Source organism: Myxine glutinosa, chromosome 11, assembly GCF_964187855.1.
Source record: "Myxine glutinosa chromosome 11, kmMyxGlut1.1, whole genome shotgun sequence".
Lineage (NCBI taxonomy): Eukaryota > Metazoa > Chordata > Myxini > Myxiniformes > Myxinidae > Myxine > Myxine glutinosa.
In genome coordinates this window covers 60,257,212-60,401,390 of record NC_136271.1, presented here as the reverse complement: position 1 = coordinate 60,401,390, position 144,179 = coordinate 60,257,212, and the positions used below count along the sequence as shown (strand labels likewise).

The 144,179-nt window shown below is 47.9% G+C and overlaps 1 protein-coding gene and 1 long non-coding RNA gene across 2 annotated transcripts; both read left to right on the top strand.

Moving 5' to 3' along the window:
• The first annotated feature begins 39,914 nt into the window (after window positions 1-39,914).
• On the top strand, window positions 39,915-99,358 carry LOC144888341 (uncharacterized). The gene is made up of 3 exons (XR_013620935.1): window positions 39,915-39,965; window positions 98,944-99,043; window positions 99,315-99,358. It is a non-coding gene; the product is annotated as an uncharacterized LOC144888341 (long non-coding RNA).
• Window positions 45,493-47,149, top strand: LOC137412708 (uncharacterized). The gene is made up of 2 exons (XM_068097996.2): window positions 45,493-46,379; window positions 46,419-47,149. Exons 1-2 carry the CDS (start codon window positions 45,854-45,856, stop codon window positions 47,099-47,101), a joined length of 1,209 nt encoding a protein of 402 aa, XP_067954097.1. The 5' UTR covers window positions 45,493-45,853; the 3' UTR covers window positions 47,102-47,149.
• Window positions 99,359-144,179: the final 44,821 nt, after the last annotated feature.

Below are 144,179 nucleotides of genomic sequence, written 5' to 3'. Positions count from 1 at the left end.
GTGCTAGCAGTACTCTGTTCAACGGATGGAGATTTGAAACTTGTTCTGAGTCTTTTCTTAACAGGCGAGTAAGTTTCTTCACTAAGTTTAAGGTCTGAACTTTGCTTTCTCTCCCTTGATTCAGCCCTGGCCACACGAGAGCTGCTGCACTGCACATAACAGTTTTTGTGCCATTTGGCAGCATGCGCAGCTAGGGTTTCTGCAATACCGCAACCATCATCTAGTCGGGAAATGTTTATCCCGCAAGGCAAGGCACCTAAATCATTCAATGCCTTGAGATTTTGAGCAAGATTCTCGTAGACGTCTAGACATGACTGATTGCTGCCCTTACGTGCATCTCTTAGTGGTTCATTTTCAGAACGTTTCTGGCAAAGAGCGCAAATGTTCCAGTCTGTTGGCATTGGAATTGTTGACGATGTTTTCTTTGATTTCGACATTGGATCTGAAAGAGAAAAAACATAAAAAAAATAAATTATTGGAATGTCATGTGAATGTTCAGTTCCAGCAGAAAGTGTTAAATTTCACATACAGGGGTATTTTGGGGTGCTGAATTTCCCAAATTTCTACTGCCTTCGACAAAATTACAAACCCATCAGTAGATTTGAGATGCAACAATTTTCCAGTTATCATAATAATGCTCAAATGATTTAACATTATGACATTACCGTACACTGTGCTATTAAAGCAATGAAAACATCGATGTTTGTCTTGGCGGCCATATTGGAATTTAAAATGGCGGCCATACCGTTTGTCAGACATTTCAAATTATTGCATTATTGAACTCAGCATGTCAACATACCCTTGTGTACCAAATTTCAGCGCCACAGGTCATTTAGAACCCAAGATAGGGAATTTTAACATTTCGTCTTGGCGGCCATATTGGAATTCAAGATGGCGGCCGGTCCATTGGTTAGATCTCTTGGATCCGCCAATTTTTGAAATCAGCACCCCAAAATACCCCTGTATGCGAAATTTCACACTTTCTGCCGGAAATGAACATCTTTTTCACATATCTGCCCCACTATATGACGTCATAATTATCACTAAAATTTTTACATGAGTGACATACTATCATGAAAATGTTTTGTCAATCGCACCAACAGTTGCCGATAAAATGAATAAAGGAATTTAAACATGGTGCCAGTATCACGTGACCTATGATGTCATAATTATCACGAAAAAATTGTCCATGAGTCGACACATACTATGGTGAAACTTTCGTCTAAATTGGACCAACGGTTGCTGAGAAAATGAAGTTATAAAATCCAGACACACACGTATGACATGCGTATGTACTGTATGTACGTACGTACATAACCAATTGCTTAACCTAATTTTTTGCTTCGAGAGCGCAGAGTAAGAAAGGAAATAATCTTTCAAAACTATCAGTTTCCAATGGTTTTACTTTTGGAGAAAAGGAAGATCAGTTAAGTTCTTCCCAACAGAATGCAATCACACCTGAGCAGTTACCAACACACGCTGAGCCCGTTGAGACTTTCCCCCAAAGCTGATGCTGAGCAGCCTGTGGTATGGTGAATTTTTTTTTTTACCATAACAGTCAAAATAACAGGATTTCAATTAATTTAACCCTCCTCGAACCCCCAATGAATCTGATTGTTGGCGTGACAAAATGGTGGTAATACGAGACAAGTCCATGCATAAAATATAAATAAATTACCTGTGCAAGATATGGTTAAGACGAATACCGAACACAAAAACACAAGACAACCGCCTTCTTTTCCCCTTCGGCTCCACATACAACACAACACAACACAACACAACACAACACAACACAACACAACACAACACACACAAAAACACAAGACAACCGCCTTATTTTACCCTTCGGCTCCACACACAACACAACACAACACAACACGACACAACACAACACACACAAAAACACAAGACAACAGCCTTATTTCCCCCTTCGGCTCCACGCACGCACACACACACACACACACACACACACACACACACACACACACACACACACACACACACAAACACAAGACAACCACCTTATTTTCCCCTTCGGCTCCACATAACACACACATAACACACACATGCACACACACACACACACACACACACACACACACACACACACACACACACACACACACACAAAAACACACACACACACACACACACAAAAACACACACACACACACACACACAAACAAGAACTATGCAGATAGAGGGAAAGGCGCAAACTGAAGAACATGAAGCTGACGAGCTCCATCTTTGTGCTCTTCAGAACATGCACAATGCTGCGTCATCACCAAGGGAAGAGTGAGAGTCAGAGTGTGGGCAGAGTGTGGGCCAGAGTCAGAGTGAGCCAGTGGCTCGAAGTGGAGTGGTGGTCAGGGCACTGGTGGATCCAAGCTTGAGATTGTGAGCTGGTCCAAGAGAGCATCAGACTCAATTAGACAGAGGACTAATTGAGATAGAGACTCAGCATGTTTACTGTTGGGGTCAGGGTTTTACACCCAACCCCATTGTGTCACAAGTCTCAGCCTTCCGAAGCTCACCAATCACAGAGCACAATGGTCTCTGCCGCCAGGAGTTGCACCAATGAGACCCCAGTGATTCCACCAATCAGTCCAATGCCCTCTGGAATCCCTACCCTTAGGGTCCCCACAAGTTTCCGCCCCGAGTGGATCTAGCAATCAGGCCTTAGCAATTCCTGCCCTGATGGTCCATGAGTGTTTCAGGTGCGGACAGCAGAGGAGGAGTTTATCTCCCCCTGTAGGTGTGAGAGGGTGTGTTCCGTGTCACCTTATACTGCACGATTCAGCGGTGTGGTTCCACATAGGGGAAAATAGACAGGATGCATTTACCTTTAGCTCTCTCTAAATCAGAAAAACCCCACTCCCTATTCCAGGCCTGGCTAGCTGCAGTGCTAAAGTCTCCTTTCCCTCAACACGCCTTAAAACAGGTAAGAATTCCCCACCTCCATGAACACACATGGCGTATTAGGCCTTAATCGAAGTATTACCATTTTCCACCAAATGTAAAAATGTAATAGTTTTCTCTACAGATATAAACTGCAATAAAGATGAATGCTTTCAGTCATGGCCGAGTGTCCTTTTGCTCACGACATTAACCCCAATAAAAAGATGGGATATTAATAGGGGAGGGAGGGGTGCCATGCAGCAGGTGCCATGCAGCAGGTAATTCCACGCATTCATGTTTTTTGAAACTGGAGAGCACAACTGTAGCCATGATAGGTGCCACCACCTACCCTCGTGAATGGCAGTTTACAGATGTGAATCCTGCCATTTCCTTTCAGTGTGCATTCGTTTGAGAGATGAGAACATTTTTACCTGCGCCACCAAAGGTGAACGGAGGTTATGTTTTCACTCTTATCTGTTTCTCTGTCCGTTTGTTTGTGAACAAAATATCTAAAAAAAAAAGTTATCGACGGATTCGGACGAAATTTGGCAAAGATGTAGCGTATGTGACAAGAACGAAATGATTAGATTTTGGTGAAGATCCGGATTCGGATCCGGCTACAAGAATTTTAAAGTGATTCTTCACCATTGGAAGATAGATAGGGCCAAAAACGATACATAGCAGGATATCTCAAAAAGTTGTGTATGGATTTGGACAAAACTTGGTGGACCGGTTGAGTGTCTGACAAGGACGAAATGATTAGATTTTGGTGAAGATCTGGATCCGGATCCGGCAAGTATAATTTTTAAAGTCATTCTTCACCATCGAGTGATATGGCCAACCAGGTGGAGGTATGCTCTCCACTGAGTGCCGTTCTCGTTTCTGCAGTTTCGATCGTAATCTAAAGTAGTTTATAGATTAAGGATTTGGAAAGGCTCTGCGAGCTGCGACCCTCCCACAGGTCTGCAGAAGTGTTCCATAACTCAATAGCTTGTAAAGCGCTCGCCAAGTGGCTCCCCTGATTTTAAACACTCAAGCAAGCACTCCAAATAAACGGTTTACAAGGAACGGCTGGCTTGGCAAGCGATACCAAGCTGATTGCCAATGGCAAATACATGATGTTCTAAAGCTTGGTTGTTGTTAAGGACGCGTAGACTGCCTGGGAACGTCAAAGCCACGCCCCTCGCTGACTGCGTTGAAATCGTGAAGCCACGCCCCTCGCTGACTGCATTGAAATCGTGAAGCCACGCCCCTCGCTGACTACGTTGAAATCGTTAAGCCACGCCCCTCGCTCAGTTGTGTTAGTCATGAGTCGAAATCAAATTAACTCGTGAAAATTATAAACGTCCAATTAATATTGCTTAACTGTGAGTTGTGTCGTCCTTTAAAAGGAGCAAATATTACATGTAAACAGATGTGGGTTGATCGAGAGGAAGGAACGAGGTCTGAATACCTTCGAGTGTTAAGTTGAGTTGTGATTTTAACAACTTTTGAGGCTGTTTGAGGATAATTAAAGGAAAGTTATTCGAATATTTCCTTTTGGAGAATTACTCAAATAAATCCGCAATTAGAAAAACTCGAGTGAGCTCGATGTGATGCTGAACGGAGGGATAGAGACGGCACAGAGGGGGAAAGAAAGCACAAATGTTGGGATGGATCAGAATGTTTTCGACGACGTCCGCCTCCCCGGTATATAAAGCCGGCATTTCAGTCACTTGATTCGGGCAGTGAACGGTCACGACCTCGTTGTCTCTTGTCCTGTTTGTTTTCCATGTGAGGTTGTGAACGGTCCGCCCCCTCCCAGGCTCGTGTAGTAGTAGAGACCTGGGAGTATAGACAGGACTTCCCTCATCCTTCCCATGGGCCTTACCTCTTCCCCCCCTCCCCTCCTCTTGTCCCCCCCCCCCCAAACATTCATGAAAATAAAAACAGAAAAATTAAACCTCATGGAGGTGCTCAGAATCTCGTCACCATGAACCCCACATTGACGTGGTTCTCAGCACCATGAACCCCACATTGACTTGTTCTCAGCACCATGAACCCCACATTGACGTGGTTCTCAGCACCATGAACCCCACATTGACTTGTTCTCAGCACCATGAACCCCACATTGACTGGTTCTTGTCACCATGAACCCCACATTGACTGGTTCTCGTCACCATGAACCCCCCATTAACTGGTTCTCGGCACCATGAACCCCACATTGACGTGGTTCTCGGCACCATGAACCCCCCATTAACTGGTTCTCGGCACCATGAACCCCACATTGACGTGGTTCTCGGCACCATGAACCCCACATTGACGTGGTTCTCGGCACCATGAACCCCACATTAACTGGTTCTCGGCACCATGAACCCCACATTGACGTGGTTCTCGGCACCATGAACCCCCCATTAACTGGTTCTCGGCACCATGAACCCCACATTGACTGGTTCTCGGTACCATGAACCCCACATTGACTGGTTCTCGGCACCATGAACCCCACATTGACTGGTTCTCGGCACCATGAACCCCACATTGACTTGTTCTCAGCACCATGAACCCCACATTGACTGGTTCTTGTCACCATAAACCCCACATTGATTGGTTCTCGTCACCATGAACCTGACACTGACGTGGGTCTCGGCACCATGAACCCCCCATTAACTGGTTCTTGGCACCATGAACCCCACATTGACGTGGGTCTCGGCACCATGAACCCCCCATTAACTGGTTCTCGGCACCATGAACCCCCCATTAACTGGTTCTCGGCACCATGAACCCCACATTGACGTGGTTCTCGGCACCATGAACCCCCCATTAACTGGTTCTCAGCACAATGAACCCCACATTGCCGTGGTTCTCGGCACCATGAACCCCACATTGACTGGTTCTCAGCACCATGAACCCCACATTGACGTGGTTCTCGGCACCATGAACCCCACATTGACTTGTTCTCAGCACCATGAACCCCACATTGACTGGTTCTTGTCACCATGAACCCCACATTGACGTGGTTCTCGGCACCATGAACCCCACATTGACGTGGTTCTCAGCACCATGAACCCCACATTGACTTGTTCTCAGCACCATGAACCCCACATTGACTGGTTCTTGTCACCATGAACCCCACATTGACTGGTTCTTGTCACCATGAACCCCACATTGACTGGTTCTCGTCACCATGAACCCGACACTGACGTGGGTCTCGGCACCATGAACCCCCCATTAACTGGTTCTTGGCACCATGAACCCCACATTGACGTGGGTCTCGGCACCATGAAACCCCCATTAACTGGTTCTCGGCACCATGAACCCCCCATTAACTGGTTCTCGGCACCATGAACCCCACATTGACGTGGTTCTCGGCACCATGAACCCCCCATTAACTGGTTCTCGGCACCATGAACCCCACATTGACTGGTTCTCGGCACCATGAACCCCACATTGACTGGTTCTCGGCACCATGAACCCCACATTGACTGGTTCTCGGCACCATGAACCCCACATTGACTGGTTCTTGTCACCATGAACCCCACATTGACTGGTTCTCGTCACCATGAACCCGACACTGACGTGGGTCTCGGCACCATGAACCCCCCATTAACTGGTTCTTGGCACCATGAACCCCACATTGACGTGGGTCTCGGCACCATGAACCCCCCATTAACTGGTTCTCGGCACCATGAACCCCCCATTAACTGGTTCTCGGCACCATGAACCCCACATTGACGTGGTTCTCGGCACCATGAACCCCCCATTAACTGGTTCTCAGCACAATGAACCCCACATTGCCGTGGTTCTCGGCACCATGAACCCCACATTGACTGGTTCTCGGCACCATGAACCCCACATTGACGTGGTTCTCAGCACCATGAACCCCACATTGACTTGTTCTCAGCACCATGAACCCCACATTGACTGGTTCTTGTCACCATGAACCCCACATTGACGTGGTTCTCGGCACCATGAACCCCACATTGACGTGGTTCTCAGCACCATGAACCCCACATTGACTTGTTCTCAGCACCATGAACCCCACATTGACTGGTTCTTGTCACCATGAACCCCACATTGACTGGTTCTTGTCACCATGAACCCCACATTGACTGGTTCTCGTCACCATGAACCCCCCATTAACTGGTTCTTGGCACCATGAACCCCACATTGACGTGGTTCTCGGCACCATGAACCCCACATTGACTGGTTCTCGGCACTATGAAGGACACATTGACGTGGTTCTCGGCACCATGAACCCCCCATTAACTGGTTCTCAGCACCATGAACCCCACATTGATGTGGTTCTCGGCACCATGAACCCCCCATTAACTGGTTCTCGGCACCATGAACCCCACATTGACGTGGTTCTCGGCACCATGAACCCCCCATTAACTGGTTCTCGGCACCATGAACCCCACATTGACGTGGTTCTCGGCACCATGAACCCCCCATTAACTGGTTCTCGGCACCATGAACCCCACATTGACGTGGTTCTCGGCACCATGAACTCCACATCGACGTGGTTCTCGGCACCATGAACCCCGCATTAACTGGTTCTCGGCACCATTAACCCCACATTGACTGGTTCTCAGCACAATGAACCCCACATTGATGTGGTTATCGGCACCATGAACCCCACATTGACTGGTTCTCGGCACCATGAACCCCAAATTGACTGGTTCCCGGCACCATGAACCCCACATTGACGTGGTTCTCGGCACCATGAACCCCACATTGACGTGGTTCTCGGCACCATGAACCCCACATTGACGTGGTTATCGGCACCATGAACCCCACATTGACTGGTTCTCGACACCATGAACCCCACATTGACTGGTTCTCGGCACCATGAACCCCACATTGACTGGTTCTCGTCACCATAAACCCCACATTGACTGGTTCTTGGCACCATGAACCCCACATTGAGGTGTGCTCGGCACCATGAACCCCACATTGACTGCTTCTCAGCACCATGAACCCCACAATGACTGGTTGTCAGCACCATGAACCCCACATTGACGGGTTCTCGGCACCATGAACCCCACATTGACTGGTTCTCAGCACCATGATCCCCACATTGACTGGTTCTCAGCACCATGAACCCCACATTGACTGGTTCTCAGCACCATGAACACCACATTTACTGGATCTCGGCACCATGAACCCCACATTGACTGGTTCTCGGCACCATAAACCCCACATTGACGTGTTCTCGGCACCATGAACCCCACCTTGACTTGTTCTCGGCACCATGAACCCCACATTGACGTGTTCTCGGCACCGTGAACCCCATATTGACTGGTTCTCGGCACCATGAACCCCACATTGACTGGTTCTCGGCACCATAAACCCCACATTGACTGGTTCTCGGCACCATGAACCCCACATTGAGGAGTTCTGGGCACCATGAACCCCACATTGACTGGTTCTCGACACCATGAACCCCACATTGACTGGTTCTCGGCACCATGAACCCCACATTGACTGGTTCTCGTCACCATAAACCCCACATTGACTGGTTCTTGGCACCATGAACCCCACATTGAGGTGTTCTCGGCACCATGAACCCCACATTGACTGGTTCTCGGCACCATGAACCCCACATTGTGGTGTTCTCGGCACCATGAACCCCACATTGACTGGTTTTCGGCACCATGAACCACACATTGACCGGTTCTCGGCAGTATTTCTCCTTTTGATCTCGCCCGAGGGGGCGGGGCCAAAATGATACTGCTCTCGTACCTGCTTGCCATGTGGAGATCATAACTACCAAGTTTGATGAATATCTGCACAACTGTTTGGGAGAAGATAGCATCACTGACAGACAGTTGGATGGAATCCCCCCCCCCCCCACCCCCGTTGTTTATTTGTCACGCTCAGGTCCCGAAGCGAAAGGCGGGGTTAAGCATTCAGGTGTATGCCGTGTGCCTGTGCCGTTCGTGTGCTGTGTGCCGTGTGCCGTACGTGTCTGCATTTTAAAAATTCATTTTCTCAACAACCGTTGGTCCGATTGACACAAAATTTTCACCATGGGAACGCCTCCTCATGCAGAATATTTTAATGATAATCATGACGTAATAGGTCATCTGGCACAGGCGCCATCTTGGAAAAACCGAAAAAATGTTGCACCTCTATCTCCACAACCTCTGCATCTTACTATAATTCTACAAATGTCTGTCTGTCCGTCCGTCCGTCCGTCTGTTCCCAGGTACCGCAAAAACGACTGAACCGATCGCAACGATATTTTGGGTGGGTATTCCAGGGACCCCCTGGAGTAAAATAGGCTTTTTTTCCTGTTGTATGCAAGATCCAGGCTCGTGAAAGAGCTAACATTAATCACACAAAAAGTCAAACCGACACATAAAACACAAAATAAGGAGAGCTGCAGACAAGATGGGGAGAGAGGGGGAAGGACACAAACACAACATTTGAGAGCAGGGACATCGAGAGAACTGTGGGATTGAGAGGGCTTGGCGGGAGGTGGGAGAGGTATAAAACATATGAACCCTGCAAGGACTTCCAGGAAAGAAGTTGGAATTTCAAAAAAAAGTGTATCTGGGGTGAATTAGCGGGGGTAGAAAAGATCAAGGTTTTGGATGGGGAAGATAAGAGATGGTGGTGAACAGCTGTTTTGAAGACCTGGAGGGAGGAGTGGGATTGAAGGGAGTGGGTGAGTTTGTTCCAGAGGCGGGAGAAAAGGGGAATGAAAGAGTGAAGGTGAGCAGAGAGCCTATATTTTGGCAGTTTAACCATAAGAGGGTCGCTGGCAGATATTGTGCGACCTGTAGGAATATTAGGGGGACAGAGCACAGAGAGAGCTGGGGGAGCTAGGCCGGAGAGGAGTCGGTGGAAGACAGAAAGACCACCAATCTGCCTGCGGTGAGTGTGTGAAAGGCCCTCAGAGATAGCTTCATCGCAGGAGATTCCAATGATTCTGAAAACTTTGGTTTCAACAGCGTGAAGCCGAGCTAGGTGTGAGGCAGGAGCACCGGCCCAGAGGGGAGAACAGTATTCCATTGAGCTGCGGATGAAAGCCTTGTATGTGGTGAGGAGCTCAGGTGTGCCGAGGAAGGACTTCGCACGACGGAGGATGCCCAGTCGGCGACTGGCTTTGGAGGCCAGCTTGGAAATGTCGTTTTCCCAAGAAAGATCATGGCAGATAGTGAGACCCAAAAGCTTGAGCGACAGAACTTCTTGGAGAGGATTGTTGAGAAAGTAGATGGGAGGGTTGTCCAGTCGATCTTTTCGGAGAGACATAGTAAGAGTGTGAGATTTGTCAGGATTGAAAGACATGTTCCACTTGTTTGACCAGTTTGTGATTTTTTCCAGGTCTGCAGAGAGTGAGACTGCCGATCTGAGGAATGAGGAATGGAGCGGCAGATAGTGGAGTCATCAGCAAAGAGATAGAGAGGATTTTCCAGAGAGTCGGAGATATCATTGATGAAGACCAGAAATAGCACAGGGCCCAGAACACTACCTTGGGGAACTCCAGCCTGAACAGGAAGGGGAGATGAGAGAAATCCATCAGGGCCACACGTTGCCTACGACCAGAGAGGAAGTCCGCAAGCCATGAGTGGAGATTTCCATGGATACCATAGGAGGATTTGTTTTTTTTTTTTTTGTTTTTTTTGCATTGGCTGTATTGTTTTTCCAATTTTCCAGTTTTTCCAAACACGATGGAATAATATTTACCGATATGAACAGTGATGTGGCTTGTATTGACAATGTGCGGGTTTGATAATATCCAAATACAACCGTCATTAAATCGTAATGTTAAATCGTTCAACGTTAATCGTGTTGTTCGTTTTGTTAAAGTATCAATTGATGATTGGAATTGAGTGAATACAATTACGATTTTGAATTCGAATTTTGTTCACCCAGCGGTACGGAACTTCACATCAGGATTTAAATATTTGTTTATGTCACGATTGTTGTTAAAAGTTAATTTTTTTTATTTTAATGCTATTTAATTTGTGATTGGATTTATGCTGTTTGGAATGAAAAAAGAGATATCGAGTTCGAGTGAATGACGAAATGCCGTGACCGTTTCTACTTTCTAAACGTGAAATTTTCGGATCGCCATATGCAGATTCGCCATTGACTGGGTATGAAACAAACGTACCCGTTTGTTTGCGAACGGGTACGTTTTTCATGGAAGTCCTTCACGAACTTGCTGTCCATGTCTGATGTGCGACTGAAGGTGCTTCAGGAATGTGGAATTTATTGGTTTCATGCTTTAGCGTTCGCCGTTTCTGCATTGTCTGTTTGCTTCTGGCCTCCCACCCCTGAGTAGCCTGGGTACCTCACTAGTGGAAAAATTTGAAACATGGCTCATTGCAAAGAACTCCATATGGGGAATAGGTGTTGTTAACGATGACGTCATTGGTGCCATAATTATGACGTCATAATTCAACAGGGACAACGCTTAGTCTGATCAGTTTGAAATGTATTGAGCGTGATATATGCAACAATTATATTAGAGAATATAAATTTATGATGTCATCGCTCACGTGGGCTGGCAGCCATATTGGATCAAAGAAAAATAATGTTCAAGCACAGAAGAGTTGGCTCGCAACAAGTTGACTGCGCAGGGTAAGTATTCTATGAATACCATCAGGTTGTATTATTGATGTAATTATCTTTAGCAGGTATTTGTTTGGGCCCATTCAGAAACCCTCATGCAGGAATATGCATTGACCAGAATAATAGTAATGATCATACAATTTCTGTCAAGTATAATTCTTTTTTCCAATTACCCACTTTTTTCCCCCTCCTCCTTCGTCCAACGTTCTTATACTTTCTCTTTATCTATTTTTCTGAGTTTACCGTTATAATCCCATATGCACTGTGGACTGTCGGGATCGCGCAGGGGTAGCACACTCACATTTGAGCTGTCTTGTCTGGGTTTGATTAATGACTATAATCTACCACCCTTGGGCTTCACACACAGAACATTGCATTTAAATTCGTATGGCGTCAATTAGCGGGACTCCTCTACAAGCTTTTGGGAGTTACAAAGATCCCACAGTGCCTTTTGAAAAGAACAGGCCATTGTGTACTCATACCTCAGCCAAAACAAAAGCATTCACGTCTTGTTGTGGTGGTCCCTTCTGGACTGCAGATTAGTGTGACCAATGCATCACAGAAGGTGTCATCATCATCATCATCGTAATGCACCTTGCATCATCATCATCGTATTATTATTATTATTATTAATATTACGTATCCAGCATAGGGACGTTGAGCCACCCATTCCTTCCTATCAAATGCAGACTGCCACAACTGTTGTGCCTGTGTCTTGTGGTCTACCACAAGCTGATGTACCCAGTTGTTTCAGGGGCAGCCTTAGAGTTGATTCATCCGCGAATGTCGACGCTTAATTTGAGGGCAATTTGTGAGGGTATGTTGTTTCGCAGTGTCGGAACGTGCCCAAAAGGGAGTGGCGCCTATGCGAACTGGTGTTGCGGATGTTGAAACCGGTGCTTTGTGATATTGGTTTGTAAGTGACAAAGTCAAACCATTGGACTCCGCGGATGCGACGCTGACACCTCATGTGGAGGGGACTGGAGGTTTCGCCTGTCCTCTACAAGCAATATCCAGGTTTCGGAACCATACAGGAGCACTGGCAATATACAGGTAGTGCACATACTCTGAGTTTTGTTGATAGATTTGTGGAGGGAAAACTCAAGGGTCTTACCCAAAAAGACCACCTGATATAAAAGTTAATTGAATCTTCTCATTAAATATTTATTTCACAGAGCTTGGTACCAAGATTACGATGTGTACTGTTACGTGCTCCTCCCCAAACACCGGTCACGGTGTACCTCCGAGCCCCGAAAGGAGTCACGGCAGAAAGATGTGCTATTATGTGTGCCAATGACCAATGGTTAAACCACACCAATCAGTTGTTACCAAAAACCAAGTATTGTATTAGTATCACACAATAATAACAGCACAAGTACAATATACTTCAATTGCACAACCAAAATACCATATAATTCCTATGATGGTACCACCAGTTTCTTAACTCGATCACTCACTGTGCTCCACGTGAGCGAAATGTAACATCCCCAAAGTCACTGTCCCGGCACCAGGCCAAAGTCGATCCACGCTCCAGTGATCACAAGAAAAAGGTCGTATCGAGACCAGAACCCAGGTCGGCTGACAGTCAACGCTGCCGAAGAGCCCCTGGGTGGGTGTCGGGCCGACGTCGGTCAGGCAAAGGTGCACCCAAAAGGCGACTGGGAATTCACACCTTCGGTTCACCAGACAATGACGCTGGTATGAACGTTCAGCGGCTCCCAAACGGAGAATCGCGAATTCCCAATCAAAATCCACGTTACACACGCAAACCAGGTTAAACATGCCAAAATCAAGACTCTCTGCTCACCTTCACTCCTTCATTCCTCTTTTCTCCCACCTCTGTAACAAACTTCCGCACTCTCTTCAATCCCACTCCACCCTCCAGGTCTTTAAAACAGCTGTTCACCACCACCTCTTATCTCCCCCCATCCAAAACCTTGATCTTTTCTACCCCCGCTAATTTCACCCCAAATCCACTTTTTTGAAATTCCAACTTCTGTCCTGGAAGTCCTTGGTGTCCTTGTGTTTTATGCTTATCCCACCCCCCCCCCTTCCCACGCATCCTCCCCCCAAGCCCTCTCCCTCCCACACATCTCCCTGCTCTCAAATGTTATGATTGCGTGCTTCCCCTTCTCGCCCCATCTTGTCTTCCGCTCCCTCTTTTTATATATCTTGTTTGTCTGGTTGATTTGTTTGTGAAATAAATGTTAGCTCTTTCACCAGCCTCGATTCAGTATACAAAAACAAACAAACAAAAAAAAAAACCACTTTTCATTTTTTCCATTTCATTACTTTGCACCACGAAGCATGCTTTGATTTGCGCCATGAAGGTGCCCATATCCATTGGCGCTGCGGGCTCGGCTCGCCGCCAAGTGCGAGGCGCCGCCATTTTCTACCCCTACTGCCAGCCCCTCATCAATGTCCTCCTCTTCTTCCAATTCTTCCCATTGGTCCTGGGTCATTAAATCCTCCTCCTCTACCTCATCTTCTACCCCCACCAGCATTCAACCGCTTTGGCTAGCCATGGCACGAATATACAATTTCGGATTTTAAATACTAAATTTTGGTCGCTCGTAATTTGGAGCCAATTCGTCCAAAAAATTTTGGTAGGGTTCCAAATCCCACTCCTGACACCAATTGTTGCGGTTCTCTATGCCGGCCTTCTTCCCCTTATCAAGGGGGGATTAATCCCCTTGTCTTTACTGGGCCTGGCAGAAACGAGACTTGAGACATCCCTCCCGGACACATGCGGCGTCGGGTTTCGGGACTACTTTTTGCTCGTACCTAATTCCCCGCGCTGCCCTGGTAGCGAGGAAACAAGCCTCGCATGAACCACGTGTGATGCGAGTACGCCGAGCGGATTGCGTACACGTGGTCCGCACAGTCTTAATTAGCCTTTTCCATACCCTTTTCAATATTTGCACATAAAATGAGTGAGAAAATGTATGTTTTTATTTATTTATATACATGCCTCATTATACTTTTTTGGCTTGTCTTGGACTCCCATATTTCGTTAGTAAATTTGTTTAAAGCTTCACATATGTATATTACGAGCAAAGGTACCCGGTGTTTCCGGGCATCACTAGTTCCTTCCTCATACTCTTCCCCTCTGCCACCACTTCCCCTCCCACTCTTTCCGCTCCCACTCTTTTCCTTCCCACCCTTTCCTCTGTCTCCTCCCAACCCACCCCTCCCTCCCTCCAGAATTCCCAATCCACCACTTCCCCTCTCCACTCTTCCCTCTCCACCTCCACTCTTTTCCTCCTTTCTTCTCGCCTCTCCTCCCTCCTCTCTATCCCCCACTCTACTCTCCTCCCTCTCTCTCCCTCTGCCCTCTTCCTCCCACTGTCTCTCTCCACCACCCTTTCTCCCCACCACCCCCACCCTCCCTCCCCACCACCCTCCCTCTCCCTCCACTCTCCCCCTACCCTCCCGGTCCCCAATCTTAAACGATGTCAGCGCCAGTGGAAATTTCACGTAAAGTAAAATGTGACTTCAAGACCTCAGCAATCTCCCCTTCTAATCCTTCCTCAACTCGCACTCTCACCTCTCACCCTCTCCACACACAATCTCCTCTTCCTCCACTCTTCCCAAATTTAAAGAGGACCCATATAGTATTAAAAGTACATTGTTATTCGCCCCGACTCCGCCCCGACTCCGAATAAGAGTTTAGCTTTCATTTCCATTTCCTCCCACTCCCTGATCTCACATCTACCCCTCCTTCCTCTTCCCCGCATCCTTTCCCACAGCTGGAAAGAGCTTTCAAAGAGGTCCTATATAGAATGCATGCACCTTACGAGACCCGTTCATTTTTTCAAACAGCAGCAGGGAGCCGTTCATTTTCCCCAGGTTTTTAAAAACGTTCATTTTTCCCTAGATTTCTACAAATTTCATTCAGAACACCTCGAGGGACTTCTGAAAATACAAACACACGGCAAATAGACCTTGTGAATAGGCAATCCCCCAGTCCAAAGGCACACGTACATATATGTAATTATTTTAAAAGGATTTTTTGTACAAAAACAGCTAATTTTGTCAGATTTTCTCGGGATTTATTTCATTTGAGTCTTAAACAATGTCAGTGACAGTCAAAAATTATATCACAAAAACTATATCATAAGAATAAGAGTTTGGCTTTGTTAGGCCTCAAAGCACAGGGAATTTTTAAACATTAATAAAATCAAAACCCGAGACTCCACAAACACGCCACTTACCTTATTCTTCTGAGGAAAACCCGTCTTTCCAAATACGCACACGTACACCCACTCATTTATTATTTAATGACAGAAGACACGTTAATTCAATCTTCAAATGTACACCAGAGGTCCCTGGGGTGTCAGAGCTATGCGAAGCGAACAAAATGGTGGCGCCTGGCTAAGCCGCTAATGGGTGGTGCTTGTGACACTGAGGAAGAGGGACGAAGGTGTGGCTTGTAGAATGGGCGGTGCTTGTGGCACAGACACGAACTGAGCTTTATATATATATATATATATATATATATATATATATATATATATATATATATATATATATATATATATATATATATATATGTTGAAGGAGCTGCGCTCCAACGCGAGTCGAAAGAATTGACGCGACCAAAGACGGAATTCGTCCGAGTTGCTTTATTGAAACAAAACAGCTCAGGTATTCTGACCAAAGCCCGTTTATCGGGCAGCAATATATATACACATTTATGTCGGGAAGTTTGCCCGGCAAAAGCTATACCGGGCATGCCCGGGTGTCAAGGGCGAGCCTTGGAAAGGCGAGTCTGGACCTGCCCGGGCGTGTTTGGCTGCGGCCTGGCAAGTCGAGGCTGGGCGTGCCCGGGCGCTCTGGACGAGCACTGGAAAGACGAGACCGGGCGTGCCCGGGAGGTTCGGGCGTGCCCGGGAACAGTGAGTCTGGACATGCCCGGGAGAGGCGTGTCTGGCCGTGTTCTGGCCGGTGCAAGGCGATTGTGTGCATCCAGCGGTAACCGCTACACACGCCCCTCCAGAATCGACCTGCACCGGCAGGGTCAATTTAAGGGGGGTCCGGATGACCCGGCCGAAGCGACCCCTGGAGGGTCGTGGGGCGGGGTCCGACGTGGTGGTGGGTGGTCGAGCGGGGGGAACTGTGGACGGGGGGCGGCCTCGCCGCGGAGGAAGGGCCAACCGTGGTGGTCGGTCGACGTCCATGTGCGCCGGTTTGAGGCGGTCCACAGAGATCCGGTCCGACCGGCCGCCAACGTCGACGACAAAGGACTTGTCGCCCCGTCGCAGGACCCGGAAGGGCCCGTCGTACGGCGGCCGGAGTGGCCCCCGGTGCGCGTCATGAGGCACAAAGACATACTCCGCTGTGCGAAGCGCCGGGGGGACGTAGGACTGGGGGCCACCGTGGCGGGACGTTGGCACGGGGGCAAATCGGCGGGCGGCCTCCTGGAGGTCCGATCGCTGGTGTGCGGCGGACCAGGGACTGGTAGCGTCGGGCACGAACTCGCCCGGGACGCGGAGCGGCTGGCCGTAGACGAGCTCGGCGGCTGACGCCCGGAGGTCCTCCTTGGGGGCCGTGCGGAGGCCCAAAAGGACCCACGGCAGCCGGTTGGTCCAACCGTCGTCCTGAAGGCCGGCCATGAGTGCGGCCTTCATGGAGCGGTGAAACCGCTCACACAACCCGTTGGCTTGGGGGTGGTAGGCCGTGGTGCGGTGCAGCGTGACCCCCAACGAGCGGGCGACCGCGCCCCAAAGTTCGGACATGAACTGTGGGCCGCGGTCGGACGAGATGTCCGCCGGTGCGCCGAAGCGCGTGACCCAGGTGGCGATGAACGCCTGCGCCACGTCGGCGGTGGTGGTGGAGGTGAGGGGCATGGCCTCCGGCCACCTGGTGGTCCTGTCCACCATGGTGAGCAGGTGGGTGAACCCCCGCGATGGGGGCAGGGGACCCACCAGGTCCACGTGGACGTGGTCGAAACGCCGTGCAGGCACAGTGAAAGGTGCCAGCGGGGCCTGGGTGTGGCGGTGGACCTTTGCCCGCTGGCAGGCCGTGCAGGCATTGGCCCAGTCGCGGACGTTCCGTCGAAGGCCGTGCCAGAAGAAACGCGCCGACACCAGCTTCTGAGAAGCTTTCCGGCCCGGGTGAGAAAGGCCGTGGATGGAGGCGAAGATGCGGCGCTGCCAGGAAACGGGCACGATGGGGCGAGGCTGGCCCTGGGAGACGTCGCAGAGCAGGACGGTGCCCGCGAAGGGGATGTCGGCCAGGCAGAGGCCCGTGTCCGCCGCCCGGAGGGCCTGCACCGAGGTGTCGGTGGTCTGGTCGGCCGCCATGAGCGCGAAGTCCACGCCGAGGTGGACCGCGTTCACGCTGGCCCGAGAAAGACAGTCGGCCACAGCGTTGTCTTTGCCGGCGACGTGCCAGATGTCCGTGGTGAATTCCGACACGGCGGAGAGGTGGCGCTGCTGGCGGGCCGACCACGGCTCCGTGACTTTGGCCATTGCGTAGACCAATGGCTTGGGGTCGACGAAAGCCGTGAACGGGCGGCCCTCCAGGAGGTGTCGGAAATGGCGAACAGCCAGGAATAGACCGAGCAGCTCGCGGTCGAACGTGCTGTATTTTAACTCGTTCAGCCGGAGCTGCCGGCTGAAAAAAGCGAGTGGCTGCCAAACCCCGTCCACCCATTGTTCATGGACGGCACCCACCGCGTAGTTGGAGGCGTCCGTAGTGAGGGCGATGGGCGCGTTGAGCACCGGGTGAGCCAGCAGCGTTGCGTCGGCGTGGGCCCGTTTTGCGCTCGCGAAGGCCGCGTCCATGGCCGCGGACCAAACTATGTCATGCTTGGCCGGCTTGCCCTGGAGGGCCTCGTAAAGGGGCCGCATGAGCTGAGCAGCGCGGGGCACGAATCGGTGATAAAAATTCACCATGCCGAGGAACTCTTGTAGGGCCTTGATGGAACGGGGACGCGGGAACGTGGTGATGGCCTCGACCTTGGTCGGCAGCGCCACGGCCCCGGTCTTGGTGATGGGGTGGCCCAAAAAGTCAACGGTCGTTGTGCCGAAGTGGCATTTGGCCGGGTTGACAATTAAGCCGTGCTCGCTGAGGCGACCGAACAGTGTTCGGAGGTGGAGGAGGTGCTCGGCGTGGGACGTGATGGCGACGAGGATGTCGTCCAGATAGACGAAAAGAAATGGCAGGTCGCGCAGCACGCCGTCCATTAAGCGCTGGAACGCCTGGGCCGCGTTCTTGAGGCCAAACGGCATCCTCAAAAATTCGAACAGGCCGAACGGCGTGATGACGGCCATCTTCGGGACGTCGGCCGCCCGGACAGGTACCTGGTGGTATCCCCGTATCAGGTCAATTTTGGAAAATATGACCCGTCCCGCCAAACGGGCGGAAAAGTCCTGGATGTGCGGCATCGGGTACCTGTCGGGGGTGGTAGCGTCATTGAGGCGGCGGTAGTCGCCACACGGGCGCCATCCGCCCCCCGGCTTTGGCACGATGTGCAGTGGTGAGGCCCACGCGCTATTGGAGCGCCGCACGATGCCAAGGTGCTCCAACGCGTCGAACTCGGCCTTTGCCACGGCGAGCTTGGCCGGGTCGAGGTGGCGGGCCCTGGCGTAGACCGGCGGGCCCGTAGTGGGTATGTGGTGCTCGATCCCATGCCGCACTGCGACGGCCGAAAACGTCGGCCGTGTGAGGGCCGGGAATTCCGCGAGCAGGTGAGCGAACTCGTTCGCCGTCGGGAGGGCGCACGCCAGTTCGGTCGGCGCGGAGCTGCTCATCGTGCACGCCAGGGAGCTGAAGGTCTCGGCGTTGACAAGGCGACGACATTTGACGTCGACCAGCAGCCCGTGCGCGCAGAGGAAGTCGGCACCCAGCAAAGCCATGGGGACGCAGGCGGTCACAAAGGTCCACTGAAAGCGCTGGCTGCCGAAGCAGAGGGTGACGTTGCGTGGGCCGAAAGTGTGTATGGCCGAGCCATTAGCAGCGACCAAAGAGGGGCCGCAAACGGCGTCCCGCCTGTCCTGCTCGGAGGCGGGTATGACGCTCAGTTGGGCGCCGGTGTCACAAAGGAAACGCCGCCCGGACGCTTTGTCCCGAATAAAAAGCAAGTTGCCCGAGTGGCCGGCGCTCATGGCTGGCAATGAACGCCGGCCCGGCCGTTTCCCGACTTGCCGAAAGTGCACGGGGGTCGGCACGTCCGAGCCTTGTGTCCGAACCTGGCGTGGTAATAACACCACGCCTGGTCAGGTGGAGGCCCCGGCCGTCGTGTCGGAAGCGGTCGGTGCGGCGTGGCGGCCGCCAGTTTCACCGGCAGTTCGGCCTCCAACCGCGCAGGGCGCTCGGGCGTCGTGGGCGTCGCCTCGGACGGCGGCAGGCTCCAGGTAGCCGCGCCGATGTGTTGGCCCACCGAGGAGATCTTATCGGCTTCCCTGGCGAGGGCGCGGGGATCGGTGATCGACGTGCCAGCCAGGGCGAGGCGTACCGGGTGAGGCAGCTGGCGAAGGAACAACTCGCGGAACAGAAAATCCGGAGAGTGCTCACCGAGCAACGAGAGCATATAGTCCATGCGCTCGGACGGGCGCGTGTCGCCGAGCTCGGGCAGGTCGAGCAGGCGCCGTGCGCGTGCCGCCGGTGAGAGGGCGAAAGCGTCGAGGAGGAGCGTCTTCAGCGCGTCATACTTGTCGGCAGCCGGCGGGTGCTCGAGGAGGCTCAGGGCGCGGGCCGCGGTGGCGGAACCGAGCGCTGCCACGACGTGGTGGAAGCGGGTGTCGTCCGCGGTGATGCCTCGCAGGGCGAACTGGGAGTCCGCCTGGGCGAACCAAACAGCTGCGTGAGCCTCCCAGAAGGTAGGCAGTTTAAGAGTCACTGCCGTGTCCATGTCGGTAGGTCACCAGTGAAGGAGCTGCGCTCCAACGCGAGTCGAAAGAAGTGACGCGACCAAAGACGGAATTCGCCCAAGTTGCTTTATTGAAACAAAACAGCTCAGGTATTCTGACAAAAGCCCGTTTATTGGGCAGCAATATATATATGCACATTTATGTCGGGAAGTTTGCCCGGCAAAAGCTATACCGGGCATGCCCGGGTGTCAAGGGCGAGCCTTGGAAAGGCGAGTCTGGACCTGCCCGGGCGTGTTTGGCTGCGGCCTGGCAAGTCGAGGCTGGGCGTGCCCGGGCGCTCTGGACGAGCACTGGAAAGGCGAGAGCGGGCATGCCCGGACGCTCTGGGCGAGCCCTGGAAAGGCGATAGCGGGCATGCCCGGACGCTCTGGGCGAGCCCTGGAAAGGCGATAGCGGGCATGCCCGGATGCTCTGGGCGAGCCCTGGAAAGGCGAGAGCGGGCATGCCCGGGAAAGACGAGACCGGGCGTGCCCGGGAGGTTCGGGCGTGCCCGGGAACAGTGAGTCCGGACATGCCCGGGAGAGGCGCGTCTGGCCGTGTTCTGGCCGATGCAAGGCGATTGTGTGCATCCAGCGGTAACCGCTACACACGCCCCTCCAGAATCGACCTGCACCGGCAGGGTCAATTTAAGGGGGGTCCGGATGACCCGGCCGAAGCGACCCCTGGAGGGTCGTGGGGAGGGGTCCGACGTGGTGGTGGGTGGTCGAGCGGGGGGAACTGTGGACGGGGGGTGGCCTCGCCGCGGAGGAAGGGCCAACCGTGGTGGTCGGTCGACGTCCATGTGCGCCGGTTTGAGGCGGTCCACAGAGATCCGGTCCGACCGGCCGCCAACGTCGACGACAAAGGACTTGTCGCCCCGTCGCAGGACCCAGAAGGGCCCGTCGTACGGCGGCCGGAGTGGCCCCCGGTGCGCGTCATGATGCACAAAGACGTACTCCGCTGTGCGAAGCGCCGGGGGGATGAAGGACTGGGGGCCACCGTGGCGGGACGTTGGCACGGGGGCAAATCGGCGGGCGGCCTCCTGGAGGTCCGAGCGCTGGTGTGCGGCGGACCAGGGACTGGTAGCGTCGGGCACGAACTCGCCCGGGACGCGGAGCGGCTGGCCGTAGACGAGCTCGGCGGCTGACGCCCGGAGGTCCTCCTTGGGGGCCGTGCGGAGGCCCAAAAGGACCCACGGCAGCCGGTTGGTCCAACCGTCGTCCTGAAGGCCGGCCATGAGTGGGCCTTCATGGAGCGGTGAAACCGCTCACACAACCCGTTGGCTTGGGGGTGGTAGGCCGTGGTGCTGTGCAGCGTGACCCCCAACAAGCGGGCGACCGCGCCCCAAAGTTCGGACGTGAACTGTGGGCCGCGGTCGGACGAGATGTCCGCCGGTGCGCCGAAGCGCGTGACCCAGGTGGCGATGAACGCCTGCGCCACGTCGGCGGTGGTGGTGGAGGTGAGGGGCACGGCCTCCGGCCACCTGGTGGTCCTGTCCACCATGGTGAGCAGGTGGGTGAACCCCCGCGATGGGGGCAGGGGACCCACCAGGTCCACGTGGACGTGGTCGAAACGCCGTGCAGGCACAGTGAAAGGTGCCAGCGGGGCCTGGGTGTGGCGGTGGACCTTGGCCCGCTGGCAGGCCGTGCAGGCATTGGCCCAGTCGCGGACGTTCCGTCGAAGGCCGTGCCAGAAGAAACGCGCCGACACCAGCTTCTGAGAAGCTTTCCAGCCCGGGTGAGAAAGGCCGTGGATGGAGGCGAAGATGCGGCGCTGCCAGGAAACGGGCACGATGGGGCGTGGCTGGCCCTGGCAGACGTCGCAGAGCAGGACGGTGCCCGCGAAGGGGATGTCGGCCAGGCGGAGGCCCGTGTCCGCCGCCTGGAGGGCCTGCACCGAGGTGTCGGTGGTCTGGTCGGCCGCCATGAGCGCGAAGTCCACGCCGAGGTGGACCGCGTTCGCGCTGGCCCGAGAAAGACAGTCGGCCACAGCATTGTCTTTGCCGGCGACGTGCCAGATGTCCGTGGTGAATTCCGACACGGCGGAGAGGTGGCGCTGCTGGCGGGCCGACCACGGCTCCATGACTTTGGCCATTGCGTAGACCAACGGCTTGTGGTCGACGAAAGCCGTGAACGGGCGGCCCTCCAGGAGGTGTCGGAAATGGCGAACAGCCAGGAATAGACCGAGCAGCTCGCGGTCGAACGTGCTGTATTTTAACTCGTTCGGCCGGAGCTGCCGGCTGAAAAAAGCGAGTGGCTGCCAAACCCCGTCCACCCATTGTTCATGGACGGCGCCCACCGCGTAGTTGGAGGCGTCCGTAGTGAGGGCGATGGGCGCGTTGAGCACCGGGTGAGCCAGCAGCGTTGCGTCGGCGAGGGCCCGTTTTGCGCTCGCGAAGGCCGCGTCCATGGCCGCGGACCAAACTATGTCATGCTTGGCCGGCTTGCCCTGGAGGGCCTCGTAAAGGGGCCGCATGAGCTGAGCAGCGCGGGGCACGAATCGGTGATAAAAATTCACCATGCCGAGGAACTCTTGTCGGGCCTTGATGGAACGGGGACGCGGGAACGTGGTGATGGCCTCGACCTTGGTCGGCAGCGGCACGGCCCCGGTCTTGGTGATGTGGTGGCCCAAAAAGTCAACGGTCGTCGTGCCGAAGTTGCATTTGGCCGGGTTGACAATTAAGCCGTGCTCGCTGAGGCGACCGAACAGTGTTCGGAGGTGGAGGAGGTGCTCGGCGCGGGACGTGCTGGCGACGAGGATGTCGTCCAGATAGACGAAAAGAAATGGCAGGTTGCGCAGCACGCCATCCATTAAGCGCTGGAACGCCTGGGCCGCATTCTTGAGGCCAAACGGCATCCTCAAAAATTCGAACAGGCCGAACGGCGTGATGACGGCCGTCTTCGGGACATCGGCCGCCCGGACAGGTACCTGGTGGTATCCCCGTATCAGGTCAATTTTGGAAAATATGACCCGTCCCGCCAAACGGGCGGAAAAGTCCTGGATGTGCGGGATCGGGTACCTGTCGGGGGGGTTAGCGTCATTGAGGCGGCGGTAGTCACCACACGGGCGCCATCCGCTCCCCGGCTTTGGCACGATGTGCAGTGGTGAGGCCCACACGCTATTGGAGCGCCGCACGATGCCAAGGTGCTCCAACGCGTCGAACTCGGCCTTTACCACGGCGAGCTTGGCCGGGTCGAGGCGGCGGGCCCTGGCATAGACCGGCGGGCCCGTAGTGGGTATGTGGTGCTCGATCCCATGCCGCACTGCGACGGCCGAAAACGTCGGCCGTGTGAGGGCCGGGAATTCCGCGAGCAGGTGAGCGAACTCGTTCGCCGTCGGGAGGGCGCACGCCAGTTCGGTCGGCACGGAGCTGCTCATCGTGCACGCCAGGGAGCTGAAGGTCTCGGCGTTGACAAGGCGACGACGTTTGACGTCGATCAGCAGCCCGTGCGCGCAGAGGAAGTCGGCGCCCAGCAAAGCCATGGGGACGCAGGCGGTCACAAAGGTCCACTGAAAGCGCTGGCTGCCGAAGCAGAGGGTGACGTTGCGCGGGCCGAAAGTGTGTATGGCCGAGCCATTAGCAGCGACCAAAGAGGGGCCGCAAACGGCGTCCCGCCTGTCCTGCTCGGAGGCGGGTATGACGCTCAGTTGGGCGCCGGTGTCACAAAGGAAACGCCGCCCGGACGCTTTGTCCCGAATAAAAAGCAAGTTGCCCGAGTGGCCGGCGCTCATGGCTGGGAATGAACGCCGGCCCGGCCGTTTCCCGACTTGCCGAAAGTGCACGGGGGTCGGCACGTCCGAGCCTTGTGTCCGAACCTGGCGTGGTAATAACACCACGCCTGGTCAGGTGGAGGCCCCGGCCGTCGTGTCGGAAGCGGTCGGTGCGGCGTGGCGGCCGCCAGTTTCACCGGCAGTTCGGCCTCCAACCGCGCAGGGCGCTCGGGCGTCGTGGGCATCGCCTCGGACGGCGGCAGGCTCCAGGTAGCCGCGCCGATGTGTTGGCCCACCGAGGAGATCTTATCGGCTTCCCTGGCGAGGGCGCGGGGATCGGTGATCGACGTGCCAGCCAGGGCGAGGCGTACCGGGTGAGGCAGCTGGCGAAGGAACAACTCGCGGAACAGAAAATCCGGAGAGTGCTCACCGAGCAACGAGAGCATATAGTCCATGCGCTCGGACGGGCGCGTGTCGCCGAGCTCGGGCAGGTCGAGCAGGCGCCGTGAGCGTGCCGCTGGTGAGAGGGCGAAAGCGTCGAGGAGGAGCGTCTTCAGCGCGTCATACTTGTCGGCAGCCGGCGGGTGCTCGAGGAGGCTCAGGGCGCGGGCCGCGGTGGCGGAACCGAGCGCTGCCACGACGTGGTGGAAGCGGGTGTCGTCCGCGGTGATGCCTCGCAGGGCGAACTGGGAGTCCGCCTGGGCGAACCAAACAGCTGCGTGAGCCTCCCAGAAGGTAGACAGTTTAAGAGTCACTGCCGTGTCCATGTCGGTAGGTCACCAGTGAAGGAGCTGCGCTCCAACGCGAGTCGAAAGAAGTGACGCGACCAAAGACGGAATTCGTCCGAGTTGCTTTATTGAAACAAAACAGCTCAGGTATTCTGACAAAAGCCCGTTTATCGGGCAGCAATATATATATGCACATTTATGTCGGGAAGTTTGCCCAGCAAAAGCTATACCGGGCATGCCCGGGTGTCAAGGGCGAGCCTTGGAAAGGCGAGTCTGGACCTGCCCGGGCGTGTTTGGCTGCGGCCTGGCAAGTCGAGGCTGGGCGTGCCCGGGCGCTCTGGACGAGCACTGGAAAGGCGAGAGCGGGCATGCCCGGACGCTCTGGGCGAGCCCTGGAAAGGCGATAGCGGGCATGCCCGGACGCTCTGGGCGAGCCCTGGAAAGGTGAGAGCGGGCATGCCCGGACGCTCTGGGCGAGCCCTGGAAAGGCGATAGCGGGCATGCCCGGACGCTCTGGGCGAGCCCTGGAAAGGCGATAGCAGGCATGCCCGGACGCTCTGGGCGAGCCCTGGAAAGGCGAGAGCGGGCATGCCCGGGAAAGACGAGACCGGGCGTGCCCGGGAGGTTCGGGCGTGCCCGGGAACAGTGAGTCCGGACATGCCCGGGAGAGGCGCGTCTGGCCGTGTTCTGGCCGGTGCAAGGCGATTGTGTGCATCCAGCGGTAACCGCTACACACGCCCCTCCAGAATCGACCTGCACCGGCAGGGTCAATTTAAGGGGGGTCCGGATGACCCGGCCGAAGCGACCCCTGGAGGGTCGTGGGGAGGGGTCCGACGTGGTGGTGGGTGGTCGAGCGGGGGGAACTGTGGACGGGGGGCGGCCTCGCCGCGGAGGAAGGGCCAACCGTGGTGGTCGGTCGACGTCCATGTGCGCCGGTTTGAGGCGGTCCACAGAGATCCGGTTCGACCGGCCGCCAACGTCGACGACAAAGGACTTGTCGCCCCGTCGCAGGACCCGGAAGGGCCCGTCGTACGGCGGCCGGAGTGGCCCCCGGTGCGCGTCATGACGCACAAAGACGTACTCCGCTGTGCGAAGCGCCGGGGGGACGTAGGACTGGGGGCCACCGTGGCGGGATGTTGGCACGGGGGCAAATCGGCGGGCGGCCTCCTGGAGGTCCGAGCGCTGGTGTGCGGCGGACCAGGGACTGGTAGCGTCGGGCACGAACTCGCCCGGGACGCGGAGCGGCTGGCCGTAGACGAGCTCGGTGGCTGACGCCCGGAGGTCCTCCTTGGGGGCCGTGCGGAGGCCCAAAAGGACCCACGGCAGCCGGTTGGTCCAACCGTCGTCCTGAAGGCCGGCCATGAGTGCGGCCTTCATGGAGCGGTGAAACCGCTCACACAACCCGTTGGCTTGGGGGTGGTAGGCCGTGGTGCGGTGCAGCGTGACCCCCAACGAGCGGGCGACCGCGCCCCAAAGTTCGGACGTGAACTGTGGGCCGCGGTCGGACGAGATGTCCGCCGGTGCGCCGAAGCGCGTGACCCAGGTGGCGATGAACGCCTGCGCCACGTCGGCGGTGGTGGTGGAGGTGAGGGGCACGGCCTCCGGCCACCTGGTGGTCCTGTCCACCATGGTGAGCAGGTGGGTGAACCCCCGCGATGGGGGCAGGGGACCCACCAGGTCCACATGGACGTGGTCGAAACACCGTGCAGGCACAGTGAAAGGTGCCAGCAGGGCCTGGGTGTGGCGGTGGACCTTGGCCCGCTGGCAGGCCGTGCAGGCATTGGCCCAGTCGCGGACGTTCCGTCGAAGGCCGTGCCAGAAGAAACGCGCCGACCCCAGCTTCTGAGAAGCTTTCCGGCCCGGGTAAGAAAGGCCGTGGATGGAGGCGAAGATGCGGCGCTGCCAGGAAAAGGGCACGATGGGGCGAGGCTGGCCCTGGGAGATGTCGCAGAGCAGGACGGTGCCCGCGAAGGGGATGTCGGCCAGGCGGAGGCCCGTGTCCGCCGCCTGGAGGGCCTGCACCGAGGTGTCAGTGGTCTGGTCGGCCGCCATGAGCGCGAAGTCCACGCCGAGGTGGACCGCGTTCACGCTGGCCCGAGAAAGACAGTCGGCCACAGCGTTGTCTTTGCCGGCGACGTGCCAGATGTCCGTGGTGAATTCCGACACGGCGGAGAGGTGGCGCTGCTGGCGGGCCGACCACGGCTCCGTGACTTTGGCCATTGCGTAGACCAACGGCTTGTGGTCGACGAAAGCCGTGAACGGGCGGCCCTCCAGGAGGTGTCGGAAATGGCGAACAGCCAGGAATAGACCGAGCAGCTCGCGGTCGAACGTGCTGTATTTTAACTCGTTCGGCCGGAGCTGCCGGATGAAAAAAGCGAGTGGCTGCCAAACCCCGTCCACCCATTGTTCATGGACGGCACCCACCGCGTAGTTGGAGGCGTCCTTAGTGAGGGCGATGGGCGCGTTGAGCACCGGGTGAGCCAGCAGCGTTGCGTCGGCGAGGGCCCGTTTTGCGCTTGCGAAGGCCGCGTCCATGGCCGCGGACCAAACTATGTCATGCTTGGCCGGCTTGCCCTGGAGGGCCTCGTAAAGGGGCCGCATGAGCTGAGCAGCGCGGGGCACGAATCGGTGATAAAAATTCACCATGCCGAGGAACTCTTGTAGGGCCTTGATGGAACGGGGACGCGGGAACGTGGTGATGGCCTCGACCTTGGTCGGCAGCGGCACGGCCCCGGTCTTGGTGATGCGGTGGCCCAAAAAGTCAACGGTCGTCGTGCCGAAGTGGCATTTGGCCGGGTTGACAATTAAGCCGTGCTCGCTGAGGCGACCGAACAGTGTTCGGAGGTGGAGGAGGTGCTCGGCGCGGGACGTGCTGGCGACGAGGATGTCGTCCAGATAGCGCAGCACGCCGTCCATTAAGCGCTGGAACGCCTGGGCCGCGTTCTTGAGGCCAAACGGCATCCTCAAAAATTCGAACAGGCCGAACGGCGTGATGACGGCCGTCTTCGGGACGTCGGCCGCCCGGACAGGTACCTGGTGGTATCCCCGTATCAGGTCAATTTTGGAAAATATGACCCGTCCCGCCAAACGGGCGGAAAAGTCCTGGATGTGCGGGATCGGGTACCTGTCGGGTGTGGTAGCGTCATTGAGGCGGCGGTAGTCGCCACACGGGCGCCATCCAACCCCCGGCTTTGGCACGATGTGCAGTGGTGAGGCCCACGCGCTATTGGAGCGCCGCACGATGCCAAGGTGCTCCAACGCGTCGAACTCGGCCTTTGCCACGGCGAGCTTGGCCGGGTCGAGGCGGTGGGCCCTGGCGTAGACCGGCGGGCCCGTAGTGGGTATGTGGTGCTCGATCCCATGCCGCACTGCGACGGCCGAAAACGTCGGCCGTGTGAGGGCCGGGAATTCCGCGAGCAGGTGAGCGAACTCGTTCGCCGTCGGGAGGGCGCACGCCATTTCGGTCGGCGCGGAGCTGCTCATCGTGCATGCCAGGGAGCTGAAGGTCTCGGCGTTGACAAGGCGACGACGTTTGACGTCGACCAGCAGCCCGTGCGCGCAGAGGAAGTCGGCGCCCAGCAAAGCCATGGGGACGCAGGCGGTCACAAAGGTCCACTGAAAGCGCTGGCTGCCGAAGCAGAGGGTGACGTTGCGCGGGCCGAAAGTGTGTATGGCCGAGCCATTAGCAGCGACCAAAGAGGGGCCGCAAACGGCGTCCCGCCTGTCCTGCTCGGAGGCGGGTATGACGCTCAGTTGGGCGCCGGTGTCACAAAGGAAACGCCGCCCGGACGCTTTGTCCCGAATAAAAAGCAAGTTGCCCGAGTGGCCGGCGCTCATGGCTGGGAATGAACGCCGGCCCGGCCGTTTCCCGACTTGCCGAAAGTGCACGGGGGTCGGCACGTCCGAGCCTTGTGTCCGAACCTGGCGTGGTAATAACACCACGCCTGGTCAGGTGGAGGCCCCGGCCGTCGTGTCGGAAGCGGTCGGTGCGGCGTGGCGGCCGCCAGTTTCACCGGCAGTTCGGCCTCCAACCGCGCAGGGCGCTCGGGCGTAGTGGGCGTCGCCTCGGACGGTGGCAGGCTCCAGGTAGCCGCGCCGATGTGTTGGCCCACCGAGGAGATCTTATCGGCATCCCTGGCGAGGGCGCGGGGATCGGTGATCGACGTGCCAGCCAGGGCGAGGCGTACCGGGTGAGGCAGCTGGCGAAGGAACAACCTGCGGAACAGAAAATCCGGAGAGTGCTCACCGAGCAACGAGAGCATATATTCCATGCGCTCGGACGGGCGCGTGTCGCCGAGCTCGGGCAGGTCGAGCAGGCGCCGTGCGCGTGCCGCCGGTGAGAGGGCGAAAGCGTCGAGGAGGAGCGTCTTCAGCGCGTCATACTTGTCGGCAGCCGGCGGGTGCTCGAGGAGGCTCAGGGCGCGGGCCGCGGTGGCGGAACCGAGCGCTGCCACGATGTGGTGGAAGCGGGTGTCGTCCGCGGTGATGCCTCGCAGGGCGAACTGGGAGTCCGCCTGGGCGAACCAAACAGCTGCGTGAGCCTCCCAGAAGGTAGGCAGTTTAAGAGTCACTGCCGTGTCCATGTCGGTAGGTCACCAGTGAAGGAGCTGCGCTCCAACGCGAGTCGAAAGAAGTGACGCAACCAAAGACGGAATTCGTCCGAGTTGCTTTATTGAAACAAAACAGCTCAGGTATTCTGACAAAAGCCCGTTTATCGGGCAGCAATATATATATGCACATTTATGTCGGGAAGTTTGCCCGGCAAAAGCTATACCGGGCATGCCCGGGTGTCAAGGGCGAGCCTTGGAAAGGCGAGTCTGGACCTGCCCGGGCGTGTTTGGCTGCGGCCTGGCAAGTCGAGGCTGGGTGTGCCCGGGCGCTCTGGATGAGCACTGGAAAGGCGAGAGCGGGCATGCCCGGACACTCTGGTCGAGCCCTGGAAAGGCGATAGCGGGCATGCCCGGACGCTCTGGGCGAGCCCTGGAAAGGCGATAGCGGGCATGCCCGGACGCTCTGGGCGAGCCCTGGAAAGGCGATAGCGGGCATGCCCGGACGCTCTGGGCGAGCCCTGGAAAGGCGAGAGCGGGCATGCCCGGGAAAGATGAGACCGGGCGTGCCCGGGAGGTTCGGGCGTGCCCGGGAACAGTGAGTCCGGGCATGCCCGGGAGAGGCGCGTCTGGCCGTGTTCTGGCCGGTTGCATCCAGCGATTGTGTGCATCCAGCGGTTGTGTGCATCCAGCAAGGCGATTGTGTGCATCCAGCGGTAACCGCTACAATGTATAATATGTTGCCCGGTAAACTTGGACTCACAAATTCACTCAGGGTTACTCAACTGGAATGATTTTGCTGTAGAGCCAAAAAATTGAAACTTTGGAATTTTAATCAGCAATTTACAAGCAAAGTCGAAAACATACAAGCAAATTTAATTCCTGTTTATAAAAAATTGTAGATGAGTTATAAATCTCCAATGCACTTCTACATATACTTGCATGCACATACATATGCATACATATACTTACGCTCACATTTCTGAGGAAAATTTCTGAGGAGATTTTGGTTGGCTCAATGGTTCAGTGGGCGGTCACCACGAAAGTGATGGAGGTCCTTGGTTCGAGTCCCGTGTTGAGTCAGAGTTTTTAACACTTAGCCCCACGCAGGCATTTAATTCCTGTTTATAATATATATATATATATATATTTATATTTATATATATATATATATACAGTATATATATATATATATATATATAATATGTTGCCCAGTAAATTCACTCAGGGTTACTCAACTGGAATGATTTTGCTGTAGAGTCACAAAATTGAAACTTTGGAATTTGAATCAGCAATTTACAAGCAAAGTCGCCATCACACTGTGGTAACTAGACAAGGCAAAATCGGCAAAACAATAAATAAACAAATGTGGCAAAGGTCAAAAGTGCTGGTGGCCTGAAACAAGGGAAGGGGGCACAATCCCTGGGTCAAAAACCAACCTCCAGGCGCACGCATCAGGCAGCGCTTCTTGGCACACCAATCATCACAAAACATGCGTGGTTTCTCGTACCAAACCGACACCAATCTCCTCCGGAGATCTCCCCCTGGAACATTGCAGAATATGAACTCAGCCCCCGAATCCAAAACCAGCCATACATTACATATAACATTTTGCCCAACATGTTCTCAATAAAACACTACACTGTACTAACTTTATACATTATCCTGTTTTTTCGACGAATAACGCGACTATTTTTACCACTGGGATGGCACCACACGAGCCTCTCATACAAGCTTTTCACAAAAGCATGGCCAACGTCCTCTCAGTCTCAAACGTCACGCCCACACAGCCGACGTAATGTCCTGTTCCTCGGGATTAAAATCCTCCAAGGAAACGGATAGCCGAGCGAGCTTACACGCCGAGGCGTTCAATCAAAAATGAGGATGTTCTTTACACACGAGGGAAAGGAGAATGCTGAACTTACCTAAATGGGACATCCCCATACAGACTCGTATACAGACAAAGGGAACAATAAAAGTGAAAACAAATGTGTGTGTGTTTTTAGGTACTTAGCTCTGAGCATCTCCTGAACCCCCTCGGGAATCGTCAAAACCCCCGCGCCCTTGATGGGAGCAGCACAGGCCTCTGTGCACAGTTTGCTCACAGGAAACGCAGGCCTCGGTCTACAGTCCGTGCATGGGAAATGGCAGGCCTCGGCACGCAGTTTACTCGTCCTCACGATTACGATGATTATGTCGGAACATGACCGTTCACCACCAAGCCCCACAGCCAAGAGCTCGTAAACTTTGACCGTTCGTTGAGACTGTCCCACTGCAAGAGAGCTTATCGGCGACCGTTCACCTCCAAATCCAGAAAACGAGAGAGAGAAAATGTCGGCCCTCCAACTCCTTTGTACTCAAGGCTCTGATGTCATCCAACACCACCCGTGCCTGCTCCTATCAGCCAGTCCCTCTCTTCGTTGCTCAACAAATCTCACCAATCACTGCTCTCCGGGGCGTTGCCTCCCGGGCCTGCCTGATTGATGTTATAACACGTCGGCGGTATCATTGTTGGTGCTCAAAGTCCTGTTTTTGGTTAGCTTTTATTTAGTGTCTTTTAATGTGCTATTGCCTGGCTTTGTGTGTGTGCTGTATTGTCATAAGGAACAGAGGGAAAGTAACAGAGGCAATTACATACAGGGGATTCATTACCCATAATCCCTAACTAATTAACATAACCCCACCCCTCTCATGGGGACACCTATACACATCCACGACATACGGTCTACCGGATCCCTACTTAAGTACATGGGGGTTTCATGACATACGGAGCATGGTAATCGATACACTTCTATCTGGACTAAGGTAACCATTGCCTACCCCCCACAAACGTAATAGTAATTTCTGCTCCCAATGGGCATAGCCAACTCCATCTCTCGTGGGAATATGTTACCTTCCGGTGAGAATTATGGGTTTTTTTTGCCACCCGGTTACATATATATGACTATACTAATCCCATTATGATTAAAATTAACATCTACATATATTTTTTAATTCACCTGCATACCTATTAAATGGATGGCCTAGAGGTATGCAAACTCTCAAAGCAATCTCACCTGGGATCGAAACCCGACATTTCGGTGTTTCAAAGGCAGGGTGATTCAAGAATGTGTGTGCCATCTCTCCGATGGACGCTACACTGGTTGTCCCATCTGCCAGCATTCGTTGGTGGATGTTAAAGATCCCACCCATGGTGTCCTTCACGAAGAGTAGGACCATTGCCAAGAAAATGCTTCAGTAGCACCAACGCTCCATGGAAGAGTATGGTAGATTGCATATTGAAGAACTAAACACAACCTTGGTGTTTATTGGACTGTCGTTGTTTGTACTCATTCATATAATGTCATGAATACCCTTCATAAGGACATGGTGACTCTTGGACAGGATGATCCAAAATAAGAAGGAATGTTATAAGGAGGAATATACAGTCATGTGAAAAAGTAAGTAAACCCCATGTGAAGTTTTGACTTTTTCAACATATTTCAACATACAGCTATTTGATCTTCATTTCAACAATATTGATAGATAAAGGTGATATTGTAGCGGTTCCCGCTGAATGTACACAATCGCCTTGCACCTGCCAGGACGCGGCCAGGGCGCGATCGCCATGCCGGGCTCGTCCGGACGGGCCCAGACGCGCCTCTCCTGGGCATGCCCTGTCTCGCCTTTCCCGGGCATGCCCGCTCTCGCCTTTCCAGGGCTCGCCCAGAGCGCCCGGGCACGCCTAGCCTCGACTTGCCAGGCCGCGTCCAGGACGCCCGGGCATGTCCAGACTCGCCTTTCCAGGGCTCGCCCAGAGCGTCCGGGCATGCCCGCTCTCGCCTTTCCAGGGCTCGCCCAGAGCGCTCGGGCACGCCCAGCCTCGACTTGCCAGGCCGCGTCCAGGACGCCCGGGCATGTCCAGACTCGCCTTTCCAGGACTCGCCCTTGACACCCGGGCATGCCCGGTCTCGGTTTTCCCAGGCAAACGCCCCGGCATAAATGTGTATATATATTGCTGCCCGATAAACGGGCTTGTGAGAATACCTGAGCTGTTTTGTTTCAATAAAGCAACTCGGACGAATTCCGTCTTTGGTCGCGTCAATTCTTTCGACTCGCGTTGGAGCACAGCTCCTTCAATATAATATAACAAATATCATGAAACATTTATATTTTCTAGTCCATTGTATAATTTAAATAAACAACAATGCAAATTTCACATGTGGAAAAAGTAAGTACACCCTTGGCTCTAATAGGTGGTATTGCCCCCTTTGGCAGAAACAACCTCAAGTAGGCGTTTCTTATAACTGTCTACCAGTCTCTGACATCGACTGGGAGAAATTTTTGCCCACTCCTCCATGCAGAATTCTTTCAGCTGTGCGATGTTTGAGGGGTTTCTTGCATGCACAGGTCGTTTCAAATCCCCACACAACATCTCGATGGGATTTAGATCCGGGCTTTGACTTGGCCATTCCAGAACCCTCCATTTTTTTCTTTTCAGCCATTCCTTGGTGGATTTACTGGTATGTTTTGGGTCATTGTCATGTTGCAAGGTCCACCTTTGGTTGAGCTTCAACGTTCCGACAGAAGGCCTCACATTATCCTCAAGCATCCTCTGGTACAATGAAGAATTCATTGTGGATTCTATGATGGTGAGCTGCTTAGGCCCTGATGCAGCAAAGCTGCCCCAAACCATAATATTTCCACCACCATGCTTTACAGTTGGTATCAGGTTCTTGTGGTCAAATGCTGTCTTTGGTTTTCGCCAAACATGTCTTCTGGTACTGTGGCCAAATAGCTCTACATTTGACTCATCTGTCCAGAGCACATTGTTCCAGAAGTGCTGGTCTTTGCCTAGGTGTTCATTGGCAAACTTTAGTTTTGCCCTTTGTTCTTTCTGGACAGCAAAGGTTTCCTCCTGGCACACCTCCCATGCAGATCAAATTTGTGCAGCCTCTTTCTAATGGTACCGTAAAGTGGGGTGACTTTGTACACTGCCGGGGTGACTTTGAACACTGTTACAAGGTTCATTCGGATGATTTTGTTCCCGTAAAAAATCATCCGAATGAACCTTGTAACAAGTGTTCAAAGTCACCCCAGCATTCAAAGTCACCCCACTTTACGGTAGACTCGTGCACTTTGACATCAACAGTGGCAAGAGCTACCTGTAGGTCCCGTGATGACATTCTGGGGTTCTTAGAGACTTCTTTCAGCATCTTGCAGTCTGCTCTCGGACTGAACTTGCTGGGGCGGCCTGGCCTGAACAAGTTGGCAGTTGTTTGGAATCTTCTCCACTTGTAGATGATCTTCCGGACAGTCGAGTGATTGATTTCAAATTGTTTGGAGATCTTGTTAAATCCCTTCCCAGACTCGTAGGCAACTATAACCTTCTTTCTGAAGGCCTAAGAGAGCTCTTTTGATCTAGGCATGGTGACGCCGCACACTTCAACAACAAAGAGCAAACCAAACTAAATGTCTGAGGTTTAAATAAGACAGGTTCCTCCAAGATCCTCTCTAACAATGTTCTAATCATTTGCACCTGAGCTGGTGCACCTGATTCTAATTTTAGGTATTGGAAGTAGTGTTAAATGTAGGGGTGTACTTACTTTTTCCATATGCGAAATTTGCATTTATGTTTATTTAAATTATACAATGGACTACAAAATGTAAATGTTTCATGATATTTGTTATATTATATCGCCTTTATCTATCAATATTGTTGAAATGAAGATCAAATAGCTGTATGTTGAAATATGTTGAAAAAGTCAAAACTTTAAATGGGGTGTACTTACTTTTTCACGTGACTGTATATATATATATATATATATATATATACATGAATGAAGGAATGAATATATACACACACACACACAAACATATACACACACACACACACACACACACACACACACACACACACACACACATACACACACATACATACACACACACGTACACACACACACACATACACACACACACACGCACACACACAGACACGTTCAAAACACCTAGGCCACAAGCAAGCCTCGCTGACCGTGTCTTCAATCGAAGTCCACAGTGTCGTCCCGTTTTGTCCCTTTCACCCCCATTATGGTCTGCTGTTTGGGTCAGCTGCAGAGGCATATACACCCATCCACATAGTTTCTGAATGGTTCCACACATCTATTATTAATAAAGCACGAGATGATAAAATTCAAACACCCAAATCCAAGTACCATACTCCTGAGATTGCTGTCAAAGCAGCTTTTCTGGTCAATGGAATGAAAGTGGGCAGTTTGGCATTCAGAGTGGGTCAATTCCTGAACCTTCAATTGCAGAAGCCCAGGAAGTCAAGCTGATACATAAGCTCAAGACTGCAGAAAACACCAGTTATTTTGAAAAGATTATTATGAAATTCCACACTGCATCGACAGAATTGCCCTTCCGTGCTTCTGCTCTTTCGTGCACAAAGTCCTTATGTTTATGGATTTTAATTATTGTTCAAATATCACCCTTGGGGAACAAAGCTTCGTAAACGGCTTTACAAACTCAAATCTATTTACAGATTCAACAGTCCCCTTTCGAAAATATTCTGATACCGATGTACCGATGTACCGATGTACCGATGTACCGATGTACCGATGTACCGATGTACCGTACTCCTTTGCGGAGCATCGGTGCTACCGCAGCAGTTTCTTGTCTGGAGTTGTGCTTTGTGTTTTCTGTTGCCTTCCTTTCCAGCAGCAGTTAGAGCAGGACTTTTGAATTTGTTCAGGGTGCCGGTGATAGCTTGCCTACTCTTCGTGAAGGACACCGTGGGAATGGGGGATCTTCACGTCCACCCAGGAATGCGGGCAGACGGGACTCACAGTTTATAGCTGGGTCGGGATTCAAACCCAGGCTAGACGGCTTCGTGCTGAGTGTGTGTGTACCTGCAGGCCATCCTGCCAGCCCTCCGAAGATGTGTTACAAAAAAAGAGCATCTTTGTCGATACATTTTGCTTAAAATTCAATTTGTGAGATCGACCAAGCTTGGGAATGACGAACCTTTCTTCATGCAGATCCGTTTCCATTTCTTCCCAGCTTAAACCATCAGCTCAGGAAACCAGTGATTCTACCGTTATGAACATTCTTCGGGGAAATGAGTCTATATTTTCCACGGTGGAACATTATTTTCTCGGGTTCCCAATGTATGTCCCATGCCATGCATTATTGCACATAGTGGGTCATACATCTGCGCCCTAAACATTTGGCAGGAGTCGTGGACAGATTGCTATGTGGCTGCAACTGTATTTGCTTGAATCCTTGAAAACGGGGAGATTGAAAAATGGGGAGAAATGGGATTTTTGTTGTATTTCTCTTCGAAGATCAATGTTTAGAAGTCATCAAGTTGTAGAAATGTCAGGATTTCCATTTTTTGTTTTGACTTTCATGGTCTTGTCTGACTTTTATAGATTGTCTGTCAGGATGAGATAAACTGTCTAGTCTTCAGTTTATTCCCAACTCCATTGTAAACTGCCGGATTGGTGCTGCAGGCAGGGAATTGCATCGCAAGCTGAAGCGTCCCATTGATGGGCATTATGCCTGGTGTCCTGTCTGATGACATTAGCTGGTGGGCAGTGAAGATCACACGCTTTCTTCTGTTGAGGTTTTGCAAGTTATCACAGGCATCCTGAACTAATTTCAAATTCTTGCCCCGACCACTGCTGCGCAGGTAAAGGCAAAGCAACTTTGGAGTGTCCATCAACCAACATCCACGTCAACCAACATTTATCTTATTGGCACAACTGCTCAGAGGGACAGAGAGCCAAGGCCGCAGGGCCTCTTGGGGAAAGTAGGAAAAAGTAGGATGTGTTTTGCAACTTGCAAAATCGAAGATTTTACAAGTATATTGGTTGGTTGTTTGTTATTCTGTCTGTCTGTTTGTTTGTCACTCGCCTACAGGTCACAACTCTAAACTGATCGTCATGAAACTTCACCAAGTTGTAGAGGTCGTCACAATTGAGAAGCCTGTTGATTTTGAGGTCAAAGGTCAAATTTCTAAAATCACAATTTTTCATCCGATTGACTTGAAAATTGAACAGCATTTGTATATTGAGTCATTAAATACGGAAACCACTATTTTGAGGTCAAAAGGTTAATGGTCAAACTTCAAAAATCATCACTTTTCATCCGATTGACTTGAAAATTGAACAGCATTTGTATATTGAGTCTCTAAATAGGGAAACCAACTATTTTTGAGGTCAAAAGGTTAAAGGTCAAACTTCCAAAATCATAAATTTTCATCTGATTGACTTGAAAATTGAACAGCATTTGTATATTGTCACTAAATGGGGAAACCAACTAATTTTGAGGTCAAAAGGTTAAAGGTCAAACTTCCAAAATCATCAATTTTCATCCGATTGACTTGAAAATTGAACAGCATTTGCACATTGAGTCACTAAATAGGGAAACCAACTATTTTTGAGGTCAAAGGGTTGAAGGTCAAACTTCAAAAATCATCACTTTTCATCCGATTGACTTGAAGATTGAACAGCATTTGTATATTGAGTCTCTAAATAGGGAAACCAACTATTTTTGAGGTCAAAAGGTTAAAGGTCAAACTTCAAAAATCATCACTTTTCATCCGATTGACTTGAAGATTGAACAGCATTTGTATATTGAGACTCTAAATAGGGAAACCAACTATTTTTGAGGTCAAAAGGTTAAAGGTCAAACTTCCAAAATCATAAATTTTCATCTGATTGACTTGAAAATTGAACAGCATTTGCACATTGAGTCACTAAATAGGGAAACCAACTATTTTTGAGGTCAAAGGGTTGAAGGTCAAACTTCAAAAATCATCACTTTTCATCCGATTGACTTGAAGATTGAACAGCATTTGTATATTGAGTCTCTAAATAGGGAAACCAACTATTTTTGAGGTCAAAAGGTTAAAGGTCAAACTTCAAAAATCATCACTTTTCATCCGATTGACTTGAAGATTGAACAGCATTTGTATATTGAGACTCTAAATAGGGAAACCAACTATTTTTGAGGTCAAAAGGTTAAAGGTCAAACTTCAAAAATCATAAATTTTCATCTGATTGACTTGAAAATTGAACAGCATTTGTATATTGAGTCACTAAATAGGGAAACCAACTATTTTTGAGGTCAAAAGGTTAAAGGTCAAACTTCCAAAATCATAAATTTTCATCCAATTGACTTGAAAATTGAACAGCATTTGTATATTGAGTCACTAAATAGGGAAACCAACTATTTTTGAGGTCAAAAGGTTAAAGGTCAAACTTCCAAAATCATCAATTTTCATCCGATTGACTTGAAAATTGAACAGCATTTACACATTGAGTCACTAAATAGGGGAGCCAACTATTTTTGAGGTCAAAAGGTTAAAGGTCAAACTTCAAAAAGCATCATTTTTCATCCCATTGACTTGAAAATTGAACAGCATTTGTATATTGAGTCACTAAATAGGGAAACCAACTATTTTTGAGGTCAAAGGTCAACTCAGGGTGAAACTTATAAAATCATCAATTCTCATCTGAAAATTCGTCACTTTTCATCCTATTGACTGAGCTTTGATCAAGATCGTCAATTTTAATCATGATGAAATGGACAATTTGCTGGATCAATGGAAACCTTTTTCTTGGGGGGTTGGGGGGGGGGGGGATTTTGCAAGTGTCGTGCTCTGCGTGACGTCTTCTTATTTATTTATTTATTTTATAAGGCCAAATATGACAGTCAACCATTACAAAAAGACAATAAAGGAACAAAATACTCAATATAATCCTTGCCATGGGGCTGCTTTGGCGGCACCAAGCATGGCCTTGGACAGAGCACCAAAAAGGAGGAGAGGTTTGGGGGGAGGGAGAAGGGAAGGAGTAGAGAAGGAAAAAAATGGGGATGAGAGAGTGATAGTGGGGTGAGAGAGGGAGAGGGGTTGTGGTTTGGGGGAGCGGAATATGGAGACTGGAAGGTGGCGCGATATGCTTTGTAGCTGTGTCGATCTTGTAGCTGTGTATATCCATCAAACAACGTTAGCACGGCACAGCATGGGTGCATGTTATCACATGCGTTGCAGCACACACCTCCTCAGCTGTAGAATATTTGTGGGTCAGTAAAACTGAAGGCAAGACTTGAGGGGTGGATGGTTAATGGACTACGGACAATGCGGAGAATGAAGGCAATGCATATTAACTCACTCCAACAACTAAAAATGCGTTGGCTTTTTCGCTCACAAATGTGAATTCATTTCCTGCACGCAGAAGCATTTTTCTTCAGCCATTTGCTCACAGACCGCCAAGCTCTGGTGTCTCTCATCATACTTCCATTCATCTTGATATTCGGCAAAATTTTAGTGGAAATTAAGGAGCGTTGAGGCAATTATTATTGAACAGCACTAGATGTTTCTTTTCTGTTTTCATATCAGCAGGAATTTTTCTCGATGCAGCAACTGGATGAATCTTCATGTCGTCTGTTCCAAGGATTACACTGGGTGGTTTGCCATTGCCTTCTCATTGAGAGTCGGTGAAGCAATTTGCAAGTTGGCCACGGTGCCGGCACAAAATGGCGTACTCCTTGGAAAATACACCTTGGGATACTTAACATCCACCGGCAACAAATGCTGGCAGGTGGAACCTGGCTCAACGCTCCTAGCGGACGTCCGAGGGTCTTGTGACGCCCCTGCCTGAAAAAAAACCCAGGTAAGAGCTGATAGTCGGGTTTGGAATCCAACTGCCAAAGGTGAATATGGAACCCCTACCTGAAAAAACCCAGGTAAGAGCTGATAGTCGGGTTGGGAATCCAACCGTCAAAGGTGAATATGGAACCCCTACCTGAAAAAAACCCAGGTAAGAGCTGATAGTCGGGTTTGGAATCCAACCGTCAAAGGTGAATATGGAACCCCTACCTGAAAAAAACCCAGGTAAGAGCTGATAGTCGGGTTTGGAATCCAAATAGAACCCCTACCTGAAAAAAAAACCCAGGTAAGAGCTGATAGTCGGGTTTGGAATTCAACCCTCAAAGGTGAATATGGAACCCCTACCTGAAAAAAACCCAGGTAAGAGCTGAGAGTCGGGTTTGGAATCCAACCCTCAAAGGTGAATATGGAACCCCTACCTGAAAAAAACCCAGGTAAGAGCGGATAGTCGGGTTTAGAATCCAACCGTCAAAGGTGAATATGGAACCCCTACCTGAACAAAAACCCAGGTAAGAGCTGATAGTCGGGTTTGGAATCAAACCGTCAAAGGTGAATATGGAACCCCTACCTGAAAAAACCCAAGTAAGAGCTGATAGTCGGGTTTGGAATCCAACCCTCAAAGGTGAATATGCAACCTCTGAACTATCCTGCCAGCCTCCTGGAATCAAGCAAAATTTGGGAGCACAATAAAGCAAAATATATGTTTTCTATACCTATGCCAAAAGGTAAATGCATTCACAATGACAGCACAGCTTGCTTCCAAGATACATTTGGTCCACAATGATTCAGGTTCATCAGTTCATGTCACCTTATCCACCAAGTTTGATATGAGTTTTGAAGGTTGGCTCTAAAGAAAGCAATAACCGCAAATGAGAAGTACAATTTTATCTGTATATAGCAGACAACCTGACTGTTCAATTGACTTAAAAAGGCAAACTCTTCCACTTCTTTGCCATTTTGCACAATGCCAAGGCAGTGCAATTCTTCTTCGCAAACATTTCCGCGAAAGGTGTCTCGATGATGGAAATCATCGGACAAAAGAGCGGCAAACTTTTTGGGGAAACTTTTCACACGATTCATGCCGAAATGCACCTGTATACACATACCTGATGTACTGGCAGGATTTGGATTTGGACATCTGTCGATTTGGATTCTCGATTTGGACAACCAGCAACGGTACCCGCCCTACTGGGCGGGGCTTCAATTGGGAGGCCCAAATGAAAAGGCAAAATATCTGAAATTGAAAGCTTTTTATTTTATTTTAAACGATTTATATAAACATCCGTTAAATCATATCACATGCAAATCGTCAAAATATAAACAGCATTTGTAGAATTTCAATAAAAGCCGCATCACTCTTCATATCGGTAAATATTATTCCATCGTGTTTGAAAAAACTTGAAAATTGGAAATTGGGGAAAAAAAATGGAAAAACAATATAGCTTATTTTACTCCAGGGGGTCCCAGGATTACCCACCCAAAATTTCGTTGCGATAGGTTCGGCCGTTTTTGCGGTACCTGGGAACAGACAGACAGACATTTGGTGAATCATCGTAAGATAATGCTTGCGATCACATGCGATCATCTTGTTGAAGTCACGTGCACAGATCCTGGCTTGAAGTCAGTTTTTTATTATTATCATCGAGGATTATGTTCAGTGTAATAAGGCAGGGAATTTATGTACCGGTTATGTCGCTCAATCCCGACATGTTGAGTCCGATATCGAGGCTGGAATGGAATATCCTAAAAAGTTAATAGGGCAGTAGCTTAAAGTAGGCCACGGATAGTTGTATAATGGCCAAATGAATGTTGGATTAAACTCCGGAGCTGAAATGTTATCCGGGCCATCGATTAGGCTGATGGCACGATTCGTAGTTGGAAGTGAAAAATGAATGCGGCATCTGGATGAGATGGATGTCTTACATACTGTAATGGAAAACGTCTTTTTAACCTCTTCTCTGCGAGGTACTTCTGGATCCAAACAAGTGCAAGAGCAAGACCATAAATAAGGAGGATGGATGAAGGGGAAACTTATTTAACCTTATCGTGTTAACACTTCCTGTTGGTCTGTTGATTGGGAAACATCAGATTTGACGCCACAATGCGAAAAATGTTGCTTTGAGGGGAAATGGGAAAACATGCACAATAGTTAAAGTTAATAAATAATTAGCCCGTCCTCTGCACGGCAGGAGACGGGGTTTTGCAATCACTTCTGTGTTTGTGTGTGTGTGTGTGTGTTTCTGTGTATGTGTGTGTTTCTGTGTGTGTGTGTGTGTTTCTGTGTGTGTGTGTGTGTGTGTGTGTGTGTGTTTCTGTGTGTGTGTGTGTGTGTCTGTGTGCGTGTGTGTGTCTGTGTGTGTGTGTGTGTGTATATGTATATGTGTGTGTGTTTCTCTCTGTGTGTGTGTATGTTTGTATATGTGTGTGTATGTGTGTGTGTTTCTGTGTGTATGTGTGTGTATGTGTGTGTGTTTGTGTATGTTTGTGTGTGTTTGTATGTATGTTTGTGTGTGTTTGTATGTATGTTTGTGTAAGTTTGTGTGTGCTTGTGTGTATGTTTGTGTGTTTGTGTATGTTTGTGTGTGTTTGTATGTGTTTGTGTGTGTGCTGGGTGTGTGTATGTTTGTGTGTGTTTGTATGTGTATGTGTTTGTGTTTGTTTGTGTATGTTTGTGTGTGTTTGTTTGTTTGCGTGTGTATGTTTGTGTATGTTTGTGTGTTTGTTTCCGGGCCATAACTTTTCTACCATTTGAGCTATTGTCATCAAATTCTCACCAAATAATAGACCGGCGGCCCGACCGTGGGTATATGGTGCTCCACCCCATGTTTAACGGCCACCGCTGAGAAGGTGGGCCGCGTGAGGGCCGGGAAACTGGCGAGGAGGCGGGTAAAGTCGTCCGCTGCTGGAAGCATGCAAACTAAACTCGCCAGGACGGAACCTTCCAGCAAGCCGCTTGGCAAGCCGCTCGGTGAGTCGCTCAGTGAGCCGCTCAACGAGCCGCTCAGCGAACAAGCGAGCGAGCTGCAGGTTTCGGCCTGGACGAGCCGTCTGCGCTTCACGTCGACCAACGGCCCATTCGTGCATAGGAAGTCCGCACCGAGCAGTGCCATTGGCATGCTGGCGGTCACGAACGACCATTGAAAGCGCTGCCCTCCAAACTGCAGTGAGAGGCAACGCTTCCCGAATGTGCGGATGTGTGTACCGTTGGCGGCAAGCAAAGTGGGGCCCCGGCCCGCGGTTTGCTTGTCGGACGTGGAGGCGGGGAGGACGCTTACCTGCGCTCCTGTGTCGCAAAGAAAACAGCGCCCGGACAAGGTGTCCATGATGAATAGGAGGCTGCCGGAATGGCCGACGCTCAAGGCCGCTAATGAGCGCCGGCCCGGTCGTTTCCCTACCTGTCAAAAGAGCACGGCGGGCGACACGTTTTAGCCTTGCGGCCGAACCTGGCGTGGTAGTAGCACCAGGTTTGCGGCGGCGGCGGCCACGGCGGTCGTGGTGGTGGCGGCGGCGGTGGTGGGCGGGGCGCAGCAGCGGCCACGAGGATAGCCGGGGGGCGCTGTAGCCTCTGCCCCGGGATCCACGGCGGCAGCACCGTAAACCGACCGCGTGTCGCAGGCCGCGAAAAACTTGTCGGCCTCTACGGCCAGAGCGCGGGGTTCCTTTATTTTGGAACCGGCCAGCGTGAGGTGTACCTGTAGAGGTAGCTGGCGTAGGAAAAGCGCCCGGAATAAGAAATCCGGGGGCTGGTCTCCAAGCAGCGACAGCATAAAATCCATCCGGACAGATGGTCGTGTGTCGCCGAGGGCAGGAAGGTGCAGGAGGCGGTCGGCCCGTTCGATCTCCGTGAGCCCGAACGTGGCGAGGAGAAGACGTTTGAGCGCCTCGTACTTGTTGTCGCCTGGCGGGCGCCGAAGGATGGACACAAATCGGGCGGCAGTGCCGGGCCTGAGGGCAGCGACCACGTGGTAGTACCGGGTCTCGTCCGCCGTTATGTCTCGGAGCTGAAATTGAGCTTCGGCCTGCACGAACCAAACGTCAGCTTGTGCTTCCCAAAACTCCGGGAGTTTAACTGCGATGGCGTTGGTAGCCATGGCGCGTTCGGTGGTCAGCAACGGCTGAACCAATCGGGGTCACCAGTGTGGTGCTGCGCACACACGACTCGATTGCCAGAGAGGTAGGCCACAACGCGTTGGTATAACAAAGAGTCTTTATTCAAAGCTCGTACTTCAGCACTGGGCGGGCTCGAACTTAGAGCCCGCATATATGTCCCGAGGCCACGCCTAGTCCCCGGGCGTGGCCGATCGGTCGAAAGGCGGGGCATGTGCTTTTGTTCCCCACCTGGACGCTCGCTCCACCCACTGGTGCGCGGAATTATTGCCCCTTGTGCCCGCCACATCATAAATCGTATTCCCCGACAAGATAAAAACACCCGATCGGGAAAAATTCGGATTCCCCGGCATAACATGTTACATGTACTCGGGTCACATCGATCGATCTTCAAGTTTGATGACAGTTATTACGTCACATCCGCCCAATTTAATTAAACGCACATGGGATGCGCCGCATGCGTGTTTCTTGTCTTATTCGTCGGGCAACATCAGTAGCGGACTGGGTCTTAAAACCGGCCCGAGCATCCTTCACCTAGGTCGGCCCATTATTCATTTATATGTTGCTTATCTGAGAAAATAGACGAAATGCTTGGAAAAAAAAAACTAAATAAAATCCACGAAAAATAAATTTATTTTCAGTAACACAAGCACATGTCATGTTTAAGAGATTAGGTGCCTGCGCAGTTTGCTGCTTCTGGCAGCCACACCATCAATGATATCCTTAGTTTCAAGTTTGGCCAGGATCCCTTTTTCCACAGACATCAACATGAACGCCTCAAGATATTCTTGTGTCATTGTACTTCGCAGATGGCTTTTGATTCTCTTCAAAGCAGAGAAAGACCGTTCACATGCCACTTGTGACACAGGCAGCATTAGCAGCAGCTTGTAGGCAAGCCCAATGCTCTTGTAGGCATTAGTGAAGAGGTTCAACTTGAGGAGCACCTTGTTGCAGCAGAGAGGACAGGCTTTACATGACTTACATGTACATGGCAGAGTCTTCCTGTCCTGTTCAGACTCACTGTCCTCCTGCACTGTATAAGCATCTGCTACTGATTGTTTCAGTGTTGACCATTGTTCTCCAAGGCTTCGCAGTTCTTTTCCTAGTTGTTCCGCAGTGACACCATCATTAAATCTCAGCAAATGTTTATGCAGCTCTTCCATAGCTCCGAATGGCACTTGATCAAAGTTCCTTGGGTGAAGAAGTGAGAGATCAGGATACAATGTTGATGTTGCTGATCTGTCAAACCGCTGCTCAATGCTGCTCACAATAGTGTCCACTATTCGGTCGTACACTTCAATGCGATACTTCTTTACTGGGTCAGAAGCTGATGTAGCCTCATCTATGGACAGTTCGCCATCAATACGTTTGTGCTGTCTTTGCCGTTTTATAGGAAGGGACTCTTCCATAACAAGATTTAGGGGAAAGTGGTACAAAATGGACCCCTTGGGTCATATGGACCCCTTGGTATATTACACCAGCAGCTGCTGCCATCTTGTGGCTGTTCATGTTAAAACATTCCTTTGTGGATTAGCAGAAAGTAACAACATGGTGGCCATCCCTATCCAGTCTTGAACTCGAGCTGAACCATCCAACATTTTGACACCTACTAGGATCTATCGGTAGGTATGTGAGAAAATTGTGTTTGTGGTGACAGAGTGACTCATATTTCCTAGTGTTACTGCATGCTTTTAGAGTATAAGTCAGTCACTAAAATTGACCTTTGAAACATTCTGCCCAGTACATGTGGTTTCCAATGATGTCAGGTTTTCATGGAGGTCGTTCATGGGGCAAAACGGTCCATTTCCCTGGGGTAAAATGGCCCGTGGGGTTATCCAGTCATCCCAGAACATCGTCATCACCATGGCTAAAGACAATGGGGTATACATGTTGAGCATTCCACCACATTGTTCACACAAGATCCAGCCATTAGATGTCTCATTTATGACGCCACTATCTACATATTACACGCAGGAGGTGGAGAGGTGGTTGAGGCAGCACCCGGGACGATGTGTGACAGTATTTCAACTGGCCAGCCTGTTTGGGACTGCATATCGCAAGTCCGCTACAGCCGAGAATGCAGCAAATGGGTTTAGGAAAACTGGTATCTTCCCAGTGAACCGCAACATCTTCCAAGATCACGAGTTTGCTCCAGCGACAGTTACAGACCTCAACCAAAATGAACCAAGACCCATGGATGATAACCAGAGACCCCTTGAAGATGCCCATAGAGATGCTGATGTTCCTGCTCCTGGTGTTAATGCTGCAAGAGGCCCTGAAGATGCTGTGAGACCTGTTGGTGGTCCTGCACCTGATGTTAATGCTGTGAGACCTGTTGATGGTCCTGCACCTAATGGTAATGCTGCGAGAGGCCCTGCAAATGCTGTGAGACCTGTTGATGGTCCTGCACCTAATGGTAACGCTGCGAGAGGCCCTGGAAATGCTGTGAGACCTGTTGATGGTCCTGCACCTAATGGTAATGCTGCAAGAGGCCCCGAAAATGCTGTGAGACCCATTGGTAACACTCAAAGACATGCTGCTGTTCCAAGACCTGCTGTTGCAAGCACCAGTAGGGAGTTCATTTCACCCTTTCAAATCAGTCCCCCACCTAAGGCTACTCCTGCTAAGGGTAGGCCTACAACACGTCAATCAAAAAGGTCAATGTCAGAGCATTTAACATCAAGCCCATACAAGAAACGACTTGCTGATGCAGCTGAAGAAAAGAAAAGACAGGAAGCACAGAAGGCAGAGAAGGCAAAGCAGAGAGCTGAAAAAAAACCTCAGAAGCAAAAGAAAGTTGCAGAAAAGCCAAAAAAGAAGATAGTGAAGGGTAAACGGGCTATATTTACGGCACCAGAAGAATCTAGCGAGTCTGAGGATGATGATGGAACAATGTGCTTATTCTGCCGGGAAAGTTATAGTGTGATAGGAGAAGGATGGATAAAGTGCACAGTCTGTCGTCTTTGGGCCCATGATGGTTGTGCAGGTGTGGATGAAGAAGATGTGAATTTCATCTGTGACTTTTGTGCCTAATTATGTGCATAATCTCACCTTGTAGTCTGTAATTTTTCACAATAAATATTATTTCAGGTTCAAAGTGTTTTGATTGGTGACTCTGAGGGTAATTATTATGTTTTTCAATGGGGTGACCATATTACCCCACGGGGTGACCATATTACCCCACGGGGTGACCATATTGCCCCATATGTGGGGGCCATTTTGCCCAACGTGGTGTACAAAATGGCCCACTTAGCACATTTTTGGTCTTTGGTTCTCACCAGTGAATGGTTGATTTGATTCTAATACCAAGTAATTTGTGTATTTATAATGGAATAATGATTGTAAAGACACTGTCTGATTTCAGATATACTGCATCATTTTGGATAAAATTTCAAAGAAAGCTTAAGTGTGCCATTTTGCCCCACCTTCCCCTACATCCATTTCATCCAGCTGGTCATTAGCCCATTGAACAAACTTTGCAGCTGCATCATGACAAGCTTGGAAGTCATCCCGTAGCATCTGCATATTCTCTAGCAATTCATCCACCATCCGGTGCACAGTCAGCAGATCCAATTGCACAGTTTGTAGATACTTGGAGAGCGCTGTAGTGCGGGAGAATACTTGCAGATATACTTGTTCAGTCAGAATTGTTTCAAACTGCAGGTGACTGGCAATGTATCCCTTCACCTTGGCCCTAACAGCTGCTTGGATCTGGTCAGCAACTAGTATGGCATTAAGAGTGGTGATAACTTCCATGAAAAGCACTCCAGTTGGGTTGTTGAATGAACCAAAAACCTTCTTCAAGGCGGCATCCTTTGACCACCATCTAGTTTCTCTGATAGTTCCCATCCGTTTCACAGTAGTGGAGTGTCGACTCCAGATGTTAATTCGCTGATAAGATTCCCGAAAGCATACTGCAATGTCATTCAGTAGTGAGAACAGTGATGCGCTAGTCACCACAACACTTGTAGCTTCGGTCACAACGAGATTTAACACATGTGCGTGGCATCAAACATGGATCTGCATTGGAGCTTCCTTTGATAGCAGAGTACTGAAGCCTTTGTAACGCCCCTGCAAGTTTGCTGCACCATCAGTTGAGTTTCCAACACAGTTCTTGAGGCCAAGATTCAGTCCTAAGAAGACTTCAGAAACAAGTTGCACAAAAGCTTCGCCAGTAGATTCCTCACATTTCACCACACTCACTAATCTTTCTTGGATAGTGCCAGTGCTATCAACATATCTAAGAACAACAGAGCACTGGTCTTGTGTTGAGATGTCTTGAGTGGTATCAATTTCCACAGCAAACATGTCTGTTACTTCTTCAGAAATCCACTGACGTATCTTATCCCAGATAACTGTGATAACATAATTCACTGTAGTTTTAGACAGCAAAGTTACCAAGGAGCCTCGACCTTGTGAACTCTTTGCCTTCTCATGTTGCTTCTTGCTGTTCTGGACAACGTGAGAGAGATGATCGGCTGTGCAGGAATCGTACTTCCGATGTAGTTTTACAACTTCCAGAAATGTACCATGGTCAGTCTCCTCATTGTCAAGTGTGTATGCTGCTTCTTCATTACTTCCTTTGTAGCTCAGTCCCCTCTTACCAATGAGTTTGACCACATCCGCAACTCTTTCCATCACTTGTCGTCTCTTCGTAACCTCATCATGATGGCTACGTGCGAGCAGGTGAGAAACGCTGGACTGTTGTCGATCTACCAGGTACGCTGTAGAGCATCTCAAATGAAAAGTGGGAGCTTTCATGTTCTTCAACACGTGTATGTACATGTCGCCAGTCAGTCATTCCCTCGATGAACGTAGACCAGTCTGAGGTGCTGGAAAACTCCAAGCACACTGAACAGTGAAGACAATGATTGTCCCTGTTGTATGACAACCACCATCTGTTTGTACCATCTTTTCGCATGAAACACCTCTTGACCACTCGGTTGTCAGTTTTTTTATTAGGGTGGTAATTCCAAAATAGCAAACAATCTTCATCTCTACATGGTTTCTTAAAGTAGTTAATCGAGGGGTATCCGTCCTCTGCAAGTGTAGCAGCTGCAGCAGGTACATCTCTCTCAGCTGACCGCACCTGTTCGTGTTCACCAATTTGCACCAATTCTGCCGATTGAGCTGCCAATTGGTCATCTACTGATTCAGCTGCCAATTGATCATCTACCAATTCAGCTGCTGATGGTCCAGCTACCGATTCAGTACCCTTATCCCCATGTTCACTGACTTCACCAGGCCCAGTATTAGTACTCTTGAACAGATCCAAAAGGTTTCTGCACTTTGAAGCACAATCTGACAGTTTCTTTTTCTTTCGATCACGTTTCTTCTCAGCACCTCCTTTTCCTCTCTTCTGGTATGCTTTATCCATTGTTGGTTACAGATGCAGATGCTGAAAAAAAAAATAGCATCGTAAGTCAGTTCACGACATTGTTATCAATACTAGATCAGTAGTCAGTAGACCTATCTAAACTTACTTGGCCTATCGGCTCAAAATCCTTTTTCCTGTTGATTTGGTAGTTTTTACAATGAAGGAAACATGTATGGGAGTACACACAACATAGTGATTGTGAATATAACAGCTCTGAGGCATCTTTTGCTTCGCATCGCAGTGACAGTGAGCACCAACATGGCGGCTGTAAGACTAAAATCAGGCTTAAAACCCCCTCACCTCACAGCCCACAGCCTTCAACCAGACATATTAACATGCTCCTCCCCCTTCATTCCCATTCTTCAAAGCAAAGCGGTAAAAATTGTTGTGTCGCCATTATATATGACGAGCAACGGTACCCGCCCTAAGGGCTGGGCTTCAATTAGGAGGCGCGATTTATTTTAACATCCGCTAAATATCACACGCAAATCATCAAAATCTAAACAGTATTTTTAGAATTTCAATAAAAAAAACCACATCACTGTTCATATCGGTAAATATTGTTCCATCGTGTTTCAAATCGTGATTAGTGATATCAACTGTACGCTTTTCTTTAGGAAAAAAAAAATGAATGATTTTGTAGGGTACCTCTTTTTCAGCTTAGAACTTCAGGATACACAACATTGCTGATAAAAGTTCCTTTTCTCTCTTTGAAGTTCTTGGCAAACATTTTTATATTGTCACTGCTGCCAACGCGACGCCATGGCATTATTCATAACATTCATTCATTCATCTAATGATCATTAAACATTATTCTTACGCTCATTAAACGTCCATTAAACGATTACGAAAATAAAAACGAAAAACATTACGAAATTACGTTCACACCGTCACATCAAACACTACCGTCAACACAAAAGTCACAACATCGTCACAAACGATACGTTACGTAATTCAAACCGTGAACACATCGAATATTGGAGAGCCCATTGCGCAAACGATTTGTTTTCTCTGGTACGTGTTACTGGGCGGGTACCGTTGCTACTAATTATAATGAGGCGTTAGGAGCGACCTTTTGAACTTTTGATATTTAGCGGGGAATCCCCGGGAATGGAGGCAGAAGTTTTCCATGCCAAATTTTTTTTCAGAAGTTTTTTTTATCCAGCCCAGCGGCCCATTTTTTACCCAGCGGTCCCAGCCCACCGGGCATTGCCCAAATGCCCTCTGGCCAGTCCGCCCATGGGCAACATGGCGAAATCATCACGACATAAAGTTCGTTGCTTAGAACCAGGGTGTGAAGCGGTTTTCGATAATGATTAAGCGAGAAAACACACCAAAGTTTAGCACAAAACGATTTTTGAAAAAGGTAAAACAGCCAAAACGACGTTTGTGTTGGATGGATCCAAAAAACAGCGAGATCGTCGTCAGGCCTTTGCAGTTAAGTTTCAGAGCAATTTTGAATTAGAACCCCTCAAGTATGAGCTGTCCGTTTGTTTTTTTTGGTGATTGATTGTAGTTAGTTCTTACACGAGCCTCGATCTTGTATAAAAAAAAATACAAAGTTGTATTTGCACCCCGAGTTGGAGTTTGTAACTTTAAAGAGGTGGCCATGCATAGAACACATCATACTTAAATACGCAATATGGTGTCTGTCTGATGATTTTTTGACAGCGATACATTCTATCGATACTTATCCAATCTCAACCAAACCTGACAGGAGGACTAAGGGTTACACATTGAAGGTTGTATTTCATTCATTTCCCCCCCTCGCCAAGGGGGTTTTCTCCCAAAAGCGGGTTTTTCCACCATTACCATCAATGAGGTTGCATGTTGAGGTGTATATTCATGTTAAGTTAGCTTTATCGTGTCGTTTTTCCAAGGCCACTTCTCATAAGAAAACTAATGATAATAGTGTGGCGGACACGAAAGCTCACTGGCGTGATGGCATCATTCCGCGCACCAAGTGGGCGTCGGCCACGCCCGAGGGGTAGGCGTGGCCTCGGGATATACACGGGGCTCACAGCCCCGAGCTCCGCAGTGCTACAGTGGAGCTCTTCCAATAAAGACTCTTTCTTGTTACCTGCGTTGTCCGCTTCCCTTCTTGGTAAGCAAGTCGTGCGCGTAGCATCGCACTACATTGGTGACCTCGACGTTGGCTCAGCCATAGCTGACCAACCGAACACGCCATAGCAATGGGAAACAACGCAGTTGTGGTCAAACTCCCTGAGTTCTGGGAGGCTCAGGCGAAGGTCTGGTTCGTTCAGGCCGAGGCCCAATTTCGGCTTCGGCGCATCACGAGCGACGAGACCATGTACTTCAACGTGTTCGCCTCCCTCGGGCCCGGCACAGCCGCCCGCGTCGTGTCTGTCCTGAGGAACCCACCAGCCGACCACAGGTACGAGGCGATCAAGCGTCTCCTCCTCGCCACGTTCGGCCTCACGGAGGACGCAAGAGCCGACTGCCTCCTGGACCTCCCCGAGCTCGGCAACACGTGACCGTCGGTCCGAATGGACCATATGCTGTCGCTGCTGGGCGACGAAACCCCGGATTTTCTATTCCGAGCGCTATTTCAACGCCAGCTGCCAGCATGAGTACGCCTCGCGTTAGCCGGTTCCATGATAACGGAACCCCGAGCTCTCGCTGCCGAGGCCGACAAGTTCTTCGCGGCTTTGGACATGCGGGTGAGTTTCGGTGCGGCCGCCGCGGCTCCCGGGGCTGCGGCGGCTGCGGCTGCACGTCCCTACTCCGAGCCCGATACTGCTGCGGGTGACCACCCCTACTACGCGATGCACCGCGTGGCCGCTGAACCTCCTGCGGGTGACCACCCCTACTCCGAGGGGCGCCTCATGGCGGCCGCCACGCCACGCCCACCTCCGCCGCCGCGGAAAAAACCGCAAGCCTGGTGCCGGTTTCACACCAAGTTCGGCCACGAGGCTCGGCAGTGTCGCCCGCCGTGCTCATTCAGCAGGTCGGGAAACGCCTGGGCCGGCGCTCGGTAGCGTCCCTGAGGGCCGGCCGGTCAAACAGCCTACTATTCATCAAGGACACCTTGTCCGGGCGCCATTACCTATGCGACAGGAGCGCAGGTGAGCATCGTCCCCGCCAGTACGTCGGACAAGCAAACCGCGGGCCGGGGCCCCGCGCTGCTTGCCGCCAACGGTACGCCCATACGCACATACGGAAAACGTTGCCTCTCCCTGCGATTCAGAGGGCAAGTTTTCCGGTGGTCATTCGTCACCGCCGACGTGCCCATGGCATTGCTTGGCGCGGACTTCCTGTGTGCAAATGGGCTGTTGGTCGACGTAAAGCACAGACGCCTCATCCAGGCTGAAACGTTCATCTCACTCGCTTGCGCGCCGCCTAGCTCGTTGAGCAGCTCACCGAGCGGCTCATCGAGCGGCTCGCCAAGCGGCTTGCTGAACGGTTCGGTGCCGGCGAGGTTGATCTGTACGCTTCCGGCAGCGGACAAGTTCGCCCGCCTCCTCGCCAGCTTCCCGGCCCTCACGCGGCCCACCTTCTCGGCGGGGGCCGTCAAGCACGGGGTGGAACATCACATCCCCACCGCCGGGCCACCGGTCTATGCCCGGGCACGCCGCCTCGAGCCAACGAAGCTTGCGGTAGCTAAGGCAGAGTTCGCTACGCTGGAGCGGCTCGGCATCGTGCGGCACTCCGAGAGTGCTTGGGCGTCGCCGCTCCACATCGTGCCAAAGCCCGGCGGGGGATGGCGACCGTGCGGGGACTATCGCCGTTTCAACGACGCCACCACCCCCGACCGCTACCCCGTCCCCCACATTCAGGACATTTCCGCCCGTTTGGTGAATATGTCCTTCTCGAAGGTGGACCTCATACGCGGATACCACCAGGTCCCCGTCAGGCGGGAGGACATCCCGAAGACGGCGGTCATCACGCCATTCGGACTGTTCGAGTTCCTTCGGATGCCCTTCGGGCTGAAAAATGCAGCTCAGGCGTTCCAGCGGTTAATGGACAGCGTCTTGCACGACTTGGAATTCGTCTACGTCTACCTGGACGACATCCTCCTCGCAAGCGTGTCCCGCAAAGAGCATCTCCGCCATCTCCGCACCCTCTTCGAGTGCCTGGGCCAGCATGGCCTCATCGTGAACCCCGCCAAGTGCCGGTTCGGCGTCGCCGAAATCGACTTTTTGGGGCACCGTGTCACCAGGCACGGGGCCGTCCCCCTGCCGGCCAAGGTGGAGGTGGTGAAGGGGTTTCCGCGCCCCCGCACGATCAGGGGGCTCCAGGAGTTCCTGGGCATGGTGAACTTTTACCATCGGTTCCTGCCCCGCATCGCCCAGCTCCTGCGCCCCCTGCATGAGGCCCTCCGGGGGAAGCCGGGCAAAGGTGACGTTGCTTGGACCGAGGAGATGGATGCGGCGTTCGCGGGCACAAAGCTCGCCTTGGCTAACGCCAACAGGCTCGCGCACCCGGCGCCCGATGCACCGATCGTCCTCACCACCGACGCGTCGGATTACGCGGTGGGCGCGGTGCACGAGCAATGGGTGCGCGGTGCTTGGCAACTGCTGGCGTTCTTCAGCCGGCAGCTTCGCCCACCTGAACGCCGCTTTAGTACCTTTGACCGCGAGTTGCTCGGGCTTCACCTGGCGGTCAGGCACTTCCGCCATCTGCTCGAGGGCCGTGCGTTCATGGCCTTCGTCGACCACAAGCCCCTGGTCTTCGCAATGGCCAAGGTTGCCGAGCCGTGGTCGGCCCGGAAGCAGCGTCACCTCTCGGCCGTGTCCGAGTACACGGGAAGGACAACCCAGTGGCGGATTGCCTTTCCCGGTCCGTCGCCGACGCAGTCCACCTCGACATCGACTATGCCCAGATGGCGGCGGACCAGACCGCCGACCCCGCCGTCCAGGCCTTGTAGACCGCCGTCACGGGCCTCCGCGTCACCGAGGTGCCGTTCGACGGTGCGGGCACGGTCCTCTTGTGCGACGTCTCCCTCGGGCGGCCCCACCCCGTCGTGCCCGCGGGCTGGCAGCGCCGGGTTTTTGACGCCATCCACGGCCTGTCCCACCCGGGCACGAGGGCCTCCCTGAGGTTGGTCGCCGACAAGTTCGTCTGGCATGGCCTCGGGAAGGCCGTCCGCGGTTGGACCAGGATGTGCCTCGCGTGCCAGCGCGTGAAGGTGCACTGCCACACCCAGGCCCCGTTGGCCCCGTTTACGGTGCCGGACCGTAGGTTCGACCACGTTCACGTGGACCTGGTGGGACCTCTGCCCCCCTCGCAGGGTTTCACCCATGTCCTCACAATGGTGGACCGCAACACCCGGTGGCCGGAGGCCGTGCCTTTGGCGGCGACGACGGCGGCGGACGTCGCGCAGGCATTCATCGCCACCTGGGTCGCCCGGTTCGGCGCCCCCTCGGACATCTCGTCGGACCGCGGCCCCCAGTTCACCTCCGAGTTCTGGCGGGCGGTCGCGCGGGGGCTCAGGGTCCAGCTGCACCGAACCACGGCCTACAACCCCCAGGCCAACGGCCTGTGCGAGCGCTTCCACCGCTCGTTGAAGGCCGCGCTCCGGGCCACCCTCCGTGACGGCGGCTGGGTCAACAGGCTCCCCTGGGTCCTGCTGGGCCTTCGGACGGCGCCCAAGGACGACCTGCGCGCATCCACGGCGGAGTTGGTCTTCGGGCAACCGCTGCGGGTGCCGGGCGAGTTCCTCCCCGACCCCATGGCACCATGGTCCGCGGCGTAGGAGCGTTCCGTGCTGCAGGAGACCGCCCAGAGGTTCGCCCCGGTGCCGACGGCGCACCACCGGCACCCACTTATGCACGTCGCCCCGGACCTTCGCACCGTGGAGTACGTCTTCGTCCGGCACGACGCCCACCGGACGCCACTGCGGCCCCCGTACGACGGGCCTTTCCGCGTGCTGGAGACCGGGGTGAAACATTTCACCTTGGACATCGGCGGTACTCCCGACCGCGTCTCAGTGGATCGCCTAGAGCCGGCCCACCTCGACGTGGACCACCCACCGCCGGTGGCTCGGCCCCCGCGTTGGGGCCGCCCCCCTGCGGGCGGACCCCCGGCACCGCCCAGCCCCGCCGGCACGCCGCCCCCCGGTCCTGCACCCATCCAGGGTGCAGCCGGAGGCATCCCAGCTGGCATCCCTGCACCCCGGACACCGCCAGTCGCCAGAGGGCGCTTCGGCCGGGTCATCCGTTTGCCCCGCAAACTGACCCTCCAGGTGCGCGGGAATTCTGGGGGGGCACGTGTGGCGGACACGAAAGCTCACTGGCGTGATGGCATCATTCCGCGCACCAAGTGGGCGTCGGCCACGCCCGAGGGGTAGGCGTGGCCTCGGGATATACACGAGGCTCGCAGCCCCGAGCTCCGCAGTGCTACAGTGGAGCTCTTCCAATAAAGACTCTTTCTTGTTACCTGCGTTGTCCGCTTCCCTTCTTGGTAAGCAAGTCGTGCGCGTAGCATCGCACTTCAATAGCATAATATTAATGTTATTACAAAACAATATTAATACCAATAATATCCCACCTCCCAAGGGGTTTTTCTTCCTTGAACAAATGTCGAGTCAACATTTATAAATATCCTATCACGGCGTTTTCGTGGGGGCAACGGCCCAACAGCCTCTACCAGCAGTAAAACCATAAACACGTATGATTCACTTTTTAAAGTCGCTAACGCTGTTTTAACACTAAATGAAGAAATTATTAGGAATCCTGACATCCGTGAAGTACGTTTTACTGACAGAACTGAGTGAAGATCTACTGTACTCTATATACCCCACAATGGTTGGGTTAATAACATGACACTTCCTGCCGCTAACGTGGCGTTTTTCATAGCGAACTTTTGAAACGCGCTTCTGCTGTTTAACACAAAACTGAAAGGGAGGAAGCCCGGGTTGTTATCATTTGCCAAGCAGCTAGCTAGCGCTTGTCAAGACAGCCATTCCTTAACGGTTTTGAATGGAGTGCTTGCTCGAATGCTTAAACCACGTGGCGATCTCTCCACAAGAAATTCAGTAAATTGACACACACCCAATGTTCTTGAGACCCGACCATAGATCGACTGTAATCTATATACCCCAAAGAGGTGACCCTTCCTGCCCCTCCCGTAGTGAGTGGGTGCACTAGTACAAACAATCAGAGAGAGATAGAGAGATAGAGATAGAGATAGAGATACTTGCCTTTTATGGTGTATGTATATACATATACACATGTATATATATATACGTGTGTATATACGTGTGTATATGTATATATATATATATATATATATATATATATATATATATATATATATATATATATATATATATATATATATATATATGGTTTTGTGTATATACGTGTGTATATGTATATATATATATGGTTTTGAGATTTGCACATTGAAGGCATTAAAGGTTAAAGGTTTGCCCCCCTTTGTGTCAGTGTCAGTCAGTCAGTGTCAGTCACACGAGCAACATATAGGCCCATTTGTAGTATAGTTATGTCTTAGTATGTGTAAGAATAGGCCATTTCCCCTCTTAGTACCTGCGTTGTGTAAAGACAGGAGAGTAGGCCCCATTCATTTTGCGTCCACCCTCCAATTCTACCTCTATGGGCGTAATCCATCCCGCGCCCCATTTGGCTGTCCCCTAGTCAAGCTAACACGAGGTAGGCCTAAAAAGGTGGGGGCGGCATTGAGATCGGGAGCGGCAGAGGCGATGATGGTAAGAGCCACCAGCCAATCAGAGCTCTAGCGGCATGGCGTGAGAGGGCGTGGTAAAGCGCGTCTGGTGAGTTCCAGAAGGTTCGCGGGGCATGCCTATATAACCAGCTGCGCAAAGCCCTCGAAAGGACTTGTACTTGTACCAGTGGCGAAAGGACTTGTACTTGTACCAGTGGCGACAGGACTTGTACCAGTGGCAAAATGACTTGCAGAGGATAAGCGCGTTGCAAAGGACTTGCAGAGGATAAGCGCGTTGCAAATGACTTGCAGAAAGGGAGCATGATAAGAGGACTCGCATGCACACGGCAGTGGCAAAAGGACCTGCTCGTAAAGGATTTGTTTGAGGACTTGCGCAGAGAGAGAGAAGAAGAGGCGTTGAACCGTACAAGTACGCGGGCACAGCCAGACGCGCTGGTAACGCATATAGCGCATTTCCAGCCACGCGAGTAAGCACGGCCATAGCCGCAAGTGAATAACCGCCAGCCACGCCAAAGTCCGCTCCCTACCATTCGCCCCGTGATAACCTGCTCCGTTCAGACGACACGCGGCGAGCTCCTGCTTTCACCTACTTCCATCTTCAAGGGACGTGCCAGGGGCCGGAGATAGCTGCACGGGAGCCATCCCTGGATGCGCTGGTGAACATCAACCTGCCCATCAGCAATCCCCGTGTGAGTGTGTGTGAGACGGGCCCGTTTGTCCTGGGTATTAAGAATAAGACTGTATAAGCTGCTCTGTGTCTCTTCATCCTGTACAGTACATACGTGTGATAGTAATTAAACCATTTGTTCTTCCTTTCTTTCCAATTGGATAGTCTTTGTGATTTCGCCATTGACTAAGCGTGGTACGAATAGAACCGCTTGAATCGGGGTCTAGTAATTAATAATAGCGCGAATCACGTATACGCACACCGCTCGGCGTATCACCAACACACGTGGTTCGTGCGGGACTTATTTCCTCGCTTCCAGGGCAGCGCTAGTACTTAGGTAACAGCGAATTTGGTCCTGGAACCCTATTTAGCGCTGTCCGGAAGGGACATAATAGGTCCCGGGTCGCGCCAGGTCAGTCAAAGACAAGGGGACTCATCCCCCCTTGGTAAGGGGAGAAGGCCGGTGGCAGACTCGCAACAATTGGTGTCCAGGAGTGGGATTTGGAACCCAACCAAATTTTTTTGGACAAATTTGGCCCAAAATTACGAGCGACCGATATTTATTTTTTAAGAACCAAAATTAAATTCGTGCCATGGCTAGCCAAAGTGATCGGATGCCGGTGGGGGTAGAAGATGAGGAGATAGAAGAATCAATAACCCAGGACCCACGGGAAGAATTGGGAGAAGAGGAGGACAGTGATGAGGGGCTGGCCGTAGGGGTAGAAAATGGTGGCGCCTCGCACATGGCGGCGGAGGCCGAGCCCGCTGAGTGGACCGGGCATGACATTGGGTTATACCTGGCCCAGATAATGAGGAAATTGGACGCCCAGGGTAACAAATCCACCAAAGAAACCCGGGAAATGAAAGAAATGATGGGCGCCCAAAGGAATGACATAAATAAACTAAATGGGAAAATGGACATCCAAGAGAAAAAGATGGATGCTCAAAGTGGGCAATTGAAAGAGTTGGGGGACAAATCCACCTGGGACATAAAAAAAAAGGGTGATGAATTGGAAAACAAAATGGGTGGCCAATTGGAAGAAATGGGGGGCCAATTGAAGGAAATGGGGGACAAATCCACCCGGGACATAAAACAGATGGGTGATCAATTGGAAGAGGCGAAAAAGGGGCTGGAAAACAAAATGGACACCCAAAAGAATGAATTGGAAAAAATGAGGGTGGCATCGAAAAAGGAAACAAAAGAGATAGGAAGGACATAAGGCGCATGTTGAGCGAAGAGGTCGCAAAGGGACACGACGAGGTAACGCAATGTGAGGAACGCAGGAAGAGCGAGTTTGGGCAGAGTGCAGCCAAATTGATGGGGGCTATAGAGATCGCGACTTGGGGTATGGAAAAGCCGACGGCCGCCGGATTGGAAAACAAAGTTTTATGTGCACCAGCGGTCGTCGAGGGAAAAGAAAAGGAAATGGTTATAATTGAAATTAGGGCCGAAGAGACGGCAGAGATAGAATCAGAAATTAAATCGGAGATTGAAATGGAATGTACTCAAAGTCTGCATCTGCATCGTGATGTTGTGCTGCCTAACCCCAATAAAGGTTTGCAGGTGCTGGCGGAGAAGAGAATCCCGAAGGTGAGTAGGAGCGTGTATGGCGCGAAAGTGTTTGGCAGGAAAACATTTTTGGCGCGCTTGGGATCGCGACGAAACACGGGCGCTCGTGGAAGGTCCGTGGTGCGATGTGTGAAAGCGAATGGCGCGTGTGTGCAAAAGAAGTGTGCACCAAAGCGCGGGTATATGATGGAGTGTATGTGGGAAGAGTGTGAAACAGAGTGTGTGATGGCCAAGAGTGAGAGCGAATGCACACCGGAGCGTGTGGTAGAGAGTGTGCGGGAGTGCACACCAGAGCGTGTGATTGGGTGTGCAACAGAAGATTGCACACCCGTGGGTAAGTGTGCGCTGATTGGGTGTGTACCGGGAGAGTGCACACCCGTGGTTGTTACCGGGTGTGTAACGGAGTGCGCGAGTAGTATGAGTGCGCCAGGGTGTGCGCAAGGATGTGTAATAATGGAGTGTGCGAACGGTATGAGTGCACCTTGGTGGTGTGCACCTGAGTGTGTAAGGGAAGAGAATGCACAGGAGAGTGCAGTAATAGACTGCGGGGTTTATAGACGCGCAGGGATGGCGCCTGGAACCTTGGCCCAACAAAACCTCCTCCCCTGAATCGAAAATGCCGGACGGACCCAACCAACAGGAGACCAACCACCCGGAGATTGAAATGACACCCGGACACCCGGAGAGCACAAGGGATGGCGCCTGGAACCTTGGCCGAACAAAACCTCCTCCCCTGAATCTAAAATGCAGGACGGACCCAACAAACAGGAGACCAACCACCCGTATGCATTGCTCGGCTTTTCGAAGCCGAGCGGTGAAAATGTATTTCCGCACCAAGAGGCTCAAGCATAGCGGACGATTAGCCCTAGTGGTACCCGGCGTAGGGGAGTGGTGATTTCGCCATTCCTCACACCTTTTGGGGCACATGAGCAATAGATTATGGGGTGGCAGTGTAAACTAGCCGAGGGTTGGGCTAGGATAATTGTTAGGGATTTAGAAATGACGGTAGAGGACATGAGATTTAAGTAGTGACATTTGTACAGTTAGAGAGGACGTAGAGAGATTAGAAGGATGATAATGACGAGGGAGTGCTTAGTGTAAGGGAAGACAGGAAAGCACGAGTATTAGAGGGAAGTAGTTAGTTAGATGATGCTGTGTGTGTGTAGTAGTGTGGAGAAATTGTGTGTGAGTATGAGCTTGAGAATGAGGCGCAAATGAGGAATTGAATGACAATCACTGTGTGTATTGAGCTTGAGAATGAGGCGCAAATGAGGCATTGGTTGGGTATAACCAGTGGTGGTGTATGAGTGGTGTATTGAGGACGAATGGAGTGTGTTGAAGTGAATTGACTTGCATGGGGTGCAAGTGGAGAAAGGTGTAAGAGCACAAGAGGTGTGCAAGAGAGCTTGGTTTGTGGAATAAATGGTGAGATTATTTGGTGTGGAATGATTGGTGTGTGGAATAATTGGTGTGGAATGCATGGTGCGAAGGAGTGAATGGGGGGAGATGGACCCCTTCACGAATACCCGGGGTGGGTAGTGTAAAGCCAGGTAGAGGGCTTAGGTAAATTGTTGGATATTGACACCTGTCGTTCAGGTAGTGGCAAGGTATTGCTTTGGAGGGTGCATGAGTCTGTGGAATGGCTGGGCGTGTGGGCTTTGTTGGTGCGTATGGTTATTGGGGCACTCCGCCACTGGTAGTCTGTCGGCCAGGTGAGGCCGCAGGGAGGCTCTGGGAGCCAGTTAGGGTTATGAGTAGTGTTCAGTGGGGCCCGAGGATCCAGGAGAAGGACCCGGTTAGCCCAATGCCAGAGAGGGCATCAGAGGGGTGAGAGAGCCAGGAGGGGCCTTCCCCGATTTAGGGTAGTCGCAAGGAGCAAGGTAAGCTCGGGTGGTGACTTCAGTGGCGGAGGTGCGCAGGTAGTTGGACCTGCTAGTGGAGCCACACGACCCAGCCCCGAAATTGTGCAAAGGCACAGTAGTGAAAAATTGGGGAGTGAGACCCAAATTGGATGGCATCACAGGATGGTCAATGGGAATTGGTTTTTAGAACCACATAGTTTAAAGATGCCAATTGGCAGGGCATGACCCCAGGTAACGTAACTGAGTTAATGTTATTAGAGTATAGTTAGGATGAGGAAGTCTCTTCGCACCATCCACAACCACTCACCAAGGAGACGGAACTCCACACCGGGTTTTGTGAACTGTTGAGTAAGTGAGACGCATCATGACGTGGAAGTGTGACATTGTGTGTAATTCCATCTCTTTCTTCTTGGGAGGGATTGGAAGACGAATTTGGATTAGAGGGGGATATGGGAGACAAGACGTAGAGACGGATTTGTAAATTGTAAATGCAGGGAGGGGCAAGGGTAGTGTAAGATGACATGGGGGGGGGGGGGGGTGGGGGTTGAACGGTTAGGGACGAGCTTGCTCTGCTCGCTCTCCCGCGCCCCTCATGTTGCATTGCCTCGTATTGATGTGTACCCTTGCGCCCTTTCCTCTGCTAACTGTGCTTTGTCTTTCCTCCCCACCCATGGACCCATTTTGGAGTGAAGTGTGCAGGAACACTGAACTGTGCAGTTGCAACTGGCTACACCTGTGCGGCACCCCTGCTGCATTTTGCTGCATGACAATACACCTTATGGACCACACATTCTGTGGCCTTGCCTTTTTGCTGAGCAGTCATTGGCTGCAAACTTACCTTGCACCTGCGGACCACTGGTTTTAAGTGGCGTCGATGTCACGCAGTCGGACCACATGAGATTGGCCCTGCTGGCAATAAAAGTGGACACGGTTTGTACATTGTATTCTGGTGTGCTAGGAAAGAAGACCTTAAAAAATTTTTTTCTTTATTGCACACCGAAGATGAAGCAGGAAGCAAGAAGATGCAGCCAAGCAGCAAATGTGACATTTTAATATGACATTTGAAATGTGAACTTTTTGTGGAATGTGTATTGGTGCATTGGTGCATTGCTGTGTTTTCTCCCCTCCAAACTTCTTTCCAAAAGAACAGGGCCTGGGTTATAGAAATGTAAATAATTAGGTTTAGTGTTGTAAATAAGATGCTACCCACCGGCTTTATGTTTAATTTCAAAACAATTCCGCAATTCGGTTAGCTGTGGGTGTGAGTCGGTTGGAGTTAGTTACACAACTCAGTAGGTGGGACATATCTAGTGTTGTAAAACTGTCACATACAGGGAGTTAAATTAAATGTTAGAGGGGAACCACAGCTAAGTGTCACACGTGATTTAAAAACTAGTCCCAAACCTTTCTCAAAACCGGTCGTTCTCACTTGTGTGGGTTCGACTCGGGGACGAGCCTGGCAAGGGAGGGGGGCAGTGCTACGGTTTTGAGATTTGCACATTGAAGGCATTAAAGGTTAAAGGTTTGCCCCCCCATAGTTAGTCACACGAGCAACATATAGGCCCATTTGTAGTATAGTTATGTCTTAGTATGTGTAAGAATTGGCCATTTCCCCTCTTAGTACCTGCGTTGGGTAAAGACAGGAGAGTAGGCCCCATTCATTTTGCGTCCACCCTCCAATTTTACCTCTATGGGCGTAATCCATCCCGCGCCCCATTTGGCTGTCCCCTAGTCAAGCTAACACGAGGTAGGCCTAAAAAGGTGGGGGCGGCGTTGAGGTCGGGAGCGGTAGAGGCGATGATGGTAAGAGCCACCAGCCAATCAGAGCTCTAGCAGCATGGCGTGAGAGGGCGTGGTAAAGCGCGTCTGGTGAGTTCCAGAAGGTTCGCGGGGCGTGCGTATATAACCCGCTGCGCAAAGCCCTCGAAAGGAGTTGTACTTGTACCAGTGGCGAAAGGACTTGTACTTGTACCAGTGGCGACAGGACTTGTACCAGTGGCGAAAGGACTTGCAGAGGATAAGTGCGTTGCAAAGGACTTGCAGAGGATAAGCGCGTTGCAAAGGACTTCCAGAAAGGGAGCTTGATAAGAGGACTCGCATGCACACGGCAGTGGCAAAAGGACCTGCTCGTAAAGCATTTGTTTGAGGACTTGCGCAGAGAGAGAGAAGAAGAGGCGTTGAACTGTATCAGTACGCGGGCGCAGCCAGACGCGCCGGTAATGAATATAGCACATTTCCAGACACCCGAGTAAGCGCGGCCGTAGCCGCAAGTGAATAACCGCCAGCCGCGCCAAAGTCCGCTCCCTACCATTCACCCCGTGATAACCCGCTCCGTTCAGACGAAATAACTGATTAGCGAGCTCCTGCTTTCACCTACTTCCATCTCCAAGGGACGTGCCGGTGGCTGGAGAGAGCTGCACAGGAGCCATCCCTGGATGCGCTTGTGAACATCATCCTGCCCATCAGCAATCCCCGTGTGAGTGTGTGTGTGAGACGGGCCCGTTTGTCCAGGGGTATTAAGAATAAGACTGTATAAGCTGCTCTGTGTCCCTTTCCTTCTGCCATTGTATAGTGTAAATTTATTCTGTTCTACCTTCTGATTCGATCGTACCTGTGATTTCTCCATTGGCTAAGCATGGTACGAACTTGATCGCTCCAATCGGGTCTAGTAAGTAATAATAGCGCGGATCACGTGTACGCAAACCGCTCAGCGTATGATCATCACACGTGGTTAGTGCAGGGCTTATTTACTCGCTTCCAGGGCAGCGCTAGTACTTAGGTAACAGCGAATTTGGTCCTGCAACCCTATTTAGCGCTGTCCGGAAGGGACGTAATAGGTCCCCGGTTGCGCCAGGTCAGTCAAGACAAGGGGACTAATCCCCCCTTGGTAAGGGGAGAAGGCCGGCGGCAGATCCGCAACAATATATATATATACACACAATCCGGGGCAAAAAAAAAGTCAAGTCAATCTTTTTGCATTTCTTTTGTCCTAACTATTTTACTGTACATTAAAAAACACCCGAACATGCAGAAATAACTGTACAAATCAGCATGGAATATCTTGTCACTTGGCTTTCTTTAAATAATGCAGTCTTTTGGTTAAATGCTCACAAAGTTTCTTGCACCCAGAAATGTTAATATTGTCCTATTCATGTTTGACAGCTTCCCAAGGTTGAACAGAATTTGTAAATTTCCTTCCAATAAGTTTGTGCAGAATATAGGCCCAATGATTCTCCATGGGGTTCAAATCTGGACTCTGACCAGGCTAGAACATAAGTTTCAGGGATTTTTTTTTTTCTCCAAACACTTTTTGGTGGCTTTTGCAGTATGGGCAGGGGCATTATCTTGTTGAAAAATAACTTATTTGCTTTTCTCTTCAGGAAATAATTTTTGGAGGCTGGGGAGTAATCCTTTCTCTAATATTTTCTGGTTTTCCTTGGCAGTAATTGACTTGTTCACACCTTATCAGCTCACCAACACCGGCAGATGAAAATGCACCCCAGACCATGATTCCACCTCCTCAATGCTTCACAGTTGTTGAAATATATATTAGGTTGAATCTCAGGGTTGAATCTCTCACCAGATCTGCGAAGGAAACGTTCTGGGGACATCACTGCAAAGCTGAAATCTTGATTCATCACTCCACAGAACTCTCTGAAACTAGTCTGAATCACAGTTCCCATATTCAGCCAAAAAGTGCAATCTTCCCTGAATGTTTTCTTAGATACAGAGGCTGGTAAGTTCTTAGCACATCTTCTTGAGGCAAAACCAGCCTCAGTCAACCTTCTTGTGATGATCCTTCTGGAAACAGTCTGTTTTCGCAGTTCTGAACTCCTCTGACAGTTTCTGCAGGCTTTTCTTTCTTTCCTGGAGAACTAGGAATTTCAGTCGTCTGTCATCTTTACTTGTCGTGGCTCTAGACCTGCCACATCCCTTCTTCCTTGCAGTGGAATCTGTTTTCTGGAACGGTAGACCTATTCTCTTTCTGGTAGGCAGAGAAATCTGGATTTTCTCCTTCAGGAGCTTGTGGATTTCAGAATAAGTCTTGCCTGCATGACGAAGATAAGCAATTCGATTTTTAATAACCCCATCAGCATGGAACTTCTCTTTCTTTGGAGGCATTTCTAAATGGAAACACAAAAAACATGGTCTACACTAACTGTACAAGTCATAAATTAGAGCAATTTAGGCACTACATATGCACTAAACAGTCAAAAAACAGGACAACACCCTAAAAATGCATTGCAGATCTTTAAATACATTCTTCTAACAGTAAAATATTATGTTCAATTTTTTGTGACACAGAACAGTTCAAAACAGTCTTATCTTTCTTTTTTTAATGTATATATATATATATATATATATATATATATATATATATATATATTGTTACGGACACGGCTCAAGATGTTGCTTGACCGAGCGGAATGGCCGCCGTGTTCGCACAGTTTACCCGATTACCCCCAACTCACCCGATTCCACTCGAACGTTGGCCAAATCGCGCTACGCTAAATCAATGATGGAAAGGACACAACGACTGGGATAAATGAAATGACGCAAGGGGTACAGTTCTCAAGACCTCCGGAGGAGGATATAATTAGTGGTGGAGAAAAGGGGTAGATTACAAGGTAATGAGGTAAAGACACAGAAGAGATAGGCACTTAGTTGCAGTCTTATCTAGCCCAGACAGACCACAGACAAACGGAACAAGACTGACTTACACAGGGATTGATGGCAGGGAAGGACAGGCAGTCGATAGCACAAGGTGCACCTTGGCTCAGGGACAGGATACAGCACGGTCCAGTCCAGAGATGCGGGGAGGTGTCACAGCGCTCGGAGGTGGCGTCCTTCTCTCTCCAAGCTCAGCGCGCATCTGACGTCACCTCCCTCTTCCTGCGCATGCTCAGCGGGGAGTCACACGCCCTCGGCTGGTTGGCCCCGCCCCAGATGGGACCGGTCCGCCGCTTCTATTGGGTGCGGGGGTTACCGGGCTCCGCCCTTGACGAGGAGCTGACAGCGAGCCCCTACTTGGTAACCCCGTCGAGCACATGCTCGATGGCGGCTCGTTGGAAAGGCCTGGTGCCCTCCCAACACCCCCTACCAACCAAGCCGGAGTGAGGACGCGCACTCCCCGCGCCGCCGCCGCTGTTGTTGTTGTTGTTGTTGTTGAACCGTGAGGAAGAGCTGCGGGGAGGTATTGGGAGGTCCTAAACTTCCTAACGGTGCCATACAATCACATTCTGGTGCAACGAAGAGTCAGAATTAATGGAAACGAATCCTTAACTGACATAGACTAAGAATAACTAGCAAGATGTCCTATAGTTGTCTACGTGAGCTGCGGTGGACCTGGATGCGACATTTAATGGGGGAAATAGGGGGAGGTCGGGTGTACAGAGTGTTGTTTACAGAAAATGGGACTAGGGAATGGGGGATTGGGGATAGTTGGGAAGTATTGAGGAAATAGGGGAATATTTACAAGCGGATATGGATGGATCCAAATCCCATATCCGCAACATTGCACCCTTCTCTACCTCGGGGCATCCCGACCCGATAAATTTTTACCTACGTTAGTGTGGCACTCAGATGTAGTTCCCTCTACTATTAACTCAACCCTGAGTGCGACAGTTTTACAGATGTTCACAAATGAGTAAATATGTCCCCCTGCGACGTTGCACCCTTCTCCTAACAGAAACACACCCACAGGATAACCGAATCGCGGAAAGAATCCTCAAACTAAACATACAGCCGGTAGGGAGCATCATTTATACAAGACTACACTGATATTTACACTATGATCCAGGACCTGTTCTTTGAGGAACACATGCAGATGTTATGCATAGAGAGAGCACGCATGCCAGCATCGATACACCAACCCACGAGTGCCCTGTGGCCCTACGGCCTTTAATAATGTGCAGAGCACCCCTTCCAAGCACCAAAAGCACCACCCCATTATGTACAGTCAGCACCATCCGGTGCACCAATAAAGTGTTCAATAATAAATGCACAATCAAGTGTCCATGGTCACCGGTGGTGTCGCAGCCGGCCGATGTTCTGCCGCTGGTCTTGCCTTCTTGGAGTGCACTTAGCCTTCTGGCTTCTTTAGAAATAAAGAAAGGCGCCAACCACGTCCATTTCTAAATTGTGGCCGTCAGGGGGCCAACTAAAAGTGGTTCACCTGTATGGCATAGGTGCCACGTTGACCCAGAGGTCCATCAACGGGTGGTGCTTGCCCGCAAAAGAACTGCGGTCCATGGTGGGCGGCCACAAAAATTGCGGTCCATATGGTGTATCGATCCAGGCAGCAAGCAGCGGAAGTACAGGCCCACAACTGCGGAGCCAGCACCTCTCTCTCCTCTCTCTCTGCCCCAAAGCCAGATCCTCGGAGGTGGGAGACAAAAGAAGACAAGTGAGTAAGGTGGTAAGGGCGCAAAAGTGCACGCAATTCAAGGTAATGCACACTGGGGGCACATGGGAACCAGGTGAGACAGGTACGTTCCTACCGTACGCCCCCCCCCCCCCACCAGGTAACCTACATTGCCCCTCCCTTACCCCTTACTGTATCCACAAAACACAACACTACCCATAAACATCTACTTTACACATCAACAAACGTCCCTACTGTCTTCCCCGTTCCTCCCATAAACCAGATTCGTCTTCTCTCCCTCCTAACCAATCAAATTTGCCATTTCCAACTCTCATCAAAATTTGCCATCTCCAACTCAACATCAAAATTTGCCATCACCAATTCATCATCAGTCCCTCCTAAGGAGGGAGAGATGGAATCACCCCAATGTCTCATCCACGTCGTGATGCGTCTCACAAATCCACACAGCAATTCTCCTTTCCTGCAACACAAAACAAAGAAACACAGGTGTGGAGTCATCATCATCACCTCAGGTAAGTGGCTGCGTATGGTGCGACAGGTTCATCAATCCTAACTATTTCCTAAATGACTTTAACAACTTTACATTACCCGGGGTCTTTCCCTGCCAATCCATTGGCCTACTTACACTATGGGTTCTAAAAACCAATTCCCATTGACCAAACTGTGGTGCTTCTCAATTTGGGGTCTCACTCCCCCGATTCATCTCCCGGTGCCCTCGCACAATTTCTGGGCTGTGACGTGTAGCTCTCCCAGCAGGTCTACCCACCTGCACACCTCCACCAATGTAGTTGCCACCCGAGCTTACCTGCTCCTCACCCTAACCTAACTAACTGGGGAAGGCCCTCGCGCACTCTCACCCCCTCAGTGCCCTCTCTGGCACGGGCTGCCCGATCCACACCCGGGATCTTCAGGCACCCACTGACACTAATGGCTCCCAGAGCCCACCTGCGGCCTCACCTGGCCGACATCCTCACAGTGGTGGAGTGCCCAAACCAACTACACACACTAACAGGCTACACGCCCAGCCATTTCCACAACACTAATGCACCCATCCACAATACCATTCTGCAACCGCACCACAAATGCCAATATCCAACCACAATTTACCTATACCCTCTACCTAACACTTACACTACCCGCCCCGGGTACTCGTGAAAGGGGTCCACTCTTCCCCCATCCACACCTTCGCACCATGCACACCACTCCGTACCACTTACTCCAACTCTCTCCACACCACTCATTCCAATACTCCATGTATTCCACACACCTGTACTTGCACACCTGTGCTCTCATACTTGGTGCCGCCTGCACCCTTCTCTCCCCCAAGCGCATTCGCGCTGATCCACAACACTCACTACTCATACACTGCTCCACACACCTGTCCAGTTCTCACACAGCATCATCTACTCTGGCTACTCCCCTCTGAAACTTGCGCTTCCCAGTCGTCCCTTTAAACTATTGCGCTCCCTCGTCATTATCATCCACTCTAATCTACCTGCGTCCCCTCTACAGGTATCCTTGTCACTAACTAACCTTAACGTTACCTAATGTCATCTTCGCTAGATCCCTACACACAATATCCTAACCCACCCGGGCTAGTTTTCACTGCCATACACCCCCTAATCTAGTGCTCCTTTGCCCCCCGTTTGTGAGGGATGACAGAGTTGCCATCCGACCACATCGGGCATCTCCCACGACCAATTTTGCACATCAAATTTCAACAAATCAAAAATTTGCCAATCACTACTCATCATCTGCCAATCATTACTGCCAATCCTTTGCCAATCATCAAATTTTGTTTTTTTTCTAATTTTGGGTCCAAAACACTAACCTCATCACCCGTCTACTTATTAGATCCTCTCGGTGCGCCAATTCCCTTCTAAAGCTCGGCTTCGTACAGCCGAGCAATGAATGCGGGTTGTTTTTGCCAGCGGCTGGATGCGTCCGGCACTCGGTGCAGGGACGGGGGCTTACCCGTGCCGAGATCCCACGCACCACCTCGGCGCGGAGCCATCCAATTGCCCGATCTCGACCTGCCGGAATGCCTCAACAAAAAGTGGTTGCCATGATGACCCTTCCTATCGGGCTGCCCGCTCTGCCTAGTGGAGCACGGACGCGGCCGTTCAAAGTGAGGCCCAGCGTGGATCGCGTACGGCGGTCCTTTCGAACCCGCCGTGGCTCGGATCCCCGCTGGTTCTCGCGGCACGCGAAGCCCGGCACGCACCGAGGGCCCGATTCGGCTATAAGTCGCTCTAACCGCTAACCCGGTTACCGTCGATGCCTCACCTGCATGCTTACACGCATACGCTACCCCTTTCTTGCTCATACTTCCAGCCGTTTCCATGCTCCTCGTCATACCTTCTCTTACACACCTCGGTACACTCATTCCACTCACAGACTTGGTCACACACCTGACCACCGAACACCTTGGCACACATTCGTCGCTCGCACACCTCACCAACACACCTCTTCGCGCCCCCTCCTCGGTCACCTCCTCTGTGACAATCACAGGTGTGCTCTCACTCGCACACCCAACCACGTGCCTCACTACCAATTCCAGCGTGCATTCCCACACATGCTCTACCATTCCAGGTGTGCTTCCTTTCTCACCTGTCACAACCAACTCACGCTCCGTGTCACTCTTACTACTCTCACCTCCACTCTTGACAGCGCACTCACCCTTACTCTCGACAGCGCACTCTTTCCTCATGCACCCGTCCATTACACACCTTTCTCGCACACACTCTCCCGTTACACCCTCTGTAACACTCACCACAGGTGTACACTCTTCCTTACTTTTGACAGCGCACTCTTTCCCCATGCACCTGTCCGTCACACATCTTTCTCGCACACCCTCTCCCGTTACATCCTCTGTAACACTCACCACAGGCGTGCATTCTCCCTTTACACCCTCCGTAACACTCTTCACTACGCGCTTCCATGTGCTTCCTCGCACACGCGCTACGACCGACTCACTCTTGACAGCACCCTCACTCCTTGGCACGCACTTTTTCCTCACACACCCCAGAGTCGGACTTTCTCGCACACCTCCTTTTTCGCACACCAGACCTGTCACACACTTCACCAATGGCCTCTCACGAACACCCGGGTCCACCTCGACCCCCAAGCTCATTAAATCACCTGGCGCATCATACGCACGACCATATTGGTCACCACTTACACCGGGTCCTCTTTCTCTTCGCTTCTCCTCCATCACCTGCGAATCCCTCATCCGGTTAATGAGCACATCATCACGATCCGAACACAGACTTTGGACCAATTCTTTTACTTCCTCCTTTATCTCTTTCTTATCCTCTCTCCGTCGCTTCTTAATTTCGCTCACCCCTTCTTCCACTTCTTCTAATTTCTGCTTCACCTCCTTCATCTCCTCGTGCGCCCCCTTAAGTTCTTCCTCTAACTCCACCTTATTTTTTTCTATGTGCTCCCGCACCTCCCGCTCTTTAACCTCCATCACCTCTACCACCTTGTTCATTTTCCTCGTCAGGTCCTCATGTACCGTCTGACACTCTTTTTTAATTACCCCTACGTCCTTTTTCATCTCCTTCTGTGTCGATTTTAAACCCTCTATTACCGCTGTGTTCTTCTTTACCTGGTCCCCCAACTCCTTTTGTCCCACTGTCAGCTGTTCTACTCCCAGCGTCAACTCCTCTATACCACCTTGCAATTTTACAGTCCCCTTTCTCACCTCCTTCTCCATGCGCTCCTTACAGTGCCTCACCTCCTCGCGCACTCCTCCGACCTCCTCACTCACACCTCTTCTGATATCTTCTCCCATCACTTGCATCTCCTGCCCAGATGCCACCCTCATCTGCTCCATTTCCTCCCTGTGAGCATCCAATTTAGTTTCTACCCCCATTCTGACCCCCTCTATCTGCTGCCCCATTTTTTTAACTTCCCTTTCCGCTTGGTCCCTCATGTCCCTCAATTTGCCTTCCATACTGTTTTCTAACCCCTCTAACCCCTTTTTCATCCCTTCCATTTGATTCTCTTGAGCGGCCATTCTGTTTTCTACCCCCGTTAACCCCTCCTGTATTTCCCCTAATCTATTGTCTAATTTCCCAAATTTCATGTCTAACCCCTCACCGGTACCCCTCGCTTCGTCCCTCATTACCCACAATTGCTCACCCTGAGCATCCATCCGGTTCCCCATTACCCCCATTTGGCCCTCCAATCGCTCACCCTGAGCATCCATCCGGTTCCCCATTACCCCCATTTGGTCCTCCAATCGCTCACCCTGAGCATCCATCCGGTTCCCCATTACCCCCATTTGGCCCTCCAATCGCTCACCCTGAGCATCCATCCCTTTGAAATTATCGTCTGTTTTTACCATAAAGGCCATCATCTGTTTCATAAACAGGTTCCAATTCATTGGCATCTCGGGTTCGGCTACCGCGTCCATGGGCGCGGCTAAATTTGGTGCCGCAACAACCATGTGCGCGAGGACGCCATCTTGTGTGCCCGAAACCTCGTGCGCGAGGACGCCATTTTGCGAACCTGCCGCCCTCACTGCTTCGCTCTCCTCTTGTCCCTCAATTTGGTCCTGGATCGACCCTGCCTCACTCTCCTCTATCGGAACCCAGCCGTCTTGATCTGCCATAGCGCGACTTTCAAAATTCGGGTTTTTATTTTAAAACAAAACAAATTTCACCGTTAATAATTTCGAGTGCGTGAAGCGCGCTTCGGGTCCAATCTCACTCCTCGACACCAATTGTTACTGACACGGCTCAAGATGTTGCTTGACCGAGCGGAATGGCCGCCGTGTTCGCACAGTTTACCCGATTACCCCCAACTCACCCGATTCCACTCGAACGTTGGCCAAATCGCGCTACGCTAAATCAATGATGGAAAGGACACAACGACTGGGATAAATGAAACGACGCAAGGGGTACAGTTCTCAAGACCTCCGGAGGAGGATATAATTAGTGGTGGAGAAAAGGGGTAGATTACAAGGTAATGAGGTAAAGACACAGAAGAGATAGGCACTTAGTTGCAGTCTTATCTAGCCCAGACAGACCACAGACAAACGGAACAAGACTGACTTACACAGGGATTGATGGCAGGGAAGGACAGGCAGTCGATAGCACAAGGTGCACCTTGGCTCAGGGACAGGATACAGCACGGTCCAGTCCAGAGATGCGGGGAGGTGTCACAGCGCTCGGAGGTGGCGTCCTTCTCTCTCCAAGCTCAGCGCGCATCTGACGTCACCTCCCTCTTCCTGCGCATGCTCAGCGGGGAGTCACACGCCCTCGGCTGGTTGGCCCCGCCCCAGATGGGACCGGTCCGCCGCTTCTATTGGGTGTGGGGGTTACCGGGCTCCGCCCTTGACGAGGAGCTGACAGCGAGCCCCTACTTGGTAACCCCGTCGAGCACATGCTCGATGGCGGCTCGTTGGAAAGGCCTGGTGCCCTCCCAACACCCCCTACCAACCAAGCCGGAGTGAGGACGCGCACTCCCCGCGCCACCGCCGCTGTTGTTGTTGTTGTTGTTGTTGTTGAACCGTGAGGAAGAGCTGCGGGGAGGTATTGGGAGGTCCTAAACTTCCTAACGGTGCCATACAATCACATTCTGGTGCAACGAAGAGTCAGAATTAATGGAAACGAATCCTTAACTGACATAGACTAAGAATAACTAGCAAGATGTCCTATAGTTGTCTACGTGAGCTGCGGTGGACCTGGATGCGACATTTAATGGGGGAAATAGGGGGAGGTCGGGTCTACAGAGTGTTGTTTACAGAAAATGGGACTAGGGAATGGGGGATTGGGGATAGTTGGGAAGTATTGAGGAAATAGGGGAATATTTACAAGTGGATATGGATGGATCCAAATCCCATATCCGCAACAATATATTGTTAAGGATACGGAGTACGGCTCTCCCCCTTAGCAAGGGGTGGTTATCTCCTTGTCTTGTTAATCTGACCGTCTCTGCTCCTGGCACTTGTAACGCTCTCCCGTGGGATGGAACGGATCAGGGTTATGGGTCCAGTGTTTATCCTGAATACCTTTATCCATCCCTCCGCAGAACAGGGAGACAAGTACCGCTCGAACCCCGGTTTTAGATGTTCTCGTTGCCAAGCGGTTTTAGCAACACGACGTTCGAGCCATTAACAAAGACTCAACCCAATTCATATGCGATGGCCAAATCGTGCCACAGGTGTTCAATGATGGAAAAGACAAGGATGATCGGACGAGGAAGAAGAAGAAGGCAAAGGTAGGAAATAACAGGATATATTATTATTTACAGAAGACTAAAGGAAGAAAAGAAATCAAAGTAATATACAGAAAATGGAAGGAGCAGAAGGACACAGAGCAATTTCTAGCTTATCTATACAGGCTTAACTTATACCCCAGACAACAAAGACAGACAGATGACAATCAGACCTACACGGGGATGATGACAGGAATGGCAGGAGGTTCGTTAATCTGGCGAGGTTCCGTTCAGACCCACGACTCTCTCTCTCTGTCAGTAACACTGGGATTCTCCTCTCCAGTACCTCGAACCCAGCTCCAGCCTCGAACCCAGCTCAGCAGCACGCACCCAGCTCTCGTATCAGTTCAGCAGCACGTACCAGCTTCTCATACCAGCCCCTCGTACCAGCCCAGTAGGGTGTACCCTCTTTTCGCGATTGTCGCACGCATATCTCAAGCGGGGGCGTGACACGCCCTCGGCCATTTAGGCACCGCCCCCGTGCTCTGTTTTGTGGCCTTATATGGCAATGCCACAGTCTTGTTATCTTATTTGCATATGGAGCTGAACAGCCCGCCCCCCGTGGCGAGCCACGGGCTTGTAGCCTTACTTGGGCATGGAGCTGAACAGCCCCGCCCCCATGGCGCGCCATGGCTTGTTGCCTTACTTGGGCATGGAGCTGAACAGCCCCGCCCCCGTGGCGCGCCATGGGCTTGTCTCTTCTCGGCGACCCTGCCCTTCTTGTCCAAACAGAGCACGGAGCACATATTCACAATGGCGGCGAACGCCGCTTCCAAAACCAGGGCCAGTTGAGAGGGCGTGCACCCCACGCTTGTCAAGCAGTTTTGCACAGAGAGGGAGTTTGGCTGGGAAATGCAATCCTTGAAGGGGACCTATCTTATTTCATTTGGTGCAATGCAGAGTCAATTAATGGGAAACAGAGCCTTAAACTCACATAGAATAAAGACATAACTATAGAGAGGTTCTATGATTGGCTACGTGCTTGTACATGGACTAGCTAAGGGGACGACCTTTGACCTTTACACAAATGGAGGTATTTACAAAGAATTACTATTTACAGAGGGTGATATTTACAATAATTACACCAAGTGCAGGGTTTCCCAAATCCGTTACACTGCACCCTCATCCTCCAGGCACGGCCCGGGCCTATAAAACTTTACTTAATGTGGCACGTAGGTGTAATTCCCTCTACAATTAATCTGACCGTGTGTGTGACAGTTTAAAAACACAAATAAGTATGTCCCACTGTTGCATTGCACCCTATCTAACAGATTCACGCCCACAGGATAACCGAATTGCGGAATTAATTCGCAAACTAAACATGTACGGTGGGGAGCATTATTTATAAGACATGTTACTTGGACTATTTACAAAACGCAACCCAGGACCTGTGATTTTTCTTTTGGGAACAAAAAGGAAAATCCTGTGGGAGGGGAGGAGACAGCATGCACTGCATTGACGCACCAGCACCAATAAAGAGCACCAAAACACCAAAGCACCAGAAAGCACCATCCAGTTCTCATTTCACACCATATTAATAAAACACACAAAAAAAAACACACTGATGCTGGTCTTCCTCGTTCTGCTCTGCTGGTCCGTCGTTCTTCCAGATGTTGTCGTGTTCTTTGCTTGCGGCCTATTTGGTGGAAACAAAAAGGCACACAACGCGTCCATTTTTTATTTATGGCCCACAGTGGCCGACTATGGGTGGTTTACCTGTGGGCTGGGTGCCGCCTCACCGAGGTCCGCAAGCAAGATCTTTCTTGGGCCATCGTGGCCGGTCCCAGCAGAGGGGCTAGGCCCCAACACGTGGTGTCCATAAGTGGTGCTTGGCCACAGACTGTGGTCCATAAGTGGTGCGTGGATGCAGGCAGCTGGTTGCGAGAATTTCGGGCACATAGACATGGCCTCCCACACGCTCCCCTCAGTGCCCAGAGAGCACGATCCTTGGTTGGGAGAAGGAAGACAGAGAAGACAGGTGAGTCATGGGTCAGGGTGCAAGGGTACACATCAAACAAGGCAATGCAGAATGAGGGGTGCATGGGAGCGAGCTGAGAAAGGTTCGTCCCTACGTACACCCCCCACATGTGACCTACACTGCCCCCCTTGCCCCTCCCCATATTTACAAAATCTACACACTTACCAATTCGTCACTACTGTCTCGTCTTCCCCATATTTCCCCTAATACCAAATTCGTCACCACAATCCCTCTACCCAAATTTGCCATAAATTCAAATTTCTCATCAATTCCTCTTAAGGAGGAAGAGATGGAACATAAAGCACAATGTCACACCCACGTCATGATGCGTCTCACAATCCAAACATTTGCACAAAAAAAAAAAAAACATGGCACGGTGTGGAGTTCTGTCACCCCAGGTGAGTGGATGTAGATGGTGCGAGGAGATTCTTAATCCTATCTATCCTCTAAATGACTTTAATACACTTTACACAACCCGGGGTCTTTCCCTGCCAATCCATTAGCCATCTTACTCTATGCGGTTTTAAGAACCAAATTCCCATTGACCAAACTGTGGTGCTTCATCAATTTGGGGTCTCACTCCCCCGGTTCAACTCCCTGTGCCTTTGCACAATTTCAGGACTGTGTCGTGTGGCTCTCCCAGCAGGTCTACCCACCTGCACACCTCCACCACTGCAGTTGCCTCCGAGCTTACCTGCTCCTTACCTAACCTATCTAACTGGGGAAGGCCCTCTCTGGCACATACCCCCCTCAGTGCCCTCTCTGGCAATGGGCTACCCGGGTCCGTCCTCTGGATCCTCGGGCCCCACTGAACAACTCTACTGGCTCCCAGAGCCCACCTGTGGCCTCACCTGGCCGACATCCACACAGTGGCGGAGTGCCCATTCAACTACACACACAAAGAGGCCACACGCCCAGCCATTTCCACGTCACTAATGCACCCATCCAAACACCATTCTTCCACATGCACCACAGATGCCAATATCCAACCACAATTTACCTATACCCTCTACCTAACTCTTAAACTACCCTCCCCGGGTATTCGTGATGAGGGTCCATCCTCCCCATACACTGCTTCGCACCATCCACTCCACTCCACAGTTTCCACCATACTCACTCCACACCATCCATTCCATACTCCATATATTCCAGACCATACATTTCATTCAACCATGCTCACCTGTATTGGCACACATGTGCAATCACTCCTACACCTGGTGCTTCCTGCACCCTCCTTCCTCCAGGACCATTCGGTCAACACATCACACAATCACCATTACTCACAAATACACTGCTCCATACACCTGTTCACTTGCACACCTGTGCAATCACACGTGGTGCCTCCTGCACCCTCCTTCCTCCCAGGCTTCTCCATTCAATACAATACACTCACCCACACTTTTCACAATACGCTACTGAATACACTTTTACACACACACAGCATCATCTGATCTAACTACTCCCCTCTGAAACTCGCGCTTCCCAGTCACCCCTTATACTATTGCGCTCCCTCGTCGTTATAATCCAACTACCCTACTCTCTACGTCCCCACTACAGGTATAATGTCGCTACTTAAATCTCCAGTTACCTATGGTCAATCTTCTCTAGATCCCTATCATTTTATCCTAACCCTCCCGGGCTAGTTTTCACTGCCATAACCCCATAACTAGTGCTCATGTGCCCCAGGTGAGGGATGGTGGATTTGCCATCCCTCCACATCGGACATCTCTCACTATCAATTTTTGCCCATCCAATTTCCTGCAAATCAAAATTTGCCAATCACTGCCAATCATTCTCCCAATCATCAATTTGCCAATCATTACTGCCAATCCTATTCACTATTCCAAAATTTTGAATCCAAAACACTATCATCATCACAGTCCACTATATCTGAGCCTTTCAGTACGTCATGACATCATTAAAACTTGGCTTCGCAAAGCCGAGCAATGAATTCGGGTGGTTTGGTCACCTGCAGGTTGAGTCCGTCCGGCATTCGGTTCAAGGGGGGCGGCATGCTCGGGCCGAGATTCCACGCACCATCTCGGCGCGGAACCTTTCGGTCTCTGGCCCGATGGCTCGATCCCGCCCGGCCGGAACGCCACAACCACAAGGGGGCGCCGCTCCGGTCCCTCCTACCTGCCCTTGAACCGGACCAGTCGCTTTGCCCGGCAAAGCCCGGACTCGACCGTGCGGGGCGGGGCCAGGCCCGAATCGTGCACGACGCTTCGAAGAGAAGCGACGCAGCACCGATCCGCGCCGAACCTCGCATCCAACAAAGCGCACCGCGCGCTTAGTGCTTGTGTCGGCTATCCGTCGCCATAAACGCTGCCCCGTTTAACGTCGATGCCTTACTCGCCTGCTCACACGCATGCGCGACCCGTTTTACACTCACCAAGTTCCAACGCCGCCCGTACATTCCACACACTCCATCCATTCCACCACTGCACTCCCTGTTACACACCACACCTCTCGTGCACCCTCTTGCGCACACTCGTCGTTCGCACACTTCGTTCCACACCTCTCCTCCGTTATGTCCTCCGTAACACTCACCATGGGCGTGCACTCTCGCATCCACCCACTCACGCGCTTCAATGGGCTCTCCCACCCCCGCGCCACAACCAACTCAGGTGTGCTTTCTCACACACTCTCGCCGTCCATCCCAAGCGTGCATCCTCGCACCCGCTCCTCCACCAACTCACTCTCCGGGTCACTCTCACCCTCGCACATACACTCCGTATCACTCTCACTCTCTGTGTCACACTCCGTACACTATGACGTGCATTCCTGCTCGCACTCGGTTTTACTCCCACACTTTATAACACATTCACTCGCCGACGCACACTTTTTTCTCACACGAGTGCCATTTTTTCGTACACCACGCACCACGGACCTCCCACAAACGCCCGGGTGCCATATCGACCCCAATTGCGTGACAATTCTTTTCGCGCCAAACACTTTGCCGAAAAACCTCTTAGCACCATACACAGCCCTTCTCACCTTCGGGGTTCTTCTTCCTCCCTGCTCCAACACCTGCAAATCTTTATAAGGATTAGCAAGTACGGCATCAGGATGTGAACACGGACTTTGCACATAATCCATTTCTCCCTTCAATTCCCGGGCTACCTCCGTCGTCTTTTCAATTTCAACTATACCCATTATTTCTTTGTTCACCTCGACGACCGTTGGCTTTAATAAAATTTTCTCTCCTACCTCAGCGGTCGCCGGCTTCCCTAAACCCCGGGTCGCGATCTCTATACCCGTCATTTTAACTGCGCTTTGCTCCGCCTCGCTCAACCAGCGCTTCTCGACCCGCTTTACCTCGTCGTGCACCCCCGCAACCTCTTCGCTCAACCTGCGGCTAACCTCCCTCTCGGCTTCCCTTACCTCATATGCGGCCTTGTCCCTCGCCAACCCCTCATTAATTTATTTGGCTTGGCCAATTATGCCCCCCAGTTTGTCCCCTAATCTGCTTCCGAATCCCTCAAATTTGCTTCCGAGTTCCTCCAATTTGCTCCCGAGTCCCTCCAATTTGCTTCCCAAGTTATTGGTGTTGGCCCTTAATTCTTCCCTCTTTGGCATTGCATTCATCTTTTCCACCTCCTACTCAACCCCCCGAATTTGGTTTTCCAATTATTTCCCATATCATTCCTCAATTCCCCAAATTTACTGTCCAACTTCCCAATTTGGGCACTGGTACCCCTTGCTTCGTCCCTCATTGCTCCAATTTGGGCACTGGTACCCCTCGCTTCATCCCTCATTGCTCCAATTTGGGCACTGGTACCCCTCAATTGCTCACCCATTTTTTTCAATGTCTCCCCCCGTTCGTCTCCTTTTGACATTAATTGGTCCATAAAAAATCGCATGTACCCTGGTATCTCGGGCTCGGCTGCCGCGACCATGTGCGAAGCGCCGCCACCTCATGCACCTGAAACCTCCGCTACCCAATGCGTATTGTGCTCCTCCTCCATTATTCCCACCTCTTCCCTGGGGTCCTGAGCTGCTTCTAACCCTTCTTCTAACTCCCCTACCGGCATCTGGTTGCCTTGATTATCCATGGCACGATTTTAAAATTTAGGATATTAAACAATTTCGGCCGCTCGTAATTTTGAGTGCGTTAAGCGCACTTCGGGTCCGAATCGCGCTCCTGACACCAATTGTTACGGAAACGGAGTACGGCGCTCCCCTTAGCGGGGGGGGGGGGGGCGGGGGGGATTAATCCCTCTTCTATTTGTACTGGCCGTCTCCGCTCCTGAAGCTACCCCGCTCCCTTGTGGGGTGGGATTGGCCGAGGCGATCGGTCAAAGGATTCCCATACACCCCCGCCGATCCCTCCACAAAGCAGGTGGGCAACTCCGTTCGAAACCACGGACAAGATGGTATTTTGCCGAGCAGTTTTAGCAGCCCGCGGTTCGAACTATTAACAAATACTAAACCCGATTCAAATGCGTCGGCCAAATCGTGCCACAGGTACTCAATGGGGGAATCACAAAGACGATCGGATGTGGAAGAAGAAGCCAAAGTAAGGAGGAACAGGAATTTATTAACCAATTATGTACAAATCAAAGAAACCAAGGGAGAAGGAAAGAAACGAAAATAATTTACAGAAGAAGAAGACACAGTGCAATTCTAGCTTATCTATACAGGCTTAACTGATACCCCAGACAACACAGACAGACAGACGACAGTCAGACCTACACGGGGATGATGACAGGAATGGCAGGAGGTTCGTTCATCTGGCGAGGTTCTGTTCCGACCCACGACTCTCTCTCTCTCTCTCTCTCTCTGTCGGTAACACTGGGATTCTCCTCTCCAGTACCTCGAACCCAGCTCCAGCCTCGAACCCAGCTCAGCAGCATGCGCCCAGCTCTCGTATCAGTTCAGCAGCACGTACCAGCTTCTCGTACCAGCCCCTCGTACCAGCCCAGTAGCATGTACCCTCTTTTCGCGATTGTCGCACGCATATCTCAAGCGGGGGTGTGACACGCCCTCGGCCGTTTTGGGTACCGGCCCGTGCTCTGTTTTGTGGCCTTATATGGCAATGGCACGGTCTTGTTACCTTATTTGCGTATGGAGCTGAACAGCCCGCCCCCCGTGGCGAGCCAAGGGCTTGTAGCCTTACTTGGGCATGGAGCTGAACAGCCCCGCCCCCATGGCGCGCCATGGCTTGTAGCCTTACTTGGGCATGGAGCTGAACAGCCCCGCCCCCGTGGCGCGCCATGGGCTTGTCTCTTCTCGGCGACCCCGCCCTTCTTGTCCAAACAGAGCACGGAGCACATATTCACAATGGTGGCGAACGCCGCTTCCAAAACCAGGGCCAGTTGAGAGGGCGCGCACCCCACGCTTGTCAAGCGGTTTTGCACAGAGAGGGAGAGTTTGGCTGGGAAATGCAATCCTTGAAGGGGACCTATCTTATTTCATTTGGTGCAATGCAGAGTCAATTAATGGGAAACAGAGCCTCAAACTAACATAGAATAAAGACATAACTATAGAGAGGTTCTTTGATTGGCTACGTGCTTGTACATGGACTAGCAAAGGGGACGACCTTTGACCTTTACACAAATGGAGGTATTTACAAAGAATTACTATTTACAGAGGGTGATATTTACAATAATTACACCAAGTGCAGGGTTTCCCAAATCAGTTACAATATTATATATATATATATATATATATATATATATATATATATATATATATATATATATATATATATATATATATATATATTGTTGCGGATATGGGATTTGCATCCATCCATATCCGCTTGTAAATATTCCCCTATTTCCTCAATACTTCCCAACTATCCCCAATCCCCCATTCCTTAGTCCCATTTTCTGTAAACAACACTCTGTAGACCCGACCTCCCCCTATTTCCCCCATTAAATGTCGTGCCCAGGTTCACCGCATCTCATGTAAGACAACTATAGGACATCTTGCTAGTTATTCTTAGTCTATGTCAGTTAAGGACTCGTTTCCATTAATTCTGACCCTTCGTTGCACCAGAATGTGATTGTATGGCACCGTTAGGAAGTTTAGGACCTCCCAATACCTCCCCGCAGCTCTTCCTCACGGTTCAGCAACAACAACAACAACAACAACAGCAACGGCAGCGGCGGGCGCGGGGAGTGCGCGTCCTCACTCCGGCTTGGTTGGTAGGGGGTGTTGGGAGGGCACTAGGCCTCCCCAACGAGCCGCCATCGAACATGTGCTCGACGGGGTTACCAAATAGGGGCTCCCTGTCAGCTCCTCGTCAAGGGCGGAGCCCGGTAACCCCCGCACCCAATGGAAGCGGCGGACCGGCCCCAGTGGAGCGGAGCCAACCAGCCGAGGGCATGTCACTCCCTGCTGAGCATGCGCAGGGAGAGGGAGGTGACGTCAGATGCGCGCTGAGCTTGGAGCAAGCAAGACGACCTCCGAGCGCTGTGAGGCCTCCCCGCATCTTCTGGACTGGACCGTGCTTTATCCTGTCCCCGAGCCAAGGTGCACCTTGTGCCATCGAACTACCTGTCCCTCCCTGCCATCAATCCCTGTGTAAGTCAGCCTTGTTCCGTTTGTCTGTGGTCTGTCCGGGGATAGATAAGATAGTATTTAAGTGCCCATCTCTTCTGTGTCTTTTACCTCACTCTGCCGTGTAATCTACCCCCTTTTCTCCACCACTGTAATTATACCCTCCTCCGGAGGTCTTGAGAACTGTACCCCTTGCGTCGTTTCCTCTTTCCCAGTCGTCGTGTCCTTTCTATCATTGATTTGGCATAGCGCGATTTGGTCAACGTCTGGGTGAATCGGGTGAGTTGGGGAAGAATCGGGGGGAACTGTTAGGTCGCGGCAATACCACCGCTCGGTAAATAACATCTAAACCGCGTCCGTAACAATTGGTGTCTGGGAGTGGGATACGGACCCGAAGCGCGCTTAACGTGCTCAAAATTACAAGTCACCGAAATTTGATTTTGTTTTACAAAAAACCCGAATTTTGAAAGTCGCGCTATGGGAGATCAAGACGGCTGGGTTCCGGTAGAGGAGAGTAAGGCAGGGTCGATCCAGGACCAAATTGAGGGACATGAGGAGAGCGAAGCAGTGAGGGTGGCAGGTTCGCAAAATGGCGTCCTCGCGCACGAGGTTACGGGCGCGCAAAATGGCGCCTCGCAGATGGCTACGGCGACCGCGCCCGCGACCGTAGCAGCGCCGCTGGTGGATTTGAACCTTTTTTTTATACAAATGAAGGCCCTTATGGCCCAGAATAGCGAACGGTTAGAACAAAGGATGGGGTCCAATTGCGAGAAATTGAGGGAGGACATGGGGGCCAATAGCCAACGGTTAGAACAACGGATGGGGTCCAATAGCGAGAAATTGAGGGAGGACATGGGGTCCAATAGCGAGAAATTGAGGGAGGACATGGAGGTCCAGATCGGAGGGTTAGGGAGTAGAATAGAGGGATTAGGAAACAAATTTGAGGGATTAGACAATAGATTAGGGGAAATACAGGAGGGGTTAACGGGGGTAGAAAACAGAATGGCCGCTCAAGAGAATCAAATGGAAGGGATGAAAAAGGGGTTAGAGGGGTTAGAAAACAGTATGGAAGGCAAATTGAGGGACATGAGGGACCAAGCGGAAAGGGAAGTTTAAAAAATGGGGCAGCAGATAGAGGGGGTCAGAATGGGGGTAGAAACTAAATTGGATGCTCACAGGGAGGAAATGGAGCAGATGAGGGTGGCATCTGGGCAGGAGATGCAAGTGAGGGGAGAGGAGATCAGAAGAGGTGTGAGTGAGGAGGTCGGAGGAGTGCGCGAGGAGGTGAGGCACTGTAAGGAGCGCATGGAGAAGGAGGTGAGAAAGGGGACTGTAAAATTGCAAGGTGGTATAGAGGAGTTGACGCTGGGAGTGGAACAGCTGACGGAGGGACAAAAAGAACTAACGGAGCAGGTTCAAAGGAACACTGCGGTACTAGGAGGGTTAAAAGCGACACAAAACGACCTAAAAAATGACTTGATAGCGACGAAGAGGGAATGTCAGATGGTACGTGAGGGACTGACAACGAGGTTGGACGAGGTGACAGAGGTAATGGAGACGAAGGACCGGCAGGTGAGGACGCACATAGAAACGGTCAAGGTGGCCTTAGAGGACGAGCTTGAGGAGACGCACCGGGAAATAAAAGAGGTGAAGCAGAAATTAAAAGAAGTGGAAGAAGGGCTAAGCGAAATTAAGAAGCGACGGAGAGGGGATAAGAAAGAGATCAAAGAGGAAGTAAAAGAATTGGTCCAAAGTCTGTGTTCGGATCGTGATGAGGTGCTCATTAACCGGATGAGGGATTCGCAGGTGATGGAGGAGAAGCGAAGAGAAAGAGGACCCGGTGTAAGTGGTGACCAATATGGTCGTGCGTATGATGCGCCAGGTGATTTAATAAGCTTGGGGGTCGAGATGGACCCGGGTGTTCGTGAGAGGCCGTTGGTGAAGTGTGCGACAGGTCTGGTGTGCGAAAAAGGAGGTGTGCGAGAAAGTCCGCCTCTGGGGTGTGTGAGGAAAAAGTACGCGCCAAGGAGTGAGTGTGCTGTCGAGAGTGAGTCGGTCGTAGCGCGTGTGCGAGGGAGCACATGGAAGCGCGGTGTGATGAGTGTTACGGAGGAAGTAACGAGAGAGGGTACGCAAGAGGATGCGCGAGAAAGGTGTGTAACGGACGGGCGCATGAGGAAAGAGTGCGCTGTCAAAAGTAAGGAAGAATGCACACATGTGGTGAGTGTTACAGAGGGTGTAACGGGAGAGTTTGCGTGAGAAAGGTGTGTAACGGACAGGTGCATGGGGAAAGAGTGCGCTGTCAAAAGTAAGGAAGAATGCACGCCTGTGGTGAGTGTTACAGAGGGTGTAACGGGAGAGTGTGCGCAAGAGTGTGCGCGAGAAAGGTGTGTAACGGACAGGTGCATGAGGAAAGAGTGCGCTGTCGAGAGTAAGGGTGAGTGCACTGTCCAGAGTGGAGGTGAGAGTAGTAAGAGTGACACGGAGCGTGAGTTGGTTGTGGCAGGTGAGAGAGGATGTACACCTGGAATGGAAGGAAGCACACCTGGAATGGTAGAGCGTGTGTGGGAATGCACACTTGAGTTGGTCGTGAGGCACGTGGTTGGGTGTGCGAGTGAGAGCACACCTGTGATTGTCACAGAGGAGGTGACCGAGGAGGGGGCGCGAAGAGGTGTGTTGGTGAGGTGTGCGAGCGACGAATGTGTGCCAAGGTGTTCGGTGGTCAGGTGTGTGACCAAGTCTGTGAGTGGAATGAGTGTACCTGGGTGTGTAAGAGAAGGTGCAATGACCAAGAGCAGGGAAACGGCTGGATGTATGAGCAAGAAAGGGGTAGCGTATGCGTGTAAGCATGCAGGTGAGGCATCGACGGTAACCGGGTTAGCGGTTAGAGCGACTTATAGCCGAATCGGGCTCTCGGTGCGTGCCGGGCTTCGCGTGCCGCGAGAACCAGCGGGGATCCGAGCCACGGCGGGTTCGAAAGGACCGCCGTACGCGATCCACGCTGGGCCTCGCTTTGAACGGCCGCGTCCGTGCTCCACTAGGCGGAGCGGGCAGCCCGATAGGAAGGGTCGTCATGGCGACCACTTTTTGTTGAGGCATTCCGGCAGGTCGAGATCGGGCCATGGGATGGCTCCGTGCCGAGATGGTGCGTGGGACCTCGGCCCGGGTAAACCTCCTTCCCTGCACCGAATGCGGGACGTATCCAGCCGCTGGCACCAAACAACCTGCATTCATGGCTTGGCTGTACTAAGCCGAGCTTTAGAAGTGAATTGGCGCACTGAGAGGCATTAGTAAGTAGACTGTAATGACGAGGATAGTGTTTTGGCCCCGAAATTAGAAAAATAAAATTTGATGATTGGCAAAGGATTGGCAGTAATGATTGGCAGATGATGGGTAGTGATTGGCAAATTTTTGATTTGTTGAAATTTGATGTGCAAAATTGGTCGTGGGAGATGCCCCATGTGATGGGATGGCCAATCCACCATCCCTCACAGAGGGGGCAAATGCGCTATAGATTATGGGGTGTATGGCAGTGAAAACTAGCCCGGGTGGGTTAGGTTATATTGATAGGGACTAGAGATGACATTAGGTAACGTTAAGGTTTAGATAGTGACTGATACCTGTAGTGGGGACGCAGGTAGAGTAGAGTGGATGATAATGACGAGGGAGCGCAATAGTTTAAAGGGACGACTGGGAAGCGCAAGTTTCAGAGGGGAGTAGTTAGATGAGATGATGCTGTGTGAGAACTGGACAGGTGTGTGGAGCAGTGTATGAGTAGTGAGTGTTGTGGATCAGCGCGAATGCGCTTGGGGGAGAGAAGGGTGCAGGCGGCACCAAGTATGAGAGCACAGGTGTGCAAGTACAGGTGTGTGGAATATATGGAGCAGAGAATGAGGGGTGTGGAGAGAGTTGGAGTAAGTCGTACGGAGTGGTGTGCATGGTGCGAAGGTGTGGATGGGGGAAGAGTGGACCCCTTTTCACGAGTACCCGGGGAGGGTAGTTTAAAGAATAGTTAGAAGGTGTGATGAAATCGTCATATGCAATCGTCATCCAAGTTACGACACGGATGTTGTTCGCCTCATGGCCGCTACGCGACCCTTTCGCGGTTCCTATATATATCAGCGCGGACAGGAGATGTACATCCATAATCGAAATGTAACTCTCTCTCGCTACTCTGGGCTTCCCTAGAAAGGTAACGACTCTGCTATAAATATCACAAGCTCGCTTATAGTTATACTACCTGTACGCACCTGTACGCAACCGTTGCTACTCATGTGATGCTGATTTAATGCCTGTTGCTTGAATGTATTCTTTTAGGAATGCCTTTGGATCTAAATGATATTAAAGCCTACCTAGAGGTCCAGTCGTGTCAGAGTTCGATTTTCACGACATTTAATATCATTTAGATCTTTGAGATCGCCGGATGATGATCGTGGTACCGCCTCGCGGAGCCGACCCTCAAGCGGAGGGATCTGCGTCGGAGTTGCTCCTTGGCTCAACGCGCGGCAGAATAACTTTGCGGCTCACGAGACCGAGCCCACCGCTCCGTGTTACAGACCAACTTTCTCCTGACATCGCTCGGAATCAACCCACGCTCCCGCACTGCTCGCTGCGGCGCTACGGAGAAGAACGCCCGGCGGAGGACCCGTCGAGCTAGCTCCAGCGACGGAGCTCCGACTCCTCTCGCCACCGGTCTGCCTCACGAGGGCCGGATACGATGGGGACCTCGCAAGCCTTCTGCGGGACCGCGTCGTCAAAACGCAGGCTGCTCTCCTGTAGGCCCGAAAGCCGGAGCAGGCATGACTCCGGCACAGCACCTGCTGAAGGAGGCCACTGGGAAATGACCTGGGCCGCAACCCCCTGTCGGAACAACGGACCCGCTTGGAGCCGAAGGTATGAACCTCGCCTCGGTTACTCGAATCGCTAACGGCTCCGTCCGAGAGAACCATCCCGCTTCCGGAACTCCCCCGCAGCCGCCGCTGCCCGGCCTACCCGGTATGCAAAACGTTACTCGTGTGGACATCGGCCGCATCCTCGCTCCGAATGCCGGCCCGACAGGCGACGTGTCACCTGTGCTCCACTAAGGCCCTTTTGCGAAAGGTCTGCAGAAAGGCCGCTCGGGGCACGCATTCCGCTGATCGTGATTCCGTGACGAGCGGAGATCAGCGGAACATAGAGCTCACGACCGGCTCCACTCCGACAACTCGCGACTCTGTGGCCCCTCTCCTCCGCGTGAATCACGCACTGCTCGTCGGAATCACGCCGCGTCTCTCTCACGACCGGCTCCACTCCGACCACTCGCTACTCTGTGGCCCATCTCCGCCGTGCGGATCGCGCACTACTCGTCGGACTCACGCCGGCACGACCGGCTCACTCCGACCACTCGTTACTCGGTGGAACCACCACCTCCTCCACGCGAATCGGGGCCTCCATTCTGATTCTGAGCACCTCCTCGCCGCACGTTGCTCCCGCACTCGGCGTGGCCCACGACGATCGGCGTGGCCCTCGATTCCGTTCGTTGCTCGGAATCACCTCCTACTCGCCACACGTGGCACCCATCGCGGCCCTCTCTGCGTTGCCGGCGATTCCTCGCTGCTCGTCGGATCCCCTCTTACACGCGAATCACGCGCCGCACCGTCGCTGGATGGAATCCCTACTATGCACGACGCGCCCGTTGCGCGCGCCGCATCTTCGCTGGATTCCTCTCGCCGGCCCCACTGAGTAGGGGATCGCCCGGAAACGCCTCAATGGAGGCTCGCTTGGGCCCTGGCGAGGACTCGTCGCAGCACGGACGAGTTTCTATGGACGTCGAGCGGGACCTTCATAGCCTTTCACGACACACGGGCATATGCTTCTAATGGTTGATCGTATACCTGGCTACCATGTGTATTCTATAAGTCATCGTCCTTTGTTTTCCTTGATTTGGTGTTCCCGATCTTCAAACGGCGTATTCGTTAACCACCTGCGACCATTGTAAAAATGCTGTGCATGGAATGTATGTGGACCGTATGCTTTCATTCTTCTTTTTCACACCCCGCGTTTCACCCAATTAATTTAATTTGATAAGCTGTTGGATTGCGTTTATGTGGTGTAGAGCAGGCCTGACGGACCGAAAGGCCCCTCTTCATCCTTCATGCTCAATGCACCTCCAAATGAGATGCTACGTCAGGGCGTTGTATGTGTTCGGCGTGCTCGCCAACTCGACTCGGCCTGCTCGCCCCTCGGCTCGGCGGGCTCGCCCGCTCTGGATCAACGGGCCGAGACGCGGCTTTCGGTTTCCCTCATACGCGGTGCGCCCTAGATGTTGCTTTCGCCGTCGGCCGGGTTCGTGTGCCGTGTGCCGATCTCGGGCTCGCTCGGGTGTTGCTGCGCCCTAGATGTTGCTTTCGCCGTCGGCCGGGTTCGTGTGCCGTGTGCCGATCTCGGGCTCGCTCGGGTGTTGCTGCGCGCGACTCCGTCTGGGGAGGCCGCTCGGCTCCCGCCCGACCTACTTGTTGACGTCATCGACTGTATCACGCGTTCGCTTTACAGCATCTTTGACGCGTTCGCTTCGCGGCGTCATTAGCGTAATGGCGTGCTTCCCGTGATCTCATCGGGAGTTCGTTTGCCTTACCGTGTACCTTGGTGACTGCGTACCCATTGTCCTTTACGTAACGACGTGAACAACGTAACGCGGCGCTCCCTCAGGGTCGCGCGCCAGCACCATTTAGGGTGTACACGGTGACCTCGTGACATTGAGCGTCGCGCCCGACTCCCTTGACCGCATGCTCGTCCTTGACTCTGGGCTCGTTGTTATCGAACAGAGCTCTTGCCTCGTACATTTCGAGACTGCGAGACGCCTCGTCTGATTCCAATCTCCCCTCTGCCCCAGTCTGACTGTGACTCATCCTGACCCAGACTGTGAAGGCCGTCTGTCTTCGGTATGCAGCGCGCTGCAGCCACCTCCTTAACAGTTGTTTTGTCTCGTGTTTTGTCTACCTCGATGTTCTTGCGGTTTGTGGATAGTATGTCCAAGGGATATGACCATGTTGCTAATCTGCCGTGCTTCCTTGAGGTCGCGCTGGTGGATAGTCTTCTGGGTACACCGTGACCCATGGCCCCTGCGACCCTTCCTCGACATGACCCCCCCCTGAGATCGGGCCACCTCGGGAAGTTCTTGTTGCTCGCTCCGGGAGCCGTCCGGTATTCTTGTTGACTTCGGTATGTTGACCATAGATGGTCGATCCGAGCCATTCCATGTGTTACCATGGATGCCTTTGTGTCTTTGAGCGTGACTTTGAGTCCATGGATGGTCGATCCGAGCCATTCCATGTGATGAACGGATGGACGATCCGAGCCATTCCATGTGTTGAATGGATGGATTGGTCGGACATCCGTGGATGGACAGCCCATCCGGGGAGACCTTGCGTCCGTGGATGGTCGATCCGAGCCATTCCGCGGTCCGGCTGGATCCGTGCCATGCAACGATGGCGTTAACTGGATGGATCCGGGATGGCCAATCCATCCGGGACATCTAGCATGACAATCATGACAATCATGACAATCAATCTTAACGATCCGGGACGACGCTGGGACAAATATGGTTTGTCCAGCCGGGGCTCTCTCGGTCTGCCGATCTTCTCCGATCCTCCGCGCGCTGTGCTGCTGGACAAGCTTGCCATATGCATCCCGGAGGACCTGCGCGTTTCGCTGGAGAGGCGCGTCGTAAATGCCGGTCGTCCAGGCAGCCTTCAGTGGCCGCTCGTGTCTCGTGCGATCGCTGCCAACGGTAGATTCGCGTGCCGCTACATGAGCTTGTACAGCGTATGTACCCTTGGGAGCCAAGGCAGGTACAGACCTACTATAATGGTCTTCCTGTAGTGGCCTCCTGTTATGTAATCTTACTTACTGTTGAGGTTTACTGATTTACTGTTGAGGTTTACTGATTTACACATCTTCCGCTTCGACACCTCTTCCTGAAATGTGTTGCCCTGCGACGAATAGACATGACTTACTGAATTACACATCTTCCACACCGACACATCAGCCTGAAATGCGTTGCTTTGCGTCGTATGGACAGCCGCTCTTCGTCATGGCACACCTTATGAGCTGCGAATCGCAAAGGGTACACTTATCTACTCAGACTACCCCACTGGAAGACTACTGCTACCCACGGGCTCAACGTCTTCTCCCTGGGATGACCACTGCTTGCTCGGTCCGATATCTTCTTGACTGGGACTTCCTCCTCGACACATCTATAGCTGGGGATTGATTGCTAACCAGGCTAACAGGCTGAAACGCAGTAGCCCTGCCATCGGGATTGATGGCCCCTTGGACGTCCGACCGGCCGTGACATCTTTCAAATGTATTTCGTTCTTTGCATTCCTACGTGTTCCTCTGTATGAGTCTGCTGTTCTTCACCGCCGAGTTAAGATCTAAGCGCGGGGAGAATGTGATGAAATCGTCATATGCAATCGTCATCCAAGTTACGACACGGATGTTGTTCGCCTCATGGCCGCTACGCGACCCTTTCGCGGTTCCTATATATATCAGCGCGGACAGGAGATGTACATCCATAATCGAAATGTAACTCTCTCTCGCTACTCTGGGCTTCCCTAGAAAGGTAACGACTCTGCTATAAATATCACAAGCTCGCTTATAGTTATACTACCTGTACGCACCTGTACGCAACCGTTGCTACTCATGTGATGCTGATTTAATGCCTGTTGCTTGAATGTATTCTTTTAGGAATGCCTTTGGATCTAAATGATATTAAAGCCTACCTAGAGGTCCAGTCGTGTCAGAGTTCGATTTTCACGACAGAAGGTATAGGTAAATTGTGGTTGGATATTGGCATTTGTGGTGCGGTTGCAGAATGGTATTGTGGATGGGTGCATTGGTGTGGTGAAATTGGCTGGTCGTGTGGCCTGTTAGTATGAGTGTGAATGGTTGGGCACTCCGCCACTGTTAGATGTCGGCCAGGTGAAGCCGCAGGTGGGCTCTGGGAGCCGTTAGTGTCAGTGGGTGCCTGAGGATCCCGGGTGTGGATCGGGCAGCCCGTGCCAGAGAGGGCACTGAGGGGGTGAGAGTGCGAGAGGGCCTTCCCCAGTTAGTTAGGTTAGGGTGAGGAGCAGGTGAGCTCGGTAGGCAACAACAGTGGTGGAGGTGTGCAGGTGGGCGGACCAGCTGGGAGTGTCACACGACCCAGCCACCGAAATTGTGCGGGGGCACCGAGTGTTGAATCGGGGAGTGAGACCCAAATTGATGGTGTGCACCACAGATGGTCAATGGGATTTTGGTTCTTCGAACCACATAGAGTAATGAGGGCCAATGGTTTGGCATTAGAAAGACCCCGGGTAATGTAAAGTTGTTAAAGTCATTTAGGAAATAGTTAGGATTGATGAACCTGTCGCACCATACGCAGCCACTTACCTGAGGTGATGATGATGACTCCACACCTGTGTTTTCTTTGTTTTGTGTTGCAGGAAATGAGAATTGCTGTTCGGATTTGTGAGACGCATCACGACGTGGATAAGACATTGGGGTGATTCCATCTCTCCCTCCTTAGGAGGGACTGATGATGAATTGGTGATGGCAGATTTTGATGAGAGTTGGAAATGGCAAATTTGATTGGTTAGGAGGGAGAGAAGACGAATTTGGTTTATGGGAGGAACGGGGAAGACAGTAGGGACGTTTGTTGATGTGTAAAGTAGATGTTTAGGGGTAGTGTTGTGTTTTGTGGATACAGTAAGGGGTAAGGGAGGGGCAATGTAGGTTACCTGGTGGGGGGGGAAGGCGTACGGTAGGAACGTACCTGTCTCACCTGGTTCCCATGTGCCCCCAGTGTGCATTACCTTGTAATGCGTGCACTTTTGCGCCCTTACCACCTTACTCACTTGTCTTCTTTTGTCTCCCACCTCCGAGGATCTGGCTTTGGGGCAGAGAGAGAGGAGAGAGAGGTGCTGGCTCCGCAGTTGTGGACCTGTACTTCCGCTGCTTGCTGCCTGGATCGATACACCATATGGACCGCAATTTTTGTGGCCGCCCACAATGGACCGCAGTTCTTTTGCGGTCAAGCACCACCCGTGGATGGACCTCTGGGTCAACGTGGCACCTATGCCATACAGGTGAACCACTTTTATTTGGCCCCCTGACGGCCACAATTAAGAAATGGATGCGGTTGGCGCCTTTCTTTATTTCGAAAGAAGCCAGAAGGCCAAGTGCACTCCATGAGAAGACCAGCGGCAGAACATCGGCCGGCTGCGACACCACCGGTGACCATGGACACTTAATTGTGCATTTTTATTGAACACTTTATTGGTGCACCGGATGGTGCTGACTGTGCGTAATGGGGTGGTGCTTTTGGTGCTTGGACGGGATGCTCTGCACATTATTAAAGGCCATAGGGCCACAGGGCACTCGTGGGTTGGTGTATCGATGCTGGCATGCGTGCTCTCCCTATGCATAACATCTGCATGTGTTCCTCAAAGAACAGGTCCTGGATCGTAGTGTAAATATCAGTGTTGTATAAATAATGCTCCCTACCGGCTGTATGTTTAGTTTGAGGATGCTTTCCGCGATTCGGTTATCCTGTGGGTGTGTTTCTGTTAGGAGAAGGGTGCAACGTCGCAGGGGGACATATTTACTCATTTGTGAACATCTGTAAAACTGTCGCACTCAGGGTTGAGTTAATAGTAGAGGGAACTACATCTGAGTGCCACACTAATGTAGGTAAAGATTTATCGGGTCGGGACGCCCCGAGGTAGAGAAGGGTGCAATGTTGCGGATATGGGATTTGCATCCATCCATATCCGCTTGTAAATATTCCCCTATTTCCTCAATACTTCCCAACTATCCCCAATCCCCCATTCCCTAGTCCCATTTTCTGTAAACAACACTCTGTAGACCCGACCTCCCCCTATTTCCCCCATTAAATGTCGTGCCCAGGTTCACCGCATCTCATGTAAGACAACTATAGGACATCTTGCTAGTTATTCTTCGTCTATGTCAGTTAAGGACTCGTTTCCATTAATTCTGACCCTTCGTTGCACCAGAATGTGATTGTATGGCACCGTTAGGAAGTTTAGGACCTCCCAATACCTCCCCGCAGCTCTTCCTCACGGTTCAGCAACAACAACAACAACAACAGCAACGGCAGCGGCGGGCGCGGGGAGTGCGCGTCCTCACTCCGGCTTGGTTGGTAGGGGGTGTTGGGAGGGCACCAGGCCTCCCCAACGAGCCGCCATCGAACATGTGCTCGACGGGGTTACCAAATAGGGGCTCCCTGTCAGCTCCTCATCAAGGGCGGAGCCCGGTAACCTCCACACCCAATGGAAGCGGCGGACCGGCCCCAGTAGGGCGGAGCCAACCAGCCGAGGGCGTGTCACTCCCCGCTGAGCATGCGCAGGGAGAGGGAGGTGACGTCAGATGCGCGCTGAGCTTGGAGCAAGCAAGACGACCTCCGAGCGCTGTGAGGCCTCCCCGCATCTTCTGGACTGGACCGTGCTTTATCCTGTCCCCGAGCCAAGGTGCACCTTGTGCCATCGAACTACCTGTCCCTCCCTGCCATCAATCCCTGTGTAAGTCAGCCTTGTTCCGTTTGTCTGTGGTCTGTCCGGGAATAGATAAGATTGTATTTAAGTGCCCATCTCTTCTGTGTCTTTTACCTCACTCTGCCGTGTAATCTACCCCCTTTTCTCCACCACTGTAATTATACCCTCCTCCGGAGGTCTTGAGAACTGTACCCATTGCGTCGTTTCCTCTTTCCCAGTCGTCGTGTCCTTTCCATCATTGATTTGGCATAGCGCGATTTGGTCAACGTCTGGGTGAATCGGGTGAGTTGGGGAAGAATCGGGGGGAACTGTTAGGTCGTGGCAATACCACCGCTCGGTAAATAACATCTAAACCGCGTCCGTAACAATATATATATATATATTGTTGTGGATATGAGGACTGTATATATATATTTTTTATTGTGTGCTGTATGATTATTATTATTGTTGTTGTGCTGTGCCTCCTGCCTCCGGAGCTGTGTAAGATCAAAAGGGCGTCCCATAGTCCACAAGCATACACGTCAGCCAATCATAGGATATTCATGTTCGATAGTTATATCTTATTCTGTGTTTTAGGATAAGGCTGTGTCTCCCATTAATTGAAATACTCCATTGCACCAGTGAAAGAGAATAGATCCCCTTCCATTCCCATCCCCAAAAATCCCCATTTCCTTCACATCCCCCTTTCGTGATTGCTGAGCCCTCGATTCCCAATCACCTCCCCTCCAATAACCGCCATTGACCACGAGGCTCGAGTCAGGGAAGAAAGGCGTGTCTCCACCTCGTCAGAGGAGGGGAGGGGCGCGCCCGCCCGTCGTCGTCCGGGGCGGAGCCCGAGGGTCGTGCGACCAGCCAGGGCCGAGGTGAGCGCCCCGATGGGCGTGTCCAAGGCGCCGGGGGCGTGATCGCTGGGGGCGCTATAAAAGGGCGCAACCGGAAGTGGGGAAAAGAAGAAGAAAGAGAGATGCACTCTGGGTTGGAAAAAGAAGGGTTGTGAAGAGAGGAGGAGTTGGTTGCAAGGAGTTGGTCACAGTCGGTTGCCAGAGAGAGGAGTCGGTGGTGAGAAGTGAGAGAAGCAAGAAAGAGTTGAGGGTTGAGGGACCAGACCAGTGAGACAAGTCCTGGGAACGCAGCGGACGGAGGCCGCCGCAGCCGCGCCACCCCACCGCCAAAGGGGGCCTGAACGGCGGTTCGGAGCAGGGCCGAAACGGAACGGCGGCTGCTGAACGCGCCGGTTGTGCTGCAAGACCCCCCCTTGGACCTTTCCTCTCCCGCCAGCCATCCACCTTCTGCCATCCCTGGCATTCCCCGTGTGAGTCGTCTTTGTTTGTTCTGTCCTGGGTAATAAGTTAAGTCTGTAGATAAGCTAAATTTGCACTGTGTCACCTGCGTCTTGTACTTGTAAATAAACTGAATTGCTTTTTGTTGCTTGTGTGTAAATAGTAGAAATAAATTCAGTAGTAATATTTCAAACCTTTTTTTTGTCTCCGTTTTCCTCTTGCATTGCGTCGCTTTTGTCTTTTCCCTCATTGAGCAGCTAGGGTGCGATACAACCAACGTTCGGGTGGAATCGGGTGAGTTTTGTTAGGTCGCGGTTTTAAACCACCGCTCGGTCTATAACATCCTAACCGCGATCTATAACAATATATATATATATATATATATATATATATATATATATATATATATATATATATATATATATATATATATATATATATATATATATATATATATATGTAATATCTATCTATAATTCCAGTAATCTCTGTCTGTACGTTTGTACGTTTGTACGTTTGTCTGTCTGTGACCGCTGTTTCTCGACAACCACGGGTCCGATATACTTTTAACTTGCCAGGTATATTGCTGGGGACCCGAGGATGTGCCTTTTCAAGGTTTCATATTAATCGGACAATTACTTACCGAGCTATGTCCAAAAAACGATTCAACCAATCAGAGAGCAGCGAACGATCGCGTGTGCCGAACGTGGCGGGCACACTCTGCCTCGGATGGCACATTTGAGAGCGTATTCATTTATTTCACGTTTGCAAACTATGTTGGCGTTAAACTATGTTTTACAACTAATAAAAACGAATTTGCGATTCATTCGCTTTCCTGCGCGTTTGTGTACGCGATGGCGATTTCTTTACCAAACTCCGGAAGCCGTTCGCTTTGGACCGAACCATTGCATGTAAATAGAGGGGGGGGATTGTCACCACTCGCAAGCCGTTCGCTTTGGACCAAACCATTTCATGTAAATAGAGGGGGGGGGATATAATTTTAGATATATATATATAGTACGGGCATGCCCTAGTATATATAGTTGCGGTTTTGGAAAACCACTGAGAAGTAATGGCAACCACCACATACAGGCCCCTTCGAATAGTGTTTCATAGCAGACCATTATCTTAGCCCCTTCCCATTATTTCGGGTTAGTATGTCTTTGTGATGGGCACGCTTGTTGTGTTTATTCGTAGTAATCGTCATAAGACGTAAATTAAACTAAGTTTCTGCCTCTTGTCCCTTTTTCTTTCCTATTGATAAGTTTCACTGTAAATATTTGTAAATTAATCAAATCGTTCAACGTTTCCTTTCCCTCTGTCCGTGCATGTCTTTTCTTTCATTGGTCCGTCATTGCTCGCACCCAGAGTAACGATCGGCCGTAACAAAATTAGCATTAGACCGGCGGGTACCAACGGTTGCTTGGCCATCTAAATTTCCATCCAGGAACAAAAGAAAGTGGTACACTGCCAGAGGGAAGGTATGTTCCCCGATTGAAACAGTCACATGGTACAGGTAAGGAGAGATAGACGACAGACCCTGCTACCACTCGATGGTCCAATTGGTGTTCGTAGTTGCTGGTTCGCAACCTGCCTAAGAACAAAGCTATTCGTGCGCAGCAGCCTCAGGTCTGGTAAGTTCTGGAGGGAACGGAGGCTAACCCCTTCATATTAGACTTGAACCCCGGGCTGCAACTATATATAATATATATATATATATATATATATATATATATATATATATATAAAAAACACAGTCACATGAAAAAGTAAGTACACCCCATGTAAAGTTTTGACTTTTTCAAACATATTTCAACATACAGCTATTTGATCTTCATTTCAACAATATTGATAGATAAAGGTGATATAATATAACAAATATCATGAAACATTTACATTTTGTAGTCCATTGTATAATTTAAATAAACATAAATGCAAATTTTGCATGTGGAAAAAGTAAGTACACCCCTACATTTATTAATACTTCAAATACCTAAAATTAGAATCAGGTGCACGAGCTCAGATGCAAATGATTAGAACATCGTTCGAGAGAATCTTGGAGGAACCTGTCTTATTTAAACCTCAGACATTTAGTTTGGTTCGCTCTTTATTGTTGAAGTGTGTGGCGTCACCATCGCTAGATAAAAAGAGCTCTCTGAGGCCTTCAGAAAGAAGGTTATAGATGCCTACGAGTCTGGGAAGGGATTTAAAAAGATCTCCAAACAATTTGAAATCAATCATTCGACTGTCCGGAAGATCATCTACAAGTGGAGAAGATTCCAAACAACTGCCAACTTGTTCAGGCCAGGCCACCCCAGCAAGTTCAGCCCGAGAGGAGACCGCAATATGCTGAAAGAAGTCTCTAAGAACCCCCAGAATGTCATCACGGGTCCTACAGGTAGCTCTTGCTACTGTTGATGTCAACGTGCACGAGTCTACCATTAGAAAGAGGCTGCACAAATTTGATCTACATAGGAGGTGTGCCAGGAGGAAACCTTTGCTGTCCAGAAAGAACATCAGGGCAAGACTGAAGTTTGCCAATGAACACCTAGACAAAGACCTGCACTTCTGGAACAATGTGCTCTGGACAGATGAGTCAAAGGTAGAGCTATTTGTCCACAGTACCAGAAGACATGTTTGGCGAAAACCAAAGACAGCATTTCACCACAAGAACCTGATACCAACTGTAAAGCATGGTGGTGGAAATATTATGGTTTGGGGCAGCTTTGCTGCATCAGGGCCTGGGCAGCTCACCATCATAGAATCCAATATGAATTCTTCATTCTACCAGAGGGTGCTTGAGGATAATGTGAGGCCATCTGTCAGAAAGTTGAAGCTCAACCGAAGGTGGACCTTGCAACATGACAATGACCCTAAACATACCAGTAATTCCACCAAGGAATGGCTGAAAAGAAAGAAATGGAGGGTTCTGGAATGGCCAAAGCCCGGATATAAATCCCATTGAGATGTTGTGGGGGGATTTGAAACGAGCTGTGCATGCAAGAAACCCCCCAGACATCGCACAGCTGAATGAATTCTGCATGGAGGATTTGGCAAAAATTTCTCCCAGTCGATGTCAGAGACTGATACACAGTTATAAGAAACATCTACTTGAGGTTGTTTCTGCCAAAGGGGGCAATACCACCTATTCGAGCCAAGGGTGTACTTACTTTTTCCACATGCGAAATTTGCATTTATGTTTATTTAAATTATACAATGGACTACAAAATGTAAACGTTTCATGATATTTGTTATATTATATCACCTTTATGTAGCAATATTGTTGAAATGAAGATCAAATCGCTGTATGTTGAAATATGTTGAAAAAGTCAAATCTATACATGGGGTGTACTTACTTTTTCACGTGACTGTATATTGTTGCCTTTAACGATTAAACATTTAAACTCAAGAATATGGATATACGAAACATAGTACTGCAAAGATTAAGGCAGGTGTTTGTTGTGAAATAAGGTGGAAGGACATGTAACAACGAGAAGTAATGATGCACGAGACAGAATCATACTAAATAGTTCTGCAGATTTGCCAAACAAGGACCATGGGACATGGTTGGGAGAACATGAAAAAAAACGAGTTTGGCCATCATTGAAATCAGAAGTGGCTCAAATCCTCTTGGTTTAATCATAGCAGAATTGCTGCAACCATGTACACATGCAGCCAATGAAACTGGGAAATGCCATAATGACCACTAAACTGTCAGTTTCTCTCCTGCAGTGAAGGAGCTTAGGTCTGTGGAGTAATGAGTTTTATGTTCACCTTCATTGCATTTTGCTCAGCAATGATTTATATATTTTTTATGCTTTGCAGAATCTTTGGGAATGTGAAACTTTGCAGAGGAGCATTTTATGAAATGATTATCCCTTTGGACCATCAAACGTGATTTGAGTACATCTTTTCTATTGAGAGGGTATGACATAGCTTAGCATTCATCTATGCATAACTAACATTTACCTCATGCAAAACTAATGCCAATTAGTTGTAATGGGCGTTCATTAGGAACACATTCGACAAGCCTTTAACACAGCGAATTAATTAGTATGTATCAGCACGATGTTTTGGTTCAGTGGATAGCAGAAAGCATTGGCAATATTTTTAATTAGCTTATGTGATATATAGATGTAAAAGTATTACATGTCTGTCTCTGGCTGTCTCTCTCTTCTTTACAATATCAACCACAGCCTTATTTCTACCTGAAAGATTACTCCTACTACTACCACTAGTACTACTACAACTACTACTACTACTACAACTACTACTACTACTACTAGTACTACTACAACTACTACTAGTACTACTACTACTAGTACTACTACAACTACTACTAGTACTACTACTACTAGTACTACTACTACTCCTACTAGTACTACAACTACTACTACTACTAGTACTACTACTACTCCTACTACTACTAGTACTACTACAACTACTACTACTACTACAACTACTACTACTACTACTAGTACTACTACAACTACTACTAGTACTACTACTACTAGTACTACTACTACTCCTACTACTACTACTACAACTACTACTACTACAACTACTACTACTACTACTAGTACTACTACAACTACTACTAGTACTACTACTACTAGTACTACTACTACTCCTACTACAACTACTACTAGTACTACTACTACTACAACTACTACTACTACTACTAGTACTAGTACTACTACTACTACAACTACTACTACTACTAGTACTAGTACTACTATACTACTACTACTAGTACTACTACAACTACTACTACTACTACAACTACTACTACTACTACTAGTACTACTACAACTACTACTAGTACTACTACTACTAGTACTACTACTACTACAACTACTACTAGTACTAGTACTACTACAACTACTACAACTACTAGTACTACTACTACTACAACTACTACTACTACTAGTACTAGTACTACTACTACTACTACTACAACTACTACTACTACTAGTACTAGTACTACTACAACTACTACAACTACTACTACTACGACTACTGCTACAACTACAACTACTACTACTACTTTAATGGCTCATTTATCTCCACCATCTTGTGGGAAAGCATTTTAGCTCGTCAGTTATTCTGCTTTGCTTTGCAAGCATCCTGCCTGTGCATTCAATGCCGCCTTCATTCCTGGATTTTAAACTTCCTCCACTCACGCAGTTTATGTGTTTCTGTCATGGAATCATTTCCTTCCCTGTCCCAGTGCAGGCTGGAACTCCCCAAGGCAGTGTGTTGGGCCCAGTCTTGTTCCTCACCAATATTAATGACCCCTGATGCTCTGGAAAACCATCTCTTCCCTTTTTGCAGATTAATACACATCGTGTCGTCCCAAACCTGGTCGGTCCCATTGCAGGTATGTCAACCCCTGCTGATCTGGAATTAGATGAGATGCTGGTCTGATAATTGAAACGTCCTTCAATCCTGGAAAATCTCACTATCTCACCATGTCACCATGTCGTTTCTGAATGAACATCACACTAACCACATGTCTATTTCCATTGGAAGCCACAGGATTTCAAACTTCTAGGCCTAACCATAAGCCATGACCTTTCCTGTGCCAACCACATAGCAAAACGAAGCTACTGTAATAATTTATACTTATTCTATTTATTTCCATGTATGTATTTCTATTTCCATATATATCCACATAATATATATCTATCAATATATATATATATCTATCAATATATATATATATCTATCAATATATATATATATTTCCATGTAATACTTCTAGGCCCAACCCAACCCTGTTACTTGCTAATTTCACTATTTCCTCCCATTCTCTCTCTTTCTTCCTTTCCTTCTCATTTATTTCATTGCTGTTTGTGTCAAGTTGTTGCTCTGCTACCCCAATGTGAATTTAATCTTCCTCTTATTTGAGATTCACTCTTATTGAGAAAAAGGTCTCATGAACCAGCTGGCCAGGCCTGACGTTTGTCGGAATGCTGCAGGAATTTGGAATTTGTTCCAGGTGCTGCAGTAACTCACCTACTCTTCGTTCAAGACACCGATATATTTTCCATCCACCAGCTAATATTAACAGATGGAACATCCTGCTTCAACCTCCATCTGAGGGATGGCACACCTTGTGATTGGTCGGGACGCACCAATCGTACAGGTTGTAACTCAAAACATCAAGAGAGCTTGGCCAGACAGCTCAGAGGTAAGTCTGCTATTTCTGCACCATTATGCCTGTGGGTGAAGTGTTTCAATTTATAATGCAGTTGTGATCATGCTGACTGTACTTTCAAGGGTACAACAACCTTGACAAAAAGTGTGAACCTGTTTATCCCATGAGTTTTACCTTGGTTATGATGAAAGCTTTTCGAACCACCATATGACTTGAACTTCGACATTTATGGATAGAGTATAAATGAAGAAAATGTGTCCCCATCTACAATCTATCCACAAAACTCACATCATGAAAATTGGAGGAAAACTATTCAAGTTATGATCAAAAATGTGTTTTTTGCTAATTAGGTCGCAATCCAAAAAGGTAGGTCAAGGACACGAAATAAATATCAGGTGCACAAGCAACAATAGTACAGGTACTTCTTTAACAGACCCATTTATTCTTCCATCCTTGTGGGGTAAGCCAGCAAACATTTTTGGTCCAAGTCTCACAAACTTGCTGGCTGGGCCTGGTGGTTGACTGTGGGAGGAATTTGGAATTCTTATATTGATGCCGGTGTTGCGAAATAAATCCGCCCCCGTATAAACTCTCCCCCCGGCGAATCTGTACCGGTACAGAATCGCCCCGGCGGATACGTTTCTCGCCCCCATCAGAATAGAATCGCCCCCCATTCTCGTTTGCGGATATATAAATATGCATATGGAAATATTGGTTTACAAGAGGGGACGTGATAAAAGTACTACTAATATTGTTAGGGTTAGGGTTAGGGTTATTGGGTTGGGGTTGGGGTTAGGGTTAGGGTTGGGGTTAGGGTTGGGGTTAAGGTTAGGGTTGTTAGGGTTAGGGTTGTTAGGGTTAGGGTTAGGGTTGTTAGGGTTAGGGTTGCTAGGGTTAGGGTTGTTAGGGTTAGGGTTAGGGTTGTTAGGGTTAGGGTTGCTAGGGTTAGGGTTGTTAGGGTTAGGGTTGTTAGGGTTAGGGTTAGGGTTGTTAGGGTTAGGGTTGCTAGGGTTAGGATTGTTAGGGTTAGGGTTGTTAGAGTTAGGGTTAGGGTTGTTAGGGTTCGGGTTGTTAGGGTTAGAGTTAGGGTTGTTAGGGTTAGGGTTAGTTGTGACAACCACACAAAGCCATATCCATACTGATATAATATAGTTTTTATATGAGTCGCCCATGTAACCTTACCAGCATCATCAAGATATTTTAACATGTTATAACATTCATAAGGTAGTCTAGTATTGTTTAGTTGTACAAGTTTACACCAATATTCAGTTGCTCTAGTTGTAGATTAATTGGAAAATAACTCTTCCACAATCACCAAGAGCCATACAATTGTTACACTTTTTTCCAAGTTTGAATATCTGCTGAAACATGTACATATATATTATGAGGGGGCGATTTTGTCACGGGGGAGAGTCTATTTCGTGGCAGGGGGGCGAATCTCTTTCGAGGGGGGCGAATCTGTACCGGTACAGAATCGCCGGGGGGTGGATCTGTTTCGGCGGCGGATCTGTTTCGTGACACCGGCATTAACTTGCCTACTTTTCATGATAGACACTGTGAATGATGTATTTTTGTAGGATCGGTGTTTACATAGGTGCATAAGACTTTATTTTAATGTTTAACTTCCACCAGGATCGTTAAGTGCTGGCAGAACAGTCTTCCGCTCATTCCCTTCCGATGGCTCGTGCACACATTGATGCCTCACTCAGCATGTGAAGCATCAGGGGGACCGGTTATTTCCTTGTCGAGATTTAATCTTAGGCTAGACAGCTCAAAGGCAAGTGCGCATACCTTTAGCTCTAATATTTAAATGAAGACACAGAAAGATCCTCCGGTGTGTGAGATGGGTGTGTGCGGGTGTGTGCTGTTGATTGCTATCTCCATATGCAGGTTTCAGAAGGTGGAACGGAGTCCCCCAAAGACTCAAATTATCCACCTCTGTTTTGGTAAGGCATGACAATTGATGGACTAAGCTGTGATGTTTTCTTGTTCTCAAAGTTTTGTTTTGAGGGCTCTTTTCGGCATCATCACCTTGCCCCAGCCAGATTCAAACTGTAGTCCGTTTGTAGTAATATTCCCAGGGATGGTTTTTTTAGTTTCCCATTTCCCATGATATTCTTATTTATGCTATTATTCCCATTGCTCTAATTATATTTATCACTGATACAATGTGATAAATGTGCTTTTGTGCTTTCATTTGTGCTAAATGTGCTTTTCATCTTCCAGCCTCTTTTGACTTCATTTTTGAGATCCTGGTATTTGATCATTTTCTTGATTTCTGTGTTTTCTTTAGGCAAAAATGGCTGGGTACTGATACCTCAATTAGCAATGCCTTCTTTCCTTTTTGTACATAAGTATGATATCCGATCGCAATACTTGGTTTTCTATGTTCACGCTTGATGAGATCATCAGGTCGTACGTGAGCGTTACTTTCTTGTTTACAGTGACTGTGTTTGATTCATGTTTCCACGAGTTTTCTGAAACTGGGGTATTGATTTTTTTTGCGGATATACCAGTAGATTGCTCCACATACTTTGTTGTGCCTTTGTGTGTATAGCTGTTCTGACATTTAAAAAAAAGTTTTTACATCCCGGTAGGAGGTGATTTGTCCTTTCTTTTTCGACTTTGGAGAACCTGCAAATGTTCAATTGACTCAGTCTCACCATTTTCTTAAAGCCATTGACATAGTGTCCTTGGTCTGGGACATTTTCTGCATCCCAATTGTGCTGACCTCTTCTTCGTCATTCCAATGAGCTTTCTTCGTCTATGTCCAATCTGTTCAACTCTTTTTTCAACATCTTCCTGCTCTTTTGTCGTTCCCCAATTAGTCGGTGTGTACAGTGCATTCAGAAAGTATTCAGACCCCTTCACTTTTTTCACATTTTGTTATGTTACAGCCTTATGCTGAAATCGTTTAAATTCATTTTTTCCCTCATCAATCTACACTCAATACCCCAAAATGACAAAGAGAAAACAGGATTTTCGAAAGTTTTGCAAATTTATTAAAAAGAGAAAACTGAAATATCACATTGACATAAGTATTCATGCCCTTTGCTATGACATTTGAAATTTAGCTCAGGTGCCTTCCATTTCTCTTGATCATCTTTGAGATGTTTCTGCACCTTGATTGGAGTCCACCTATGGTAAATTCAATCGATTGGACATGATTTGGAAAGGCACACACCTGTCCATATACTGTCTCACAGCTGACAATGCATATCAGAGCAAAAACCAACCCATGAGGTCGAAGGAACTGCCTGTAGAGCTCATAGACAGGACTGTGTCGAGGCACAGATCTGGGGAAGCCTACAAAAAAATTCTGCTGCATTGAAGGTTCCCAAGAGCACAGCGGCCTCCATAATTCTTAAATGGAAGAAGTTTGGAACAACCAGGACTCCTCCTAGAGCTGGCCGCCCGGCCAAACTGAGCAATCGGGGGAGAAGGCCCTTGGTAAGAGAGGTGACCAAGAACCCGATGGTCACTCTGGCTGAGCCCCAGTGATCCTGTGTGAAGATGAGAGAAACTTCCAGAAGGACAACCATCACTGCAGCACTCCACCGATCTGGGCTTTATGGCAGAGTGGCCAGACGGAAGCCAAACAGTTCAATCTTGGTTTCATCAGACCACAGAATCTTATTTCTCACAGTCTGAGAGTCCTTTAGGTGCTTTTTTGCAAACTTCAAGCGGGTTTTCATGTGTCTTTCACTGAGGAGAGGCTTCCGTCTGGCCACTCTGCCACAAAGCCCAGATCAGTGGATCTTCTCTTCGCACCTATCTGTGGGAAAAAAAATTCAAGGTTGGTTAGGCTTACCTTTTCTGGCTTGTTGTCTTCATGTTTGTATACAAATTGGAATCAGCCACCTGTTTAGCTTTACACATACTCAGCCAATCTGACATTGTCATTCTGTGCATTTGGTTGAGTTCATTCAGGCTGCTGACTCCTTCTCGTCCTGGGAAGTACATTCCGGGAGCCATTGATTTTTGTGGAACATTTTGTGGATGGTGCGGGGTTTCCTTGTTTTTACATCTAGTTTATTGATTTCCAAATGTGCCCAGTTTTTATTGCCCAACTGTATTGGAATACTGGTCATTCGAGTGGTTTATGGCTTTGATTTTGTTTGTTGGGGAGAGATGTGTTTTCAGGATCAGCTTCATTCTATGCAGATATTCTTTGGTAATTGCTTTGCACATTTGTTTGTGACATATTTGGTGGCCCTTTTCTACTCTAAGGTATTTGTATGATGCTTTGTTTTCTCACTCTTGCATTGTTTTATCTAGGTTGATTTATATGCTGTCCGTTTTTGTCGTTAACCTTGTATTTATGGGCACGTGGCTATGATCTTATTAGCCCGTCCACTGCACAGCGTGAAACGGCCAGGTTTTGTAATCGCTTCCATCTTTCTTTATTTACCATTTGAGCTTTTTCATCGAATTTTCAACAAACCTTTATTATGAGAATATGCAGAACAGAAATTGATACTTTTTTAGCTGTTGTTTTCATCAAGTTCAGTTTGAGTGCAAAATGGATGTGGATGAGCTTTGCATTTTGAGATGCCTTCTTGTTTTATCTGAACTGAGATTTGTGTATTTTTGTATTTTGATTTTGAGGATCTCCAACACCTACGAGTTTATCATTACACAGCAAATTCACAAAACTGAACTTCCTGCCCTTATGAACTTCAGTATTTTTTACATGACTTGAGGATAGAATAATCGGGTACTTTTGGGTTTTTTTTTGTTGTATACAAAGTCGAGGCTCGTGCAGGAGCTAATACATAAAACACATAATAACATAAACAGGAGCACACATGAAACATATAATAAAGGGAGCGGGAGACAAGACGAGGAGACAGAGGAAGGCACATCAACAGTCGGGAACAGGGATAGCAGAAGATCTGTGGAAGGGAGAGGGCTGGGATGGGTACACAGTATAAAACAAATGGGCAATACTGGGACTTTCAGGAAAGAACGGAATTTGAAAAAGGTAGATTTGGGGTGTATTAACGGGGGTAGAAAAAGATTAAGGTTTTGGATGGGGGAAGATAAGAGATGGTGGTGAACAGCTGTTTTAAAGACCTGGAGGGAGGAGTGGGATTCAAGGGAGTGGGGGAGTTTGTTCCAGAGGCGGGAGAAAAGGGGAATGAAAGAGTAAAGTAACATATTTTTGGTGCTTTGTATTTGTAAACTATGGGCTGGTAGGATAGCCTAGAGATATGTGAATTCACCTTTGGCCTATTTAGCCAGGATTGGAATATTGCCCCAGCTATAAACTGTCATCCTGGTGTTTCCCATGCAGGGCAAGGCATAAAAGTGTGTGCACCATCCCTCACATGGACATTAATCCAAAGGAAGCATGTGCTAGTACTGGTTGCCGATTGATATTAAAGATCCCATGGTGTCTTTTGCAGAGAACGGCTGATTTATCGTCGTATATATATATATATATATATATATATATATATATATATATATATATATATATATATATATATATATATATATATATATATATATGTTATGGTTGTGGAAATAGACCCCATAGAGAGAATCAGAGCGTGATGGACATGTATCTGTATCATTCGGTCCCCAAGAGAATGGGCTACTCATTAGCGATATCTAATGCTAATTATCTAATGCTAACTCATTAGCGATATCTAATATCTAATGCTGCCGTCTCTCTCCGAAGGCTCTTCCTCATTAAGAAGAAGGCACCTACAATCATAACTATCAGCACACACCGAAGATGGCACTGGATAATCAGAAACACACAATGACCAGCCAATCAGCACCCCACCATGATCAGCCAATGGGGCGTGGAGTTCTTAAAATTTGTTCCGGTTACTTAATCCTCCAGTCGATGGGCAGAGCATGCTGCCTGAAACGTCGAGGCTTACTTCTCTTTTTCTTTGGAGTTATTTTTTAAGTATAAATCATAAAAAAGCTCTTTTAAGAGCCACCACATGGTGTGAACACTTTACGTTATCATTCCACCATGGAAACCTTGAAACAGCACACATGATATATTACTTCGGGAAGCTTGCGGATTGTATTGTCGTGGAAGTGGTGGGTGAGACTCAAGACGCCAATGGTCGGAAACAGGTTTTACAAAAGGTCTGGTTTATTAACTGGTTATTCACTTCATTCCATTACCAAATAATACCGTTTAACTCAATGGACCAGGTTAACTCTATTCGCATGGTCCTTCTCGTTCGGCCGATGTTCCTCCGCCATTCCCGTCGGGCAGAGGTTCTGATGGTGAGTGCTCGTTCGTTCCGTCGGGCAGGGGTTATCGTGGCAAGTGCTCATTTGGCTCAAAGTCCCTTCTGTTTATATCGGCACACTTCAGTTAATCCTCTGTCCGCTGAAATCGTAATCCCTTCTCCGCTGACGTTACTGGTCGCCTCCCTGGCACCAGCTAGCTCCCCTCCTGCTGCGAGTTCCATTTACCAAACAATAGGGGGGTGCTCCAGCCTGGGGCAGTGACCAGGTGTTTCAAGAGATTACCATGTTCGTGCACATTCTTGGCATTCATTTACGAAATCGTCTATCTGCTTCGTTACCAGTCTTAATCAATGAGTTACCAGTGCCAATCAATAAGTTACACTGAGTTACACTTCCACAATTCCCTCATCTTTTTGTTTTTGTTTATATTAACCATTAATCTAAACATCAATGTAAGTAAACAATCAATCACTACAAGTAAACATCAATACAAGTATAAGTAAATAATCAATCACTGCAAGTAAACATCATTACAAGTATAAGTAAATAATCAATCACTGCAAGTAAACATCATTACAAGTATAAGTAAATAATCAATCACTGCAAGTAATCAAATTCCCTTAGGCATAAACCGTCATCCTGCAAGAATCACAAAACATTTCGTTGGTCATGGCTCCTTTCATATTGTTCAATCTATTGCATTTGCATCACAAATATCTTTTCAAAACAACACTTCACCATCACCAAGATACAACAATTTCACTTCATTTTCAAGTTTTGTAAAGCATCTGCACCATCTGGCAAAAACGTTTGCCTCCACACAAATGTTGACTTTGTTTGAAAGGAAGGGCTGATCACTTGTGTTTGAATTCAGGTATGAAACATTTTCTTCTGTCTTTATGAACACCTGCACTACTTCGTGTAGGATTTCGCTGTTGTGGTAACGGTGCGGAGTCATAGACTGACCCTGCTCTCCATGTAGCATTCTTGCCACTCTTGCTGTGAACCATAATGATTCCTTGAACAAGGCCTTCGCCCAGTTGTAGTCGACTTGCCTCCTCCCTCATTATGAGTGGGCAGCAAGTGTTGGTGTAATGTTGATTGGCCAGCAAGATGTGGAACAGGGATGCCGGATGCATCCACAATGATGTTGGGACCATGGTGTTCAGGTCATTCATGGTCCTTACCAGGAGCAACCAGCAGAATCGTGTACAGCTGTTGTGACAAGGGCACAGCCGTTTTTTGCAGCTCCATGCTGGTTCCCCCGACGTTGGTGAAGTAATAACATATGTCCTCGCATTTCACAGAGGTTGCAGGTAAAATGTCGTTGTCCTGCAACTTCTGATGTGATGAATGTTCGAAGCCTTCGAACAAGAGTAAGTGATCGCCTTTCTTTCATATGTTGCAGTGTGATCCAGGCAAATGGTCACATAAATTTCCTTGGTGAAGGTAAGCATTCATCTCCAAGTTACACGGGAGAATGTCTTCATCATTCTTTGAGAAAGAGGGTGTATGCCACGATTAACTTCATTTTTTAGCCACAAATTTTCTTTCTCGAACTTCTTCCCAATTCCGTTAGCACTCCCTTCAAAATGTGATCTCGTCTTATCCTTATGCTCAGTCACATCTGAATCTGCTTTCCACACACACTGAATCCGATAGGGTACATCTTACCATGAAATCAGCATAATCATGTATATCTTCCGACAGTTTCACATTCAACAATTTGTTGTTTTACCTTACAACATTCAAAAAGTTATATTCATTTATATGCGTCACACAAATAATATTCAATCAGGTATGTATTTTACTACTAAACTAAGAATAGCATCCACAATTGCTTTCAGGTTAATATAGTTCAAAAATTAGCTTGTGCAGGTATTTTAGCACTACTCTAAGAAAATAAATTGTATATGATTACAATCACAAACAGGAATATCTAATTCCAAACAAAAATTTTCCCAAACCAACAAATTAAGCATAATGTATTATTACCATAATTCCTCTCCACTTTTTCTTTTCCCCTTTTTTTTTCTCTAACAGTGTGTCACTCGTGGTGATATGAGTTCACTGATATTGTGATTGACACAACTCATAACATTGTCGTTATGCCATTATCTTAATTCTACTGTATTCATTTGCAACATCACTTGATTTAATCTTTTAATCTCAGTATTTATGTCGCCATAAAAGTCTTCCTTTTCTGGTTCCACATTTCTTTCCTCATTTGTCACTTCATGCGTTATCATCGTGTTGTTGGTTACCTTATTCAAACACACCGTCACTAAGGCTTTCAAGCAAGCCACCACTAAAACAATTGCCAATATAACTACTAAACCAACAAACAAGTCTGCTACTCCTTGTATATATTCATACCTATGACATAATTATATGTCGATGACATTCAACATTATATACCAAACTAACAAGCTTCCTAAAAGGTAAATAAAGAAAATCCCTTAATATGTAACATAAATCAGATTATTTGTCTTACCCTGATCCCCCTATCTCCCGGGGTTGAACTCAATCCCCTGATCATGAGTGTAGTTGTGATACATTTTTTCACTCATGTTGTATTAATATCAGCAGGTAATTGTATGTCATGTAGGCAACTAAATGTCACTATCCCAAGTAGGAATATCACATGTTGAAAATGTAATGTTTATCAATGCAAGGGGTGTTAAAATGTAATTCAAATGACTGTAAATCACGACTATCATTTATCTGCCACTGAATGTTCTGCTGGGCTGCTAGGTGCAGCCTCATTTTTTTTTGGGATCGTCCACCTTAGCCCCATGTGCTTGTTTGCAATGAGGGGCATGAATCCAACTTTCTATTTTGGGTCCATATTTTTCCTATTCTTATCAATCTCCTATGGTTTATCATTTCGTTCCAAGATACCGCAACCAAAGGTTTTAACCAAAGCTCTACCAAACTATTTCCAATTTGAACAAAAAATGCCAGTGAAACAATGATTCGAAGAATTAACTTCAAGGGGTCAATAAATTTATTCTATAACCAGATCTAATTTTCCCATCCAATAGTTTGCCTTGCCACATGTCATATTATAACACTTTAATAAACCTTCGAAAAATGTTTCCCATCTCAACAAATTTCCTTTTTTACAAATAGCCATGTGTAACTTACGTATTTAACTACAATTTCCTCTCAATTTGTTTGGCCTAACTGGCCGCAAAAGTGGCTGCCAGCATGCAGTACCGTTTTTTATCTACCAAGGAAGTGCTCGTCCACACAAGACCTCTACCAAAATGTTGTTTGTAAAAACAAATCTGGGGTTTCTGATTACATGGATGCACACTCTCAGGACATTTTCAGGCTGCTGTTAACAATCCACTACGATAAACTAATTCCTTTACCCACAATCAAATAATTAGTACAAATTGATGATATTATCCCTATCACATTCTTTTATAGATTCATGATGTTGGATCTAATTTTTCCCAATAATTTTCCACTGCTGTAAGGAAGAACAATAGCTCTCATAAGTCTTAGTAATATCGTACTTAATTTACCCAGCATCGAATAATTTATTTACTATCCTTTCTCATCTGTTAACCAGTGACTTTGTTTGAACTCCAGAACTGAAAAACTCATAATAGTTCAAACCAGCAAAATTTTCTTTACTATTTTCCCATATCATCTATGCCTAAAACACATCCATACATACAGCACAATTTATATGCTGATAAAATTCAAGTTTATATATATAAAAATCCATGAGCAGAGTACTCTGGGAAGTCAGTGTAAGACCTCTCCAAAATTTGGCTAATTTTGTACTCCCACATTTTTATGAAGCTCATATCCATAAATAGCTTTGATTCTCATATAAATTCGATCACAATGGAATCCCAAGATTACTCCCAATTTTTACTATTAATGAATAGCTGCTCATAACTCAGCAAATCAAATCTTTATTCTCCATCTCCCTTGACAAAAGTGATAATTTTCATAACCAAATTATATTTCTATTTTTTATTTTACGAATTCTCTCGATATGCGATCCCATCCCCATGGAACTATCTATTTTTCAGACAAGGCCCACTGTCGGTGTCAACAATCTTGTAAGATTGATACACAAAAACACTAACATTGACACACAAAATACCCACACACACATGCATTATGCGTATTTGTTTGCGTTGGAACCCTTATTTACAGATCCGGATGGGTGTCAACTTTATTTCAATTTCTCAAAATTTGTCCTTCAATTTTATAAGCGCTAATACACAAATGGACCAAAAAGTTTATTCTTAGAAAACCCCTATGACGTCACATTGACATTACCCTTTCAGTTCCCACAATAATTTATCCAAATTTGACTACCCACCCATTTGTATGTCAGTCGACCACTGACCTATCAATCGTGTGGAACAATAGTCGGAAATTCCCACCTGATCATGATGTGACTCTTGTCACTTGGTTTGCCAAAAAATTGCAAAGCAATTGTTCCAAACTTTGTAAATTTAAAATTTTGTGCCCAACATAAAAGATCCAATTTTGGCATTTGATCAATTAATTATCAATTTGCTTACAAGCAAAAGAAAAATGAATAATTCTTGCTCCGAAAACTTTTCAGACCCAAGAATCATCGACAGTTATTCATGTTTGTCCAGTAATCTAATTTGTTGAGGCCAATCGTCATTTGGGATTTGTCGCAATGAAGGCCTAATCATTGTCTGAGGTATCGGTCAGCCCTGGTACCCTTGATCTTGGTTTACCCTATGAACTTGTCTTCCTTTTGGTATACGGACATCTTCTTTTCCAATGTCCCATCTGTCCACACTTGAAACACCGGTTTCTGTCGTTGCCTGGTCTGTGCACCTGTGCACTTGTATTGCTGGGCTGCATCTCTACATCCCTGAGTTGCCACTGCAATCTCTCGTTATCTCCCGAAACACGAAAAAATTCTCTGTACCGTCCTTTTTGGGGAGACAACTGGAAATCAGATGGGACAACTGTCCCTTTCATTCCTAATTTCGAGGGCAGTTGTGCATTTGTCTCCTCCACTGTATCCTGTATCCTTGTTTATTTTAAGTTCTAGATCCGTTATCCGTTCTTGCTGTTCCCGTTGTCTGGATTCACCATCCCAAAGATGGAATGCAAGCCAGTCTACCGTTAGATTCTGTCTCTTCCTGGCTTTCAATCTTTGTTCCAATCTTTCCAATCGACTTCGCTCAAATGTACCATCTCTTGGAAACTCCTCATCATGTCCCTTTGTCCACAAATACCAATTCTCGACCTGCCTTATAGCTTCGGCACCATAACGGTCGTACATATGATGTGTACAAGTCCCTTTTTGTGGAATCTCTGGTTGTCCTTGTGTATTCTTGCAGGCTCCATTTCCCATTCTGCCTTTTATCAAAGTAGCGTTAGATGTGTTGTAGTTTGTTCCTCTAAAGCTTCCCTCGTACCTCCAAGAAGGATCTCTCCACCTGTTCAAACGGTGATTTCCAGAGAATCTCCCTCACCTGTGGCTTTTGCACAATCCAATCTCACAGATCAGTATTTGCAGATGAGCCAGAGGGTCAGTATGAAATGGGTGAATCCTCAGGTGTCCGCTCTGTTGAAGGGGAAATCATACAATGGTAACCGCACATATATATCTATATATAAACTCACCACCTTGCTCAATTTTCCAAGGTTGTCTTCACATTGATAATATCTCACAAAGATATTAAAGCTTCTTTCTTGAGACCGCATTTTCATCAATCAAACGATCAATATATTCAATTTAATTTATTCAATTCAATTTATCCAGTTAAATTTATTCAATTAAATTCAATCAATTAGATTAAATCAATCAACAATTCAATCAATTATTCAATTTCAATTAATTCATCAATATTCATCAATAAATCAAATTAATCATTTTGGATGACTCCTTGCATAAGCCCTTTCTCCAATGATGTCAGGACAGGTCCATCCATTGACTGAGATCGAATCTCATCGGTCGTCACCTCTGGTTCATACCTCATGTCAATTGATGAATCACCGTCCTGTCCTTGGGTCATATCTGACATATTTCCCCATTTTGCCTGGTCTCCACAAATTTTCTTTGCAACCACTAAAGGCAACTCATCCTTCATTCATGAGACAGCCAAAATGGATGGCAGATATTAAAGTTCATTGGGAAAAATATCTCATCATTTTTTTTTTTTTTTTTTTTTTAATAGTACCCAAAATCTCTTGGCTATATAAATTTCGTAAAAGTCCTGAAATAAGACTGTAAAATTCCTTCAATCATGCTAAATTTTGAAACTCCATCGCTTGTAACACCCAATTTATCCCATAGGGCTTGAAAGTTCTTTCCCAAGTTCATGCAATCATTCTGCATTTGAACCCTATGATATCATTCATAATAATCATCATGATTTTATAGTCATGGTCCTATCATAATCATCTATTTAAAACGAACATTTCCTTTATCACCACAGCTATGTGGTATAATCAACAATAGAATAAAACTGTACATAGCAACAGGCTACCTCATGGCCACTTAGTATACCTATTGACAATAAGTCATAACAATATCGAATAATCATTGAACAATTAAAAAATCGCTTCCACTGCTCCAGCCGCAGCATTCGTCATTTTGTCTGCTCATCCGCGTGACCAAAACGAAATAAAGGGAGCTCAACCATTACACAGCGCTTTTAATGGCGCATGCCATAGGAACTCAACGCAATTTCGACTCGGCCAGAAAACGAGCAAATTTTGCAGGATGTTAACTGGAATTAGTCGTGAAAATATATCCAAAATACACAAAAATACACACCCACAAAAATAAACAACAAAACCCAAACAAACCCAAGGTCGACCATATTACACAATTAAATTACACCTTAAATTATTCATTAAATTACTCATTAAATTACTCATTAAATTACTCATTAAATTACTCATTAAATTACTCATTAAATTACACCATTTCAGCATCGTATTGATTGCTGAAATGTTCATGGGTTTAAACACACCTTAAAAGAGGTATGCTTTGTGGTGTTGCCCACCTACCACGTTTAATTAAATTACATCATTTCAGCATCGTATTGATTGCTGAAATGTTCATGGGTTTGAACACACCTTAAAAGAGGTATGCTTTGCGGTGTTGCCCACCTACCACGTTTAATTAAATTACATCATTTCAGCATCGTATTGATTGCTGAAATGTTCATGGGTTTGAACACACCTTAAAAGAGGTATGCTTTGCGGTGTTGCCCACCTACCACGTTTAATTAAATTACATCATTTCAGCATCGTATTGATTGCTGAAATGTTCATGGGTTTGAACACACCTTAAAAGAGGTATGCTTTGCGGTGTTGCCCACCTACCACGTTGAATTAAATTACATCATTTCAGCATCGTATTGATTGCTGAAATGTTCATGGGTTTGAACACACCTTAAAAGAGGTATGCTTTGCGGTGTTGCCCACCTACCACGTTTAATTAAAGTACATCATTTCAATTTAAAAAAACATCGCTTCTACTGCTCCAGCCGCAGCATTCGTCACTTTGTCTGCTCATCCGCATGACCAAAACGAAATAAAGGGAGCTCAACCATTACACAGCGCTTTTAATGGCGCATGCCATAGGAACTCAACGCAATTTCGACTCGGCCAGAAAACGAGCAAATTTTGCAGGATGTTAACTGGAATTAGTCGTGAAAATATATCCAAAATACACAAAAAATACACACCCACAAAAATAAACAACATTTATTCCGTTCAACAGAACAAACATTTCCTATATCATGACATGCATGTCTTCAAAATTATATGACCAAGAGAAAAAGTAAAACTAATTAAAACTGCGGGCAGTGATAATCCGGGGACCATACCGCTCCATCCTGATTGGACGGGTGCGTGCTAGAGTCGTTAACAACGACAGTCCAGATCCGATTGTTCAAAATTTCAACTCAATCGATCGAAAAATGAACGCAGGGATGCATTTTAAGGGTGCAGTGGCACTAACTGAGTTGCCACGAATATGGCCACGAAATTGCCAATATGGCCATCACAAAATATTTTCCTTAATCAATTGGCTCATAGCATAACCAATCTGCAAGTATTTCATCCGAAGATGTATCTCTGAGGACTTTTAATTAAATAAGTCATTTATAAATCAACGAGTTAATTTATTAAATGATTAATCAATAAATCAAAATTTTCCTTGACAGCCACATCACTTGGTCAGTGTCATGTCCAAATATCAGCTTCCTTACTCAAAAGGTGCCTGAGTTAATGTAATGTAATTACTGTAATAAGATTACTGCAATTACTCTAATGATTACTGTAATTACTGTAATTACCAGAACTGTAATTACTGTAATTACCTCAGGTAATTACTGTAATGTAATTACTGTAATTTAATAAGAAATGTAATTAATTAAATAAGTACTTCATTAATCGCTAATAATTAAATAACTCGTGAATTCTTATCCGATTTACTTAACATTTGAGTGTCCCCAAAACGTTGGAGCAAAACGTTACAACAACGAAAGTGAAACGTTGTAGCGACGTTGTGGAAACGTCAGCAAACCACAACATTTGAATGTTCCCAAAACGTTGGAGCAAAACGTTGCAACAACGAAAGTGAAACGTTGTAGCGACGTTGTGGAAACGTCAGCAAACCACAACATTTGAATGTTCCCAAAACGTTGGAGCAAAACGTTGCAACAACGAAAGTGAAACGTTGTAGCGACGTTGTGGAAACGTTAGCAAAACCCAACATTTGAATGTTCCCAAAACGTTGGAGCAAAACGTTGCAACAACGAAAGTGAAACGTTGTAGCGACGTTGTGGAAACGTCAGCAAACCACAACATTTGAATGTTCCCAAAACGTTGGAGCAAAACGTTGCAACAACGAAAGTGAAACGTTGTAGCGACGTTGTGGAAACGTCAGCAAAACACAACATTTGAATGTTCCCAAAACGTTGGAGCAAAACGTTGCAACAACGAAAGTGAAACGTTGTAGCGACGTTGTGGAAACGTTAGCAAAACCCAACATTTGAATGTTCCCAAAACGTTGGAGCACAACGTTGCAACAACGAACAAAAATCCTTAATTTTCATTCGATTTACTTGAAATTTGAAATTGGATTTACATATCAGTCAATTAGTTCAATTGAATTCCCAATGATCATGTCCGGCCTTGTACATTCCACGAATCCCGCACCAAATTTTCTCATACTCACTCAAATTACATCCATTTCACATATCTGTTCATGAAATTTCACAAATGATCACAAGTAATTATCACATTGCAATTACCTCTAAACATTCCTAAACCAATAAGCTAGTCTGGCGATGCCAAATACCTCACACGTCTGTCATCTTAGAAGTCGCTGTTTGCTTTAGACAAATACTTATCAAAGCCTTCAGACAAACTATTAGCAATATTATTCCTAGGATTAAAATTATTAGGATTATTATCAAATATTTATCAAAATATTAGGATTATCATCAAACCAATGAATGACTCAATTTTTTAATGACTACATCCAAACCTAGATATTTTGAGTTCCGTAACTTTAATACTTCAAATTTTCTGTTCCTTCCCTTCCTGATCCTTAGATGTAGGGATGGGTTCTTTTTAGGATCATGTTGCATCGAGCATTATTTTCCAAAACAGTGTGAACATTAAACTACACCATTACCTCTGACATCCCACAATTAACATTAGCTTTCCCATGATGTCGCGATATGACCTTATAATCCCATAAAACTCTTCGTTGCTTTAACATCCAATATGAAAATTCTCATTTAATAGCAATTCTAATAATTCCGACCATAATTGAAATAAACAACGTCAGAACATCAACAAAGATATGCAACATCTTGGTTGGTCAACGTCTTTATACTCATTTTGCTTGTCTGTCTACTTTTGTTTCCTGGTAACACCTGAATACTTTTGTTTCCTAGTAACACCTAGTTTCCTTGTTACCTCTACCTATGATTTAATAACACTTTCCACAGTTAGACCCATCAAAATTTTTCTAATAATCCTAAATTATTCACCTTCATCCGTTTTTCAACAAAACTACATGTGAAAAATGGAGATTTCATCAGTACTTGAAGGTGTAAAAATTTGACTTTGAAATTTTAAATCAACAAGCATTCTGATATGTGCCTAAACTATCAACAACTATTCTGCCATATTTTGCCTAAATTATGTCCGTAAGTCTTCAGATATATTTTTCTAGGTAATTAGTATCACACCAACACCGAAAATATAATTTCATCTCATAGCAATTTTATATTAAAATAAATAGTATGTCATTTCTCTTGAAACAATCCAGCCATAAATATTATTTGGAAGTCTTCTGCTGTCAGAACACAATTTCTCTGCCGTCAAAGGTTAAAGTTTGGCCTCGGTGACTCCTCAGCTAATTGTCACTTTTTCTTGACAAAAACAAATATCTTTTATATTTATCCCATTAAAATCCCATTACAATCCCATATCTTGTCACCCTTTGCATTGTTGAAAGCAATTAATTCCATAACTCAATTTTACCTTACATCCTTACATTACATTACACCCTTACATGCTTACACCCACTTTTGTCCAAATTTTTTTTTAGAAGTGAAACAAAATTTGTCTGTACTTTGTCTCATAGAATCCACAGTACCAGCATCGCAACCTCCCATCTGTCTATACCTTGTCACAACTCCAATTCATTCTTCAAGGCACAACCCAGAGTGATTTGAGAACTATACCCAGAGTTCTATACAATACCCAGTTTCAGAGAGTAAACAATTATATACTTTTTCATTATTTTTCCATTTAACTTGTTCAAAGAACGTTCATTTCGCAAAATCGAACCAACCACAACCTTCGCCATTAATATCTATTGTAAGCGTGCCGAATCAATAAGTATCACTTTTCCTATGAGCCTCGACCAGAGGGTGGTTGTTACTCACAAACACTCGTCGCTAGCTGTTCCATTGTCTGTTGATTTTCATTCTTCTGCCGATTTCCATTGAGCCATCAGAGTGGAATTTGGAATTATTATTTCTCTGAGCTCATGAAAGTGGTGACATTGGGTGGTCTGCCATTGCTTTTCCACAAAAGCACTTAATTATTGTCTTTCATTCAACCGTGAAGCATGTCTCAAAGGCTTAGTGATGGACCTGGACAAAATTTGATGCAATTTTCATCCAATCGCCATCTTTCATAATAATTCTGGACCGGTATGAGATGGGGTTGTCTGTCATGAATTTATTTGTTGATCGAACGAGTTTTAGACATGGCAGGAAAACTGAAAAAAAATTATTTATTTAAAACGGGTGTACACGATTGTACACGTGTACGGACCTTACCGAACCTTACCGAACCGGCAAACAAATCGCCTCATGGTGCACTTCATGAGCCGATTTGCCTGCAGACCAGAGTAAGGCTTTTAATACCCAGCGTATAATGTACATATCCTCGCAAGCTCACGAATAATAGAATCATTTAAAACGTTCCATCCTTGGATTACCTATGGACAATCACAAGTCCCACACACCAAATCCTCCATGTATATACAACATAACTATTCCCAAGTTCGTAAATCATACTGGACAAAAACAAGACACACTCACCTTTAAAGGTCTTGTATGTGTCCAATTGATCTCAGCGGTGCCTCCATATTGTCGTGGAAGTGGTGGGTGAGACTCAAGACGCCAATGGTCGGAAACAGGTTTTACAAAAGGTCTGGTTTATTAACTGGTTATTCACTTCATTCCATTACCAAATAATACCGTTTAACTCAATGGACCAGGTTAACTCTATTCGCATGGTCCTTCTCGTTCGGCCGATGTTCCTCCGCCATTCCCGTCGGGCAGAGGTTCTTATGGTGAGTGCTCGTTCGTTCCGTCGGGCAGGGGTTATCGTGGCAAGTGCTCATTTGGCTCAAAGTCCCTTCTGTTTATATCGGCACACTTCAGTTAATCCTCTGTCCGCTGAAATCGTAATCCCTTCTCCGCTGACGTTACTGGTCGCCTCCCTGGCACCAGCTAGCTCCCCTCCTGCTGCGAGTTCCATTTACCAAACAATAGGGGGGTGCTCCAGCCTGGGGCAGTGACCAGGTGTTTCAAGAGATTACCATGTTCGTGCACATTCTTGGCATTCATTTACGAAATCGTCTATCTGCTTCGTTACCAGTCTTAATCAATGAGTTACCAGTGCCAATCAATAAGTTACACTGAGTTACACTTCCACAGTATCAACTATCATGGAACAGTAGAATTCTTCACATCACATTATTATCATCCATGCCTGGTGTGATGTTACACAATGCATGGATGACTTTTCCAACAAAATCCCGAATTTCCTTTGGATTTTGTATGCCACAACTGCCTGCAACTTATTGCATCATTCAGGCTTTTACCATTTGTTCATAATATAGTGGTTAATGGTTCTCTCTCTTTCTCTCTCTCTCTCTCTCTCTCTCTCTCTCTCTCTCTCTCTCTCTGTCTCTCTCTCTCTCTCTCTGTCTCTGTCTCTGTCTCTGTCTCTGTCTCTCTGTCTCTCTGTCTCTGTCTCTCTAGACATAATTTTACTTTTTTGTGAATAATTCATTTTTGGATCTATTGCACATAACAAGGTAAACAACTTTTAGCAAAAGGAGATTATGAGACATTAGTGTGCTTTGACATAATTGCTGACAGTATGGTGCAGATGGATCACACTGTCTTTGAGCTGTCTCTGCTGCCTCAGTCCAATTGTTAGAAGAGGCTACTTCCCCCTCAGTCCAGAATTAAATTATTCACTCAAGACATGGTAACAGAATACCGAAAACATAGACAGAAACGATACAAGAAAAGCTACATGAGAAAAAGTAAGCCAGCATTGGTCCCTCATACACAACAATGAACCACGCAAGCCATGCAAGAGAGATGAAAAAGGCACAGGATGAAGAATCTCCAGGCTATTAAACAGGGAGCACGCAGCATAGCAGTAGACCAGAGTTTTAGGGGACATATGGTTGTTAATTAAAATCAAATGTTGGATTGGTGCTTAACAGCAAGGTGTTGTGTCAATGAGTGTGCTTGTCCCATAGATGGACATTAACCCAGGGACCTATCTCTTTGCATTATCTGGTGGACATTATAGATCCAACTGTGACTTTGAATGAAGAGCTGTTATAACCGGTACCCTGGACAAATTCCTTAATTTCGAGTTGAATATCAGGCCTGGCCAGCTACTTAATGAAACACTTGGGCCAAGCATATGGGCTGCTGACCTCAACATAGGGAAATTGCGTAAGAAGCAGAGCATGTTCCTTGATATGCATTAAAATATAGTGGGAGAAATTGGACATATCAACACCATTGAATATTTTAATCTGTGATCCAAGACAGAATCATAAGCTGAGTTATTAGTTTGGAACACTAAAACACTTGCTCAGGTGAGAAATATTTTTGGTCATGTATTTTACAATCATGATTATAAAGGTAAAAAAAAAAAAGAACGTTGAGTTCGCAAAAGAGCTAAAAGTTTCCAGAACAATCCGAATATGATTTGTTATTACAGGAGATAAATAATTGATAATAGGATTTTCAGATAACTAGCTTCAACATCATTGCAGAAATATATATATATATATATATATGTATATATATATATATATATATATTGCTGCGGATCTCATGTTCGTCGACGTACTAACGGGGGTTAAGCCCTGCTCCCCCTCGAATTCCGAGTCCATGAGGCCGCCACCCACACTACACCTATGGTGGACGGATTGCTAAGCAATTCCAGCCACCGAGCCCACAGCTATGCGTGGAAGGGTTAACGGTCACGACCCGAGTACCTTCAACACACGCAGCTGTGAGAACAGGGACCGCACCTCACACGAGTCACGCTGGTATTGAACGCCCGAGCAGTTGTGCGTCGCGTAACTCGTCCTTCGAACTCCCGAGTCCACGAGGCCGCCACCCACACTACACTTGTGGTGGACGGATTGCTAAGCAATTCCAGCCGCCGAGCCGGCAGCTATGCGTGGAAGGGTTAACGGTCATGACCCGAGTACCTTCAACCCACGCAGCTGTGAGAACAGGGACTAAACCTCGCACGAGTCACGCTGGTATTGAACGCCCGAGCGGTTGTGCGTCGTGTAACTCGTGCCGTTAACACTATTGAACCTGATCGAGCGGTTTTAATTCGGGCAATGCTTGACCAATGTTGAAAGGACGATGACGGCCAGGTTGGAAACAAACCACAGGATTTATTTACATGGTACAGTATTCACAGGAAAAGGACACAGCGAAGAATCTTAACGGCCTTACCTACGTTCCCAGGCAAGGGCCCTCAGATTCTTCCGGGGAAGGGAAGGAAGAGGGGAATGCGCACAAAGCGCGGCCGCTTTGTGCAGTTTTCCTGAACGCACTCGTTGGGCGGATACCCCCAAGGATCGCTCCAACCCAGGATACCACAGTCGGAGATGTTTGAGGCAGGGTATGTGCATGTAGCAGGAATCCGAGGAGCGTATCTCAGGGTCAGCGAGGCAGAGCGCGCGTGGCAGAGAGAGCATCTATATGCAGGGAGTCCAGGCAGAGAGAGCGTCGGGGCAGAGAGAGAGCGGAGCGCCTGCCAGTGCCAGTCCGCCAGAGAGAGAGAGAGCGGGGGTTCGGGCCGGGTTTTATAGCCCCCCGACCCCCCCACTCGAACGTTCCATGGGCCTCCATTGGCCGCCTGGGGTCACGTGTCATGACAGCCCCTTATTGGTCACCCTTGGCCACTCCCTTCAGCTCCCATTGGCTGTTCGCTGTTCTTTGGCCACGCCCTCCAGCTCCTCCCTCGGGCCTGCAAGGCTTGTCCTAGGCCCATGACAAGGCACTTTAGGCTGCAATGAGGCCTACCATTATCCTGCCTGCCTCAACGCATACTAACACTGGGAAGGAGACTATACTTTACATTTAATAAGAAATAACTAACTAAGCGAGGCTACATGTTGTGGTGTAGCTAACTATGGGGGGGGGGGGGGCGGGGAGGGGTTGCCTTTATTTACAAAACCGCAACACGAGCCCCCTCTCTGACCAGACTCGTCCCAAGTCGACCTCAGGCGGAACGACCGGTAGAGTCTGGTATTCAATTTTTACTCTTACCATTAGTGTGACACATAGATGTAGTCCCTCTAACATTTAACTCTAACCCATGTGTGCGACATCATTTACTCTAGATATGTCCCTCCTAATGCGTTGAGCAGCTATCTAACAGACTCACACCCACAACTGTTCGCGCATTTCTGGAATTTTGAAACTAAACACATAGCTGGTGGGCAACATTCTTATATTTACATGCACAGAGCTTAACCTTTATTTACACACTACAACCCAGGACCTGCACTTGAGGAAAGAAATGGAGAAAGGAAATGGAGGCACTTGCTGCTTCGTCATCTTCTTGTGGCTTCTTGTGGTGTGCGGGCTAACAAAAACCGGCTGGCCCTGACCGGCATACAGGCCATTTGAAGATCAGGGCCATCTAAATCTTCACAAATTGCACACATGGATCACTTTCTTTATTCACGAGCAGGGCCACTTGACACGTGGTCCAAATGCGTGGCGTGAATGCCACTCAAAAGGTGATCCATGTGTGTGTGTGTCAGTGCCACCCAACAGGTGGTCCGATGGTTGGCCCGAATGCCACCCAACAGGCGGTCCGAAGGTTGGCCCGAATGATAATGCAGCCAAGAGCTGCCACAGCAGAGGTGCGGGGCCACACGGCTTGTGGTCCATAGGTGCTAGATGATGAGATGTTTGGCAGCAAGATGCTGCAGCAGGTGGGCCTCCAAATGCTCCTGGGTGGGGAGGAAGACAGGGCGCAACAAGCACAAGGAAAAGCAAACAGTGGCATACGAAAAACAAGTTGACCAGGCACCACCATACCTGGTGCGGTGAGAGGAACGCGGCAGAGTGAGTGGAGCAAGCTCGTCCCTAGCCGTACATACCCCCCACCATTGGCTACACTACCCTAGGCCTTGCCAGGAAAACAGGAAAACTCCAGTTTCCCTTGACATCATTAACCGAGTAGTTTAAGGTGGTGAGGGTGCTGGAGTTCATGATGTTGCGGGATTCAAGTGATGCAGTGGTAAAGAATGCTCTCCCAGAGAAGAAGGGAAGTCGGAAGTGGAATGCAAAGGCAGAGGTGGATGAGATGGAGGAGCGGTTGCAACAGGAGGCGGTCATGGGGATGGTACAGCACAGGAAGCATGGCTTGGGGTGGATGAAGCATGAGCGATAGGGAAAGGCATGTGTGAAAGAGAGGAGGAAGATGGTTGAGAGGGAGGTGAGAAGAAACGAAGAGGAGGGGAGATATGTGAAAGCAGTCGGACAGGCACAGCAAGGTGCTTGGACGAGGTAGGAAGGTGTGCGGGTGAGGATATTGAAGTGGCAAGAGATTTGGAGGATGGAGCCAATATTGTTCAATTTCCTGTTGCGGGCAACGTATGATGTGCTTCCGTCACCAGTAAACTTGAGATTGTGGGGGTTGTTGCAGGAGGAGAGATGTTCTTTGTGTGGAGGATTGAGAATGATGCAGCATGCACTGAGTGCATGCTCAGTCGCATTGGCTGCAGGACAATACAGGTGGCGACCTGATCAGGTGCTGGCGGTGGTGGTGCAGGTGGTGCAACAAGAGGTGCTGAGATCGAGAGAGAGAAGAGTGGAGAAGGAGACTGATAGGGCAGAGGTGTGGTTTGTCAAAGAGGGCCAAGTGGTAAGAGGTGGAAAGAGGAGGAGGTGGAAAGCAAGAGGGCTGTCAGATGCTTGTGATTGGCAGGTGGTGGCAGACCTAAAGCCACAATTGGTATTCCCAGAGGAGATCTGTATGACAAGGTTGCGGCCTGACATTGTCATTTGGTCAGGTGCAACAAGACAGGTCATATTAGGGGAATTGTATGTACCTTGGGAAGAGAACATGGAGGAGGTGCACGAGAAGAAGAGAGGAAAGTACAGTGAGCTGGACGCAGAGTATCGGGAGAAGGAAGCGAGTTTCTTGTCAGCCATTTGAGGTGGGGTGTCGAGGGTATATTGGCAATTCTTTTTCTGCTGTTCTTGCTCGGCTTGGAGTGTGTGGGACAGAAAGAAGGAGGATGTGTGACAAGGTGGCCCAGGTTGCCTTGAAAGGCTCACTTTGGAAATGGAGGAAGTTTATGGAGGCACATCGAACGGTGTAGGTTGAGGTTACGGAATAGCAATGGTGTGTGTGTGTGTGTGTGTGTGTGTGTGTGTGTGTGTGTGTGTGTGTGTGTGTGTGTGTGTGTGTGTGTGTGTGTGTGTGTGTGTGTGTGTGTGCAAGAGTGGGTCATTAGTGGGTGTGGTTTTGCATGAATGGTTTTGCATGTTTGCATGAGTGGTGTATGTTGGTAAGGGTAGGTGGTTGGTTGTGTGGTTTTTTATATATATATATATTTTTGTTACTAGTATTATTTCCTATTTTGTGTATGTGTGAGTGAATGAGTGAGGGTGTGTGTTTTTGCATAAATTCATTTTTGCATGAGTGTGTGTGTGTGTGTGTGTGTGTTTGTATGTTGAGTGGTGTATGTTGTAAGGGTAGGTGGTTGGTTGGTGTTGTGTGTGTATGTGTGTGTATGTGTGTGTGTGTATGAATGATCTGGTGTGTTTTGTTGGTGAGTGGTGAAGGGTATAAAGGTGGGTGTTTGAGTGTTCCGCCATGTTTGTTTGGTGCTGTGGATTCTGGATGTGGAGGCGATTTTGTTGTTGTAGTCTGCGTTCGCACTGGCTGGGGGTGGGGGTACATACACATCCAGGTGTAGTTGATCATGTGGATGTGTATGTGCCCCTGCTGGCCCACCTTAGCTGACCGTATCGAGGTTGAAGGGCCGAAATGGGATGATGCTGAGGACCTCGACTGAGGACCCGGTCAGTGCGGCACACCCGGTCAGCCGCGAGTAAAAGCTGAATTATACTAGTAAATGCATTCAAAAAGAACCTAAAACGTCGGGACAGACCCCGGGAAGGTTATCGGCGAGGTGGCGAGGCCGGTCGAGCCCTCTTCGGCCGGGCTGGGCCCATTTCACAATTAAAAGCTGAGCTGAATTATAGTAGTCAATCTTCTACGGCTGTGCGTAAAAGCTGAATTATAGTAGTAAATTCATTCAAAAAGAACCCGGGCAATGCCGAGTGCTTTCGGCTAGTATTTATATATATTATATTTATATATTTATATATATTATATTTATATATATTATATATTTATATATATTTATATATATTATATATATAGATTTATATATATATATATATTATATATATATATATATTATATACAGTATATGTATGCATATATATGTATGTATGTATGTATGTATATATATATATATATATATATATATATATATATATATATATATATATATATATACACACACAATATGCAGACATCGATGAGAACTTACTAATACACCATAGAAATTCCAAAAGAATATTCAATTTCAAAATACTTTCGTATTTCAAGTCAGTGTTTGACAGATTGTGAACATTAAAATACAGATGCCATCTTTCGACTCAGACGTCTGTGTTGAAAGAGCATTTGAACGTCTCTCTGGACGTTTCTGACAGGCTCCAGAACCTTCTCTCTAATTTGCAACGCAGGAGACCGAGCATTCAAAAACCACTGCACTGCACTCACTGCCCTATATACTCCATTTATTTATGCTTGTGTTGGCAGTCAGACACATTAATACTAAAACTGGAAAAAAACACTGAAGGCCTACGGCTAACTCCTTAAATCAGTCATGATGAGCATTGCCACCTCGCCTTAACTATGCAATGAGTTGCTGCTGCGAATTGTCAAAAACTATTGTCGGTTTTAACCGATGCATTGTAAGGAAGGCGAATCTAGATTGAAGAACGCAGACGTTTGTTTGTACAGAGATCAATCAATCCGAAGGACTTTGCTTTCCATTGATTCGTTTATTTGTGCAAACCTTCCAGGGCGAGTGTAAATGACAAGGAAAAGCTTTGATGCCTATGATGCATCTGATAGGTTGTTTATGTCCTTATAGACCAAGCAGCTTTTCAGCCCATAAAAGTCGCACGAAAAACCATTAAGGTCACAGTGCCATCTCGGCTGTGCGTGCAATATGTCTGCCACGTTTGCAACTTGTAAAGGCTTGCTGTGCCCGGTACGTGCTGACGTTTTGCTTATCTGTCAATAATACAAAAGGGTAGCTGCTGTTTAACGGTTTGCATAAGGTCTGCTTGTGGTTTTTCACGTTATAATTGATATGTATAGCAAACTTAGATGTGCACAAAAAATGGATGCTTTCTCGGAACAATTCTTCAAGCAATCCCAGTTCAACAAAAATTGTGTAAAAACGTTTTTTGGTATGAATATCATGAATTAAAAAAAAAAATTGTATACAAGATTGAGGCTCGTGAAAGAGCTAACATTCATCACACACAAAAAAAAGTGACACATAAAACATATAATAAGGGGAGCTGTAGACCAGATGGGGAGAGAAGGGGAAGCACACAAACAACATTTGTGAGCAGGGACATTGGGAGATCTGTGGGAGGGAGAGGGCTTGGGGAGAGGAGGCGTAGCAAGGGGGTGGCGGGTGGGAGAGGTATAAAACACATGGACACTGCAAGGCCTTCCAGGAAAGAAGCTGGTATTTCGAAAAAGTGGATCTGCGGTGAATTAACGGGGGTAGAAAAGATCAAGATTTTGGATGGGGGAAGACGAGAGATGATGGAGAACAGCTGTGTAAAGAGTCCTGGAGGGAAGAGTGGGATTGAAGAGAGTGAGCGAGTTTGTTCCATGGGTGGGAGAAAAGAGGAATTAAAGGTAACATGTAATTCAAAAGTTTCTGGTTATTTATATATTAACTTGACCTTCCTAGTGAAGAAATCACCCATGTTTCTTTTTTTAAATCAACAATGGGATAATTAGACCAATAATTTGAACATTTGTAGTGTTTTTCACAACTTGCTATGCCCCGCCCCTCAAAAAAGTGGAGTTCAGCGAACCGCAGGTCACGTGACCGGTGACGTCATCTCCAGAACGAAGTCCATGCCATCTCGATTCGCTATGCTTTGGCCCGCGATCCGTTCCGTGTAATTTGTACGTACTCTACTTTTGATTTGCTTGATCTTGATCTGAGGTATGCTGAGACACATGTGTGTCACGCCTCGCCTCGTTGATAAGCGCGCAAGGTCGCTCCGTGGAGCACGTATTCAACTATGTGTGAATTATATAATTAACAACTCACGGTCTGAGGTAACGCGGCTAAAAATTATCCGATTTGCACCGAATAAAGTTCATGAATGGTTGCACAGACCCCTACTTCTCACTAAAAGTGGAAACAGAATGTAAATCGGAGTTAAAATAAGTGTTGGATTTGTATCAAGCAAATGCACGTGGAGCATGCTTGGGAGCGAGCTGCGTTCTGGAGGTGACGTCGCATGGGTTACGTCATCGGCTTTGAGGTTTGGGGCAGAATTTTTAGGGGCGTTCCCAAGTGGTTCGGGTTTCTTTCATTTTTAATGTTTCAGAGTGAATATAACTAAAAACCAATGCCATATTTGAATTCACCATAAAAAGACTCATTTGGATGACATCAAATGCATTTTGAGTGAGATTCCGTGGCTGTGGACCTTTAAAGAGTGAAGGTGCAGAATTGTAAGAAATACACCAATAACTGAACATGGATTTTTAGTTCTGATGATTTTTAAGGCATTAAAGAACTGAATACATCTTGGCCGGTATCACCCCTAAAATTTTTGGACATACCTTTAGGCAATTGGCTAATCAGTGTGACTCGGTGCTGTAATAGATGGACATGCGGTTGTAGATTGTCGATGCACACTTTCGATCAACTGTACTAAGAAATGGCCGCACGACTCGTTTCAGAATCGTCAAAATTAGGAAGTGAATCTGACGAAGTGTTTTCTGTTGTGGAATCTTTTTGTGACGATTGTGATGTAGTAGCTGCTGTAAAGCCCATTGAGCTATACATGTATGAATTATAGATGGAAAGTGGGAAGAGCAAAGACGGTGAAACACCGGGTGTTCATAACAATCTGGGAGATCCTGAAGAGAGACTCGGGAATAATAACTGGTAAGGGGAATTGTTTTATAAATCATTAGTTTGAGCCAGAATAGTCAAGTCAAGAGGTACATATGTTGATGTAGTCCATGGGCTGGATAGACCCACCGTGCACCCCCCCCCCCCCCCCAGATTCCTCACCCACTGGTATATTTTTGTCCAATAGGGTCTCCTTGATGAAAAAAAAGATGTTAAGAAGGAAAATGTAGGGATGGACGTTATGTTATCACCCCATTTTCATCGGTTCCCCCTAGACGACATTTTGCGATTTTTGAATATTTAATTTAAGGGGGTATGGTTACTTTTTTGGCTAGTATGTCAGTATCAACAATCTGATCATTACAATTTATATATCATTTAAAAGGTAATTGAATTACCTCTCCAATGCTGTATTAATATTTCAGCTACCACCACTACTCATACATCTACAACCGTTCGAAGTGAATATATATCGACAAGTCTCATAAAACATCGAAAATATCCCCTCGTATACCAAAACATATTTTTTAATATATATTTTAAACAGGTACACGCTATTAATGAGTATTTATAAGATGGAAACACATACAAGAAGATAATTAAAACATATTTTGACTTTCAGATTATTATAAGCCTCAGGAAAATGTGAAAAACCAAGATGGCCGCCAAATCGTCATACGAAAATCTGTAAATTCTCATATTTTCCCTCTCAGATGAGATACATACATGAATGAAAGTTCCTTTTGTATGTTTTCAGACCCAAGGAATCTATTTCCATCAATGTGTTTAGAAAATAAGTACAACTTATCAAGATGGCAGCCATGTCCAATTGAAAATTGCTAAACATCAATTATGTTTTAACATTTTTGTACCATAGTGAAATTATCGTTACAACAATGAAAGGTTGTTTTGTACAGTTTATGACCGAATCCTGGTTTTGTATCATTTCAGGTATATGTTCCATAACGATGTGTAGCCCGTGATCAAGATGAAACAGACTAAAAGACACAAATGTGAACAAGAGCATGGAGATGACCCTGTAGATCAGCCTGATATCTGTGTCATCCATTTCACAGACTCTTCGCCGGAAAACTTCACTTACCTTACACGAGAAAGACTCGACAAACTTCAAGAGATTTGAAGATGAGACTTAAAAACACTCGAGTCGATGAGCAAATCTGTGAAACTGAAGACAACTCAGAATAATGTCCTTGCATATAAGCAGAACAGCAGTGTTGCATTACAGCTGTTGGTCCGAGCGGAACCTACTGGTGCTATAGATGTTGAAAATTTGATGAGATACCCTATCACTCCAGTTCCATACAGCATGGGTACCGCAGACGGATTCCTGGCCAAGACAGACAAAGCGAAGGGTCTGCAATATCTCCTGAAGGATACAGAAGATGTTCCACTACCAAGAGCTGATACCCTAATTATTCAAGATGGCAATGCCCTATTTCACACCTTGCAGAACATCCCAGGCAATTTCCAACAAATCGCTTACAGAATATATGATGCCCTGCCCAAGCAGAACGACATTATATTCAGCACAGACATGTACAAAGCTCAATCGGTGAAGGGGATGGAACGTGAAAGACGAGGATTTGGAGACAAGTTGATTATCCGTGGACCACTGACAAAGAAACCCATCAATTGGAAGCTCTACTTAATGAATGATCACAACAAAATACAACTGAGCCAAGTTCTGAGTGATGTTTGGAGTGAGAACGAATTTGCTTCAAAACTGCTCCAGCATAAGATGGTTGTCGTAGTTGAAGGACATGGCTACATGTTGAGCTCAGATGATGGAAACACAATGAAAAGAACTGAAATTACTTCCCTGTATTCAACACAAGAGGAGACAGACATGCGGGTCATCATATACTGTCTCTATGCACAAGAGAGAGGATACCAGGTTGTACGTATCCGAAGTCCAGATAGCGATGTGTTCTTCATTGCTCTTCATCACGCTCCGACCCTAGATGTAACACTGCTATTCGACACAGGCTCTGGAAATAAAAAGCGGCTCATAAATGTCACAGATCTTGCACATGGCTATGGTCAACAGTTCTGCACTGCCGTGATGGCCTTACATGCATTTACGCACTGTGATGCCACTAGTGCCTTCAAGGGCATTGGGAAAATACGGCCAATTAAAGTGCTCCAAAAGATGCCAGCATTCCAGTCTGTGTTAGCGAGCCTTGGAGACGAATGGACTGTTCCTGAAGCTGTGTACACTGAATTGGAGGCATTCGCGTGTGCTATCTACGGGAAACCCCGGTATAAGAAGGTAGACAACTTACGCTACGCAATGCTTAAGGAGAAATGTGGCAGTCCTGATGGAGCAGTTAATCTCGGTCGGAATATTGACCTCAGCCAGCTTCCCCCTTGCGTAACAGTACTGCATCAGCATATTAGGCGAGTAAACTACCAGGTGGCCATCTGGAAGAGGGCACACGTTCCACAACCTGATGTCCCAAGTCCTGCAGACGGTAATGGTTGGAAAGTTGGAAAAGGTGACAAGCTTGAACCGGTGTGGTTTGAAGGAGATGCACTACCAGTCGACCGTGCGGATGTAGATAGTGATACCGACACCGAGGATGAAGATGATTCGGGTGCCTCCGATGAGGATGAAGATGAAGGAGTCGACGACTTCTCGCAAGACGATGATGACAGTGATGATGATGATGATGATGGCACTTAGCCAGCTGTTTCATGAAAGAGTTTGCTCTTTGATATTGCAAAAACATTGTTAATCAATAAATTAGGAATACTTTCACAATATAATTATGTATATTATGTTTCTGCAGATGTGATTTACCATGTTACTGTCCACATTAATTACCTGGGCATTTAATTCAGTATTACCATAATGAAATAAGTCTTTGTATTTTCTTATTTGCCGTTCGGTAGTTGACCTGCCTTGGTTTTACCAATTTTTAGTTGTTATTGTGCATAGTCGACATGTTTTTAACCATAATATGATCCATTAAGGTGTCGACAGGGTTGTAAAACTTCCATATCACTCACTCACTCACTTTGTATTTTGTTTTGATTTCCGTGGGTGATGAAATATTGTATCCCCCGGACGAAAGTCGGGAACACCGTGGTTTAGGGTTATGCGGCGTCCGAGAGATTTCCTTGCGACACCGCTCTGCAGTCTGCAACTGTGAACATGGTGATTGGATTTTGATCATATTTGCTATTAATCATGGTTACCAAAGGTTACGAAACATCGTTTTGTATTTGTTATTTTAGTACTGCATATTATTATTATCAATTATCAGCAATGTTTAGCAATTTTCAATTGGACATGGCTGCCATCTTGATAAGTTGTACTTATTTTCTAAACACATTGGTGGAAATGGATTCCTTGGGTCTGAAATCATACAAAAGGAACTTTCATTCATGTATGTATCTCATCTGAGAGGGAAAATATGAGAATTTACAGATTTTCGTTTGACGATTTGGCGGCCATCTTGGTTTTTCACATTTTCCTGAGGCTTATAATAATCTGAAAGTCAAAATATGTTTTTATTATCTTCTTGTATGTGTTTCCATCTTATAAATACTCATTAATAGCGTGTACTTGTTTAAAAAAAAAATTTTTAAATATGTTTTGGTATACGAGGGGATATTTTCGATGTTTTATGAGACTTGTCGATATATATTCACTTCGAACGGTTGTAGATGTATGAGTAGTGGTGGTAGCTGAAATATTAATACAGCATTGGAGAGGTAATTCAATTACCTTTTAAATGATATATAAATTGTAATGATCAGATTGTTGATACTGACATACTAGCCAAAAAAGTAACCATACCCCCTTAAATTAAATATTCAAAAATCGCAAAATGTCGTCTAGGAGGAACCGATGAAAATATGGTGATAACATAACGTCCATCCCTACATTTTCCTTGTTAACATCTTTTTTTTCATCAAGGAGACCCTATTGGACAAAAATATACCAGTGGGTGAGGAATCTGGGGGGGGGGGGGGGGTGCACGGTGGGTCTATCCAGCCCATGGACTAATGTGACAGTTTCCTGTCGTTATAGTTAAGAAAAATCGAATGCACTTATTACATGCACCACCAAAGGTGGATGGATGTTATGTTTTCACTCTTATTTCTTGGCAAAAAAAAAAGAAGTTTTGACAAGTATGTTGATCGCTCCGGTTTGTGTGTTTGTTTGTGTGTTTGTTCGTGTGTCTCTGTCCATCCTTTTGTGAAACAAATATCTCAAAAAGGTTGTGGACGGATTTGGATGAAATTTCGCAGAGATGTAGCATGTGTGACAAGGACGAAATTATTAGATTTTGGTGAAGATCCCGATTTGGATCTGGCTACAAGAATTTTTTAAGCGATTCTTCACCATTTAAGCGATCCTTCACCTTCACTTCACCATCACCTTCACCATTGATTCTTCACCATCTTCACTACAAGAACGATACATAGCAGGATATCTCAAAAAGTTATGGACGGATTTGGACGAAACTTGTTGGACAGGTTGGGTGTGTGACAAGGAATAATTTTTATCCATTTTGGTGAAGATCTGAATATGGATTCGGATATGAGGATTATTTAATTATTTTAAGTGATTCTTCACCATTGGGAGATTGGGCCAAAAATGATACATAGCAGGATATCTCAAAAAGTTATGGACGGATTTGGACGAAACTTGTTGGACAGGTTGGGTTTGTGACAAAGAAGAATCGAATCCATTTTGGTGAAGATCTGAAAATGGATTCGGATATGAGGATTATTTAATTTTTTTAGTTATTCTGCACCATTGGGAGATCGGGCCAAAAACGATACATAGCAGGATATCTCAAAATTATGGACGGATTTGGACGAAATTTGTTGGACAGGTTGGGTGTGTGACAAGGAAGAATCGATTAAATTTTTGTGAGGATCCGGATCCAGATCCAGCTGGTCGATTTTTTGAAGTGATTCTTCACCATTCAGTGATATGGCCAACCAGGTGGAGGTATGCTCTCGACTGAGTGCCGTTCTAGTTATAAAAGAGAGGCCAAGGGTATACAATTGTCATTTAACGTCGCATGAGTCGTTCTTGTATGCGCTTTATGAAGATTGTCATGGGGTTCACTTCGTGTATTTAACTAGTCGAGACCATGGCTGAAGGCCTACTTGCATTGTTTTTTTTTTGTTTTTTTTGTATACAAGATCGAGGCTCGTGTAAGAGCTAACATCAATCACAAAAACAAACGGACACACAAAAAACATATGTCACCCACAGGGTGAACCGTATCTTGCCAAGTGACCTTGACCTTTGACCTTGACCTTAATAATTTCGTATGGTGAATAGTATGTCTTCATGACCAACGCACATGAAATATTGAAAGATTTTGATGAGAACTGAGGAAATAATTTTTTCATGAAAATTCCGTTTTTTCGTCATGACGTCATCAAATGACGTCATAGCGTCAAACTGTTTACAGATCTGGGAAGCACTCATCAAGGGCATTCATATGAGGTATTACTCGATATGGTACCTACGATTTCAAAATTTGACCTTGGGGTCAATAATTTTCGACCTCCAGCGCTAACCATGAAGGTCAAGGCCGATCGCCACCAAAAACTAATCAGCTGAGCGCCGGACCATATACTAGATTCCCATGAAGTTTGGAGACGATCCGATCAAAGTTACTCAAAAAATTAGTGTTTCGTCGACCTCCATGATTGGCCGCAAAGTGACCTTGACCTTTGACCTTGACCTTCATAATTTTGTGTGCTAAAGGGTATCTCTAAAAGACTCTGATATGCGAACTTACAAGAGTTTCCAAAGGGAACTGTGCTCTACAGAGTGACCTAAACAATGCGAACTAAAGCAATACAATATACATGAAAAGTGCAGTTTTTTCGTCATAACGCCGTCAAATGACGTCACATTGTCAAACTAGTTATATGTTTGGAAAGCACTCAACAAGGGCTTCAATTTGAGGTACTACTCGATATGGTAACTGAAACTTGAAAATTTTACCTTTTGGTCAAAATTGAATGACCTTCAAAATGACCTTGAAGGTCAAGGCCGATCGACACCAAAAACTAATCAACTGAGCGCCATACCACACCCTATATAACCACCAAGTTTGGAGATCATAAGATCAAAGTTACTCAAAAAATAAGGGTTTCGTAATTTGACCTTGGGGTCAATAATTTTCGACCTCCAGCGCTAACCATGAAGGTCAAGGCCGATCGCCACCAAAAACTAATCAGCTGAGCGCCGGACCATATACTAGATTCCCATGAAGTTTGGAGACGATCCGATCAAAGTTACTCAAAAAATAAGGGTTTCGTTGATCTCCATGATTGACCGCAAAGTGACCTTGACCTTTGACCTTGACCTTCAAAATTTTGTGTGCTGAAGGGTATCTCTATAGGACTCTGATATGCGAAGTTACAGGAGTTTCCAATAATAACTGTGGTCTACAGAGTGATCTAAACGTGAAAAAAAAATGATTAACCACAAACAAAAAAACAAAAAAACAAATAAAAACATATGTCACCCACAGGGTGAACCGTATCTTGCCAAAATGTGAACATGAGTGACTTGCTTCAGGTCACACTGAGGTGAACAGAACTGCTATCCACTAGAAGCGACTCTTTGAGGAATGTCTGCCCACGAGATATTGAAAGATTTTGATGAGAACTGAGGAAATAATTGTTTCATGAAAATTCCGTTTTTTCGTCATGACGTCATCAAATGACGTCATAGCGTCAAACTGTTTACAGATCTGGGAAGCACTCATCAAGGGCATTCATATGAGGTATTACTCGATATGGTACCTACGATTTCAAAATTTGACCTTGGGGTCAATAATTTTCGACCTCCAGCGCTAACCATGAAGGTCAAGGCCGATCGCCACCAAAAACTAATCAGCTGAGCGCCGGACCATATACTAGATTCCCATGAAGTTTGGAGACGATCCGATCAAAGTTACTCTAAAAATAAGGATTTCAACATTTGACCTTGGGGTCAATAATTTTCGACCTCCAGCGCTAACCATGAAGGTCAAGGCCGATCGCCACCAAAAACTAATCAGCTGAGCGCCGGACCATATACTAGATTCCCATGAAGTTTGGAGACGATCCGATCAAAGTTACTCAAAAAATAAGGGTTTCGTCGACCTCCATGATTGACCACAAAGTGACCTTGACCTTTGACCTTGACCTTCAAAATTTTGTGTGCTGAAGGGTATCTCTATAGGACTCTGATATGCGAAGTTACATGCGAAGATATGCGAAGATATGGTACCTACGATTTCAACATTTGACCTTGGGGTCAATAATTTTCGACCTCCAGCGCTAACCATGAAGGTCAAGGCCGATCGCCACCAAAAACTAATCAGCTGAGCGCCGGACCATATACTAGATTCCCATGAAGTTTGGAGACGACCCGATCAAAGTTACTCAAAAAATAAGGGTTTCAACATTTGACCTTGGGGTCAATAATTTTCGACCTCCAGCGCTAACCATGAAGGTCAAGGCCGATCGCCACCAAAAACTAATCAGCTGAGCGCCGGACCATATACTAGATTCCCATGAAGTTTGGAGACGATCCGATCAAAGTTACTCAAAAAATAAGGGTTTCGTCGACCTCCATGATTGACCACAAAGTGACCTTGACCTTTGACCTTGACCTTCAAAATTTTGTGTGCTGAAGGGTATCTCTATAGGACTCTGATATGCGAAGTTACAGGAGTTTCCAATAATAACTGTGGTCTACAGAGTGATCTAAACGTGGAAAAAAAATGATTAACCACAAACAAAAAAACAAAAAAACAAACAAATAAACATATGTCACCCACAGGGTGAACCGTATCTTGCCAAAATGTGAACATGAGTGACTTGCTTCAGGTCACACTGAGGTGAACAGAACTGCTATCCACTAGAAGCGACTCTTTGAGGAATGTCTGCCCACGAGATATTGAAAGATTTTGATGAGAACTGAGGAAATAATTTTTTCATGAAAATTCCGTTTTTTCGTCATGACGTCATCAAATGACGTCATAGCGTCAAACTGTTTACAGATCTGGGAAGCACTCATCAAGGGCATTCATATGAGGTATTACTCGATATGGTACCTACGATTTCAAAATTTGACCTTGGGGTCAATAATTTTCGACCTCCAGCGCTAACCATGAAGGTCAAGGCCGATCGCCACCAAAAACTAATCAGCTGAGCGCCGGACCATATACTAGATTCCCATGAAGTTTGGAGACGATCCGATCAAAGTTACTCAAAAAATAACGATTTCAACATTTGACCTTGGGGTCAATAATTTTCGACCTCCAGCGCTAACCATGAAGGTCAAGGCCGATCGCCACCAAAAACTAATCAGCTGAGCGCCGGACCATATACTAGATTCCCATGAAGTTTGGAGACGATCCGATCAAAGTTACTCAAAAAATAAGGGTTTCGTCGACCTCCATGATTGACCACAAAGTGACCTTGACCTTTGACCTTGACCTTCAAAATTTTGTGTGCTGAAGGGTATCTCTATAGGACTCTGATATGCGAAGTTACAGGAGTTTCCAATAATAACTGTGGTCTACAGAGTGATCTGAAGGTCAAGGTCAAAGGTCAAGGTCGACCTCCAGCGCTAACCATGAAGGTCAAGGCCGATCGCCACAAAAAACTAATCAGCTGAGCGCCGGACCATATACTAGATTCCCATGAAGTTTGGAGACGATCCGATCAAAGTTACTCAAAAAATAACGATTTCAACATTTGACCTTGGGGTCAATAATTTTCGACCTCCAGCGCTAACCATGAAGGTCAAGGCCGATCGCCACCAAAAACTAATCATCTGAGCGCCGGACCATATACTAGATTCCCATGAAGTTTGGAGACGATCCGATCAAAGTTACTCAAAAAATAAGGGTTTCGTCGACCTCCATGATTGACCACAAAGTGACCTTGACCTTTGACCTTGACCTTCAAAATTTTGGGTGCTGAAGGGTATCTCTATAGGACTCTGATATGCGAAGTTACAGGAGTTTCCAATAATAACTGTGGTCTACAGAGTGATCTAAACGTGGAAAAAAAATGATTAACCACAAACAAAAAAACAAAAAAAAAAACAAACAAAAAAACAAACATACAAGCTGACTAATACATCTTGCAAAAACTTCGTTTTGGCAAGATAACAAAAAAAAAAACAAAAAAAAAAACAAACATACAAGCTGACTAATACATCTTGCAAAAACTTCGTTTTGGCAAGATAAAAACAAAAAAATAAACATATGTCACCCACAGGGTGAACCGTATCTTGCCATTTGACCTTGACCTTAATAATTTCGTATGGTGAATAGTATGTCTTCATGACCAACGCACATGAAATATTGAAAGATTTTGATGAGAACTGAGGAAATAATTTTTTCATGAAAATTCCGTTTTTTCGTCATGACGTCATCAAATGACGTCATAGCGTCAAACTGTTTACAGATCTGGGAAGCACTCATCAAGGGCTTCAATTTGAGGTACTACTCGATATGGTAACTGAAACTTGAAAATTTTACCTTTTGGTCAAAATTGAATGACCTTCAAAATGACCTTGAAGGTCAAGGCCGATCGACACCAAAAACTAATCAACTGAGCGCCATACCACACCCTATATACCCACCAAGTTTGGAGATCATAAGATCAAAGTTACTCAAAAAATAAGGGTTTCGTAATTTGACCTTGGGGTCAATAATTTTCGACCTCCAGCGCTAACCATGAAGGTCAAGGCCGATCGCCACCAAAAACTAATCAGCTGAGCGCCGGACCATATACTAGATTCCCATGAAGTTTGGAGACGATCCGATCAAAGTTACTCAAAAAATAAGGGTTTCGTCCACCTCCATGATTGACCACAAAGTGACCTTGACCTTTGACCTTGACCTTCAAAATTTTGTGTGCTGAAGGGTATCTCTATAGGACTCTGATATGCGAAGTTACAGGAGTTTCCAATAATAACTGTGGTCTACAGAGTGATCTGAAGGTCAAGGTCAAAGGTCAAGGTCGACCTCCAGCGCTAACCATGAAGGTCAAGGCCGATCGCCACAAAAAACTAATCAGCTGAGCGCCGGACCATATACTAGATTCCCATGAAGTTTGGAGACGATCCGATCAAAGTTACTCAAAAAATAACGATTTCAACATTTGACCTTGGGGTCAATAATTTTCGACCTCCAGCGCTAACCATGAAGGTCAAGGCCGATCGCCACCAAAAACTAATCAGCTGAGCGCCGGACCATATACTAGATTCCCATGAAGTTTGGAGACGATCCGATCAAAGTTACTCAAAAAATAAGGGTTTCGTCGACCTCCATGATTGACCACAAAGTGACCTTGACCTTTGACCTTGACCTTCAAAATTTTGGGTGCTGAAGGGTATCTCTATAGGACTCTGATATGCGAAGTTACAGGAGTTTCCAATAATAACTGTGGTCTACAGAGTGATCTAAACGTGGAAAAAAAATGATTAACCACAAACAAAAAAACAAAAAAAAAAACAAACAAAAAAACAAACATACAAGCTGACTAATACATCTTGCAAAAACTTCGTTTTGGCAAGATAAAAACAAAAAAATAAACATATGTCACCCACAGGGTGAACCGTATCTTGCCATTTGACCTTGACCTTAATAATTTCGTATGGTGAATAGTATGTCTTCATGACCAACGCACATGAAATATTGAAAGATTTTGATGAGAACTGAGGAAATAATTTTTTCATGAAAATTCCGTTTTTTCGTCATGACGTCATCAAATGACGTCATAGCGTCAAACTGTTTACAGATCTGGGAAGCACTCATCAAGGGCTTCAATTTGAGGTACTACTCGATATGGTAACTGAAACTTGAAAATTTTACCTTTTGGTCAAAATTGAATGACCTTCAAAATGACCTTGAAGGTCAAGGCCGATCGACACCAAAAACTAATCAACTGAGCGCCATACCACACCCTATATACCCACCAAGTTTGGAGATCATAAGATCAAAGTTACTCAAAAAATAAGGGTTTCGTAATTTGACCTTGGGGTCAATAATTTTCGACCTCCAGCGCTAACCATGAAGGTCAAGGCCGATCGCCACCAAAAACTAATCAGCTGAGCGCCGGACCATATACTAGATTCCCATGAAGTTTGGAGACGATCCGATCAAAGTTACTCAAAAAATAAGGGTTTCGTCGACCTCCATGATTGACCACAAAGTGACCTTGACCTTTGACCTTGACCTTCAAAATTTTGTGTGCTGAAGGGTATCTCTATAGGACTCTGATATGCGAAGTTACAGGAGTTTCCAATAATAACTGTGGTCTACAGAGTGATCTGAAGGTCAAGGTCAAAGGTCAAGGTCGACCTCCAGCGCTAACCATGAAGGTCAAGGTCGATCGCCACAAAAAACTAATCAGCTGAGCGCCGGACCATATACTAGATTCCCATGAAGTTTGGAGACGATCCGATCAAAGTTACTCAAAAAATAACGATTTCAACATTTGACCTTGGGGTCAATAATTTTCGACCTCCAGCGCTAACCATGAAGGTCAAGGCCGATCGCCACCAAAAACTAATCAGCTGAGCGCCGGACCATATACTAGATTCCCATGAAGTTTGGAGACGATCCGATCAAAGTTACTCAAAAAATAAGGGTTTCGTCGACCTCCATGATTGACCACAAAGTGACCTTGACCTTTGACCTTGACCTTCAAAATTTTGGGTGCTGAAGGGTATCTCTATAGGACTCTGATATGCGAAGTTACAGGAGTTTCCAATAATAACTGTGGTCTACAGAGTGATCTAAACGTGGAAAAAAAATGATTAACCACAAACAAAAAAACAAAAAAAAAAACAAACAAAAAAACAAACATACAAGCTGACTAATACATCTTGCAAAAACTTCGTTTTGGCAAGATAACAAACAAACATACAAGCTGACTAATACATCTTGCAAAAACTTCGTTTTGGCAAGATAAAAACAAACAAACATACAAGCTGACTAATACATCTTGCAAAAACTTCGTTTTGGCAAGATAATAAACATATGTCACCCACAGGGTGAACCGTATCTTGCCAAAATGTGAACATGAGTGACTTGCTTCAGGTCACACTGAGGTGAACAGAACTGCTATCCACTAGAAGCGACTCTTTGAGGAATGTCTGCCCACGAGATATTGAAAGATTTTGATGAGAACTGAGGAAATAATTTTTTCATGAAAATTCCGTTTTTTCGTCATGACGTCATCAAATGACGTCATAGCGTCAAACTGTTTACAGATCTGGGAAGCACTCATCAAGGGCATTCATATGAGGTATTACTCGATATGGTACCTACGATTTCAAAATTTGACCTTGGGGTCAATAATTTTCGACCTCCAGCGCTAACCATGAAGGTCAAGGCCGATCGCCACCAAAAACTAATCAGCTGAGCGCCGGACCATATACTAGATTCCCATGAAGTTTGGAGACGATCCGATCAAAGTTACTCAAAAAATAAGGGTTTCGTCCACCTCCATGATTGACCACAAAGTGACCTTGACCTTTGACCTTGACCTTCAAAATTTTGGGTGCTGAAGGGTATCTCTATAGGACTCTGATATGCGAAGTTACAGGAGTTTCCAATAATAACTGTGGTCTACAGAGTGATCTAAACGTGGAAAAAAAATGATTAACCACAAACAAAAAAACAAAAAAAAAAACAAACAAAAAAACAAACATACAAGCTGACTAATACATCTAGCAAAAACTTCGTTTTGGCAAGATAACAAACATACAAGCTGACTAATACATCTAGCAAAAACTTCGTTTTGGCAAGATAAAAACAAACAAACATACAAGCTGACTAATACATCTTGCAAAAACTTCGTTTTGGCAAGATAACAAACAAACATACAAGCTGACTGATACATCTAGCAAAAACTTCGTTTTGGCAAGATAACAAACAAACAAACAAACATACAAAAAACATATGTCACCCACAGGGTGAACCGTATCTTGCCAAGTGACCTTGACCTTTGACCTTGACCTTCATAATTTTGTGTGCTAAAGGGTATCTCTAAAAGACTCTGATATGCGAACTTACAAGAGTTTCCAAAGGGAACTGTGCTCTACAGAGTGACCTAAACAATGCGAACTAAAGCAATACAATATACATGAAAAGTGCAGTTTTTTCGTCATAACGCCGTCAAATGACGTCACATTGTCAAACTAGTTATATGTTTGGAAAGCACTCAACAAGGGCTTCAATTTGAGGTACTACTCGATATGGTAACTGAAACTTGAAAATTTTACCTTTTGGTCAAAATTGAATGACCTTCAAAATGACCTTGAAGGTCAAGGCCGATCGACACCAAAAACTAATCAGCTGAGCGCCATACCACACCCTATATATCCACCAAGGTTGGAGATCATAAGATCAAAGTTACTCAAAAAATAAGGGTTTCGTTGACCTCCATGATTGACCCAATTGAATGACCTTCAAAATGACCTTGAAGGTCAAGGCCGATCGACACCAAAAACTAATCAGCTGAGCGCCGGACCATATACTAGATTCCCATGAAGTTTGGAGACGATCCGATCAAAGTTACTCAAAAAATAAGGGTTTCGTCGACCTCCATGATTGACCACAAAGTGACCTTGACCTTTGACCTTGACCTTCAAAATTTTGGGTGCTGAAGGGTATCTCTATAGGACTCTGATATGCGAAGTTACAGGAGTTTCCAATAATAACTGTGGTCTACAGAGTGATCTAAACGTGGAAAAAAAATGATTAACCACAAACAAAAAAACAAAAAAATAAACATATGTCACCCACAGGGTGAACCGTATCTTGCCAAAATGTGAACATGAGTGACTTGCTTCAGGTCACACTGAGGTGAACAGAACTGCTATCCACTAGAAGCGACTCTTTGAGGAATGTCTGCCCACGAGATATTGAAAGATTTTGATGAGAACTGAGGAAATAATTTTTTCATGAAAATTCCGTTTTTTCGTCATGACGTCATCAAATGACGTCATAGCGTCAAACTGTTTACAGATCTGGGAAGCACTCATCAAGGGCATTCATATGAGGTATTACTCGATATGGTACCTACGATTTCAAAATTTGACCTTGGGGTCAATAATTTTCGACCTCCAGCGCTAACCATGAAGGTCAAGGCCGATCGCCACCAAAAACTAATCAGCTGAGCGCCGGACCATATACTAGATTCCCATGAAGTTTGGAGACGATCCGATCAAAGTTACTCAAAAAATAACGATTTCAACATTTGACCTTGGGGTCAATAATTTTCGACCTCCAGCGCTAACCATGAAGGTCAAGGCCGATCGCCACCAAAAACTAATCAGCTGAGCGCCGGACCATATACTAGATTCCCATGAAGTTTGGAGACGATCCGATCAAAGTTACTCAAAAAATAAGGGTTTCGTCGACCTCCATGATTGACCACAAAGTGACCTTGACCTTTGACCTTGACCTTCAAAATTTTGTGTGCTGAAGGGTATCTCTATAGGACTCTGATATGCGAAGTTACAGGAGTTTCCAATAATAACTGTGGTCTACAGAGTGATCTGAAGGTCAAGGTCAAAGGTCAAGGTCGACCTCCAGCGCTAACCATGAAGGTCAAGGCCGATCGCCACAAAAAACTAATCAGCTGAGCGCCGGACCATATACTAGATTCCCATGAAGTTTGGAGACGATCCGATCAAAGTTACTCAAAAAATAACGATTTCAACATTTGACCTTGGGGTCAATAATTTTCGACCTCCAGCGCTAACCATGAAGGTCAAGGCCGATCGCCACCAAAAACTAATCAGCTGAGCGCCGGACCATATACTAGATTCCCATGAAGTTTGGAGACGATCCGATCAAAGTTACTCAAAAAATAAGGGTTTCGTCGACCTCCATGATTGACCACAAAGTGACCTTGACCTTTGACCTTGACCTTCAAAATTTTGGGTGCTGAAGGGTATCTCTATAGGACTCTGATATGCGAAGTTACAGGAGTTTCCAATAATAACTGTGGTCTACAGAGTGATCTAAACGTGGAAAAAAAATGATTAACCACAAACAAAAAAACAAAAAAAAAAACAAACAAAAAAACAAACATACAAGCTGACTAATACATCTTGCAAAAACTTCGTTTTGGCAAGATAACAAAAAAAAAAACAAACAAAAAAACAAACATACAAGCTGACTAATACATCTTGCAAAAACTTCGTTTTGGCAAGATAAAAACAAAAAAATAAACATATGTCACCCACAGGGTGAACCGTATCTTGCCATTTGACCTTGACCTTAATAATTTCGTATGGTGAATAGTATGTCTTCATGACCAACGCACATGAAATATTGAAAGATTTTGATGAGAACTGAGGAAATAATTTTTTCATGAAAATTCCGTTTTTTCGTCATGACGTCATCAAATGACGTCATAGCGTCAAACTGTTTACAGATCTGGGAAGCACTCATCAAGGGCTTCAATTTGAGGTACTACTCGATATGGTAACTGAAACTTGAAAATTTTACCTTTTGGTCAAAATTGAATGACCTTCAAAATGACCTTGAAGGTCAAGGCCGATCGACACCAAAAACTAATCAACTGAGCGCCATACCACACCCT

Bases quoted from the DNA above. Each gene is read 5' to 3' on its own strand.
- LOC137412708 (XM_068097996.2), top strand. From the start codon at position 45,854: ATGGGGCAAAACGGTCCATTTCCCTGGGGTAAAATGGCCCGTGGGGTT. The intron at 46,380-46,418 runs CTGATGTTAATG...ATGGTCCTGCAC, and splicing joins ACCTGTTGGTGGTCCTGCAC to CTAATGGTAATGCTGCGAGA.